We start from the raw sequence: 144,179 nt of genomic DNA, 5'->3' as shown, positions 1-144,179 counted from the left end.
ATGAATTGTTGATCATGATCTCCACCACGACCGATCCATCGGTTTTCCAATCTCCTGTTTAAGAAATGCCAAACATCATGATGGAAGTGCGGTGGAGCACCATCCTGTTGAAAGATGAAGTCGGCGCTGTCGGTCTCCAGTTGTGGCATGAGCCAATTTTCCAGCATGTCCAGATACACGTGTCCTGTAACGTTTTTTTCGCAGAAGAAAACGGGGCCGTAAACTTTAAACCGTGATATTGCACAAAACACGTTAACTTTTGGTGAATTGCGAATTTGCTGCATGAATGCGTGAGGATTCTCTACCGCCCAGATTCGCACATTGTGTCTGTTCACTTTACCATTAAGAAAAAATGTTGCACCATCACTGAAAACAAGTTTCGCACTGAACGCCTGTTCCATGAGCTGTTGCAACCGCGCCGAAAATTCAAAGCGTTTGACTTTGTCATCGGGTGTCAGGGCTTGTAGCAATTGTAAACGGTAAGGCTTCTGCTTTAGCCTTTTCCGTAAGATTTTCCAAACCGTCAGCTGTGGTACGTTTAGCTCCCTGCTTGCTTTATTCGTCGACTTCCGCGGGCTAAGCGTGAAACTTGCCCGCACGCGTTCAACCGTTTCTTCGCTCACTGCAGGCCGACCCATTGATCTCCCCTTACAGAGGCATCCAGAAGCTTTAAACTGTGCATACCATCGCCGAATGGAGTTAGCAGTTGGTGGATCTTTGTTGAACTTCGTCCTGAAGTGTCGTTGCACTGTTATGACTGACTGATGTGAGCGCATTTCAAGCACGACATACGCTTTCTCGGCTCCTGTCGCCATTTTGTCTCACTGCGCTCTCGAGCGCTCTGGCGGCAGAAACCTGAAGTGTGGCTTCAGCCGAACAAAACTTTATGAGTTTTTTTGCGTATCTGTAGTGTGTCGTGACCATATGTCAATGAATGGAGCTACAGTGAATTTATGAAATCGCTTCAATCATTTGTAATAGCCCTGTATTTAAGACGAGCTTAGTACTTCCTAGCTGCACGTTTAAATACAGTCATGCACTCGGTGACACGCGACAACCTTAAGGGATTTTAGTGGGTACCTTTCCACTGTGATACTGAATTCATGGCTGACCCTGGACTTAAATGCATAGTTGCACAGATAAGTGATCATGATGGGTGGTGGAACAGACACATCTCCGTATTTAAAATTCGCTTTCATTCAATTATAGCCGTTCGAGTTGTGGTACTTCCCTTGTAAGTTGTCGATGCTCATCTACTAAAAACAGTCAAGTCGCCCGTAACCTAAAGGTAGGTTTTCATACCACAGTGTTATGCTAGATGTGGTTCTATTGGAGGTTTCAGCTCTTGCCCTCCTTTTACCTTTGAGGTTACTGAGAACCTATAGTTTAACATGGTGAAGTTTTAACATTTTTAACTAGCTACCAGTTCATTTATGAAACCAAATAACGATGACTCAGTCTTGCACTTCTTTTGTATAACCATTTCCGAAGTATATAGCACTTAAATTTTTCATGTTAGCAGTAAAAATTACAACGTTAACTTCCAGCACTTGTGCAATAGGCATCAATCGAGAAGTGTCCGCTCCTGGTAGCTGTGTTGTCAATGAGACGGAATGTCGTACCTAAGTACCCGAGTCCGATTACCGGCTGGGTCAGAGATTTTCTCCGTTCAGGGACTGGGTGTTGTGTTGTCCTCATCATTATCATTTCATCCCCATCGACGCACAAGTCGCCGAAGTGGCGTCGAAAGACTTCCACCAGGCGAACGGTCTACCCGATGGAAGGCCCTAGCCACACGGCATTTCCATTTCCAATCGAGAAGTATAACTGATTTGCTACAAATTAACATTTTTTGCTGGATTTTAATATATGACACATTTTTGTGACAAACTAATGAAATTATTTAAATGCAATTCAGTTTTCACTTGCATTGTAATGAAAATTTAGAAATTCTTCCAAGCACAGAGTATACAGAAACTGACCCTGACTTAGAGCTGCCACCTACACCGATGTATCGGGACCATAATGTTATGGACCTTCTTGTCCCGACATCCTGGCAATATACAGTTTTGTCCAGGTTTTGCAAAATGTTGTTATGAGCTTGGCTCAAGTACTGATCTAACGCCATCTGTTAGAGCAACATGTAAATGCAGTCTCAGTTAGTTTTATTTATGTCAACAAGTTTATGTTGACAAGGTCGTCTCACAGAAGGCATTGCATATTAAATCGTCTATTTCTTTTAATAAATATCAAATTTTGATTAGATCTGAAACCCCAGATTGGGTGATGATTAAAAACACTATTACATACCTGACTAAAAATGGTGTTAAGGTTTCAGGCGACAATTGTTTCTCAGAACTATATGTGTTGACTGGAAAGAATGAAAGTTTAAACACTCCGTGGTACAAAGGTGGATTTACTGAATCCTTCAGCATTAATGAAATCTTCCTCCAACCTCATCATGTTGTCCGCACCATTTCCCCTGGCCCGAGGTGGGGTCGCTATTGACCACCTCAGGCATCTCGCTGTCTGGCCACAATCCCTACCCAATGACCTGACTGAACATCTTCTTCTCAGCATCTTTTTTCCCTCTCTCACCATCACCTGTGCCACTATCTATAACCGTACCGCTGATCCTCTTCCCTACAACTTCATTTCCTATGTTGACCGTACCTTCTCCATCTACGTGACTGCCACCAACCTCAACATCCACAGCCATGATCCTGCCACCCTTCGGCGGTGGCATCAGTTCCTTGCCACCCTCCATGGTGACATTGTTCCTCTCCCACAACACACCCATCCTGAAAGTAACTCCACCCCAGATGTTATCCTTGCTTCCCAACCATCTTGATCGTATTGCCGCAGACATCCTCGATCCCATTGGTCCTCACCATCTCCTCCACCCATGGCCCTCCTCCAGCCCCCCATCCTGCTGCCCCTCCAAAGTTTGTCCACAACTACTGCTGTGCCAACTGGGATACCCCTACCTTTCACCGTCCGACTGACATCACCCATGCCTCTTCCTTCCTCCAGAAGACCATCACTGACGCTGTGGAGGCCCACGTTCCTACCAAACTCATCCACACTCATAGCCCTATGCTTCCTCCACAGGCTGTCCTCCTTCTTCATGAATCCTGCAGGCTCTACCGCTCCTTCCTCCACACCCTTGACCGGAATACACTTCTCTGCCACCAGCAATTACAGCGACACATCCAGAACCTCCTTACAGTAAAGAAACGCCAGTACTGGCACCAGACATTTACATACCTCAATTCCACCCACCCTGTCAACTCCTCCAAGTACTGGTCAGCCTTCCTCTGCCTTACTGGTAGCCATCCCACCCCACATTACTCTCTTCTCCACGACAACCACCCCTTCCCTGACAATGTCAGGAAGGGTAACCATTTTGCTTCCCACCTATCCGAGGTCTTCTCCATTCCTGATGGTCCCCATTTTGATTAGTCCCTTTTCCCCAAGGTCCTTGAATGCACTGATACCTCTGTCCCACCACTCACCCCTAGTTTTTCGGTACTTGGATCAGTTACTCCCCTCAGACATAAATACTTCCATCACCGCACATTACATCACACTCGTCCTCCACTCCAAATGCAGCACTGCCCCTGGTCATGAGGGTGTCACCTACCACCTTAAGGAATCCTCCTGGCCTTCCTGGCTGCCCTTACTACCCTGTACAACATCCTCCTCTCCACTGGTTTTTGTCCTGACTTGTGGAAGACTTCCTGTGTCCTGCTGTTCCCTAAACCCCTCTGACACCTCATCCTATCATCCCATCTGACTCAACTCTGTGTTCAGTAAGGTCTTCAAGTCCATCCTCTCCCAACATATTCATCACCACCTTAACCAACATCACCTCCTTCCCTTTACCCAATGTGGCTTCTGGTCCTCCCTCTCAGCTGATGACCAGCTCCTTAACCTTACCCATCTTCTTCCCACCAATTCAACTCCCATCACTCCGCTATCTGTGTTTCCCTCGACATCCAGAATGCCTACAACAGTGTCTGGCATCCTGGGCTCCTCTTCAGACCTATGCTCTCCCTATCAGTTTCATCCATCTCGTTGCTTCCTTCCTCTCCTATGTCACTATCCACAGTTCCAACTCCCATACTTCCTATCCCATCGCCAGTGTGCCCCAACGCTCCATCCTTTCCCCTATCCTCTATCTCCTGTATACTGCCGATATGCCCAAACCTCCCCCACCTGTTCATCTTATCCAATTCCTGGCCCTTTATCCTACCCTTCAACTGTCCCAACATACCCTCCACACCCACCTTGAGCAGTTCACCACTTGGTGCAACCAGTGGTTTCTTTGAATCAACCCCTCCAAGACCCAGGCAATCATCATAGGCCATACCACCTGCTCCTTCCATTTCCATGATTTCTATCTCACCATTTATAGTCATCCTATTGACCTCACTCCTACCCTAAAATAACTTGGCCTTACCCTTGACCATCACCTCAGCTGGATTCCCCATCTCCTCACAATCCAACACAAACCCCACAACAGACACCGCCTCCTGAAACTCCTGTCCAGCCGGACACTGGGGCTGCATCCTTCCACTATCCTTCACACCTACAAATCCTTGCTCTGCCCCATCCTTTGTTATGCCTGTGTCACTTGGGTTTCTGCCCCTCCCAGATTCTATAAAGCCCCCCAAATCCTAGAATGCCATGCACTCAGCCTCATGTTTCATATCCACCTTCCATCCCCCACGTGCATCCTCTATGACCTCATCCCCTTCCCCCACCTCCTTTTCCTTGAACATATCTACACCCTGTACATCATTTTCTGACTCGATCCTCCCCACCCTCTCCCCCTTCCTCTCCACCCCCACCCTATTTTTGTGCCTCTACCATTGTGTCCTGCCCTCCCTCCACCTCCTTTCCCAACGCAACTTTCAGCACCTGCCCCTCCAGGATGGTGAGCTTCGCACTGACATCTACCACTCCTACCAACTCTTATCCCACCTCTCCCCCCCCTACTCTTCAGGGCTCCTCCCCTTCCTTTGAGTGTTTTTCCTCCCTCCTACACCCCCTCCCTTTCCTATGCCTCACTTCTGTGTCTCTACATTCCGTCCAGCCTTGTCTTCCCTCATCATCTCCCACACCACCCATCTTCTGCCTCTTGGTGAGCCCCCTGCCCCCTCTTTTCCTCTCCCCCCCCCCCCCCAACCCCCTCTGCCCACCACATCTTCCTCCCCTCATTTTCCCTCCTCTCTGGCCTCCAGTCCCTTGGAAGGTTCCTACAGGCCGTTTTTATTCTTCATGTGAACTCCATCGTTTACAGTGGTTTTTTAAGTGTCTCTCGCTCTTTGTGTTTTTATACTGTGGCTGACTTTTAACTTGTGTTTGACTCCAGTCTATTTTAAGTGCCCCACAAATTGCCAGCTTTTTTTTAACTTTATGTGGACTTTTTAACTGTTCCCCAGTGAATGTCCCTCTGTTAGTGTATATTTTAACATCCATTATCTCCATTTCTGGGTTTTTATATTCCCCTTTTTCCACTCTTTTATGCATGTGTTCTCCCATTTTATATTTTTGTAAAGCCCCTCAGCTGAAGAGCGGCGGACTGTGCCTCTGACAGCCCTCTGCTACCCATATGGGGCATGAAAAAACAATAAAGGAAAAAAAGGTGGATTTACTTTCTTAAGGAAACGAAAATACTGAACGCAAATGCCAACTTCTAAGATTATATGGGTAATTGTTTTCTATTTGCACACACAACACCACTGTGGAAAGAGTATTTTCGCTGATGTCAGACAAGTGGACCGATAAAAGAAATCAGCTGCTGTCACAGACTGTGGAATCAATCTTACAGCGCCAGTTTAATTACAAGCTAACCTGCATGGAGATTTATAAATATGTAGAAAGATAAAAAGACCTGCTGAAAAAGGTGAAGTCTTCTGAGAAATATCGTGTACCAACCCTTCTGACGCAACAGCTGCCATGTAATTGTGTTCTGAATAAAAAATAATTATATCAGATAAATTTTTTACCTCATTTCTACACACCAATCTCAGAGTGTCCCGGCGAGATTCCAGCTGGACATGGCAACCTTACCCTGACTACAACTAATAACGGAGGAAAATCGAGCAACGTAGGCTCTGACTCCCGACTGTTTATAAAATCTTGACAATCAAAATTAGTATAGTATTGTTGAAGTTACAACATTAATAATTTTGCAATTAAAAATTTAATTTCAGTTTAATTATATCGCACTTTGTCCTAGGTGATAAAGCATAAGTACATGATGACTGCTCAGAATAACATAGTAGTCAATGATTACACAGTGAAGAGCCAAAGAAACTGGTACACTTAACACGTGAGCACACAAAGTGCTGCAACACGACGTGGCATGAACTCGACTAATGTCTGAAGTAGTGTTGGAGGGAACTGACGTCACGAAACCTGCAGGGATGTCCATAAATCTATAAGAGTACAGGGGGTGGAGATATCTTCTGACAGCACATTGCAAGGATCCCAGATATGCTCAATAATGTTCATGTCTGGTGAATTTGGTGGCCAGTGTAAGTGTTTAAACTCAGAAGAGTGTCCCTGGAGCTACTCTGTAGCAATTTTGAATGTGTGGGGTGTCGCATTGTCTTGCTGGAATTGCCCATGTCCGTCTGAATGTACAATGGACATAAATGGATGCAGGTGATCAGACAGAATGCTTACGTACGTATCACCTGTCAGAGTAGTATCTAGACGTATCAGGGGTCCTATATCACTCCAACTGCACACGCCCCACACCTTTACAGAGCCTTCACCAGTTTGAACAGTTGCTGACGTACAGGGTCCATGGATTCATGAGGCTGTGTCCATACCTGTGCACGTGCTCGATACAATTTGAAACGAGACACGTCCGACCAGGCAACATATTTCCAGTCATCAACAGTCCAACGTGGGTGTTGAGGGACCCAGGTGAGCCTTGAAGCTTCGTGTCGTGCAGTCATGAAGGGTACACGAGTGGGCTTTCGGCTTCGAAAGCCCATATCAATGATTTTTCGTTGAATGGTTCGCACGCTGACACTTGTTGATGGCCCAGCATTGAAATCTGTTGCAGTTTGCGGAAGGGTTGCACGTTGAACAAATCTCTCCAGTCGTCGTTGATCACGTTCTTGCAGGATCTTTTTCCGGCCACACTGATGTCGGAGATTTGACTTTTTACAGGGTTCCTGATATTCACGGTACACTCGAGAAATGGTCGTACGGGAAAATCCCCACTTCATCGCTACCTCGGAGATGTGTCCCATCGCTCGTGCGCATACTATAACACCACGTTCAAACTCACTTTAATCTTGATAACCTGCCATTGTAGCAGCAGTAATCGAACTAACAACTGCTCCAGACACTTGTCTTAGTGTTGCCGACCGCAGCGCCGTATTCTGTCTGTTTACATACCTCTGTATTTGAATACGCATGCCTGAATCAGTTTCTTTGGCGCTTCAGTGTATATGAAATGTACAAAATGAGCACTTTGAACAGTATGTAGTCATTTCATCTTAATTACATCTTAATTAATCCAATAATTAATTCATTTTTAGACAAGCTAACATTTTCAGAGTATATGTCAATACTAGAAATTACGTATGAATAATGTTTACGTGACTGATTACTCGAGTCTTTTTATATCTAACGAAAGTTACAAATAGTTAAATAGAGGAGTCAGAATGTTATTAAACTGAACTGGAATGTGGATGAGGTAGTTTAATGTGTATGATATCAATCACTTCATTATAATGTCTTTTGTTCTGCCGCATTACAAGGTGAACCAAGTGACAACTGGGCGAAAGAATCTTACAACGAATTGGGATTTGTCTCCCAACCTTTGAATTCGAATTCTGGCGGTTATCCACTAACTAATTTAATATTTATATGACTATAACGAAACTTCCTGAAGATTGACAGTTATCTACATGTGCACAATAAGCATTTTGCGAGTCGTGGATCGAGATCGTAGTATACTTTGCTTAAATATTTTCTGCTTAAGTTTTATTTTTTACTGAGTCTGCAGAGACTTCAACCACTCCCCCTTCTTTACGTCTGCCGGTAGCTTGTCAAATAATTTTGTAACAATATGCGAAATCACATTCTGCGTGCCGAGCCGTTCGACGAGTGTGACACATTGTCTATCAATTAAACGTCAGGCACTAATTCTGAATCTCACTGTGAAATATGGAACTGGAACGACAATATACGAATGTGATAACATGGGGAGTCAGTGCATAAATAAGTATTACCGCATGATGAAACAGCGATAACCATCAAAGCTTGTCACCGTGACTATACGTTTCTCAGCGCGAACTAAGGCCACTGTTATCTACTCTCAGTTAGAGGTGCGATATATGTGTTAGGGAAAGGTAGGATTGGGGGGGGGGGGGGCAGCCGGTGTGGCCGTGCGGTTCTAGGCGCTTCAGTCTGGAACCACGTGACCGCTACGGTCGCAGGTTCGAATCCTGCCTCGGGCATGGATGTGTGTGATGTCCTTAGGTTAGCTAGGTTTAAGTAGTTCTAAGTTCTAGGGGACTGATGACCACAAATATTAAGTCCCATAGTGCTCAGAGCCATTTGAACCATTTTTTTTTTTTGATTGGTGGGGGGAGGGGGGCATAGTGAGACGAATTGCTCCAAGAGCTGGACTTAACAGTTGAACTTGGACAAAGGAAGGCCACACCCTCGATCTTTCTCGCATTATTGCGTGCTATCACTGTTCAAGATATCTGCGTCTAGATCTTTCGACTTTGAAACTTGCCAGACGATGCGTCACTTTGCTAACAAACACACAATATGGAAATTTCAGATTGCGTCAGATTTATTCCTGCTGTGAAGGGTAGTTAATTCAAGACAGTATAGGGGACGCAGCAAGTAATCTCGGATGGAGTGTCATCGACAAATCTGGAGGACAGTTCAGGTGTACTACAGGGAAGTGCTTTGGGACCACTGCTGTTCATGTTGTGTGCTAATAGCCTTGTAGGCAATACTAATGTTAACCCCAGACTTTTCGTAGTAGCTGCAGTTATCTACAAATAGGTACCGTCTGAAAAAAATCAGCACAAATATTCCGTCACGTCTCTATAAGATTTCAAAGTGGTACAAAGACAGGGAACTTGCTTCAAATGTTCCGAAATGTAAAATTCTACACTTCACAATAGGAAAGTCCGTAGAATCCTGTAACTACAATATCAGTGTGTCACATTTGGAATCAGTCACCTCATACAAATACCTGGGCATAATAATTTGTAGGGATATGAAATGGAACGATCACATAGACTCAGTCGCAGGTAAAGCTGATGGTAGACTTCGGTACCTTGGTATAATACTAGCGAAATGAAACCAATCTTCACAGGAGACTACTTACAAAACACTCGTGCAACCCATCTCAAAATATTGCTCAAGTGCGTGGGACCCGTACCAAAAAGGGGACTAACAGGGTATACTGAGCGTATACAAAGAAGGGCAGCACGAATCGTCATGTGTTTGTTTGACGCAAGTGCGTGTATCACATAGATGCTGGAAGAACTGAACGGGAAAATGCTGTAAGGTAGACGCAAGCTATCCTGTGGATGACTACTTAGTAAGTTTCACGAACAAGCTTATTATGAATTTAAGAACATATTACAACCTCCTACATATCGCTCACGTAGACAAGTCGCACAGAAGGGTTTAAGCAGACATTCTTTTCGCGCTTCGTATGTGAATGGAGCGAGAAGAAGCCCCAGTGACTGGTACAATGGGAAATACCCTCTGCCACACACTTCATAAGAGCTTGCACAGTATGTATGTAGATGTACAGGGTGATTCCGCGATGACGTTACAAACTTTGAGGGATGATGGAAAAATGTAAACGTATCAATTTGAAATGAGGGATCCTAGCCCAGAAACGACCAAGTCGAAAGTTACAAAAGAAAATCGTTCTGATACCTCTGACACAGGAGCAGGTGGAGAGATAACATCCGGAAGGGCACAACTAGGATGAACACGAAAGTTGAATCGACAAACAGTGCATTCAACAGAAGGAAATGGAAGAGGCTTGTAGAGCAGGGGTATGGTCGGTAAGGCCCTTGCCACTTGTAATAATAAAAAGTAAAAAAAAAAAACGTCTGACGGTGGAGTACATGTACCGGTACTGTTGCTGCTACGATTTCTGGCTGGGCAACCTTCAAAGAGGGTCGTATGGACCAAAAGAAGAAAAAATTTATAGTACAGATGGGCTCTAAAACGCATGCTTAAATAGCTCTGAACACTCGTTCATCTTCGATACTGTGAAACACACCCCTTTGGTTTCCATATTCTTGAAGGAGGTAGAATGGACAAAACCAAGAAAAAATAATCAGTAAATATTGACTCTAAAATGCATATCTTAAGAGCTATAAGCACTTGCTCATCTTCGCTACTATGAAAGACATCTCTTCTATTGAACAAGTACCCATAGCTCTTAAGGTATGGATTTCAGAAACCATCTTCATTGGACTTTTGTTGCTTTTTTTGGCCCAAAGTAGGTTGACACTCCGCGCCGTGGCTGATAGGAGCGACTGTAAATGGGAAATGCCTTTACAGTCGCTCCCACCACCCCCCGCGCCGAGTGTCAACTTCGTTTGTGCATACAGTACTGCCTCCTCCAAAATATGGAAACCAAAGAGCTTGCAGTAAAGGAGATGTGCTTCACAGCATCGAAGATGAAAAAGTGCTCATAGTTCTTAATGTACGCATTTTAGAACCCATGTTTATTAGACTTTTTTTGTCCAATCTACCACATCTGAAAGTTGCCTACCCTGGAATCTTAACAACAATAGTACCGGTACATGTATTCGACTGTCAGAGCTATCAGAACGATTTTCGCATAGAACTTTCGACTTGGTAGTTTTCGGACCAAGGTTTGTTACCTCATATTGATACAGTTACGCTTCTCCATCATCCCTGAAAGTTTGTAACATCATAACGGAATCACCCTGAACATAGAACACACAGTGATCAAAATACAGCATACCTTTCAAAATTCTTGCAACTCCTTCTCCCTTTCTACAGCTGGTTCCTTTTGCCTTTTGCCTTAAAATCAAAGAATGTCAATAGATGCTTCAGATGTGATTTTAGTGTCTGAGAATATTTCTTTTATTTTTCCAAATTTTTGCGGGATTTTGAAGAGGACCAACACTTTTTTTTAATTGGCATTTAAGAATATTCCATACAGTCATCTATGTAAGTATATAAGAATTACACACAAGTGGTAGGCCTATAGATAACAGACTAAATGGGTAAAATAAACATTAATGATGGTGATACAAATACAAAGGCAAAATTAGCTTGAAACTGAGATTACACAAAATTATTTAGTTTAGGTCAGTCAGATCATATCTTTCATTTCGCTTTGTTTAGGAAGGAGCTAAATTCTTTACACTCTGCAAAGTCTGTGGTTACTAATAATGTGGGCACATATGTTGGTGACTGATATTTCTTTCTCACGACATTCTTTAGTGACTTTGCGGGAGGCCTCGCTGGATCCAAAACATATGTGATTTTGCCCTCCACATCATCGCTGTCATATAGCGGAGACGCTATACATGCTGTGCAATGCGGCAATGGATCAACCTAATCAGTGCTATCGGAGATGCAAATTTCCTTGTAGGCGGGAGCCTATAGTACCACGGTTTCTTTGGTAATACTGGTGTTATTCGAGCGTAGTGTTTCAATTTAGTTGTCTTAGAAGCTTGCTATTCTATGTCCCACTCTTTTAGAGCCCTCCGCAGGAAAGTGTGTATAGTCTTCTCTCTTCTATACATGAGACCATCGCTTCCTTAGCAAAAGAAATCATCGGTCACTTCTCCCAAGTACGTTGTTGTGCACCTTAATAGAATATATGGGAACACTGCAACCATTTCTTTCCATTTGGATTAGATATGCTATTATCTTGTAGACTATCGGACGGTTTTGTACCTTTGATGAAAATATTTGAGGTGAGTGAGTACCGATTTAACTCGAGAATGTGATAATAGTTCCCTCCGGTGCCGTATGACAGTACTTGAGAGTTTCCAAGATCGCCATAAGCTCTGCCGTCATTATTGTTATCTTACTTTGACAGCTTGCATATAAGTACTACCTGCTCATGAGAATCCTGAAAAGCGCATCCTGTTCCCACCTGGTTCTCTGAGTAGTCTGTACACACTGAGGTGAGAAAGGTCACGGGATAGCAATATGCACATATGCAGATGGCGGTAGTATCATGTACACAAGGTATAAAAGGGTAGTGCATTGACGGAGCTGTCCATCCTTCCACCATCCTTCACACCTACAAATCTTTGATCTGCCCCATCCTTTGTTATTCCAGCGTTGCTTGGATTTCCGCCCCTCCCAGATTCTATAAAGCCCTCCAAATCCTCGAATGCCATGCACTCGCACTTGCCCTCCTCATCCGCCTTCCGTTCCCCACGCACATCCTTTACGACCTCATTCCCTTCCCCCACCTTCTCCTTTTCCTTGAACACATCTGCACCCTATATATTTTCCGCCGCCTTGATCCCCCTCACCCCCTGGTGTCTCCCTTCCTCTCCACCCCCAGCCTTTACCGTTGTGTCCCACTCTGTCTTCATCTCCACACCCTCCACCTCCTTTCCCAACGCAACTTCCAACATCTACCCCTCTCGGATGATGAGTTTTACCCTGACATCTACTCTTCCTACCAACTCCAACCCCACCTTCCTCCTGCCTCCTCCTCAGGGCTCCCTCTCCTCCCCCTCCCTTCTCCTGAGAGGCTTTCCCCTCCTACACCCCCTCCCTCTCCTGTGCTCCCCTTCAGTGTCTCTGCGCTCCCTCCTGCCTTGTCTTCCCTCTTCATCTCTTGCCCCACCTGTCTCCTGCCTCTTGGTGCACCCGCTGACGCCCCTACTCTTTTCATACCGCCCCCTCCACCCCTGCCCCTTGCTCTCCACTCCTTTCCCATCTTCTCCGGCCTCTCCCTCGGCAGGTCCCACCTGGCAGTTTTATTCTTCATTGTGTGTGCTCCAAGTGGGTTTAAAGTGTGTTGTTCTGGAGTGTTTTTGATACTGTGGCCAACTTTTAACCTGTGCATGTGACTTCAGTGTCTTTTTTGTGTTATACGAATCGCCAACTGTGTTTTTTAACTTTATGTTGACTTTTTTGATTGTCCCCCCATGAACGTCTCCATTTCAGTGTATTTTTACCTCAATTATGTCCCCTTGCTCTGTTTTATGTCCTCCGTTTTTATCGCCTTTATATGTAACATTTTCTTCTTGTATTAGCTGTCATGTCACTCGGCTGAAGAGTGCTGACAGACCTCCCCTGCCCATATGACGCAGGGGAATGAAATCAGAATAAAGAAAAAAAAAACAGAGCTGTCATTTCTACTCGGATGACTCATATGGAAAGGCTCGAGAGGTGACTACAGCCGCACGTCGGGAGTTAACAGACTTTTAATGCAGAATGGTAGTTTGAGCTAGATGCCTGGGACATTCCATTTTAGAAATCGTTAGGGAATTTAATATTCTGAGATCCACAGTGTCAAGAGAGTGCTGAGAATACTAAATTTCAGGCATTACCTCTCACTGCGGCCAACACAGTGGCCGTCGGCCTTCGCTTAACGACTGAGAGCAGCAAAACAAAACAAAAGAAAGAAAAACACGCATGAAATCAGCGGAAGGGATCAATTGTGGGTTCCAAAGCGCTAGTATGAGTCCAGTTAGCGCAATTAATTGTGCGCCGGGAGTTAAAGAGAATGGGTTACAATGGTTAATCAGCTCCTCATGAGCCACACGTTCCTATAGTCGGTGCTAAGCGACGCCGCTAGACAGGTGATGAATGGAAGCGAGTGATTCGAAGTGATAAAGCGCACTGTACCCAGTGTCAGTCCGGTTGAAGAGCTTAGGTTTGGCGTATGCCTGCAGAACTTTATCTACCATCATGTGTGTTGCCAACAGTGAAGTAATGAGAAGGTTGTGTTACGATAAGGGAGTGTTTTTTGTGGTCTCAATGTGGCCCCCATGTTGTGCCTAAGAAAACGCTAAAGGCAAAAGGAAAAGAACACATGTTACAGCACTTTGTACAGTAAAGGAACAGTTCAGAGGCGATGATTGTTTTTATTAGCATTAGAATGCACTCTGGCATAAAGTAACACCCGTGAAGCATTGGTTTGTGGATAACAACATTCCTGAACTGAATTGACCTGCTCAGATTTCCAATCGGAACCCGACGGAACGTCTTTGGGAAGAGTTAGAACATGTGTCCAACACCACTACCTTCCCTGGTTTCGGCTCTTTAAGAAAACTGGTCTGCCACTCCTTGCCAGACAGTCAGATGCCTCATTGAAAGTGTCCCATGAAGAAGTCGAGCCATGATATAGGCGGAGAGTGGGCACACGCCACATTAATGTCCACTAGATGGCGTCCGGATACATTTGATCAGATAATGTATCTCATACACTCTAGAATGAGATTTTCACTCCGCAGCAGAGTGTGCGCTGATATGAAACTTCCTGGCAGATTAAAACTGTGTGCCGGACCGAGACTCGAACTCGGGACCTTTGCCTTTCGCGGGCAAGTGCTCTACCAACTGAGCTACCCAAGCACGACTCACGCCCCGTCCTCACAGCTTTACTTCTTCCAAACTTTACAGAAGCTCTCCTGCGAACCTTGCAGAACTAGCACTCCTGAAAGAAAGGATATTGCGGAGACATGGCTTAGCCGCAGCCTGGGGGATGTTTCCAGAATGAGATTTCGCAGGAGCAACTGAAATCAGGACTCATCTGACCAGGCGACGGTTTCCCAGTCGTCTAGCGTCCAAGCTATATGGTCACAAGCCCGGGAGAGGCGATGCAGGCGATGTCGTGCTGTTAGCGAAGGCACTCGCGTCGGTCGTCTGCTGCCATAGTCCATTAACGCCAACTTTCGCCGCACCCTCCAAGCGAATACGTTCATCGCCCGTCCCACATTGATTTCTGCGCTTATTTCACGCCGTGTTGCCTGTCTGTTAGCACTGACAACTCTACGCAAACGCGGCTGCTCTCGGTGGTCAAGTAAACGCCGTCGGCCTCTGCGTTGTCCATTGTGAGAGGTAATGACTGTACTTTGGCACACTCTTGAAACTGTGAATCTCGGAATATTGAATTCCCTAATGATTGCCGAAACGGAATGACCCACGCGTCTAGCTTGAGCAACCGTTCCACGTTCAAAGTCTGTTAATCATATCGCAAACTTTTTCACATGAATCAGCAAAGTACAGATGACAGCTCCGCCAATGCACTACTCTTTCATACTTTGTGAATGCGATACTACCGCCATCTGTATGTGTGTCTATCGCTATCCCGTCACTTTTGACGCCTCAGTATAACTGTACACACATACAGGGCTATTACAAATGATTGAAGCGATTTCATAAATTCCCTGTAGCTCCATTCATTGACATATGGTCACGACACACTACAGATACGTAGAAAAACTCATAAAGTTTTGTTCGGCTGAAGCCGCACTTCAGGTTTCTGCCGCCAGAGCGCTCGAGAGCGCAGTGAGACAAAATGGCGACAGGAGCCGAGAAAGCGTATGTCGTGCTTGAAATGCACTCACATCAGTCAGTCATAACAGTGCAACGACACTTCAGGACGAAGTTCAACAAAGATCCACCAACTGCTAACTCCATTCGGCGATGGTATGCGCAGTTTAAAGCTTCTGGATACCTCTGTAAGGGGAAATCAACGGGTCGGCCTGCAGTGAGCGAAGAAACGGTTGAACGCGTGCGGGCAAGTTTCACGCGTAGCCCGCGGAAGTCGACGAATAAAGCAAGCAGGGAGCTAAACGTACCACAGCCGACGGTTTGGAAAATCTTACGGAAAAGGCTAAAGCAGAAGCCTTACCGTTTACAATTGCTACAAGCCCTGACAGCCGATGACAAAGTCAAACGCTTTGAATTTTCGGCACGGTTGCAACAGCTCATGGAAGAGGATGCGTTCAGTGCGAAACTTGTTTTCAGTGATGAAGCAACATTTTTTCTTAATGGTGAAGTGAACAGACACAATGTGCGAATCTGGGCGGTAGAGAATCCTCACGCATTCGTGCAGCAAATTCGCAATTCACCAAAAGTTAACGTGTTTTGTGCAATCTCACGGTTTAAAGTTTACGGCCCCTTTTTCTTCTGCAAAAAAAAAAAAACGTTACAGGACACGTGTATCTGGACATGCTGGAAAATTGGCTCATGCCACAACTGGAGACCGACAGCGCCGACTTCATCTTTCAACAGGAAGGTGCTCCACCGCACTTCCATCATGATGTTCGGCATTTCTTAAACAGGAGACTGGAAAACCGATGGATCGGTCGTGGTGGAGATCATGATCAGCAATTCATGTCATGGCCTCCACGCTCTCCCGACTTAACCCCATGCGATTTCTTTCTGTGGGGTTACGTGAAAGATTCAGTGTTTAAACCTCCTCTACCAAGAAACGTGCCAGAACTGCGAGCTCGCATCGACGATGCTTTCGAACTCATTGATGGGGACATGCTGCGCCGAGTGTGGGAGGAACTTGACTATCGGCTTGATGTCTGCCAAATCACTAAAGGGGCACATATCGAACATTTGTGAATACCTAAAAAAACTTTTTGAGTTTTTGTATGTGTGTGCAAAGCATTGTGAAAATATCTCAAATAATAAAGTTATTGTAGAGCTGTGAAATCGCTTCAATCATTTGTAATAACCCTGTACTCTGTAAACCATTGTGAAGCGCATCATAGGGGGTACTTAGCATCGTACCACACGTCAAGGTTTTTTCCTGTACCAATCGTGTATGGAGCACGGGAATGTCTTCGTGCACACTGTAATTAGTCTCATCTTATCTTCATAAACCGTAGTCTGACCGGCGTGACTGATTTTTAGCTAAGAAAGTATTGTAGTTGTGGTCTTCAGTCCAGAGACTGGTTTGACGCAGCTCTCCATGCTACTTTATCCTGCGCAAGCCTCTTCATCTCCCAGTACCTACTGCAACCTGCATCCTTCTGATTCTGTTTAGTGTATTCATCTCTTGGACTCCCTTGGATCACGTCGGCAAAGTTTCCACGAGGGTTTCGTGGGCCATGTATTGGGGAATTCTTCTCGCACTTCGCATTACGCCTGGGTCAGTCGATAGGAATTAGTTTTGATTTATCGCGCTTTACTCCACGTAAACGCAATTTATTATCACTGCCTGATAGGAGAGTCATGTAATGTAATGATTCAAGGTCGGGAGTTAAAATAAATTTGTGCTAATCGACTGCGTCTGTTTTCAATCAAGTAGTTGAAATCCCAAGTCACTTTCTTAATTAATTTTATGTTCAACATTTGCATCTGGTGTTCAATAGCTGAATATAACATCAATGTGCACCCCTTTTTAGTTAAAAGTGATCAATTCTGAATCAATTAATGTCAACACTGTCACCGAAGTTAAAATCAGCGGTCACAAGGCCTTATTTCTTTCTTTGCGTTATCTGATATTGCGGCAGTTTTGCTCTCTCTGTTGATCTGTTAGTCAATTAGCTGGGGTGAACACACCCCAAAACCAGATAAGTGATGGGTGGGGTGTTACAGGTTTTATTAATGTTCACCTTGTATATCGCATCTAAAAAAATCAAATGTTTGTGAAATCTCATGGGACTTAACTGCTAAGGTCATCAGTCCCTAAGCTTACACACCACTTAACCTAAATTATCCTAAGGACAAACACACACACACACACACACACACCCATGCCCGAGGGAGGACTCGAACCTCCGCCGGGACCAGCCGCACAGTCCATGACTGCAGCTCCGAGACCGCTCGGCTAATCCCGCGCGGCTGTCACATCTAAGTTATCCTGTAATGATTCAGGGAAACCGTTAATAAGGCTAGACCAGAATTAACCGAAAGGGTATCTTCTTGTTTTGTTGCGAAAGCGGAAAGTGGTGTTATCAATAAGATACGCCAATCGTCATGAATGAGACGCTGAAACAACGGTACTCGTTTCACGTCATAGAGAGGCAACGGACATTGTATGGCGGCGTAGCTGTGTATAGATGTGGCTGCCAGCGTGAGAGAGTAATGACCGCCAACAGGGAAATGCTTGTTGAGAAAGATCTGAGTGAAACATCTGCCATCGTTTTCCTCGACGGCTGCATGAAAACGACTGCTCACACTAATGGCTCTGCAAACTGTTTTATGTCGTCACTCTTCCGTCTAGTTGAATTCCAACTTCCATCTCTTGCTACTTTCAGCTAACATTTTCATCTCGACGTACACTATTTGATCAAAAGTATCCGGACACACCAACGTAATGCGGAATTGAACACTAGATATTACGAGAGGAGGATCCACCAATTTAAAAGAAGACGGGGAGTATTGTGTTATCAGAAGGGAATCGACTGTCACCTGATTAATATATCTCTGGGGAATATTTCAACGTCTCTAAAGCTGCCCAAGTATGTGATTGTGAAATGGAATCGCGAAGGAAGAACCACAGCATAGAACATTAGCCAGTAAAACCAGGAAAGTCAGAAAGACGAAATTCTCCAACGTCGTGGGAACACCTATGCTCACGTATGGAAGTGAGACCAGGAAAATAACTAAGAAAGAGCCAAAAAGGATACAGTCAACTGAAATGAAAATTTTAACGGCGGTAAAAGGATGTACACGGAGACGTCAAATAAAGAAATCTGAAATAAGGAAAGAATTAAATATATAATGCTTAAATGAAAAAACAGAATATGGGATAACAAAATGGAAGAAGCATACTGAAAGAACTGGGGAGGAAAGAATATTCAGACATGTAACAGAGTACAACCCAAAGGAAAGAGAGACGCAGGAAGACCAAGGAAAAGGCGGCTTTTGTGAAGACGGGACAGGCTATAAACCTTCTCCTTGAAGTGAAGAAGAAGATGAAGAAGAATTTGTTCCTGATGAGACAAGACTATTTTTAACATGATTTGACTTCAGTGTCGAATTCTTTAAGATAGATCCTCCACAGTAATATGAAAATAAAGATTTCGTCAACGCTCGGCATCTAATTAATAAACCGACAGTTGTAAATGATCCAGCAGAAAGAGGTATCTAGCTCAAGGAACGCTACAATACCCGCAAGCTGCATGCGCTTCATTCAGTTTGTATCCAAGCATAAAAAAGAGACTACATCAAAGAATAAGGATTAGTAAAATTAATATTTGATTCCTCATGATATTTTTCTTCACAAACATTTTATGTAGTAGTGTTATCGATTGATTTCATTAAAATCAATACAACAAATTTAATAATTATGTTGAGCACAGCTGCTTCAGTATAACTTAATAGTTTTGAGATAAAAAGTAAATGATGATTTTATGTGGTCTTTTTTTCCTTTTTTCCCAATCCAATGGCCTAGGACAGAGCTTTGTTCAATGGAACTAAAGTAGAAGGTAGGAGAAAGAAAAAAATCAAATTCGAAGAAGAATAACCACCCTAATGGTGCCCCTAGCTAGCAAATAAACTTCCGCGAAAATTATTTGACGCGGAAACACCCCCAGCAAGTCAAATTCCGCAAGTTTCATTGGCTTGCAAAGGCATCTTCCACAAGCTAGTGGAAATAGTTTCTTGCACCTTGCTGCGAGAACTTGCCGGACGTGCCAGTTACTGGAAGTCTTTCTGAAACCTATAGAAGTTTTGCGTGTTCAGCAGCGGTAGGAAAATGTCAGAGAAAAACAGGAGAATCACAGTAAATAAAATGTTCCGGGCTATTATGCCGTTGTCCGCTGTTACTGTCATCCCATGGTGGGAGGCTGGTACATATCTTCAGCGGACGTCGGCAATCGACAACGGCAATCGACAACGGCCAACTGTGCTCGGGTATTCAAAACATGTGACGTCACGCCATTGCGCGGAAACGGAATTTTGCTGCAGTCAGTAGCTAGCCAGGACGTGAATCGGACATTCAAAGAAGCTACGATCGCCCTTGAAAATATCGTCCGCAGATAGGGATGAAACTTTGGGTTTAAATGTGAAATACGGCATAACAGCCAGGAACATTTTATTAATTGTGACATTTGCAGTCGTGAAAGTTTCCATTTTACAAACGGAGAACGGTACAAAGAAATGTATCCCCGGAGCCACTAAACGTGTATAGCCGGCCACCACAGCTAACGAAGTGCGAAATTAATTTACAGATTACTTTGTTTTGCCCATAAGAGAAGTAGAATGTCAGTACAGACGTCTTCAAATTATAGTTGGTTTTTTAATGTTAGCATAAACATAAATGCTTTACATTTGTAACAAAAGTAATAAACACTCTCTAGAAAACTCGAAGAATAATTAAAAGGCCATCTCTTGGCAGTGTAGCTTGCCGCATTTTTGTGTCCCCTTTTCGAATATTTGATTGTACTGTAATAAGAGATGTTCGAAACTAGCATGCGACGTTCTCAGAAAGTTTTTAATCTGAGCGAAATCCTCTGTATTTCACTTAAAAGTTGTTCTTGATAAGTAAAATATCTATGTCTCTGCATCTATTTTTCATTAAAACGTCTCTTTTTTTCTTCTTAATTTTGTTCTTCGTAACGATTTTTAGGGTCCCGTGCCTCTATCGGTAAAATAGGATCGCTTCGTTGTCTGTCTGCTCGACTGTTAAAAACCACTTTTCTCTGGAACGGGTTGACGTGGTAATTTGAAATTTATGTCACGTACCGAGGTCTATAGTCCCTTGGCTGTGTAAAAACTTCTACTTCTTAGCCTCTAAGTTAATGCAATCAAGAGATATCGTCATTTGTGTCACCTGTTTTACTCGCAAACTCACCCATCAAAACCTATAGAGTTCTTCCCGTTGGCCTAGAACCACGAAATTTGGCAAAAAGGAAGATTTCATTGGATAACCAAAGAAATAAGACCGAAAACTGTAAATCTTTAATTATATCGCATGAGAAATTTTTTTTGTCACTTCTTATCCGACTGTTCGTCCGTTCTGTTAAGACCCCTTTTTCTCAGGAACGCTTAGAACGCATCAAGTTGAAATTTATGTCACATATCAAGGTCTGTAGGCCCTTGGCTGTGCAATAAAAGTAAGTTTCTAATCCAAAAGCTATGGCCATTTAGTTCACATACACTCCTGGAAATGGAAAAAAGAACACATTGACACCGGTGTGTCAGACCCACCATACTTGCTCCGGACACTGCGAGAGGGCTGTACAAGCAATGATCACACGCACGGCACAGCGGACACACCAGGAACCGCGGTGTTGGCCGTCGAATGGCGCTAGCTGCGCAGCATTTGTGCACCGCCGCCGTCAGTGTCAGCCAGTTTGCCGTGGCATACGGAGCTCCATCGCAGTCTTTAACACTGGTAGCATGCCGCGACAGCGTGGACGTGAACCGTATGTGCAGTTGACGGACTTTGAGCGAGGGCGCATAGTGGGCATGCGGGAGGCCGGGTGGACGTACCGCCGAATTGCTCAACACGTGGGGCGTGAGGTCCCCACAGTACATCGATGTTGTCGCCAGTGGTCGGCGGAAGGTGCACGTGCCCGTCGACCTGGGACCGGACCGCAGCGACGCACGGATGCACGCCAAGACCGTAGGATCCTACGCAGTGCCGTAGGGGACCGCACCGCCACTTCCCAGCAAATTAGGGACACTGTTGCTCCTGGGGTATCGGCGAGGACCATTCGCAACCGTCTCCATGAAGCTGGGCTACGGTCCCGCACACCGTTAGGCCGTCTTCCGCTCACGCCCCAACATCGTGCAGCCCGCCTCCAGTGGTGTCGCGACAGGCGTGAATGGAGGGACGAATGGAGACGTGTCGTCTTCAGCGATGAGGGTCGCTTCTGCCTTGGTGCCAATGATGGTCGTATGCGTGTTTGGCGCCGTGCAGGTGAGCGCCACAATCAGGACAGCATACGACCGAGGCACACAGGGCCAACACCCGGCATCATGGTGTGGGGAGCGATCTCCTACACTGGCCGTACACCACTGGTGATCGTCGAGGGGACACTGAATAGTGCACGGTACATCCAAACCGTCATCGAACCCATCGTTCTACCATTCCTAGACCGGCAAGGGAACTTGCTGTTCCAACAGGACAATGCACGTCCGCATGTATCCCGTGCCACCCAACGTGCTCTAGAAGGTGTAAGTCAACTACCCTGGCCAGCAAGATCTCCGGATCTGTCCCCCATTGAGCATGTTTGGGACTGGATGAAGCGTCGTCTCACGCGGTCTGCACGTCCAGCACGAACGCTGGTCCAACTGAGGCGCCAGGTGGAAATGGCATGGCAAGCCGTTCCACAGGACTACATCCAGCATCTCTACGATCGTCTCCATGGGAGAATAGCAGCCTGCATTGCTGCGAAAGGTAGATATACACTGTACTAGTGCCGACATTGTGCATGCTCTGTTGCCTGTGTCTATGTGCCTGTGGTTCTGTCAGTGTGATCATGTGATGTATCTGACCCCAGGAATGTGTCAATAAAGTTTCCCCTTCCTGGGAGAATGAATTCACGGTGTTCTTATTTCAATTTCCAGGAGCGTATTTTGGCACTCGTCAACTCAGTCATCAATGCCTACAGTTGGCTTAGAATCATGAAATATGTCAAGAAGCAAGGTTTCACAGTACAAGTAAACGAAAAAAAGAAATCCGAAAACCATTAATTTGCAATTACATTAGACGTAGAAAAATTCTTTTGTCATTTGTTATGTGACGTCAAACTGGAAAGTAAAACCATCAGTAATTCTGCTTTAAGGCATCGCAATGGTAAAAGTCAAATATAAGGCAAGTTATTTGAACGTTTGCGAATCTTTGTTTCACATACAACCTAAAACACCATATCTACGCGCACTAATCGCTCCCGGATATCTGATGATGGATAAAGTCCGAAACGTGCCATTTGATGTTTGAGTTTTGCGATTGCGACTCAGTCAGCCTGAATGCAGAACTGCTGAATATAGTGATAAACGTCGTCTGCTTGCTGCATAAATTTACGCCACATTTATATAATTGGAATTAAAATATTATCTAAAATCTTGGAATCCGTGGGACTGAGATCTTGCCAGTATAAATGTCGATTAGGCAAAAATGGGTGAGATTCTCGATTTGCAGAATGGTTGGACTATCTATATACGTAATTAAGTTCGTACGGAACCCTCAATGCGCGAGTCCTACTCGAATCTGGTGAGTTTTTATCCTTTAATAATAAATGCATCAACGGAGGCAGCTGCTCTGTTTTCAGCCTATCTCGGGACGCAACTAAAGTCTTGCAGCAAGTTCCTCAAATTAACCTGCAGAAGTAAACTTGCGCCAGTTTATTCTAATGTAAATACCTCAGCAAGTGCTTGCAGAAATTGTTATTGGACAAACGCCTTTAGGCTGTGCTTACAATCATTCTCGTACAGTCATTCGATTCCCTCAGGTTCTCGAGAATCGAAAGCCCACACTCCACCGAGTGCTGAGCACAGACTGCCGCACCTGTGGCGCTCGCAACCTCGTGTGAGTGTGTGCCCGCTAACGCCAGGTGGCGTAGCGAGTCCCGCGCATGCGCACTGTCGACGCGGCGACCCTGGAGAGTTCAGTGTTCCATGCTACCGCGCAGCCGAGCCTGGCGCCAGGCAGGAATCCCCAGCGGCCAGAAGACGTCACAGCATTTCCACTGCGTCAGGAGTGAATCAGGCGCGCCTCGTGTGTCCGAGTGGGGGAGCCCTCACCTGCTGCAGGGACTCCATGTCAGCCGAGTCCCAGTCGCCGAATCGTGACTAAACGGCCTGCGCGAAAGTGCGTCTCGTTTGCAGATGACTTCTGCGACGGCGTGATTTCCCAATGACACATTACATTGCGAGTCAAGTCCGGTTGACCATATCTTAAACTCCTACGGATGAAATCATTTGCCAACAAGCTGAGCAAAAATTTCCATCATTCCCTTCATGCAAACCCTGCAGGAGTACCATAATTCTCCAGTAACTCTGTTTCGTGACATATCATACACTTACAAATTAGGTTACTTCACAATCAATAATTGAGTAAACAAAGTACAAACCGTTCACAATGGGACTTGTAAACAAATCTCCGGAACTTGAACCATAATGAACATCTTTACTACTTTCAAAATATAAAAGTGAGATACAAAATCTGAGAAAATATTGATGCTGGCAACCGAGAGTTTTCTATGTACAGCGTCTTCACTGTATCTAGTCTCGTAAAATGCGGTAGCTGTAGATTAAATTCTTGCCTCGAGCATACGAATATGTTTTAAATGTGTCCTCTGCATTTATCCCAATGAAATTAGCAGACAACGTTTGTTTTTAATTACTGTATTGTTAATACTCTAAATACATTGTACACTTACAAAAGATAACTAAGGCCGCCACTAAATTTGCTACCAGCTATAACAAAGTTCTTCTTGACTGCACAATGTACAGGATAGGAATTTAAACAATCCTTCAACACAAAATAATCGACAGAAAAAATTGGAGACCCCCCCCCCTCCTTCCACTGTTAGACTCCTGTTTGATATCAAGATCGAGGAAAAATTTGTAAAGATTTTACAAAAATTTCTAGAATAAATTATTCGTGATTTCCTCACTTTAAATAATATCGTCAAGTTTTCAGAGTGCAATGCTTACCGACACTGCGAATAGTGTATTACACGAAAACGTATTCACTTGTGTCGCCAGTAAGGATAGATTTACTACCTGTAGTGTATTGCACACATCATACTGGTACAGAAAATAATAAAGGTGCAAGAAAACGAGGCCAAAATAATTTCCTCGGCACAAATATGCGTATTTCATAGGTTTTGAAACACATACCATGCAAAGCCAAGATCTCATTTTACATGCGGCAGTTATTACAACAGCTGTCAAAGTTTCTTCCAGGATGCGTTTATTTTAAGCACAAACCGGGGGAACAAATCTCCTCTGAAATCTCACAAGACAGACCGAATAGAAGCATGCAACAGCGATTTTCGAGAAATATTCGTTTTTTTTTAATTATTTCTTGTAATTCCCTTCCTTTCATTAGGTTCTGACGAGGTAATTGCTGTCCCTCACGTTTAATAGATCGCTACGACCGGATCTATCTTTCTAGAACGAAAGGTACTTTTCTTTCCGGAACTAACCTGCCTTGATGCCACACATCCATCGTAAATGCAGAAGGTAATTACCGCTTCCTAAGAGGTCGGAAATGATAAGGGAATACCGCAGGGGACTCCCGACTGGGGAATTCCTTACGCTGGTTCTGCAGGAAAAATACGACGCTGGCCCCGCCTCCCTCGTACCATCTTAACTCGATTGTACGCGTTATTTCAAAGTCATTAACATTAATAATTACATGCACATAATTGGTCTAACTTGCGCAAGGAGTGTTTCAAATAGCTTATCCGTTAATCATGAATCACGCAAGCGTAGATATGCGGCTCGATAACGAAGCGTAGATAAGGCGCGCTAGGGCGTTTGTGTGTTTCAATGTTGGTACCAGCGGGTCCCCCTCCACCTATACAAGGAGCGCCTCTATTCGCTGGCTCAGTCGAGGGAAAGCATGGCTTGGATGACGGTGAACTGTTGCCGTGTGTGCGCTCGCAAGCACGACGATTTAATATCAATCTTCAGTGAGGAAGGGAGATGCCGGCAGCTGATCCTTAAACTACAGTTCTGCCTTCGTATAACAGTAAGTAGTCGTGTGTCTGACTGCTGTAGCTTCACAGCGGCAAATGAATGTACCGCGATGTATTTGGCGCTCGTTTGAAAGTGGAATAAAACGCAGTGCTACGCTAATAATTTGTTTTAGTCGGAATCGCATCTTGATCAGTGCTAGACATCCTACTTGTGCTTCACCAATATCTGTATTAATGAAGTAACGAAGTGCGCTTTGCTGGCATAAAATTGTGACAGTTTTTTAACGTATTGCAAGAAAGCTGTCTCAGTGATGTTTCATAATTATTTTTGTGTCATGGGGAAACGTATATGCCTGTAGAGATAGCAACCCGTTTCTGCAGTGTTTTTGAGATATTGCTAACTTATTGTTTGCACCCTGGTAGCATTGTCAGTTCATTTTCAAAATCAACTCTTCTCTTCTTACTTAGGTTTCTACCAGTGACGATCTACCAACTTCATTGTGCTGGAAGTGTGTAGCAAGATTGGAAGTGTGTTACGAGTTTATGCAAGACCATTTTATCGCAGAAAACCAGTTCCGAAACCAACGGATCCAATACAGCGTCAACCCAACAACATGTGCCACGCCTGAAGTGAGTATGATGTTTTGAAATACATATAGCTTAGTTGCATCAGTTCATATTTATTTAACGTAAGTTTTCATAACTTTGTCCACACAAATGATTCCAATCACTTTCCGTCAACCGCAGGACTTGGAATAGTAACTGACATTACGTTCATTGAGATCATAAATGTGTCATGCAGTTTTAACAATATTCTGTATAATTTTTTTAGTGCCCATATCTCCGTTTGCTTTGTTTCCTGATTGTTGGCTATTCGTTTCTAACATCTGAACTATAGTTACATTCTCTGTGGTCACGAGAAGCCTCATGTACTGTAATTCCAGTTGCGCTTAATTAATGAACGTATTAGAGCATCCCACTAAACAATATCTTTGTAATAAGCGACAAATGATTCAAACAATAGTAAACTCAAAGTTAGACAAACACTTTTATAAAGCTAATATGTCTAATTCTGATGTCCGATACATTCTAACTGCTGTAATTCAAAAATTCTCAGAATTCCGCGAAAAAAGTAATCTGAAAGACAAAATATTTAACAAAGCTGCCTAAACAATATAAATAGACTAATCAGACATTAGAAAGCACGTTTTTATTTTTTAAACACTACAGCAACCTTGGGCTTGCAATGATCGCGATAAATTTGAGATTACACAAAGGTTCAGAATTTTCGTAAATGTTCCGTAATCGAACTAGTTTGACAACTGCAGTTGTAATTTCCATAGCAGCCAGTTAAATGATCGTAAAATGTATCAGTATTTTGTCGTCTTAGCGAAAGTGGCAGCAGTGTTTCATGATCCGTGTTCCTATAAAAATAAATATTATAGTGCATTTATTCTGCAAGAGTAGGGATTGCCCACAGGGGAAGCGACTGTTAAAACTAAGTTTTTGAAAACAGTAACAAGTTGCGCTTAGTATTTTTTATTTACCGGCTTCGCTCTTCACGTGAACAAAATCATCATCAAAATACACAGTTTAAAGTTGGCTGAGAGCACTGAACATTGAATTGTCTGTACTATAGTAGTTAAACTTATGTTAAACTTATGTTATGCTCTTCTACATTTGAAGAGCGAAATCGGTAAATAAAAAATAACAAGTGAGAATTGTGGCTGTCTTCAAAAACTTTTTTATTTATTCAACCGAAAATCATTCCAGACTGTAAGATAAATTATTCGTCTACAAACACACTATATATGAGTGTGTACACAAACGCTCATATGCACGCATAAGTGTTTACACACGCATTTTTGTTGCTACTAAGGAATTGAGCGTCTAATTGTAGTTTTCGAATTTTGTTTCCTTTCAGGACGGCATGTATTACGCTGATACAGCAGACGTGAAGCTATTGGAACCAATGGTTATGGACGAGCGGCCAGAGAAGAGCAAGCCATGGTTTCCCGCAAATCTGGACATAAGTTCGAGAGCGGATAACAAACATGTGGGACACCTGAGACTCTGCAAGTGCGTGAAATGCACGCTGAGTCGCTACGGCAGCCTGCCCCTGGAAGACACGCTGGAGGAGAGCGACAGTGCTCCATCGAGTAGCCCTTTGAGCCAGGCCGCGCAGACGCCGCCCCCGCAACCCAGCTCCACTGTCGAAGACGAGCAGAAGGTGCCCGTGTCGAGTCCGCTGCAGGGCACGACGCACAAGAAGGGCCTCATCTGCGACTTCTGCAGCAAATCCTTCAACCACGCCGGTGACCTCAAGAAACACCGGCGTACGCATACGGGCGAACGGCCTTATGCCTGCCCCGTGTGCAACAAACGTTTCTCACATACTAGCAATTTGCTACGCCACCGCAAGATTCACTCTGGAGAAAAGCCCTACACGTGCCCCCACTGTCCCAAGACATTCGGGCGCAGTGACAAAATGCTGGGACACGTGAAGACTGCACATGCCAGTGCGCGCCCTAGCACCTCCGAGAGTTCTACGTGACGATTAATTGCCGTCGAAAGTTATTAATTTTACGTATTTACATTATCTGATGGCTGTGATCATTTTTTTACGTGCTTGCCAAATGTGAAAGGAAAACTGATTTCGAAGAAATCTCGTACATACCTCAAGATGTGCCATTTCGAAGAGTTACTTGAACATGAGCACACATGATATAAATGTGTGTGAAAACATGGTAACTTAAAAGTGTAAGAACAAAACTTTTAATACAGTACTACAGTCATTTATTGTAGGAGAACAAAGTAAGATCTCGGATGTAGAGATCAGTGCCCTACAAGTAGTCATGTACATTCATTTCAAGCTGTACCTGACACAAAGTCCATGCACTTTCTTCTTTGTTTTCGGAACTTCTGTTAGTTGCTGTTACCCTGTCAAAAAGCTATTTGTAGTCATTTAACTACATAACTTACAAATTATGTAATATGCTCTCAAATTTGTGTTTCTGGGGTTACAAATTCCAGTTGTCAATCAATCATTAGATGTCATTACTGCAGAATCACTTGCAATATAAGTACCGTAGTATAGAGTATACCAATGATAGATTTGATGTATGTTACACATGTTCATGGGTTTGTGCAAAACCCACTTAAGGAGGGAGCCATGAGTTATGGCACTTGTTTATCCAAAGTTGGTAACTTGAATCTGCTGCAGTTGAGTGTAAAACCATTTAGTATCATTCTAAAAGAAAATCTATTGTCATTAATTCTCAGAGCACAATTGGTTTGGATGCAGTATCTGTAAAACTTAATGTCATTTCTGTACTGATATACAGTGAGTGTGTGTTATTTTTGCATTAGTACAGAGCTAGTCAGATTAATGGCACTGCAGATGCAGATCTACTGCAGAATAGAAAATATTTATTAAAATGTGTTGCTAACCATTTCCATGAAACTGCAGTGAGAACAATTAACTATCTAGTCTGATGTTTAAGCAGAGAGATATCTGCAGTAATGCAGAGATTCTATGTCCTAGGAAAAAGATGTTATATTATTAAAAAAGTTTACTACTAAGATGTCTTTCACAGTTATAGTATTTATTATATTGTTAGCATGAAATACAGTTGCGATGTACTTATTGTGGCATCATCAAATAAGTACAGAAAATGTGTTTGAAAAGTAAATGACTTGCATATAGCATCTGGTCTGTGCCAAAGATCTGATTGCAATATAAATTATACTGCAGTCTTCAAAAACTAAGTGTCCAAAAGCTTATGTATCAAGACTGCATTTTATTACTGCAAAAACAGGTTCCTAAATGACTGAATTTCATACTTACAATTTTACAGTTCTCTGAGGCTGGCTTCTGTATTGTACACACAAAGTGCCTGAATGGAAATTTATTTATAGAGGAGTAGTGTTCCATTAAAGGTCAAATTATAGTGATGTTTAATTTATGTAATGTTACAGATTTCAAAATATGTCAGTGGTGCTTTATGTGAGCTTTAAAATGAGATTGAAGAAGAATGAGCTGTTATTTTAAACAAGTATTCTGTAAATACCTGATGTGCACCAGTATGATGAACTTAATTTAATACAAAAAGTTACAAATTATAATTTTGTTGTTACGTCTATCTCTACCTCCACTGCTAGTTATATTACCACATTTATTAGTTAAGTAGTAGTCTCAACTAGTGAGAATGCAGGGATGGACTCGACATCATTTAAATTATACACAATACCCACCTACACCAGAAGTTTCTAACTATGGATGGACAGTGAAAACTTGTCTCATTTTCAAAGCAGGAAAAGTCCAAACACTGTTTCTTATATAAAAAGAGAACACAGCAATTAAGTCACTAATATTCCTTATGTGTAATGTTGAACATCACTAAGTGTCTCTTGCACTTTCCACAAATCAGTAGCTCATTAACTTCTGTAGCTGATTAACCTCTTAATAACACTTAGAGATGCATAGCAAGAAAATAGTTTTCCATTTAATGGTAAAAGAGCATGACTCGTAACAACTCAATCCAAAACTGTCAAAGGCACTCTTTAAGCAGTAGTTGTTTTGTGTGTCTAAAATAGCTATAGGAAGGTTTCAACACACAGATATTGCTTCATTACATCAATGAAATTTTGTTCAGAACTAAAAGCCAGTTACATATGAATATATCTGCACTGTTTGAGGGAGGATGTTATTCCTCATTTTGCATACCCAGTTCACTGCATTCAAGGGTTTTCACACGGCAAAAACAAAGTCTTTAGGAGCTGATGCTCATGATATGACTGCATACTGAGGTACTGCGAGGGAATCCAAGTTCCTCATTGAAAAGGTGGGGTTAGCATACAGCAGCTGCATGTTTTATTAATTTCTCTTTTCATTAAAAATATTTCAGCCAGTTATTTATAACTGGTCCTGACACTCCAGTAAATTTGGATAGTTCGAATCAAGATTTCTGAGTGGTCTGGGCCACACTGATTCCACTACGGCGACTGGCTGTTCAATTTTGACCCTCCATAATAGCAGACAGATTTCCATATCTTACAAACTCTCTCCAATAAATTTCACCTTCTGAACCAGAGATTTTATACACAATACAAAAAACAGAAGTGTCCTCTATATTAAAAAATTATTTTGTTGTAACTTGCAATGGCAGGGAGAAAATTCTAGGTTATATATGAAGAAAAGCAACATGAATCAGTGGTCTGCAAAAGATGGTCACTTTACCATAATAAGCAGTAGACACTTTTCGGCGAGAATTTAACAGCAAAATATTTGTTTGCAAGAGAGTAGAAGATTGAATGAGTTTGTCTTTTGCAGCAGCGTATCTTGTCAGATCCTGGACACAGCAAAATAAGAAGGTGTATGTGTAACTGGGGTACATTTGAACCCAAGTGTAGTTGAAGTTTTAACTGAATGTACAGCAAAGAAATAAACATAAAAATTAACACAATAAGCACTATAGTACAATACATACAAACATTACAGAAGTTTTAGTGGTGTAATATGTCTTGCAGATACCATCACAACTATATAAAAGTGGCATGGAGTACTTTTAGTATTTTACTGAATAGGGTTTTCAGAATCAGGTTGCTAGTGTGTGTGAACAAGAAAATTTACAGTCGAATGTAACCTACCACACTGACACATGAGATTTGAATGTGACAACCAATCAAAAGCTGAGGTTTGCCTCAGTAACCAAGGAGGGATGCTCTCTGTAAATTACTAATGGCAGGAAAATAAATGAATAAATCAGGAAACACATTAGAGTGAAAGACATAATAATGACTATAATGAAAATGAAATGGAAGTGCCTTTGACATGAAGCCCGGTGAATTAGTGGTAGATGCAGCAGAGATGATCTTTGCAGGGTTCCAGGAAATAAGAAGTAGCTAACATGACATACTGATGCAATGTCTTTAGCAAACTCATCCATGTTGCTCCTGCACATATTTAAAAAAAATTATATCTATAATTAAACCTTCACCATGTGTGTTCTCTACGAGTTGCTAAGTCATTATGAATTCTTTGTAGTTGCAAAATACGAGTTTTTGTAATGTCAAGAGTTTAATTCTTGAAAGTCACTCAGTTGCAATGTACTGAATTGAGGAAAGAGCCAACACTCAACAATCATCTTTTAACTTAAAAACCACTTATATGATACAGAATGTGAAGTTTTACATTGTGCTGAAAATGCAGACAGGTGATCTTAAGTAAACATACTACTTGTTATCATTTTTTTGGATCTTCTTATATAAGTTACATCTGTTTATAAGTTGCATGTCATTTTATTTGTGTTAGCAATATTCAGTCGTAACCTGATGATGGCTAAGAAGCGAAGCCAATTCATGACCAAATAAATATAATTTTGCAGAACAGTAGGAAGTGTTTTATTCATATTGTTTTCAGGGGTCAGTACCATCATGTGCTGCCTATTAATCACTATGACCACATAATGAGTGATCAATAGTATTTTTTAAATCTCCTTTAAAGTTTTTGGAACAGCAATAACATAGTCATGAACAAGCAAAAAGCATCTGCTTGTCACATTTGATGTTCTCCCTTTGTTCAGTTTCTTTCCCATTAGTGTGAGATATCTCCCATTGTTCAGTTGCTTTCCCATTAATATGAGATACTATTTCCTGCTACAATGACAAGACACAGAGTGCAGAAAGTGTGTACCTTCAATACCATAACGTATCTTGTGCCAAAAGGCAATTTATATGCTCTGGCATAATTCTAGGAGACTACATCTAAGATGGCTTTATAGTCACACACAATACTATTGTCTTGCCACCTGAGAAACAACTGCACAAAATCTTGGTTTTGATTATGCAATCTGTCTCACAATCAAGGGTTTTTACATAGTAGTGACATTTACATTTATTGTATGGTTCACAGTTGGCAGAAGAATTGTACAGCTTTTCAGTATTTATTTACAAAAATATTAACACTAAATAAATTCTTGAACAGTATCAATTATACTGTCAACAAACATTGCACAGCTCAGCATCAGTTGTTCAGATAAGAATAAAATTTAATTGAGTGTTATACCTGGCAAGTTTTACATTATAGCAATGCTTCAAGAGTCCATTATGTCTGAGTATTACCATTTTTTTTCTTGATGTAGCAGCAACTTGACAGATATGGGCAACTACAGTGTCAATGATATGACATAGATCACTTTTATACAAAAGTCTTAAAAGGAAACGAAAAGGGATGACTGTATCTCATGCTGAGTTTTTTTCCTCTCTTAAATCACATTATTTAACACTGCACTCAACAGATAATATGAGGCAGTTTAGTCCCAATACTTCATAAGTCCATCCCAGCCAGCTGTCACAACTTTGCTTGCCTCATGTGGGTGCCACAGAACACCAATGCAAACATTGTCATGAGCCTTCCACTTCTTGTACAGTTTAGTTGTCTTCCAGTCCCATACATAGCATTTACCATCAGCATCGCCAGATATGAGATAACTGAAACAAAATAATAAAACTGCATCAATTACTTTAAAAACAATTATTCTAACACATATTGGCTTAAATCACTCAACTGTAATAAACTGTGTTCTTTCAACTGAGTAACTTTAATTAGCGTTGGAACCACAGAGCACTTTACTGACAAAAAATCTGTCAAAAGTCGGACTGTCTCATGAAATTATTGTGTATGTAATGGTGTTGTGTCCTTTGCAGAGTCAAAGCATAAACTTAAGACAGTTGTGTGAAGGGCATACCCAAAAAAATTCACAAAATAAGAAACAAAGTATCAATGGCAATACTTAAAAATGTGCACAAAAGATTATAGCTCAACACCACATGCAAGTTGAGGATTCAAAGGTTGATTAGGATGTAATGTTTCATCAAGAAGGTCATCCGGGATATACGAAAAACTGGAAGAGTAGATAAGAATTGACTTTGTCCTTTTCCTCTACCACAAAGTTTGTCTTAAGCAAGTTAAGAAACCGCGAAAAACCAAAATCTGACAAACCTCCTCCCCTCAACGGAAAGTTCAGTGTCTTCAGACTCCACTATTACAATTCATATTATAGGCGGAGGACAGAGAAAGGAGTCAGCCAAAGTGCTGAAGGAACAATTTCAGTATTCAGAACTGAAGACACTGTGGAACACCTACATCAGGATAATTGTATGGCGCACCACTGAATATCAGTCCTACTGAGTATAAATAGAATAGCTTAATTATTCAATGATTACACTTGTTGTTAACTTATGTGTTTAACTTCACACACACATCACAAAGAGCTATTATATAATATCCATCTGAATTCACTCTTTTAACTAATAGAAGAATGTTTAGTAATATTGATTAAAATGTCCAAACTAACATAGTGAAATTAAAGTTGACAGTACTACCCGCAAAGTTTTGTCTAGTTTAGAAAAGAATGTGTAACAAACATATTTTTGAAACATCAATAAACCTTTTATTTCCATTGAGAGCAAGTGATAAAAGTGCCAAATGTTTCACTGATTGCATGTAATGTGAGTGAATAATCATTTAAAAGTGTTGGTAGGTCCTCAGGGAATAAATAAGAATGTTAAACTGAACTGTTCAGATGATAAAACAGATGAGTAATGGTGAAAGAAATGAGGCAATAGTTATTAATGATAAGGATGGAAATACACTAATGGACCAGGAAAGGCTTCTGGACAGGTGGGGGAAATATCTTGAGCATTTGCTGAATGCTGAATATGTATTCCCCGAAGGAAGAATTGTAGAGGGTATAGAAGGAGAACAAACTGAAGTAACTCAACAGGTCATACATAGAGCAATCAAGAAATTGAAGAATAATAAGGCACCAGGAAAAGACAGGATAGTGGCAGAGATGTTGAAGGCAGGTGCTGGAACACTTCAGAACGAGATACGCAATCTTATATGCGAAGTATGGAGGAAGGAGGAGATTCGAAAAAGAGAGGAAGTCAGCTACCATTACCCCCCCCCCCCCCCCGGCACAAAAAAGAAAACAGTAAAAGGAACTGTAGTAATTACAGAGGTATTTCTCTGCTAAGCATATCATACAAAGTGTTATCAGTAATAATTCTCGAAAAGCTGAAGCCTTTTGCTGCAGATATTGTTGGAGAGTACCAGACAGGTTTTCTGACAGTAAGATCAACCGTGGATCAAATGTTCACTATGAGGCAGTTCATCTACATTACATGGATACTCTGCAAATCACACTTAAGTGTCTGGTAGAGAATTTATTGAACCACCTTTGCAATAATTCTCTATTATTCCACTCTCGAAAAGTCTGTGTGAGCTCTGACTTCCCTTATTTTATTATTATGATCATTTCTCCCCATGTAGGTTATCATAAACAAAATATTTTCACACTAGGTGGAGAAAGTTGGTGATTGAAATTTTACAAGAATATCCCGCCGCAACAACAATTTAATGACGTCCACCCTAAATCCCGTAGCATGCCCATGACACTCTCTGCTCATTTCTCAATAAAACAAAACTTACGGCCCCTCTCTGAACTTTCTCAGTATACTTCCTTTGGTAAGGATCCCAGTCCATGCAACAGTGCTCCAAAAAGATGATGGACAAGCGTAGTGTAGGTTGTCTCTTTAGTATATCTGTTGCATCTTCAAAGTATTCTGCCAATAAAATGTAGTCTTTGATTCACCTTCCCCACTACATTTTCCATGTGTTCTTTCAAACTTTAAGTTGTATGTAACTGAAGTTCCTAGATATTTAGTTGAATTTATGGCCTTTAGATTTGATTGATGTATCGTGTAACCAAAGTTTTAACAGATTCCTTTTAGCACTCATGTGGATGACCTCAAACTTTTAATTATTTAGGGTCAAATGTCAATTTTCACATCATATATATATCTTTCCTAAATCGTTTTGCAATTTGTTTTGAACTTCTGATGACTTTACTAGATAACAACTGACATCATCATCTGCAAACAACCTAAGACAGGTGCTCATATTGTCTCCCAAATCGTTTATATAGATAAGGATGATATATGGTCAGTGCATCTACCTTTGCCTTACACGTAAGGTGGCACCACATAACTGCGGGTATGGTGGCGCCATCTAGTGGTAGAGAGACTGACACGTGCGCACTGTTCGATGTTGCATAGGGCCAGTGTGGTTTCACACCAAAGAGAAGGTGGTCACACAAGTTATCATCCGCTACCGAACATGTAGGAGAGTAAGCAGGAACAACGAGGAGTGATTCGATTTTTGGCCGTGGAGGAAGTTCAAGGCCATGAAATGTACTGATGGATGAAGGCTGTGTATGGTGGGTACAGTCTGAGTCATTCAAGTGTTGTGGAATGACGCAAATGATTCCTTGAGGGGCGCGAGTCACTGGAAGACGATGATTGTCCTGGACACATTCATCATGTCATCACACCGGAAATGGCTGCGGAACTGAATAATTTTGTCTTGGACAACCGCATAATCACCATGGACGAGTTCCATCGGTTACTGGGGATTAGCACCATAATGCATCAACACTTGAACTTTCGAAAAATCTGTGCACAGTGGGTTCCCCACCAACTGACCACTGAACACTACAGAATGATGCTGTCTTTGAGTCATCTACAATGTTACCATGAGGAGGAATACAGTTTTCTGTCGCATATTGTCACAGGTGACGAAACATGGTGTCACCATTTTGAACCGGAAAGCAAGCAGTGGAAACATGTGACCTCACCACCTCCAAAGAAATCAAAGGCCATGCACACCAGTTCTGGTAAGGTCATGATGTCCTTTTTTTTTACCACAAGGTTATTAAGTCACTTTTCAGAACATTATGGCCTGGATCCGACAGCAGCCTACTAGCTTCTTCAAGGATAGAATCGACCAGCTAGTGTCTCAATGGGATACATGTGCCAACAGTTTTGGCGACTATTTTTGAGTATGCGAGTTGTGTATAACTACATTTTTGAGTTACTAAAATCATTACCATTGCTTTACACTGGTGACCATGCTTCATTTGAATGCCCCTTATAACTGGTATACAGATTGAGCCAGAGGACTTGCTTTTATTAAGTAATTTAAGTAGCTTCACTACTCTGAGGATCTCTACTTCTAAATTACTCATGTTGGCAGCTGCTCCTGATTCGAATTCTGAAATATTTACTTCATCTACTTTCGTGAAGGAATTTCGGGAGGCCGTTTTCAGTAACTCTGCTTTAGCAGCACTGTCATCTATATATTCCCACTGCTATTGCACAGAGAAGGCAATGATTGTGTCTTGCCACTAGCATACTTTAAATATGACCAGAATCTCTTTGGATTTTCTACCAGGTTTCGAGACAAAATTTCATTGTAGAAATTATTATTAGTATCCCAAACTGAAATCCACACTAAATTTCGAGCTTCTGTGAAAGATCGGTGTTCTGACTTGTTTTCTGCACCATGGCGGATCAGTTCTGTCATTTGATAATTTATTTGATATAAATCTCTCAATTGCTGCTGATACTATTTCTCTGAATTCAAGCCACGTCTGGTCTAGAATTACACTGTTAATATGGGAGGAGTGGAGATTGTCTCTCAGGAAGGGTGTCAAGCGAATTTTTGTCTGCTTTTTTGAACATACATATTTTTCGTTTATTTTTGGAGGATTTGGGACAATTCTGTGTTCACTAATCCCTGAACTTATTTTAATGCTCATTATTAGCTCAGTATCTGTGTTTGCTGATAAGAAGTCAAATGTGTCTTCACAATCATTTATTATATAAGTGGGCTCATGAACTAATTGCTCAAAATAATTTTCAGAGAATGCATTAAGCCACAATTTCGAATGACGTTTTACGCATATCTCCGGATTTAAACATGTATTTTTCCCAACATATCAAGGGTAAATTGAGTCAGGTACATGTTTTAAATTAGATTCAAGTTTTTTTTAACCTTTCAGCAATTGTATCATTTGACTTGGAAGGCTCATAATAGGATCCAATTATTATTTTATTCCGGTTGCCAAGAATGACCTCTACCCACAGAAACTCACAGAAATTATCTACTTTAATTTCACTACAAGATAAACTACTTCTAACAGCAACAAACACGCCACTGCCAACTGTATTCAGCCTATCCTTTCTGAGCACCGTTACGTCCTTTGCAAAAATTTCAGTTGAACTTATCTCTGGCTTTAGCCAGTTTTCAGTGCCTATAACAATTTGAGCATCAGTACTTTCTATTAGCGTTTGGAGCTCTGGTACTTTCACAACACAGTTATGACAATTTACAACTGTTATACCGATGGTTCCTAGATCTAAGTTCTTCCCGTATTTGACCTGCACCCTTTGAGACTGAAGCGCGTTTTGTGTTTCCCTGAGATCCTCTTACCTAAAAAGGTAACATTTGTAGATTTCTCAAAGGCACACAGATTACGTATGTACAACATCCTGAGGGGTCTTTGCATGCCAAGGAAGTCAATTAACTTGGTGAGGGTGTGTACCGCCAAGGTGAAGTACCACAGGGAGCCATCAAACGAATTCACTAACAGAACAAGTGTGAGGCCATTTCACCAATGCTTGTAAATTTGGTTCTTGAGAAAGTAATTCATGAAATGAAAAGATAAGGCAAAAGAGTGAAGCTAAATGAAAGAACACAAGTTACTGAGATAGGCAGCCATGGTATTGCAGCCATAGTGGAGGCAGAAGAAGAGATGGCAGAAATTGTAGAAGACTTAGCAAAGAATGCCTGTGAGACAGGACTGAGGGTTAAATATGGAAAACACTGAAATGATAAAGAGTATCCAGAGGAGCCCCTAACAATGACTCATTTTAGGATGGGATATGGGACATAGCCAGAGTGGAACATTTTAAATACTTTGGTACCAGGATGCCAGATATCCCGATTTTGGTAGTACTGTCCCGAATATCATTATGGGTTTACAATTGAGGGGTAATCTGGTAAATATTACTGAAATTTAAAATTCTGCTTTTAGTTTTGGTCAGAGCACTAAGCGGGCGAACCTGACTCAACAGCCATTGTTTTTGTGTAGCAAGCCAGAAGTCAAACATAACAATGCTTAGTCATTCTCTGCAAGAACAAACTAACAAGAGAAACTCCACCCCCCCCCCCCCCCCCCCGCCGAGATTTAATGGCGAGATGGCCCAGTGGACAGCCCCTCAAAAACTGAGCACAGATAAAGCATGGAAACAGGAAGAGGGTGTACTGAACTATGAAAAAAGACACAGTGAATGGTCCAAGCTCAAGCTGTGCCAATCAAGCAATTTGGAAGGGGCCTCAAAGTCATGGTTATGTTGTCACAGTGTTGGACTGCAAAGCGAAAGATCCGTGTTGAAATCTACCTCATGCCGCCCCCCCCCCCCTCCTTCTTCCCCACAAAATTATGAACTGTCCATCCATTCATTGACATCTCGATTCTCTTTCTGTAGTCGTGGCAACTGTCATACTATACACTGGTTGTAGAATAAGAGCCATATGGTAATAATATATTACCGTCGCAAGTAATTGGATGAATATTGAGAGCACACGAGATGCTGCACAGACCTTTCACAGAAATGTAAACAACAAATAAACAGGTGTGAACTATGTTACAACAAAGGAATTAAACAGGCAAAACTTCCAAAATAGAACTCAAGAGTCACAACATGTGGCACTTGTGGAGAACAAATAGGAGGTATGTATGTCTGGAGGCTCATCGCCTTGTAATCATGGAATCCCAGTGTCGAGTACAGGTAAAAACATACCAAATCTCAGAATAAACTTTCATTACAGATCCATTTCTTGTACCTCTCTGTTGCAAACAGACGTTACACCGTTACACAGGCATGAATTTGAACACAGCAAACCAACACATCAATGACCGAATGGACAGTTCATAACTTCGTAAAAAAATTTAAAAAAAGGAGGCAGGAGGGAGATTTCGAACATGGATCTCTCGCTTTGCAGTCCAACACCATGACCACATAACATTGCCATGGCTCTTCCAATTCACTAGATGTTGCTCATCTTGGGCTTGGACTGTTCACTGTTTTTATTTTGCTTCTTCCTGTTTTCGTGCTTGATCTGTGTTCAGTTTTTGACAGGCTATCCACTGGGTCATCTCACCACTAAATCTGAGGACGGCGTGACGGGAGTTTCCCTTGTAAATAGTGTTGTGCAGTTTTCTTTGTGAAACACTTTTACAAATAAGGATTCATCATCAGACAGTGAAACTACACAAGTGTAATTGCCAAAAAAAAAAGAGAGAAAAGTTGAAAACTAAGCTCCATAGTGGATGGAGTAAAGTTGACTTGTTTCTTAAAAATGTAAATATGATCATGTGTCGCTCATATTGCAGTGTTTCTCATGGAGTCAAAAACAACATTAAAAAACAAGCAAACATTGCAACATGCAGAACTTATATTCAACAGTTGGCCTTAAAAGTGCAGATAGAAGTAAGTTCTTTTTTTTACCTCTCATAGAAGTTTAGAGCAAAAAACAGTAATAGCTGCAGAAGCATCCTTTGTGTTTCACTCAGTTAAACACAGTCATTGTTATGTTTCTGTGGACTGCTGCAGCAGTTAGTCCCCGCAGTTGTTCCCTGATTCAAAAATATCTGACAAGTATTCTTGTGGATGCACAAAGGAAATGGAAATGATTTTGTCAGCTGTTTATTATTCTGTATCTCCAGATGCATCCAACAAAGAACACATTAAAACGTTTCCACTGCCAGTACTTTATTTTTCTTGTAAAGAAAATTTATGTACAAAAATTCTCTCATTTTATAGCAGTGACAGGAAACTGCCATATCTTGCTACTAGTGCATGCGAGTATGATTCTTTTGTCTTGTCATGTATGGAGTCATGAGAGACTTATTTCTGTTATTGTTCAGAGGTTTATGAATAAAGTCGTATTGTCTTACTTGTATCGGTTTCATGTATTAGTTGGTTATTACAGAAACATCTGAATCAATTGTGGCAAGAATCAAAAGTGAGCTCATCAAAGCATCATTACCACTGAATTATATAACAGTTTTTCTGCCGACAATGCCTCTGTTGATTTTGGAAAGAAGAAAAGTGTACATGTTGAGCTACGCCAAGAAAATCCAAATTTGTCTGCAATGACGTGTAACTGTCACCTCTTGAACAACGCCACCAAGCAAACGGCAAGTGCACTTCAGATTGAGGTAAAAGCTACTCTTATGAAGATATATAACGACTTCCATTTGCTTGGATGGACAACGAATGGCAGGAGGTTTTAAAACGTACCCACACCCCCTCATTCTGGCCACAGAGTGAATAGTGAAAAACCCTGAACCGATCAAATTGTACTTCCCCTCGTACAGCACACACTAAAAATACACAGAGAGTTTTATGAAGATAAATTATCTTTGGCATATCTGGGCTTTACAATTAAAATTGATGGTTATTTTCCATCATTGAACGTAAAATTCAAACTAATGATGCACTTATAACATTCTTATTTGACTTTATGGACAACTTTAGAACTTCTCTGAAATAAAGAAAGGAAGATCAGTTTTATGGGTCTTTGGCTTTCACTGTCTTCTTGAAGTCCAGAACTGATGACCGTGTAAAGCATTCAAAAGATAAGCAGCCAGTTATATGCATAATGGTATAGAGTATCTTGACAAATGATTTTACTTTAAAGAGGAATTCACAGAATTATTTCTCAATATGAACTTCGTGTAGACGAGGATTTGATGTTCGAAGAATGTGTGCAATTAAACATCTTTCTCAAGGAACAAGAGGGGAACTTTTTTACGCTTACGTCTTATGATAAGTGGGTGAGATTTTTTCACTGTTATGAAAACTGTGAAAACCTATTCAAAGTTGTCTGATCTGTGTTTTCTATACCTCATTCCAAAGTTGCCCAGAAATAATTTTTGAACTTCATAAGGAACACTTGGCGAGCTGAGAGAAACCGTTCGTCAATAACTACATCAGAAACCGTTCGTCAATAACTACATCAGAAACTGAATTCATGGTGAAGATTAATTACTCATTTAAATGTCTGTAGTTTTATTGTTTTCTTGATGGGGAATGATGATGATGTTTGGTTTGTGGTGTGCTCAACTGTGCAGTTATCAATGCCCTACAAATTCCCAACCTTTTCTCAGTCTAATCTCGCCACGTGCATGAATGATGATGAAATGATGAGGACAACAAAAACTTCTTGATGGGGAAGAAGGAAAGGTCCTACTAAGGAGGTTGAAAACTGAGCAGATGGATCAATATGGTGAAATACAGTGCTTTGTCAGATTGTCTTTTGAATTTTAGGCCTATGAGTGATTTGTCTATGTTTCATTTAAAAAAATCCCAATTTGGTTCACAAAAAAGCTTGGTAAATCTGCTTAGCACCTGGTTCAACAGGCATAACAACCCGAAACAAGAAATTCATCAAAGTATTGTCAATGTGTTAAAACTTATTTCAGTCCCAACAGTCCCCACAGCACCATATGAAAGGCTGTGTAACAACAGCAATCATCACAGACATTTACTTATGGAGGCAGCTTGGTATCAATGATTTCTTTATAACAGTTTCCATAAACATGTCATTTCTATATACACTCCTGGAAATTGAAATAAGAACACCGTGAATTCATTGTCCCAGGAAGGGGAAACTTTATTGACACATTCCTGGGGTCAGATACATCACATGATCACAAGAACCACAGGCACATAGACACAGGCAACAGAGCATGCACAATGTAGGCACTAGTACAGTGTATATCCACCTTTCGCAGCAATGCGGGCTGCTATTCTCCCATGGAGACGATCGTAGAGATGCTGGATGTAGTCCTGTGGAACGGCTTGCCATGCTATTTCCACCTGGCGCCTCAGTTGGACCAGCGTTCGTGCTGGACGTGCAGACCGCGTGAGACGACGCTTCATCCAGTCCCAAACATGCTCAATGGGGGACAGATCCGGAGATCTTGCTGGCCAGGGTAGTTGACTTACACCTTCTAGAGCACGTTGGGTGGCACGGGATACATGCGGACGTGCATTGTCCTGTTGGAACAGCAAGTTCCCTTGCCGGTCTAGGAATGGTAGAACGATGGGTTCGATGACGGTTTGGATGTACCGTGCACTATTCAGTGTCCCCTCGATGATCACCAGTGGTGTACGGCCAGTGTAGGAGATCGCTCCCCACACCATGATGCCGGGTGTTGGCCCTGTGTGCCTCGGTCGTATGCAGTCCTGATTGTGGCGCTCACCTGCACGGCGCCAAACACGCATACGACCATCATTGGCACCAAGGCAGAACCGACTCTCATCGCTGAAGACGACACGTCTCCATTCGTCCCTCCATTCACGCCTGTCGCGACACCACTGGAGGCGGGCTGCACGATGTTGGGGCGTGAGCGGAAGACGGCCTAACGGTGTGCGGGACCGTAGCCCAGCTTCATGGAGACGGTTGCGAATGGTCCTCGCCGATACCCCAGGAGCAACAGTGTCCCTAATTTGCTGGGAAGTGGCGGTGCGGTCCCCTACGGCACTGCGTAGGATCCTACGGTCTTGGCGTGCATCCGTGCGTCGCTGCGGTCCGGTCCCAGGTCGACGGGCACGTGCACCTTCCGCCGACCACTGGCGACAACATCGATGTACTGTGGAGACCTCACGCCCCACGTGTTGAGCAATTCGGCGGTACGTCCACCCGGCCTCCCGCATGCCCACTATACGCCCTCGCTCAAAGTCCGTCAACTGCACATACGGTTCACGTCCACGCTGTCGCGGCATGCTACCAGTGTTAAAGACTGCGATGGAGCTCCGTATGCCACGGCAAACTGGCTGACACTGACGGCGGCGGTGCACAAATGCTGCGCAGCTAGCGCCATTCGACGGCCAACACCGCGGTTCCTGGTGTGTCCGCTGTGCCGTGCGTGTGATCATTGCTTGTACAGCCCTCTCGCAGTGTCCGGAGCAAGTATGGTGGGTCTGACACACCGGTGTCAATGTGTTCTTTTTTCCATTTCCAGGAGTGTAGAATAGAGTGCGATGAGAGCAGAGCAACATGCCAAGGAATAAACTTGTAATATCCATATTAAGCACAACAAATAATAATTTATGGAGAACATGTATTCATAAAAGTTAATTCATAATGAGGAAAGAGAGAGAGAGACAGACAGAAAGACAGACAGAGAGAGAGACAGAGAGACGTATAAATCACCTAAGAAAAAAAAATCAAGTCATTATGTTCCCAACACAGCAATCAAAAATTTCAAGCAACCAAAAATAAACAACCACTAACACATCTAAAATTTAGAAACATTATTAGTTCAATAAAAATGTAAGTTCACATCATGTCAATGGTATTTTCAAGATATTTTCATAAAAGCCCTATATGAACTCAAACATTTGATGTATTACTTGCTGATGAAAATTATCCACTGCCTGAATTTTGCACTGGTGAACCCCTTAATAAGACATAGCAAGTGCTATATGTATCAATGATAATCCACCTAGATAATGTAATTGTGATAACATGTTTTTAATGTTTTTAGTAGTTACGTACTCTAGAATATCTCAATGATGGTTGTAATAATAGTGTACTTGTAGTAGTATGCAGAGACTTTAACATCGTAGTTTTAGATTTTGATGTGGGGGACGGCACGCTTTGAACTATGACTGCATAAGATACCAGGAGAGGTCAGGCCTAAATTACCATGTTTACAACACCGTCAACCTCGGCAAACAATTGCACTGCAGCCAGAGCAATTTGTGTGTTCCACTTTGCTTTGTGTTGTACACTGCTTGTTGTTTTCTTTGGTTATTTTGAAATGACTGAAGAGATCACTTGTAGTCTGTGATGGGGTTCAAGTTTGACTGTCACAACACCAAAAGTGATCAGCAATCCCTATGATCATTAAGTCAGCTCTGCTTTTGCAGGAGCACAGAACACCGATATAGACTACCAGCCAAGTAAGACAGAGGCATGGCTTGATGCCCCGCTGTGCTCGTCTCCCCTGTGTCGTATAAGTTCTCATTTGTTTACGTTCGCAGCTGACTGCCAAGTCATAGTGTCTGCACTGTAGTGGCTGTAGTAGTAGTAGTAGTAGTAGTAGTCTTTTTGTTGTTTTTATTGCTGCTGCTGCAATCAGAGTAATAGTAGTTGACATAATAATATGCTTAGAAATTCATCATTCAGATTTAAGGATTCTTCTTACCCTGTTTAATAATACCAAAGAGTGCCAGCCATGACATATTGCTAGAAAATCTACAGTTTTAATGGACTTCATTACTAGTCACTGTTTTGCGTCTGATTTAGCCATTTTCAGAAAAATAAACAGTATTACATTACACAGCTCCATCTTCTTCCAATGTTTAATTTAGCACTTACATACCCATTCTGTTTCTCCAAATACTGACCTTCCTCACTATAATTTACAGTGCACACTGTTCATTACAAAAAGCTTCACATCTTCTATCATACCTCATATCTGGAGAGAAGTCCAAAGTGCATGCATAACCAGCAACCATATGACCACTGAATGTCTTTTTCCTGTTCATCTTGAAACGGTTCAGTGATGAGAATATTACAATTTTGTTGTCCATACTCTGACAGGCCAACCACTTTTGGTTGGGTGATGGTGTGACAGCAGGCATGGAATGCATTGTGGGATCAGCAATATACTTCATGTCAACTGGGATATCCCTAGAAAAAATGCAAAGACACAATTTACAATTAAATTCATTTGCTTGTGCACAATGAATTACACATCATGACAAACTATTATGTAAAGTATTGAAAATGAATATATGACAAATAAAATTTTCACCAGAAACAGGCAACATCAATATTCTGTAGTAATATAAGCTTTGAGACACTGTCACAATTACACCCATTTCTTCATCACAATTACACCCATTTCTCCCTTCTAGAACTAACTGTCAAAGCGAACTAGATATATAGAAGCTTTAACCCTTTCACTGCTGTGTACATGTATATACATCCTGCTAGGCCATCTCCCTGGTGTTGTGGAGATGTATAAACACTCTGCTTCGATTTTCCAACAGTGCTATGGACATCTGAATGCATCTCGAGTTGCTAATCTCTCACTGCTGCAAACAAGTTACTTCCATATCTCAGCAAATAAAAAAGGTTTGAGTATTTATCATACAACACATCTACCTCATTGTGCACCATCATTTGCAAAAAACTTCATTTTGATATCTTGAATCATTTATGATATATGATGATTTTTATGACCCCATGACTCGCAATATGCAAAGAAATGAATGTGCTTATTGCACATGACCACCCTTTGGATATAAAACCCAATAACTCAAGAAGGAAAATTTCATTAGTATTTTACTTAATTAGATGTAGTGCGGTAAATATGATGGATAATGAAAAGAAATTTGGTTCTTTGCGGAGTGAAGATATCAGACTGTAAGACGAGGAAAAATGTTTCCACTTAATAGTTTTCAGAAAATCAGGTGATAAGTGTTTCATATCGGCTGGAATGCCATCTCTCAGCACAGACACCAGCATTTACCAAGCTGTACAGTCATAACAAAAGCTGCCTCAGTAAGGGATGTATATCTGTTGCAGCGAAAGGGTTAAGCAGCACTAAACCAAGAAGAAAATTTCTCGACCCGACACTGAAATTTTCTTTTTTACATAAAAATGTTATTTTCTTTATGTATTTGCATCTTAGGTCTGTTAATTTTGTCTAGTGAGTAAATTCCTGCTTTGAAGGGTCATTCTATACGGTTTACATAATTTTCCCTCTATGGTTGCCTTGATCTATTCAATGGACTCACACATTTTACAACAACAAATGTTGAATTAGGCTGAAATCAGGGGGTGGCAGAACTAAGTACACTTTCTTTCTCCCTCCACCACCCTTCCCCCTCCCAATCCAGGCCTCTACTCCTACATTTTTCATCCATTTGGTCAAGAATATTTGTTTACTATTCATCAGTTATGGTTTCCCTCTTTGGTAATCAACAAGAAAAATATATTTTGTATGTCAAACAAGCTTCTGATGTGGCTATCGCATCAGCTGTTTCATGCAGCTTTAGCCACTGATTATTGGTACTATATTGTGTGCTTCCTTGAATGTCGTATAGCTGTAATAAAGGGACATTTTTCACTTGGACCTCATTCAAAAGGATTGTGGCTACATTTGAATTTACCAATCCATTTCTTAACCCTTTAACTGCTCTGGACATGTTAATGCATGTGCCTTTGTACCTGTCACTGTGTGCTCTGAACATGTTTACACGCACCACCAGCCCTTCTACCTGGTACTCACGTAGACACGTTCAGAGTACTAGGTAGAAGGACTGGTGGCGCGCGTAAACACGTTCAGAGCACTCAGGGACAGGTACAAAGGTGCGCATGTTAACACGTCCAGAGCAGTTCAAGGGTTAAATGTTGAAAAAGATGGACCTGATTCCTCCTAGACCTTCACCAACTTTGGATTTCTACACCTTACAAATCAATGACAACAAACAATTTTATGGTGACAGAGTATTCCAGTTTATCTATTTGAATGAAGCACACGTGAAACTAATTCCTTAAGAGCTGTACAAACAAAACTATTACATGGACCTAGTCGGCACTTAGGTTATGCTACTGTGTGACATGTATCAAATTGATTTGAATAAGTTCATTGATATCAATATTAATCTGTAACAGAGAACAAAAGTTTTCTGCTTGCCATAGTATAGTTTCATTCATCACAATAATGAGGCATTACACAATGAAATTTTTCTGTTTTACTTCATTTAAAATGCATGCACAAACACTAAATGTCAAGATAACTTGATTTTATTAAGAGTGTCAATAAGAGTGTTTCCTAACCCTAATAACATTCAAATATCCATTAAAAAATTAAAAGCATGACAACAAATAACAAATACAGGTCAGCAATAAGAAAATAACCCTAGTGTCCAAAACTAAAGCACACTCAGGGAGGAGGAAAATGGAAAGTAAAAAAAAAAAAGTGATCAGTCACAATCACTGTACATGATCTCTACAGTTTCCTCTCAAACTGGAACTGTACTTTCTATTTGCAGAACAGGTGTACTCCCTTCTTCAAATAGGCATGTGACTGAAAGGTAATAAGAATCTGTGTGTTCAAGCCATAATGACGGTGATTGACTTCTGTTTCAAGCAGAGTGCGTAACCTCTGGGTAATTTTGGAAACTATTTTACAGGATAAAATCTACATATACTGTACAGGTAAAAACTCCTACAGCAACTTTTTTTTCTATACAGGTGTGGAAACATAATACAAATATTTAGTTATCAGCCCATGACACTAGAATACTGTTAGTGATTCACATTATTTACAATTCCCCGAATCGGGACAGCATGAGCCAAGTGGTAGTTGCAAGCTGCTTTCAGTCTTTCAGTTAATCTGGTGAGTCATTAAAACAGTCAAAGAAAAAATGTGGGCTGTGTATGATTCCATTTAGCACTGTCACAATATAACTGATTTATTGTAGAAACCTGCTTGTATAGTGTAACATGCAGCACACTAGGTTGAAAGGCAGGAAGGTGAGCCAGACCCAGACCAAGTCCACACAGCAAATGTGGCCTGGTATACCGAGCAGCCTGGGTGTGGATTTTCAGGAATTTCTCACGCATGTTTAGGAACACAGAACGTATTTCATATGCTTCACAGATAGTTAGCATGACTCTCCTTCCTTAGGTTATCTCAATGACTGTGATGTCAGAAAGGGCACGTAGCTAATAATAAAATAAATTCTGTAAAATCCTGAAAAAGTGGACCTACTAGATCGGACAGGAATAAAGATTCAATTTGTTATAGACACAATACTCATATAGTAAGAGTTCTTGAGCTGGGATGAACTTGAGAAGAGATCAATTTGTCTGTGTACTTCTTGTAACTCCTACTGAAATAAAATGGAAAACCATAATTTTCTAATTGAATAAAGTCATAAATGAATTTTTTGTGACCATGTTCTAAAATTTATTGTAAAGAAGGTAAACATTTAAATTGATCAACATTATTTAGGCAATGATGCTCTTTTCTTTGGAACTTTTTGTTTATTGAATACTGGTACTGTAAGTTCCTGCAATGTTTGAAGTAAAAGCCAGTAAATGGTGTGATAGGAATATATATGTATAAAAGTGTAAAAGCTAAATTAAGATTGTACAGGATACTATTATGATCCTTTTTTTGCATACATCAGAGAAAAAAATTATAGGTACAGCATATGATGGGCAGGCAAAGGTAAAAATAATTAATAGAGACTTATCTCAAATAACAGTATCTTAAACAAATGGCCTTCTTATCAGCAGTGTTAGCAACAAAGAGACGATGGCTTGAACTGTACCCCATTCACTACAGTGCACAGATGAGCTCATTTACTGTGGAGTCAGCAACATTAAAATTGGAACATGAATCACTGGAGGAATGTATTTTCCAGTTTAAAAAAAAAAAAAAAACGATTCTCATCATACATTAAAGTGGAATGAACATCATAGCAAGTACAATCTCTGGAACATCATAGAATGAGACTACTTCAGCGGTGGTGCAGTGCATGCTGGATACATACAGTATATGGCACTTTACACCTTCATTAGTTGTCAGAGGAATATTGTACTGGAATGAGGTATTACATTTCCAAGGTGCACCTGATTTACACTTAGTGTTCTTGAACATAATGAAAGTCCCACTGAGATGCTCCAGTGGATGAATTTCTTGGTAGGGAGAAAAGTCACAAAATATACTGGATCGTTTTCCTGGATTTGGCTCTGAATCCTGTGCAACATCAGGAGAAAGAACTGCCACTACTTCCATACCTCCACAGTGCCACTCTTTTTCAGCAATGAAATTGAATGCCAATGATGCTCTTCCACCATTTCACAAAGAACACACCATATTTCTTATAGGCATGCTCATCACCTATTAACTGTTTTGGAGTTGTGCAAAGGACTTTCTAGGTTTGCCACTTTTTGTTAAGTGTGTACCCTTGGTCTTCTGATGCAATGTTTTGGACATTATTGTGTGCTAAACCACCTGTGATTAAGCTTTCTCTCATATTGCAAACCTTCTGATGCCCTGTTCAGGAAATAGGCTCTCATTTCATAAACATTGTTAACTTCTGACCACTACAATAATTATAAAATGTTTTTTTTCTCTGTCAACTTACCACTCCCACACTCTCAAACTTTTGTCATCAGATGTCGTAACAAATCGTCGATTCTCATCCACAAATGTTATAGTATTTACAGCACCCAGATGCCTGTCATATTCTTGAACTATTTCACCTGAACGAATATCCCACTGAAATAAAACGGAAAACCATAAATTACTAAATCAATAAAATAGTCAATGAATTTGTAACGATCATGTCACATAATTTATCACAAAGCAGGTAAAAATTTAAATGGATCAATAATATTCAGGCAATGATGTGCTTCTCTTTGGAACTTCCTAAATAGTAGTTCTGCCAAGTCCCTGCAATCGCCAAGTCCCTGCAATCTTTTCAGTGAAAGCCAATAAATATTATGGTGTGACAGGAAGATATATGTTCTAAAGTGTGAAAGATAAGTTGAGATCACACAGGATACAATTACGGTCCTTCTTTTGACATTTATTATAGGGACAGGATATGAAGACTTATCTCAAATAAAAGTATCTTACACAAATGATCTTCTTGTCAGAAGTGCCAGCAACGAAGAGATGTTGTTTATCATCATCTGGGTTGAACTTTGCGCAATATGGAATTTTCCGACTCGTAAAACGAGATATACATTTTCCTGATTCCGTATCCCACAGTTTAATGTAGCGATCATATGCTGGAAGATAAAACAGTGCAATTTAGTGTATGCAATTTTTCAAACACCTAACCTTCTCAGTTTAACACTAAAAATGACATAATAATGACTGCTTGATTAATGCTATCATTTGAACATAAAAAGTTATGTACAACCCCCAAATTTCCTCAATAAACAAACAAGAATATTGTAACATTAACCCTCAACATAAGAATTAGTTCCTAACTTACAAGCACAAGAAATTAAATATATTTATACCCAGGCAGCTAAAGCTTTGCACGTGACATATGCTTTTCAAGTTGGCAGCGTAACAGGTTAACAAGTGAAGAATGAGAAGCATGCGGTGCTAGGCATGGGGCGTGAACCAGCCCCAGCAAGGTAATCACTGCTGGTCGTGATGTCAAATCTCCCACATTGCTGGCTTTGTTTGGTGTGAACATAAATAACGTGCATTGTGTATTGTTTCTACAGTGTGCTTGAACTGGACTGTTCTTCGCTTCACTGTGGTTTAGAAAATTCTGACACTCGGAAAAATTCGCCTAGTGACAATCCTTTATGTGTCAAGCCGTGCCACTAGGCAGCGAGGCGCTGAAGTTACTACAGAGCACTCATAAGTTTTATGAGCAGGAGAAAGAATACACAAGTATTCATACACAGCCATCAGTTCCTGTGCAAAAGTTGAGAGATGTAGATGTGAACCGTAATGATTCCACATCATCTGCACCAGATAACACATTTTTAGCGACTCATGGAAAGAAGTAAAAGCAGCCTCACCCTGTCATCGGCTTAGATTCATTCAAGATTAATGCAACTCGCAGGCATATTTATGCTTACTACAGCAAGAACTAGCGTCCTATGGTAGCAACGTTACTAGTGTCATTAAAAGAAAGTGAACTTTTCAGAGGTTGGAAAATGTCACTATAAATTGTGCTGAAAAGGAATTTCTGTTGCAAAGTGCTAGACGAACGCAAAGTCCTATTAGAAAAGGTGCATATTGCTACAGCTCAAAGCATATTCTTGCACAAAATTGTGAACAAGGAAATTCATTTGATTTGCGTTTGTGGTGATGACCATGAAAATGGTTTTGGCGCTGATTCCGACTATGGTGATGATGGGGAGCTGCATGGAACTGTGCCATTGTCGCTGTAAAATGGTGAGTGAAGAGCAACGAATATCTGTTATTTATTATTATAAGACATAGAGTGAGAATTTGTAGTCTCTGTTATTATTTATTTTGTAAACTATGCACAGCATTGTTTTCAAGATATCAGTCATCATCAAATACTTATTTTCTGTATTTCTTTGCATCATTATCGAAAGTGTTTGCTTCATTATGATTATATATATGGCAAAACTTTACAGAGGGCCATATACATTGTTTGCAGTTGTTTATTTGCTGTCATTGTGGTTGCTGTTGTTGTGGTCTTCAGTCCTGAGACTGGTTTGATGCTGCTCTCCATGCTACTCTATCCTGTGCAAGCTTCTTCATCTCCCAGTACCTACTGCAACCTACATCTTTCTGAATCTGCTTAGTGTATTCATCTCTTGGTCTCCCTCTACGATTTTTACCCTCCACGCTGCCCTCCAATGCTAAATTGGTGATCCCTTGATGCCTCAGAACATGTCCTTCCAATCGATCCCTTCTTCTTGTCAAGTCGTGCCACAAACTTCTCTTCTCCCCAATCCTATTCAATACCTCCTCATTAGTTATTTGATTTACCCATCAAATCTTCAGCATTCTTCTGTAGCACCACATTTCGAAAGCTTCTATTCTCTTCTTGTCCAAACTATTTATCGTCCATGTTTCACTTCCATACACGGCTACACTCCATACACTCCATTGTGGTAGCAAGTGAAAACGAATCATTATATGTTCTGTTACTGCTCAATAGCTTACATTTACAAGATGGAATAGAAAACCGTATTGTCTGCTATGTGTATAGAGGCTGCTGTTGCAACATCCCAACTGCAGTATAGCCAACCTAACTTGATGTAATGCGAACTGTCAAGTGCAATGTTTCACTGTCATAGGTATAGTATCACAACAGACAGACCACACAGATTATAGTCACGAAGTGATAAATATGATAATGAGCATAAGAACAAAATTTTTCCAACATGCAAAGAACAGTCATTTCTACACTTACAGCCATACTCTGTAAGCCATTGTGAAGTACACGATGCCACTGTGAAGTGCACGACAGAGGGTACTTCCCAATGAATTACATATTGGAGTTTCTTCCCACTGCATTTGTGTATGGAATGTGGGAAAAGCACATATTTATATTGCTTTATGCGTGCTGTAATTAGTCTAGTCAGACCCTACAGGAGCAGTATGCAAGGAACTGTAGCATATCCCTAAGATTCCTCCCGTAAGACAAGTTCTTGAAACTTAAGAGACCTTTGAGCATCTACAAGTTCAGATTCTTCAGCATTTCCACAACATCCCCTCATGGGTCAAGCAAACCTGCGACCATTTGTGCTGCCAGTCTTTTTATACATTCAATATTCTCTGTTAGTCCTGGTTTAGAGTCTACACACTTAAACAATATTTTAGAAGGGGTAGCATGAGCGTTTTATAAGCAATAGCCTTTGTAGACAGTCTGAATTTTTCCAATATACTACCAATCAACAGAAGTCCACTACTGGCTTCAATTATGACTGAGTCTATGTGATCATTCCATTTCATGTCTCTACAAATTGTCAAAAACCATATACCTGTATGAGTTGATGATTCTAGCTGAGTGTTTCTTCTGTAATGCTGAAGCCATCTATAACACTGTGCTTTAACATTGCAATCATATTTATACAACCACGAAGCAGTGGTAAAAAAAAGCACAAAGAATAAGACACACAAACAGTAGCTCTTGAAACCAGAGATTCTAAATCTGGCAACAGAGAAGAAAGGATTTGAAAAGACAAGACTAATTAGGGATTAGACCGTAAAGTTACAAAGGATTACAGGGCAAGAGGTGCAACAGGGCATGCCTTGTGGGTAATCCATCATAATACTCCAGAAACAGGCAAGAATTTCTTAAGCCTTCAAATGAAATTATTTATCACTTTTCCTTCCCACACTACCCACTGAAGCCATGCTTTGCCCTCGTAACTCTCGTAACATCCTTCTCAAATAATATGACATTCCCAGTCCCTAGACCATTATCCTTACCTCAAGGCACATACACCTGCAATCAATCACACTACAAAAGCCGTCCCATCCACCCACCCACTACCACTTACTCCAACCCCACAATTGGTAAATCCAACAATGTAAAAGCCAGAGTAACATGTGAAATCAAATATGTCATTTAAAGACTTAAATCTGTTCACTGCACAGTGTTTTACATAGGACTCACCACCTTCTAAGTGAGTCAGAGTGTCCAGCTGACATCTAGGCACTAGTAAAAATCTCAACTGGATACTGTCTCACATGAGATTGTTGTGTGTGATGGGATGGATAAGGACAGAAATGGGCACTCAAAGACAAGGAGGTGTTTTTATTTTACTTCATGAACACTGCAAAAGAAGCTTTCCACAGTCATGCTATGGATTTGTTTGCACATTTTCTCCTCAAGGAGAGGTGGCTGTGAATAACAATATGGTCTCTCATCGTATAAAGAATGAGGATGTGTCTCTGGAGTCAGCAGGGCATATTTCTGACTGCGTTGAGAGACAAGCAACATTAGACTACTCTGCTTAGTGCACAAGACAAGAAATTATTATAAGATGCCTAATTTTTTTAATTATGAAGGTATAGTTTTCTATGTTACCTATTTTCAACTCTTGACACTAACAAACAAATGTTTCATTTTAACAATTTTTCTTACCTGCCGAAAGAAACTGTGTTCCATCATTATTGAAGCTAACATCTCTCACAGCCTGTCGATGGCCATAATATGTTCGAACACATCGTCTCTCATGATAAACTTCCCACAACTGGAAATTAAATAAAAATTATGGTTAGTTATTGTGTACATGCAGATGTTTAATTATTTATAGTATAAGTTATTACTTACAATCACAGTATAATTCATTTCTGCTATTATCTTTATGAACATTACTGCCAGTTCAAGCTGTGACTGGTCATTGATAACAATTTTCATAAGTAAATGTATTGCAGAGTTGCAACCAATATAACAAACTATTTAAAGAGCTGCCTAAAAGATGTTTTAAAAGGAACACCACACATTATCCTTATTACACACTTCTCCACAGTGAATACTTTGTTCCTCAGTGAAGTGCTGTCCAGATGCTGCAGGCCAACAGTGAGTGAAAATAGAAAAATTAACATTTTTTATCTTCATAATTTGTTATTACTGGTACTACAAAGGTTGCAGATCTATGACATTTAAGAATATATACATCATGTGATTTCCAAATCCCTTTCTTGTCAAAATAAACATTGACACATTTAAAGAATTCTGTTTCATATATTGTCTCTCTCTCTCTCTCTCTCTCTCTCTCTCTCTCTCTCTCTTGTGCTAATTTTAGAAGAGTGGTGAAGTATTTTGCAAGGCAGATTGAATGTACTGTGTTTTATCTATGAATGCATAACAATGCAAGAATTCTTTAGTTTCACATTATAAGAGTTTCAGGGTCAAAACTATTGTTAAAATGAGTAACAACTAACCAACTGTGAAACCATTGGTTTATGCAGATACTCTAGAAACAAATGAATTTATTTGGACTGCACATTAAAATCATCTTATCTTCTTTTTGTTTGATATGTTCAGTTTCTGAAAATGACCCAGGCTACAAATCTATGAATATCATTCTTTGTAATATAAATATTCTTACAGGAGACCGACTGAGTTACCTCAGCACCAACTTGGTGCTTTGGGTTTGTGACACAGCTAAAAGCTGGACTGTTTGTAAATCCTGCACTACTTTAATCTACTCCTTGTGGAAAACAAGTGACTTCAATACTAGCACTTAGTTTCTCACTCTTATTAACTCATGCACCATGTTTTAGTAGTAATCTCTGTCTTGCATATTACCCTGTCTTCCACCTTTAAGCTCTCAGGTTTTCAAGTCTCGTCCGATGCAGTCCCCAACAATCAGTCTTTCCTTCTCATCCCGTACGATAAGTCTCACCTGACCTGCAGTTCTGGCTGAGTTTCCCAACATCTACCCCTTTTCTTAGACCTCTCCAGTCCTTTTCCTTCACCCTTCTTCCATCCCCTTCAACCCTTCTGCCTGAAGGAGAAGCCACTGGCTCCGAAAGCTTGTCAATCACAACAGTCTTTTATGTGTGTGTTCTGCTACCACTTGGTGACTAGATTTTTTATCTATCCAATTAAATAAAGTATATCTAAAAACAAAGATGACGTAAATTACCAAAGGAAAGCATTGGCATGTTGATAGACACACAAACAAACACAAACACGCACACAAATGGCCAGCTTCACACGTCCGTCCACATCAAACCCACCAACAAGCAACAGTACCTCCATTACGACAGCTGCTATCCATTCCACATCAAACGGTCCCTTCCCTACAGCCTAGGTCTTCGTGGCAAACGAATCTGCTCCAGTCCGGAATCCCTGAACCATTACACCAAAACTTGAAAACAGCTTTCGCATCCCGCAACTACCCTCCCGACCTAGTACAGAAGCAAATTACCAGAGCCACTTCCTCATCCCCTCAAACCCAGAACCTCCCACAGAAGAACTCCAAAAGTGCCCCACTTGTGACAGGATACTTTCTGGGACTGGATCAGACTCTGAATGTGGCTCTCCAGCAGGGATACGACTTCCTCAAATCCTGCCCTGAAATGAGATCCATCCTTCATGAAATCCTCCCCACTCCACCAAGAGTGTCTTTCCGCCGTCCACCTAACCTTTGTAACCTCTTGGTTCATCCCTATGAAATCCCAAAACCACCTCCCTACCCTCTGGCTCCTACCCTTGTAACCGCCCCCGGCGTAAAACCTGTCCCATGCACCCTCCCACCACCACCTACTCCAGTCCTGTAACCCGGAAGGTGTACACGATCAAAGGCAGAGCCACGTGTGAAAGCACCCACGTGATTTACCAACTGACCTGCCTACACTGTGAAGCCTTCTATGTGGGAATGACCAGCAACAAACTGTCCATTTGCATGAATGGACACAGGCAGACAGTGTTTGTTGGTAATGAGGATCACCCTGTGGCTAAACATGCCTTGGTGCACGGCCAGCACATCTTGGCACAGTGTTACACCGTCCGGGTTATCTGGATACTTCCCACTAACACCAACCTGTCAGAACTCTGGAGATGGGAACTTGCCCATCAGTATATCCTCTCTTCCCGTTACCCACCAGGCCTCAACCTCCGCTAATTTCAAGTTGCCGTCGCTCATACCTCACCTGTCATTCAACAACATCTTTGCCTCTGTACTTCAGCCTCGAATGACATCTCTGCCCAAACTCTTTGCCTTTACAAATGTCTGCTTGTGTCTGTATATGTGCGGATGGATATGTGTGTGTGTGCGAGTGTATACCTGTCGTTTTTTCCCCCTAAGGTAAGTCTTTCCGCTCCCGGGATTGGAATGACTCCTTACCCTCTCCCTTAAAATCCACATCCTTTCGTCTTTCCCTCTCCTTCCCTCTTTCCTGATGAAGCAACCATTGGTTGCAAAAGCTGAATTTTGTGTGTGTTTGTGTTTGTTTGTGTGTCTATCAACATGCTAACGCTTTCATTTGGTAAGTTACATCATCTTTGTTTTTAGATATATTTTTCCCACGTGGAATATTTCCCTCTATTATATTCATACAATTAAATAAAATGTAATATTAGTTATATTAAAATTCCACCCATGATGGTGCCTAATGTGACAGCAAAAGAGATATCTTACTACAAACTAAATTATGACGACTCCCACAAAGATGACAGATTAATCTGTCACAATCAGTCAAGTGCAATAAAATATTTCAATAATGCAGCTTATGACTAATTTTATTCTGAAAAAAAATGAAAAAATGACAGCTGTGAACAGAACTTACATTACAAGAGTTTCTAGCATTTATTGGATCCCTGCAGATTACCAGATGCTAAAAGATTGAGAATGGTGTTGCAAAAATTTAAAAACAAACACACTTCAAAAAGAGAGGAAGAAATAAAAACAAAGAAGAATACCATGAAAGCAATATCTTCCTCTTCTGCAGTAGTTGCAAATGAAATCTTCAATGCAAACAATCAAAACACCAGTAACAACCATACAACAGAAAATAAAAGAAGTGCTGTTACTACTTTCACAGGGTGTCCAGCCATTGATCATTTCCAAATACAAGGTTTTTTTCCAGGTTTTTCAAGGCAAATTTTTTCCAAGTTGCTTTTTTACTAAATTTGAGACTAAAACATCCTTTTTTCAATACTTTACATTGACAATTATTAGAAAGTGCATAACTAATTATGTGTTATTTCTTAAGCAGCATACGTAACAGATACAAATTAAAATATTTTTAAAATATTAAAATGTCTGTATGTGTGGATGGATATGTGCGTGTGTGCGAGTGTATACCTGTCCTTTTTTCCCCCTAAGGTAAGTCTTTCCGCTCCCGGGATTGGAATGACTCCTTACCCTCTCCCTTAAAACCCACTTCCTTTCGTCTTCCCCTCTCCTTCCCTCTTTCCTGATGAGGCAACAGTTTGTTGCGAAAGCTTGAATTTTGTGTGTATGTTTGTGTTTGTTTGTGTGTCTATCGACCTGCCAGCGCTTTTGTTCGGTAAGTCACCTCATCTTTGTTTTTATATAAAATCTGTATTCTGATTTACACACAATAAAAAAATTACAAATTCTGTTTTTATAAATATATATACACTGTAACTTGCTGATTAAAGGAAACAAACCAAACAAATTCATCATGATAAAAATGAATAAATCATTTCTTTAAATTTTCTGTCTCTGCTGAAATCTTTGCGGCTTCAATTAACTTATGTGCTCCTTTTGTTTCCAATTCTTTGATTTCAGCCTGCTTTCATTTGTTCAATAATCAATGGTTCCTCCTTTTCTTTTTCAACTTCCTTCACCTTATGTTTCACATCGCCTTTGTACAAAGAATGTGTACTGTGAAAACAGTGTATAAGACTTTTGTCAATGTTGAAATTGTCAATTCCATTTGCATCCTGGACTGTGTCATATGTGTATCTTTGAGGAATAAGGCTCCCCCCCCCCCCCCCCCCCCCCAACAACAACAATTTTGAGGTTTACAGGAAAGCCTCACTCAACAGTATCATTTCCATGAGATTATTAAAATAATTTGCATAAAATTTTGGAAATTTGGGCATGGTTTTGAAGATAATTTGATTATATTAATCCAGAATTTACCACAACGATTTTCACTTCTCTTGTAACATTTCATCTCGTTTTCAGTTCTTTTTCCTGTAGATCTCCACAAATTCAAGTTTGACAAGGTCTGCCTTTAAACCTGACATTCTTCCGTTTGATACCAAAATTTCAAGACGAGCTGCTTCCTGGTTTAATGTGATTTATGGATTCAAGCAGGAAACCATGTGCGTTAAATTCTATTTGAGCTGTGATCTTTCTCACCATTTCTCTACTATCCCAATAATATGTTTGCATATTTTCCTTTAGCAACAATATTTCCTCCTCAGGTGCATTCTAAATTTTTTTCAGTGCACATCTTGCAGCAGAATGCAGAGTGAATTGTCTGGCTTTAATAAGATTCTTTACATCCTTTAAGCTGATTTTCATTAAAGTTGAGTATTTGCTTTTTAAGATGTCCAGTTCCACAACTCACTGCATCAAAATCCTCATGAGATAATACAGTAAATCATACAGAAATGAAGCCATTGGGACATCAGTCTGAAAATCGAGTAAATATGGTTCCAAGAAGTGTACTGTTCAACTGAAGAATGTCAGTTCTGGAGCTATCGCTTTGTTATTGACAGCTTCAGAAACTTGGTGACTCAGGAACAGTTTTTGACTGCTTTATCTCAGTATTTCTACCACAGTAGCTGATCTAGACTTCGAAGCAATGAATTCTCCCATCTCTCCCTACCTCTCAGCAGTAGCATCAATCACCTTCCGTGGATCCCCACCTCATGCGACACCTTGACAAGTACAAAACAGTTACCAATTATTGTGAAAACATTGAATCACCAACGGGTATTATGTGTGTAACATGTAGATTCCCCTTTGAATATTTGAATGCTATTTGAAATATCACTGATAACATATCAATATGAGTATGGTACAGAAAAAATCAAAGTTTTTAAATAAAATTTAAGGTTTTTTCTTGTTTTTTCCCCAATTTTGAAAATTCTTGCCTTTTTCCAAATTTTCCAGATTTCAAGGTTCACTGGACAACCTGTTTCACAAAAATCCCATTATGTTTAGAACTTACAACTATTTACTTGAAAAAAACTTACTTTGACCCTGCAATCCATGCTGCATGAAAGTAAAAGATGAGCTGTTTTTGGAAACCAACGTATTGCAGAAATTCCTTTGGTATGTCCTTGCCATGTGTGAATGTGAGTCTTTGGTAAGAAGCAACGATCAGGAGGTGAATCTGATTTAAGATTAACACCAACATCCTGTGGAGCATGGAGGAATGACCTGCCCTGATAGTCAACTGGATCCTTAACTGAAATGAGAGACATCACATTATTGTGACATACATTTATCACATGCAACACACATTTTTCAAATGCCATTATCTTTTTTTATAAGATAAAAATTACACAGAAAAAGTGTCTGGAAGGGTATTGGATACTCACTATGCAACACAGTTTTCTCCTCAAGGGGCTTCTCATCTGCTTGCTTCCCTCGCTTCTGTCGTTTTGCAAGTATTTCTTCCAATTCAGCTGCTTCTTCCTGCCAAACATAAAATCAATTGTCAACTGGTATAAATCTAAGATATACATTACTGTTAACAACACACAGATCTGCGTAAATAAAAATATGAACACCCTAAAACAATGGTCCCACATGAATGAAGTGTTAGTCACTTATTATGTAGGTTGTACATGCATATGATCATAATTGCATCAAGAATATACATAAACTTTCAGGATAAGGAAAGGAGTCAGTTAGGATGTATACTATCTCCATTTCTTTTCAATTTGTACGATGAGCACCTACTGAGAACTGAAGGTCTAACACATATGGAAACTGGAATTAAAACTGAGAGGTATTTGAGTAACGACTTAAGATATACGGCTTAGACAACCCTTACAGCACCCAGTGCAGTGGACATTTAAAGTATACTGGAAAGAATATAAAATAATAGTGAAAATGTTGACCTAAGGCTAAATTTGAAGAAAACAATTTAGACTACAAGAATGGAGACTAATGTGGTGATAGAGAAATTATGGAGGAATTCGATCAATACCATTATATACTTTTAGAACCTATAACAACAACAACCAGCTTCACACTGAGAAATTAAGAAGTGTAAACCTTGGAAAAGTCACTACAATTACACAAGTTGCTAAAGGAAAGGAAACTGTCACTACTGCCCAAGACAAAGTGGCTGAAACTTTGATGTTTCCCACAGTTATGTAAGGATGTGAGTCACTGACAATAAAAAAAGTGTATCACAAGAAAATTGATTCTTTGAAGAAGGATCCCGAGGAATTCACAGACCAAAAAAAATAAACTAATCCTAGAAATAATAAAACCTGAACTATCTTTGGAGACCAAAACTCTTCAGATGAAATTAAGGTACTTTGGGCATGTCACAACAGCAGAAGAATTAGCAGTACAAACTGCAATGTGCGGAAGAACAGATCAAAGATGTAGAGGAAAACCAAGGAGCAAGTGGATAGACACCAAAGAAAGCATTGAAATGGCCCTGGAAGAACTGAGGACCAAAACAATGTCCAGGAGTGCATAGAGAGACATCGCTCTTCAAGCCACTATGAGTTGGAGACAAATTGGTGGATTATAACAGCAAATACACATACAGACATAATGTCTGGAGAACAATTTTAGAATCTTATTGGCCGTATATAGCTCTAAAACAGTCCTACAATCAAATACAGAGATTATCATATGACACTGGTTGAATAAGTACCTGTTTTAGGAATCAAGATACCATGTTTTTTAAACGAATTATTAATTTTTGAACATAGTTCCATTTTAGGGATATATGCAAAGTCCTAAAAAGATTAAACTTCTTTTAAACAATGGGTACTGTGAAACTCTCTAACGTATGCCTCTATCTCAATAATGACCACCTCATCTGCGCAGACTATCTTGCCCACAAGCCCTTTCTTCTTGGGAATTAGAAGAAATCACAGGGCACCAAACGATTCAACTACAAGGTGTGTTGCAGCAGCTCAAGCAGTTCTGTAGCAAAAATTTCCAGATGTGTTGTTGTGAAACAGCACTTTCTTCTTTGCCAAATGGGGTCATGTTTCCTTCTACTTATCATTGAAACAGTCCAATGTTTCACTGTGGTACTGTCCAGTGATTGTTTTCTTCTTTTCTAAGAAGTCATTCTTATAGACTCACTTCACATCCAGAAAATCACTGTCATGACTTTTCCAACCAATGGGATTGTCTTTGCCTTCTCGGAATCCAAGTCTGATGGACGGTGGTAAACTTGAAGCAAAATATCCTGTGGAGCTCATTTACATTGCTTCACACACAGCATCCAATTTGAAAGCCACACTTGTTATCTACCATGACCACCTACTATGGCAGTCACTTCTTTCTTCTTCTTTTAGTGTTCAACCCTGAGGTTGGTTTGCGGCAGAGTGCCATTCCTCTCTTCTGTCTGCCTTCCTCTTCATTTCCAAGTATGTGTTACAAATGGCTCTGAGCACTATGGGACTCAACTGCTGAGGTCATTAGTCCCCTAGAACTTAGAACTAGTTAAACCTAACTAACCTAAGGACATCACAAACATCCATGCCCGAGGCAGGATTCGAACCTGCGACCGTAGCGGTCTTGCGGTTCCAGACTGCAGCGCCTTTAACCGCACGGCCACTTCGGCCGGCTTATGTGTTACATCCAACATCATTTATGATCTGTTGCATGTATGATATCCTTGGTCGCCCCCTCTAATTCCTTCCCTCAATAGCTCCTTCTGCTATTATTCCAATGATGTTGTTGTGTTGTAGGAGTGCCCTACAAGTTTGTCTCTTCTTGTTTGGATGTGCCTCCACAGAGATCTGGTTTCCTGTACTCTTCTAAGCACCTCTTCATTTGTTACTTTTATTTCTCCAACTGATCGTCATCATCCTTCTATAGCACCACATCTCCAAGGCCTCTAGACGTCTTCTCTCTTCTCTTCCAATTGTCCAAGTTTCACATCCATATAGGGCCACACTCCAAACGAAACCTTTCGTGACACGTTTCCTTATTTTCAGACTGATGTTTTTGCTGGTGAGTAAGTTCCTCCTCCAATTAAACGTAATTTTGGCCTTTTGTATTCTGCTCGCAATTTCTTTCTGGCTTCTACCGTCCCTTGAGATTCTGCTTCCCAGGTAAGTAAATTCCTCTATCACTTCTGGCTTCTCTCTTCCAATACTCATTCTCAGAGGTTCATATTCTGCTCCTGCTCTGCATACCATCACTCTAGTCTTTTTCTTGTTTATTCTCATTCCATACTGATTGCATAGAATTTTTTCCATTGTTCTGAGACCTTCCTCTAGATCTTCTTTTGTCTCCGAGACCATAGCAATATCATCTGCATAACGTAGCATGTCTATCTTCTGCCCAATAATATTGATACCCACCTGAGTAGTTTCTCGAACTTGGTCTACAGCTTCCTGGATGTAAGCATTGAATATAAGAGGAGAGAGAGCACATCCTTGTCTTACCCCTTTTCTAATATTTGCTTCTTGTTCCTGGTGAAGTTCCTAATCACTGCCACCTCATTCTTACGTCACTGGGCCAACAAAATTTTATCATCAACTCATTACACAAAATATCACTTGCCGTTCCCATCAATGCACTTTTTGCAATTGCTTTTGACAATCGGCAAGAATCATGTCATGATCAATTACTTTTTCAATAATCAGCTGTCCTGGGTGATCTTCATCACAAACATGGTGAAATCCACTGAAGCAATATCTAATTGTTGTCACTGATTTCAAAGGATCACCATAAACAGCATCCAATTCCCCACCCCCTCCCCATGTTTTCCCATTTAAAAGCAAAAAGCAAATCAGTGAACAATACTGTACATTTTCCATTTCAGCAAAAACCACATATTACAAGTTACTGACAAAGCTTTTAAATTCAAACTTATCTATGAAGTGGTGTCATTTAAGCAATGGCAGAGCAAGATGTTCACACCAACTTACATTGGCAATGACATCTGTCTTCAAACACAAGTATTTACTGAACATAGCTCATGGAAGACAGACTGCACTAAGGAGGACAGGGAGAACTTCCTGAAGAGAGCAGTGGGAAATACGATAACTGTGGGTGTGACAACTGTTTCCCTAGAAGAACAGATCTCCAGGACTTCGCAGAAAGAGAACAGCAATGGGTTGGGTGATGTACTGTATATATTCTAAACTGTTCAATATTCTTTTAAAAAGATAGGGGACCTAGGAAGTACGTGGCCATTTCAACACTCCAGTTACATCTTTCATCATGCCACCAGAGGTTAGTAGCAAGGAAGTAAGGATGAGAGGAAAATTAGCATGCAGTGCACTTCCTTATAGATTATTCTCCAAAAAATGCTTCTTGGTGGTCATATGTGACTGGGTGCAATATAGCGTGAACCCTGGTCATCGATGCAGTACTGGCAGCTTTCTTAATGCTTACCAACGCTGTATAAAGCTCTAACAACCAACCAGTTTTTCAGATTGGCAAATACAGGTGTGTAAGGCATCACAATTTTCATAATTAGTGCATGGTTCCAACTGTGTATAGCAATCAGAACATAGCTTTATTGTCCTTTATCTTGGTTCCATGCAATATGGCACTTCATGTCACACCTCTAGAAGCATTCATTTTTTCCACTAGTTTAGTAGATTTACCTTAATAAGTATTGGAAAAAAATTAGAATTATCATTAAAAACACATCCAACATTAACAATACAAAAATCAAAAATACATGTCTGCAGCACGCTGATAAGTAAAAAAACTTCAAGCAATAATCACCTTAGTTTACAGTCTAACTTACTACCAGCACCACTAAGTATTTGTTTGAAGACACTGTCATAATTAATATCATAACTCTTGGGACATATGTCATTTTCATTTCATTTACCCATATATCATGGCTACTTACTATCTTTTTCACCAACATGTGTAGTACTTACATCAGTTATTACAATGTTGCTAATGTTTCCCCTTTCTCACTTTCTTATGTTAAGAAATGTGATTTCTCTCTCATCCTGTCTTGCCATCGTCTCCTGTAGGTCCTGAGTAACTTTCTTAATTAATTCCTAATGAATCTTATTTCCTCCAATACCTCTTTCTATTTTGACCTCAACTTTTGAAAGCTAATAATTTCACAACTATCTGTTGCACCTATTTTTGCTTTTGCTTGGCTTGTGGAACTCTTTTTTTTACGTGAAGGTTCTTTTTTGTGACCACATCCTACATCAGTCAACATGCATAACATAGTTTGATATAGAAATAGCCAAAGTTGCAAAATTCGCTTTTTATTTAATTGCTGACTAGTTTTCGGTTACTTGAACACATTTTCAAATCATCCTGCAAAACAGGAAGTTAAAATTACAATTTATCCAATAAACTGTTACAAAAATTATTGACTACATATAACAAGATGCAGAACGTATCATGTCAGGCTATTCTATAGTTTTGTCTTCTTTCAGTTTTCAAGCATTTCCTTACATGTGACTCTTCCCCCCCCCCCTCCCCCCCCCACCCCCCTTCCTCACTTTCCCTTGTTAAGATGTGATTTCTCTCTCATCGTACCTTGCTGTCCCTTCCTGTGGATCCTGAGCAACTTTTGCAATTAATTACAAATGACTCTTAGTTGTCTTAGTTTATTTTACTGCGTATGGCCGTACCGTAGGTGCAACCACAACGGAGGGGTATCTGTTGAGAGGCCAGACAAACATGTGGTTCCTGAAGAGGGGCAGCAGCCTTTTCAGTAGTTGCAGGGGCAACAGTCTGGATGATTGACTGATCTGGCCTTGTAACATTAACCAAAACGGCCTTGCTGTGCTGGTACTGCGAACGGCTGAAAGCAAGGGGAAACTACAGCCGTAATTTTTCCCGAGGACATGCAGCTTTACTGTATGATTAAATGATGATGGCGTCCTCTTGGGTAAAATATACCGAAGTTAGATATAGTGGGAATTAGTGAAGTTCGGTGGCAGGAGGAACAAGACTTTTGGTCAGGTGATTACAGGGTTATAAATACAAAATCAAATAGGGGTAATGCAGGAGTAGGTTTAATAATGAATAAAAAAATAGGAGTGCGGGTTAGCTACTACAAACAGCATAGTGAACGCATTATTGTGGCCAAGATAGACACAAAGCCCATGCCTACTACAGTAGTACAAGTTTATATGCCAACTAGCTCTGCAGATGATGAAGAAATAGATGAATTGTATGACGAGATAAAAGAAATTATTCAGGTAGTGAAGGGAGACGAAAATTTAATAGTCATGGGTGACTGGAATTCGTCAGTAGGAAAAGGGAGAGAAGGAAACATAGTAGGTGAATATGGATTGGGGGGAAGAAATGAAAGAGGAAGCCGCCTTGTAGAATTTTGCACAGAGCATAACTTAATCATAGCTAACACTTGGTTCAAGAATCATAAAAGAAGGTTGTATACCTGGAAGAATCCTGGAGATACTAGTAGGTATCAGATAGATTATATAATGTTAAGACAGAGATTTAGGAACCAGGTTTTAAATTGTAAGACATTTCCAGGGGCAGATGTGGACTCTGACCACAATCTATTGGTTATGACCTGTAGATTAAAACTGAAGAAACTGCAAAAAGGTGGGAATTTAAGGAGATGGGACCTGGATAAACTGAAAGAACCAGAGATTGTACAGTGTTTCAGGGAGAGCATAAGGGAACAATTGACAGGAATGGGGGAAAGAAATACAGTAGAAGAAGAATGGGTAGCTTTGAGGGATGAAGTAGTGAAGGCAGCAGAGGATCAAGTAGGTAAAAAGGCGAGGGCTAATAGAAATCCTTGGGTAACAGAAGAAATATTGAATTTAATTGATGAAAGGAGAAAATATAAAAATGCAGTAAATGAAGCAGGCAAAAAGGAATACAAACGTCTCAAAAATGAGATCGACAGGAAGTGCAAAATGGCTAAGCAGGGATGGCTAGAGGACAAATGTAAGGATGTAGAGGCTTGTCTCACTAGGGGTAAGATAGATACTGCCTACAGGAAAATTAAAGAGACCTTTGGAGAGAAGAGAACCACTTGTATGAATATCAAGAGCTCAGATGGCAACCCAGTTCTAAGCAAAGAAGGGAAGGCAGAAAGGTGGAAGGAGTATATAGAGGGTTTATACAAGGGCGATGTACTTGAGGACAATATTATGGAAATGGAAGAGGATGTAGATGAAGATGAAATGGGAGATAAGATACTGGGTGAAGAGTTTGACAGAGCACTGAAAGACCTGAGTCGAAACAAGGCCCCGGGTGTAGACAACATTCCATTAGAACTACTGATGGCCTTGGGAGAGCCAGTCATGACAAAACTCTACCATCTGGTGAGCAAGATGTATGAGACAGGTGAAATACCCTCAGACTTCAAGAAGAATATAATAATTCCAATCCCAAAGAAAGCAGGTGTTGACAGATGTGAAAATTACCGAACTCTCAGTTTAATAAGTCACAGCTGCAAAATACTAACGCGAATTCTTTACAGACGAATGGAAAAACTGGTAGAAACGGACCTCGGGGAAGATCAGTTTGGATTCCGTAGAAATGTTGGAACACGTGAGGCAATACTAACCTTACGACTTATCTTAGAAGAAAGATTAAGAAAAGGCAAACCTACGTTTCTAGCATTTGTAGACTTAGAGAAAGCTTTTGACAATGTTGACTGGAATACTCTCTTTCAAATTCTGAAGGTGGCAGGGGTAAAATACAGGGAGCGAAAGGCTATTTACAATTTGTACAGAAACCAGATGGCAGTTATAAGAGTCGAGGGGCATGAAAGGGAAGCAGTGGTTGGGAAAGGAGTGAGACAGGGTTGTAGCCCCTCCCCGATGTTATTCAATCTGTATATTGAGCAAGCAGTAAAGGAAACAAAAGAAAAATTTGGAGTAGGTATTAAAATCCATGGAGAAGAAATAAAAACTTTGAGGTTCGCCGATGACATTGTAATTCTGTCAGAGACAGCAAAGGACTTGGAAGAGCAGTTGAACGGAATGGACAGTGTCTTGAAAGGAGGATATAAGATGAACATCAACAAAAGCAAAACGAGGATAATGGAATGTAGTCAAATTAAATCGGGTGATGCTGAGGGAATTAGATTAGGAAATGAGACACTTAAAGTAGTAAAGGAGTTTTGCTATTTAGGGAGTAAAATAACTGATGATGGTCGAAGTAGAGAGGATATAAAATGTAGACTGGCAATGGCAAGGAAATCGTTTCTGAAGAAGAGAAATTTGTTAACATCGAATATAGATTTAAGTGTCAGGAAGTCGTTTCTGAAAGTATTTGTATGGAGTGTAGCCAAGTATGGAAGTGAAACATGGACGATAACTAGTTTGGACAAGAAAAGAATAGAAGCTTTCGAAATGTGGTGCTACAGAAGAATGCTGAAGATAAGGTGGGTAGATCACGTAACTAATGAGGAGGTATTGAATAGGATTGGGGAGAAGAGAAGTTTGTGGCACAGTTTGACTAGAAGAAGGGATCGGTTGGTAGGACATGTTTTGAGGCATCAAGGGCTCACAAATTTAGCATTGGAGGGCAGCATGGAGGGTAAAAATCGTAGAGGGAGACCAAGAGATGAATACACTAAGCAGATTCAGAAGGATGTAGGATGCAGTAGGTACTGGGAGATGAAGAAGCTTGCACAAGATAGAGTAGCATGGAGAGCTGCATCAAACCAGTCTCAGGACTGAAGACCACAACAACAACAACAACATCAATTCGGGCAGTTTTCAAGGGTGCTTGTTCTATGGTCCTCTACTCCTTGTCACCCCCTTTTCTTTTGCCAGTCCCCCCTTTCAACTCCTTCCTTTTCCTGTATCCCCCCCCCCCCCCCTGAATGAATTTGATGAAAATGTGTGGGTGGGTGGTCTAATTCAGAAGAAAGATAGCTTCTTGGCTGAAAGCTTACTTCTTTAGCAGTCTTTTCATTGTGCCTGTCTGTGATTCAAAGTTTCCACTATATGGTGAGTAGCAATCTATCCTTTCCATAATATTGTCATTTTCCATGCTGGATGTTCCATTGTTTAAAACTATGTTCAGATTCCTGTCCAGCAAATAGTTTTAATTCGTAAGATAATGCAATTTATCCACGACACTATTGTTAACACACAGCAAACACTGGGGGAAAATCTGCTTTTCGTTCATTAAAGAATTGGTATCAGTGTTACATGATAAAGGATAAAATGAAAATGCATATTTCTGGATTATAAGCATCATATTCAGCTACAAGTGGCTCTTCTTAGAACAGCTGAGAAGGTAGCAGTGGCAAGATGACGTAATGTGGTGTAAGGTACCGGTGACAAATGGTTTATTCAGTGTGGGTATCTTGAGAAAGACTGTCTAAATTGCGGTCCTCCTCCACGATTGGCTGCTGCATTCAGAAGTTGCACGCTAAAACAATAATCTTCTGTTATTAATATTAGACAAACTAAACAGCGTACTTACTTCCATTTCATATTGAAGTATCTCTTAATAGCGTGCTATCGTTCCATTATTTCACAAGTATTAATAACTGGCAGAATAATAAACAGTTGCTAAATGAAAAGGCAGACAAAGCACTTAGGAGACCTTTGGATTGCTACACGTTGAATGTGGATTAGTTTATCAACTGTAGTATATACAACACTGGGAAAACTTCATAGCTGACTATCTCCATAAATTTATGAAAAACATTAACAGCAGCCTATTTCTCAGCACTTTTTAGCCGTGTTCCACGCTCCTTTTACTACGGAACAGAAAGCAGCCTCAGCCATTTTCATACTGCGCATTGACAGCGTGACAATGACAGTACAACACTGCAGAGGCTGTGACTGTACACGACTTTTGAAATAAAAACTTCGTAGCTAAAGTGTGATTAAGAAAAACGTGGATGGCTGTTAATACATTTGAATGTCTTAAAGCTTCATTTAACATAACTTAGTAATAAGATATCTATTACATAAGTAGGACCTACTTCCAAGAATGTAACAACACCAGTGTTCGTGTGCTATGGCTTCTAACCAATCATCACGTTTGTGTTCGTTTACATCAGGTTTATTATGATGAATGGATTATGGATATATAAACACACCTCCATCAGCAGCGTTCAACATATCTTTGCAATATACATACTTGTCAGAATTTAGAATTTCATTGCTGCTGAGATCTGGTTAGTCTGTCATTTGACCGAAACTGGTAGTTTGGTTACATCAAGAACAAACCCAATTTACGGAATATAGTACTTTATAGAGCCACTGTAAGACACAATGAAGTACAGGTTACTCATAGCACTGAACTCAGTGAACGGACAACAGTAATACATGTTACAGAATAGGATGAGCGCTCATTTGCACTCCTCCCTCTTAGGGGGCGGGAAAACCACATACATACATAAAAACACTAGGCACAGAAAAAAAACCATGATACAGAAAAAAATTCGTGGTACCAAGAAAGAGATAAAGATAAGTGAGATAAAGAACACTGATTTCACAAGGCACTGATATTACTAGTCACAGAAAACACCAATGATGGCACTGAAATCTATTTCATCGCCTGATGATGGCAGCTGCTGCAGAATGTGGCGGGCAGGCATAAGCGAGTAGAGGGTGAAGTGATGAGGAGGCAGTTTGGCACACTGTCCCCCTCTTGTGAGAGGCCTTAGGATAGGACCAGGAAAAGTGTCTCTATAGCGACACCCTCACTGAAGTTAGCAGTCGGCACTGGAAGCAACAGTGGGGGCATCAGAGATGAAGGCCCCACAAGACCCAGCAAGGGAGGCGGTAGCAGCTGAGGCACCAGGTGCATTGGCGATGGCAGTCGACGAGTGGGGGTGGAGGCAGGGATGCCAGTCAGCGATCTACCAGGCAGTGCCCCCCCCCCCCCCCCCTGCATTGCGAATCGGACCGTCTGCGACACAGGAACAGGCATCGGCAGAGGCAAGGATGGGGGAGGCAGTGGGCCCACCGGAACACACCCCTCCATGTGCTACTGCAGCTGGTCGAAATGACAGGACGCCTGCCAATCAGGAGTGTGGACAATGTGCAGACACCAGCAATAGCAGCAAGAACCCAGTTCAGCCTGTGGCTGAAACTACAAGCCAGGTGGGCACATCGAACAAGAACTGTCGCAGTGTCAGTAGACGCAGCATTAGGTGATGGAGGGTCATGGTTGGTGTCTGTGCAGCAGCTCTGCCGGGCTCTTGTCACCCACTGAATTGAAATGGTGTGAACTCAGAAAAAGGTCTAAAGCAGCTTCAGGGGACCTGCTGGGTACATTCTTCCGGATCTGAGTTTTAAATGTCCAAACCATGCATTCGGTCTCACTATTAGATTGAGGATGAAACAGGGAAGCTATGAGACGGCAAACCCCACTAGCCTGTCAATCATCATCATCATCATCATCATCATCATCATCATCATCACCATCATCATTTAACAGTTTCAGTTTCCTGGGTACTGGTAACGAGCCTCTCTCATTTTGTCCTGTCCAAAGACACCTGTTCACAAAGAACATCATCCACTGTCCATCCTCTGGTCACTAGATCAGCCTTAATGAAGTCCATCCATCCAGTTGACGTCTTCCTTGAGGTCTTTTTCCATCCACCTGTCTTTCCAAATTTATTTTGGCTGTTCTAGTTGGCTCCATTCTCATCACATGCCTGTACCATCGAATTCTAGATGTGTCAATTTGATCTTATAGGGATGTCTTCATTCTGACTTCTTTCCTCACCTCCTCATTCCTTAACTTGTCCATCTTGGTCTTCTGGATGGTGGATCTAAGAAATTTCCTCTCTGATGCTTGCAGCCTTGATGATTCTCTTTTTGTGAGGGTACATGTTTCAATAACATAGGTCAATATTGGTATGAAATAGCTATTAAACATCATCAGTTTGGCCAGTTTTGGAATCAAGTCATCCCATAAAAGTGATCTTACTTGTTGGTAGAATTCAGATCCTTTTTTCACTCTGCTGGTGATTTCATTTCTGAGCAAATTATCACTGGAGATTACACTTCCAAGGTAAGGAAAACTGTCCACACACTCTAGGTGGTGGTCTCCTAGTTTTACACTTGCTGGTTGTCCATCTCTGATGACTGCCATCACCACTGTCTTGGTCTTGCTGATGTTGAGGTTATAAATTTCTGGAACTGAGATTTCCATTCATCGAGTCTGATCTGTACTTCCTCTTCAGTTTCACCCCATATCATGATGGCATCAGCAAAGGCAAATGCATTCAGTTCACCTGTCTTCTCCCTCACATTCTTCATTATAGTATCCATAACAGTGATGAATAGTAATGGGGACAGTGCACTTCTTTGCTGAACTCCACTCTTGGTCTCAAACCAAGATGATCTCCTTCCCCAATTTTTACACAGCTAGTACAGTCTTTGTACAACATCTGAATTTTTCTTATTAGTCCTTCAGGCACATTCTTTCTCCTCAGGCATTCCCTGATCTTATTATCTCTTATAACACAATCATAGGCTTTTTCTATATCCAGGAATACAATGACCAGGTTCTTGCCTTCCTCCCAATACTTTTCCTTCAACATGTGGGAGCTAAAAATTAGATCTATTGTTGATCTGTTACTTCTGAAGTCATATTGTTCCTCCTCCAGCTGTGGAAATGCCTGTCAAAAAGATGCAAATTCTCAAGAAACAAAATGGTAACCACGATACCTGGAAGTCCCCTAAATCCCAAAAATCTTAGACAGGGCAGAAATAGTGGCAGTCATGGACGTGGGCAGACAACGTGCCAAATATGGAAACTTGGAATAAGTGCCCACTACATTGATCCAATACTGATTTATGACGAGCCCAGCGAAATCGACATGTAAACGCTCACATGGGCACTGCGGCGTCGGCCAGGGGAAAAGACACCTGTGGGGGCACCTGCTGCTGATAACAGTGAGTGCGAGTGGCGATAAGCCATGATAAATCCCCATCTATGCTCAGCCAACACAAATGCTGATAGCCCGAAGCATAGGTGCAGGAGGTCTCCCAAGTACCAACATGCAGAAGTCACAGTACATTACGGCATAAGGAAGCAAGAATCACAACCTGGGGAGCTAACAAAAGAACCCTGTCAAACACAGAAAGGCAGTGCTGGAGGGAGAAGTAATTATGCAAGGGATCTGAGGCACAGCCCATGTGTTTTTACGGCTACCTGTGCTGCACAAAAGACATGAACTGAATAAGTACAGGATCCACGGCGACAACCGATGCAACCATTGCACTAGTGATGGGAAAAACCACTGACTGCAGTCTAATTCTCAGTATCTAAATATGAACAAAGCAATTCATCCTGATCGATTACCAGGTCCAATCCAATAAGAATCCGAGATAAGGCATTGGCGTTGGTGTGTTGCGCTGTCAGCCGGTAATGGATTTGATAATGGTATCGGGAGAGGAAGAGTGTCCACCTCTGCATACGATGTACTGCCTTGTCTGACAAGGAAGCTGAAGGGCTGAAAATAGCAACCAACAGCTTGTGATCCATGATTAAATGGAACTCAACACAACTGCTAAAGCCTCCTTTTCAATCTGAGAATACTGCTGCTCAGTGGGAGTTCAAGTCTTAGAAATGTAAGCAATGGGTCGTTCAGACCAATTTGCATATCTGTGAGCCAACATAGCGCTGAGAGGCATCTGTAGCAAACACAAGATGCTGACCCACGCCAAAAAGTGGCCAGACACGAGGCAGATTGTAGCTTAGATTTAAGCAAAGCGAACACTCGGCTCCAAGCTAGGGACCAGAAAAAAGGCACACTTTTATGCAAAAGCATACGCAGCGGCTGAGCAGCAGTGAATGCATCCTATAAAAACAGTAGCACGCAGCTTTACCTAGCAATACCTGCAGTTCCTTACTGCAGGTCAGCTGAGGAAAAGCCACAATTGCATCAACATGGTGACACAACATCAAAACCAACGTACTCAAGTGACGCTTGAAAAACTGAGATTTGGCATGATTGCACTTGAGACCCACAGACCACAAAACACAAAACAATGATATCATCGAGGTAATTGTAGTGGCTGCCTGATAATTTTGGAAGCAACCTGTCAGTGCATTGCAAAGGGTATGTATCTTTCAAGGATGTGCATTAATCGCGACACTGAAGTCACCGCAGAGGCGAAACTTCCCCATCATCCTGAACACTTGAAGCGTGCCTAACAGGGGTTGACTGAGCAACTTCCAGTATCTCCCCCCACGCAGCAATCTGAATGCCTGTGCCTTGTAACACTTCTAAGGACTGTGCTATATTGAGCACATCCATAGGCATAGGATTCTCACACCGAAGTGCTTTTTCACGGACTTCCCTACCCAGTGCCAGACAAATAATAACATCACACACCATGTGATCAACGTGATGGGTACTAGTGACAAATTTAAAATGACGGCTCATCTCCTGAAGTTCTGCAGCCCAGGCTTTGTAAGATTAGTTTGGGCATTTCTGACAATGGTAAAATTCAATATGTGTCACAACGACATGTGTTCTGTCACAGTAATAGGGTGAGATAAGCTTGAGCACTTCATCTAATGACAAGTTGGCCGGTTCTTGCAGAGGTGCAAATTGTTCCACCAACTGATACATTCGTGGTGAAAACAGGAAAGAAAGAAAGAAAGCCCTACACATGCTTGCATAGCCCATGTGAAAAACCTGAACATGTTAGTGTAACCATGTCTCATAGGAGTCCCAATCTTCAGCCAATTCATTCATATACCGGAAAGGGTGACAGCTGCACTGATGGAAGAGTTAACAGCCGCAAACACGCAGATGTCAACTGACTGAGAGTAGTGGTTGGAGCGTGCAGTTGTTCTGTAAAAGCCTGCAGCTGGGCAACAATACGTTGGAGTATTTCTTCCATCAAGAGGTCTGTCGGGTAACTTAGCACTGACACTAGCACGCACACAAATGTAGCCTCACTCATCGCCAAGTTTGTTACGGAAAGAACAAACACGATTTAGGAAACTTAGTACTTCATAGAGCCAACATAAGATAATTGAAGTACAGGTTGCGCATAGCACTGAATGCATTGAATAGACAGCAGTGATACAGGTTACAGAATAGGCTGAGCATTCATCTGTGATCACTTAAATAATAGTTTCCTTGGCGGCTCATCAAACCGCGCCAGGCCACTGATTCAGGTGGCCTCTACAAGTGGGCCTGTCAACTGTATGGGTGCGTGATCTCAAATCATGTGCATCATGAATGTAGATACATCAGTTTTGATAAAGTAACATACACCTTTTGTGTAAAATCATGATTTTGTAATATCAAGTATTTGTTTCTCTTGAGAAATTTAATGTGAGTGGAGACCCAAGCATAAACAGAACTACTAATGTGTAATGAACTCAGATATTAAAATATCAGTTTAAAAAGTGATGACTTTTTTAATAACCCATTAATTATAAATGAATTTGCTTAAAGCTGGAAATAACGTAAAATAGTTTATCATATCAAATTAGTTACAGCATCTGTCCCGGAAGAGTGATAACATTATACATACTAGTAAACTGGTATGTAAACTATTGCATCTGTGCTAACTAATCATTGACATATGTACTTTCAGGCTTTGTAAATTCATATTGAAATACAATACTGAGGTATTTAAATTTGCAATTTTCTACAGTCAAAGAGAGACATTTCAGACACTCTTCACAAGTATTACAATATTATTTGCAAACAAAGGATATGGTTCTAGAATGAAGGACAAACATATCTGATGTTTTCACTGTTGGTTTCTGTGTATCCACTACAACACCCGGTATGCCTGTTGTTGCATGTTCCAGGCAAGGTCACCAAAGATAATTACTACATCCAGCATGATCAGATTATTTATTATATTCCAAACTCTAGTGGCACTGAGTGGATGTGGAGATATATTAAATTACATACCTCATTAGGTCTCATTACCCTCTGCTCATCAGTATATCCTCCCCATGGCCCAAGAAATCCTTCAATGTCAGAAGGGTTGTCATTCTTGTTTCTTTTCCTTCTGTCAAGTGGGCGTTCCTTGGTGGTTTCAAAGACTGTCTTCCCATCAGATTCTTTGGCTGCTTCAGTGGCACCAACAATCTGATTTCCATTTCCAGTAACTCCATCAACAGTAGGATCCAATGCATAGCCTACACAAAAATAATAAGTAATAGATCAAAGGCACATTAATGGATTCATTTTAATGTTTTATTTTTATTTACACTGCAGCTCATGCCATATTTACAAGAAAACTAACTTGGTTAAGGCTCAATTTCCTGTAATATTCCACTAATTCAATGAACGTAAATGTATCATACACTTCCAGAAAGAGGGGGGGGGGGGGGATCCAATGTTTTCCAGTAACACAGTTTTGCACATCTTTTTGTTTTTCTTTGTACAATAATGCTAAATCCACATTATGTACCTGGTCTTATGTACACTGTTTGTGTGTTCTAAACCTGTGATTAAACAGCTTCCGTCAAAGCAGTCATTCAAAACTTGCAGTTATGGGACTGATGACCATCATAATAGTTTTGACATTTGTTATACAAACTCAAGGCATTGAAGAACAAACATTATTCACATAGTAAGTGCTGACATCAGACTTGTATGAATTCTTTATTGGGCATTTTTGCTATTCTAATAAGTTTATTCAAATATTTGAGCAGGAAAACATTCATCACTAATGACTTATCACAGACAGACCTACCAAAATGATCACAAAATTACACATGCAGAACATTTATGTCTAATCAATGCACATTATTTAGTAGTAGAGTTGTGTCAATGTGGGACTATCTATACAGCAAGTTTTATATACAAGTTATTTGTTTTAGACCCCACCCAGCCTATAGGATGGAAGGAATAATAATGTTTAACACTCCCTTGATATAAGGTCATTTAGGTATGAGAACAAACTCGGATCAGGAGTGGAAATCAGCTGTCCCCTTTTCCAAAGATTCTGCCTTCAGCACAGGATTTCTAGATATGGATGGACAAATCTGGTTTTGAAACTCATTACACAATGACATGCACACTCTCTTGTTATGTTTACACTGTTGTTAGATATGACATTAAAAATAAAGGGGAGCGAGTGGAATCATTTCCAGTGCATAACTATCATTTCCAGTGCATAACTTACCTCTACTGCAGAGCACAAAGGTCACCATTAAGAGTAACTTTATCACTCAATGGATATCTATGTTTAAACAGTGAAAAGTTTGATGACCAGGAGACATATAGCACAATATTTTATTTCCTGGAAGGCCAAACTCTGGTGATGATGTAGTCCACCGATGTTTCGAACAGGCTAGCTCTGTGGTTGAGCACAATTTCATTACCACAATTTAATGTACTCAGTGACAGCAGTGGGTTCACAGATCGTAGATATTTAGTAGTATGACCACAATGACAGGAAGCCTTGGCTTGGGGTTTCAAAATGATCGCAAACTGTAGAGCTTCAACAAGAGCAATGTATATTACATGCCTGTATTGAGGGTTAAGAAAGACTAGTGTTGCGTCACACCAACGTAGACCACAAAACTATTTAGTTTCATATTAAATGTTATATTATTAGGCGGCTAAATTAGATAGCAAAATGGTATCTCAGACTGAGATTCTTGTGTGTTAACAAACATAAGGTATTTTTTTCTGAAAAGACTAACATACATCTATGATTGTCACAATGTGAGCAAACTGCGAAACAACCAACTAGATCCAACCCATGGCTGCTCACTTTATTGTCTCTATTTCCTGTCACTACCATACATTTGCACTTTCAGCCAAAAGGCCTTCTTCTAAAGTAGGCAAAACACACGCACACACACGTAACCACTGTCTCTGGCCTCTAATGCCGGACTGTGAGCAATGAGTAAATGTGCCTGATGGCTGTGGGTGGTGAGGTTGAGGAGGAGGCTGGGATGGGGAGGGGAGGGGAGGGGGGGGGGTGATAGGGTAGGTGTAGGGGGCATACTTGCAGGAGCACACAGGGATGTCAAGGGGATAGGGTAGGGCTGCTAGGTGCAGTCGGGAGGTTTGAAAGAGTGGGTGGGTTGGGAGAGGGGGGGAGTGGGGGTGGCGAGCAGAAAAGGAGAGAAATGGGGGAGGAGGAAAAGGCTAATGAGTATGTTGGTGGAATAGAAGCTTGTGATGTGCTGGAGTGGGGGCAGGGAAGGGGGTAGACAGGTGAAGGACAAGGACTAGCGAAGGTTGAGGATAAGGGGGAGACAGTTATGGGAATGTAGAATATATTGTTGGGAGATTTCCCACCTGTGCAGTTCAGAAAAGCTAGTGGTGGTAGAAAGGATCCTGGGAGCGCAGACTGTGAAGCAGTCATTGAAGTGAAACACGCTGTGTTGGGCAATGTGTTCAACAACTGGGTGGTCCAGCTGATTCTTGGGCACAGTTTGCCAGTGGCCATTCATGTGGACAAACACCTTGTTGGTTGTCATGATCATGTAGAAAGCAGCACAGTGTTTCCCTTAGTTTGTAGGTCACACGACTGCTTTCACAGGTAACCCTGCCTTTGTGGGGTAAGTGACCCCTGTGACTGGGCTCGAGTACTTGGTAGGAGGAGGATTTATGGGACAGGTCTTGCATGAATAGTTTGGTATAGGATGGGGCCATGCAGGTGCCTATTTTTGAACCACAGTTACAGGTTTGAAGCCAGTCAGTCAATGGGAAAGGTAGTGCTCAATAGCCAAAAGGCCGTGGGCATTGGGGAAGTTAGTGCAGAGGAAGGTGACATTAACAGTGATGGGCAAGCAGAGTGCCATGTGATAAAGGAACAGGAACATGTAGGAGATAGGAGTGCAGGGGGTGGTGGGGGTCAGAAGAGAGACAGACTCACAGGAAAGGTTCTGAGATGGGCCTAAGGATTTGAGGAGAGACTGGACATCCTTTTGGATTTCTGGAATGAAGTCACTGAGGCATTAGTAGGTGAGCAAATCTTACAGCTGGTGGAGTCCTTCCACCAGAAATACCTGTGGTTCAAAACCACAGTGGTAGAGCCTTTGTTAGCAGGTAGTAATATAAGGTCAGGATCAGTTTTTAGTTGGTGAATTGATTCTGTCTGTGGATATTAGCTTAGCTTCTGTGTTGAGGTATTTGGGGAATCAACCCAATAAGCCAACTCCCTGGATGTTGACCTCCACCTCAAAGATGGTTACATCAGTACCTCCATCCATATCACAGCTACCAACCACTGGCAACACCTCCACTTCGACAGCTGCCACCAACTCCACACGAAGAAATTCCTTCCATACAGCCTAGCCACTAATGGTTGTCACATCTACAGTGACAAGCAGTCCTTCTCCAAATATATAAAGGCCTTCACACATCAAAATTATCCTCCCAACCTGTTACAGAAACAGATTTCTTGTGCCTTGTCTCTCCAGTCAACCTACTATCTCTCAATTTGTCACCGTTTAGCCACAAATGGGTACTCCCTTGGTGACTCAGTACTGCCCAGGACTGGAGCAACTGAATCACATTCTCCAACTACTTCTTGTGACCTGAAGTGACGAACATCCTACCCTCTATCTTTCCCATCCCTCCCACAGTGTATTCTGCCATCCACCAAACTTGCACAGTATCCTTGTGCATCCCTACTCGCATCACCCTGCTTCACGATTTATATCCCTGCAATAGGCCAAGATGCAAGACCAGTCCCATACATCCTCCTACCACCACCTCCTCCAGTCCAGTCATGGGCGTCGCCTATCCCATCAAAGGCAAGGCTACTTGTGAAAGCAGTTATGTGATCTAAAAATTAAGCTGCAACCAATAAGATGTCTGTTTGCATGATGGCCACCAACAAACTGTGGCCAAAAGACAGTTGGACCACACAGTTGCTGAACATGCTGCCCACCACAACATGCTTCACTTCAATGACTGTTTCACAGCCTGCTCCACCTGGACCCTTCCTACCCACAACAGCTTTTCTAAATTGCACAGGTGGAAACGCTCCCTGTAATATATCCTGTATGTTCCTGTCCTATGTGTTCCTGTCCTTCACCCACCTGTCCCCTTCCCTACTCCCACTCAAGCACATCACAGCCTTCTGTTCTAACCAATGCATCCGCTACTCTCCCCCTACCACCCCTCCCTACCCCATATTTCTCTCCTTTTCTGCTCCCCCCACCTCCCCCCTCTCAAACCACCTGACTACTCTTAGCAGCCCTACTCTGTCCCCACCACATCCTGCATGCTCCCACAAGCAGCACCACACTATCCTCCACATCTACCATGCTATCCCTCCCCTCCCCACCCCAGCCTCCTCCTTAACCCCACAAGCCAAGGACTGGTTCTCCCATCAGGTGCAGTTGCTCACAGTCTAGTCTCACTAACCAGAGATAGTGGTCGTGTGTGTGTGTGTGTGTGTGTGTGTGTGTGTGTGTGTTTGTTGTTTGTTGTTATTGTTGTTGTTGCTGGGCCAGCCGGATTGGCCGTGCGGTTCTAGGCGCTACAGTCTGGAGCCGAGCGACCGCAACGGTCGCAGGTTCGAATCCTGCCTCGGGCATGGATGTGTGTGATGTCTTTAGGTTAGTTAGGTTTAATCAGTTCTAAGTTCTAGGCGACTGATGACCTGAGAATTTAAGTCGCATAGTGCTCAGAGCCATTTGAACCATTTTGTTGTTGCTGCTGCGGTTGTTCTTGCTGCTGTTATTGTTGTTGTCATTTTCCTACTTTAGAAGAAGGCTTTATGGTTGAAAGCTCAAATGTATAGCAGTTTTTTGTTACGCCTGTTTACAACACAACATCTCTTCTATAAAGTGAGTAGTAATGTGTCCTTTTCGAACCACTGTCTTTATTCCATCCTGGATTTTCCATTGTTTAGAGGAATTTTATATAATCTCTGTGATATAGACACACTGTGCAATTAAAGTTACCTGTATTTGACATTTAAAATTCACATTCCAACTGTTTCCCTACACTAGTTACTCTCATGGTTGGCTACGCATCACACACGTGTATGCCAAGCAAGAGGGCACAAGGTGTGAGCAGAATGGTAGTAGTGTGTAGTTGAACACACAAAGTTACCACTTGAGGTCAAAAATACGTTCTGTAACAGTAGCGGAGTAATCCAAAGTTTGCTGCCATGAACCTAGCCAGGGTAGGTCTTGTGCTGATCAGATGTCTTTGGTTTGCGGTATTGGATTGTAGCAATTTGTCCACCATGTCCACACTGCCACTGAATGTTTCTTTATCCCTGGAACCTTCTCTGTAGCACTGAAATGATGTAAGGCTGACATTCAACTCCGACTCCAAATTTCAATGACTGCGGTTCGCTTCTAGTCTGTCAACAATCTGACCAAACATAATTTCATCCAAATGTGAGTCCTCTTGATTCCATTTGATATTAATATAATGTGCAGTATCCATGTTATCTCAACACACTTTACTCTGAAGTGTTCCATAACGCAATCTTTTTTTGTGCATCTAAAAATTCTGATAATTTCTGAATACAACTCATCTATGTCATAATAAACAACAAAATCTTTATTCAAATGTTATGAACTGTGTGGATTGCATTACTGAGAACTTTCATCGGTTTAATATGTGAGTAAACATGACAAATTTGTGAATGATACTACTTGGTTGATTATGAGAAAATGCAATACTGGTGGACTTTAATTAATTTTATATGTTCTGAATATTACAATGCGCAGAATGTTTATTTTTAATTGGTGGCTGTTAAAGCAGATATTCCACCATCTCAGCTTACTCAATAACTGAGCAACCAAATTAATAAAAAATTAATAAGGATCACTTAAGAGATAGACAGATGGTTGCAAGCTCTTTTAATTTAGGAAAATGTGTTAGATAATACAAGCATACTTATTGTATACAAATAGTTGTGACAATAACTGAAACAGAGTTACTGCTGTAAAGAGCTATAATCCAAAGATACATACATTAGCATTTATCCCTTTTAATATACTGAAATTCAATAAGAAGAAAAATTAGGGGTTTAACTTCTGTTGATGATAACATCATTTGCAGTGGAGACAAACTCCAATAGAACTAATGATCCTAAATGAATTATCCAGGATCTTTTGAAAGCAATCACTCCACCATTCACCTAAATCTCAATGGTTTGACAAGAATTTGAACCTTATTTTTCCAATAACAAATCAAATGCTTTAAACACTGCACCATTTTGCTCAGTCAATAAATAAGGTAACATCAGTAAAATTCAGCTGGGCACCAAAAGGAAAATTTTAAAAACTACCAACAGCATAACTGAACAATAAGGAGAAGGAAATTTGTGAAGAATGGGTATAGGGAGACTGTAGTAAGTGTGAAAAAATTGTTGCACGGCACGAGGAGACAACACAAATCAAAAGCAAGGAACATAGGTGCTAAGAATCTTGAAAAAAGTACAGTGAAGAAAACATATAAGAACAAAATACAAAGAGAATGACCAATATGAATTCTCAGTGCAACAGGCAAAGCATCACAAAAATGAAATGCAATAAAATTTAAAGATTTAAATATGCATAATCCAATGCATTCTCATAAATTGAGATTTTTGGACACAGCGTTAGCCCAACTGTACAAGATTAGGGTAGGGAACTGGCAATGGTTCTGTTCATGGAACAAATCCAGCATTTGCTTGAAGTGATTTAGGGAAACAATGCATTACCTAACTCAGAATAAGTGGATGTTTATACAAACCAACATCTTCTGTTTATATTAACCACCAATTAGGAGTGCACATCAAAAAGGAACCAAATTGTTAATCATTTTTACAACAGAAATTTGACTTTTGCTGCAACTATTTTTTCAGACTGTTTCTTTGGGTCATAGGATTTTTATCTGCCATGTACCACTTCATTAACTTCTGGCAATGTGTTTATTAAAGTGACAAGAATTCACTGTGGCTCAGAATTCCTGTTAAACTGCGGGTCCCCCCATAAGTGGCTGGGTAAGTCAGCTCAATGGACAGAGGAAGGCAATGGCATACCACCTCCAATAGGATCATGCCTAGTAAAGTGCTGTAGCGTTCAAACCAACCTTCCAGTTCATGACAGCTTTCTTGAATTATTGCAATTATTAAGTAACTGTGGCATTTGACTTTTAGTTTTCTACATTCCACTGTTGGGTTTCATGTCCCAATTTACTTTATGAGCAATTTATTCATTAGCTTCCTGTTGAGTAAGGGAGAGGGAGAGGGAGAGGGAGAGGGAGAGGGAGGGAGGGAGGGAGGGAGTAGAAGGGGGAAGAGTGGGGGGAGAGTGAGTGGGGGAGGGATAGGGAAGGAGGGGGGAGAGAGAGAGAGAGAGAGAACTACAAAGATAAAATACACTGCAGCAGAAGTGACACATAAAATTTAAGGTATTTGAAGTTTTTATAATCTAATCTTCTTCCTCTGTGAAGGGGCAAAAACACACACAAATGTAAGAAACAGAAATGTAACGTTAATCCTTGACTGGAACAAGAAGAATTGAGAAGCAAAAGACTGAGTGCTACAGATGTCAGCATAAGTTTTACAGAGAGTTAAATGTATTCGTGTTTACCATAGCTGTTGAAGGTTCGGCGCTGATTTTCAAACTGGAAATCACTAATGTATGCTTGTTCAACAAATCCAGACAGCATGTTTTTATGAGCTTTCTGTTGTCTTGTTTGGAATGGATTCTCCGGTCCAACTTCTGGGGCAAATAGTTCTTCATATTTTGGATTATGCAATACTTCTTTCGTTGTAGAGTCAATATGTCTTAAGGTGTCAACAGTACCCTGAAAAAAAAGTAAAATCGATAAATGGATTTCAAAATTTCGCAAAATGCCACCAATATTAGTACTCAGCTTGCTGCTATGCAGGAGTCAATTCAACCAATGACACTGTCACAAACAACTGAAATACGTTTCTGATACTGCCGGATAATAGGAGTTTTTATGTTTGTCCCTTACGAGTGTTTCTGATACAGGACCAGTAAGTATGTGATTTATAAATCAGGAATGTTTGTTCCCTGGAAGTAGGAAATATATTTGCTCAGAGTCAAGAAGTACAGGGCTTCTGGTCTGACTTTTTGAGGCAGATACAGCATTTAGACGTTGAGTGTTTGAGATACTACCAATTAGTTTTGAGCAGTAACGTCACCATTTGTTTGAAATGATGGCTGTGGTGACAGAGTGATGTGCAGCATTGCCCAAGGTTTTTTTACCAGTGAAGTCACCATTTTTTTGAAATGATGGCTGTGGTGACAGAGTGATGTGCAGCATTGCCCAAGGTCTAAATTATGTTGGAAGGTGAAAATTTGGTTGAGAGTTTCTAAAGCAACAAATGTGGCAGCAAAACAACCTACTTTTTAAATGAATATCACAATTACAGAATAATTTGTAGTGTGGCCAGAGATTTACGACATAACATTAATCTAGTTTTTCATACACTGTGTGTTTTACAGTTATAGTTTATGATCCCGATGAAAGTCCCTATTTCCCCACTGTAGTCTGAAATTTTCAAGTGTTTAGTATATCTGAAGGCATTAACACCAAGAATTTCCCCACTCGAAGCCCTTATATTCCTTTGGAGATTCCAATTCATTGATAGTTAAAACACACATGATTGTGTGATATCACAGTCACCATAGCCATGACAAATAGTTACCTTGCTGACAGTATCAATGGTCAAAGCTGGTTGGTTTTATTGTATTTTTCAATACTTCCCAGATGTTTCTATATACTTTCTTTAATTCTCTAGTACATACAAAGATCAATAACTGAAGCTGGACATTGTACAGCATGCAGACTAACTACTGAGCTGGAACAAATGACAAAAGGCAGTATGCTACTTCTCGTATGATGCTGCTAATATGTTACAAATGAAAGAAATAAAAGCAGCAAAATATTCTTATTTGCAAAGCCAAATATAATTACGAGAATATTAGGAGTTCTTGTATTGTATGGGACGGATTTGATTCTACTACTTCTTCACAAGCTGAAGTGTGGCAGTAATGGGTGCATGAGGGCTTTTTTCCCCCCGGCTTAAGTTCAAAAGATGTTTTAGTCACCACAGACCCATATAAACATTTATAAAACACATACTATTATGACACATGGCATTTTATTTTTTATAGTTAACACTTACTCTTACAAATAATCATATTGTGCAAGAGTTATTCCTGGGTATTAAATTCAGCAAAGTTTACGTTACACTCTGAGAACACTGTTTAAACTTGGTCCTCACACAGCAAAACAATTTCTTTTCCTTTCTGTTCTGGCACTTTTAACGAATATACATGATGAGAATCTGTCATTGTAATATTCAAAATACACAGATATTTGAACTGAAATTTAAAGCAAATAAATCATGTCTCTCATACAAACATACAACTGATTCTAGTTCTAATTTAACTAAATATATACATGACCACAAAAATAATCATCTTCACAAAATTTTGTGTTCCAAGGCACAGTGACATTTTTTTTTAGCACAAAAATTTTAAAATGTAGTCTAATTGTACAGCTAAATCAACTTTAAAAATTGGGTGACTAGTGTCCCAAAAATGAACAAGGAAAGTGTTTCTGTAATAATTTGCTAAAGGCCAGGTAGAGTGACATATTTCCCACTATTCAAATTAGCAATGAGTAATTGTGTAATGATGGTCCCATGTTGGATCTGATGGGTTTCTATACAGCTTGCATCACTACCTTCTTTAAAGTTCAGACATTATTCTTTCTCCTTATCTTCACTTTATGTACCACTTTGGCACTGCTGATTTCCTAGGCTCTTGGAAAGACTCTTTTATTTTATTAAACTAATTTTTTAATTGCTTTCTAGTTCATCTTGTTCTTCCACCCAGCTTGGGGGGGGGGGGGGGGGGGACAGGCAGTTTTACCCCTGAGTTCACTATATAAAAAGCTGGAAGACAACTGTGCTCTGCTTTCAACATATATAGGCCTACTTACCCCTACTTTTTACTACCCAATACTTCCAACAATCTGGTAATACTGCTACTGGTAGCCTTAACCTATAGCAGCAAACTTCTTTATCAATAAATTTTGAGAATAAAGTCCTGTATCTAGTAGATTTGGAGTTATCTTTTCAATAGATGAATGTTACCAGTATTGTTTTGACAGAGTAAGTTTATAGGTTATATTTACATACACAAAATCTAAAGTCACTCCATCCAGTAATTTAGCTTACCATGCAGGTGGAAAAAAATGTTGTGTCCCTTTCCAGATATAGAAGGGAGGGAGGCAGCTTGAAACTTCTTGGCTTTGGGCCATCCAGAGTTTTAACTGGATAATGAATTTGGTACACACAAAATATTCCATTTCGACAATGAGCAAGTAACAAAGAAAACCAAAGAAAAATTAGGAAAGGTAATTAAAGTTATTAGCAACAAACACAAAGGGACATAAAATGTCATTTATGAACCACCATGCACCCACAGGAGAAAGCACATCCTAATCGAAGGACCAAGTGATGTTCGAATAGCAACTGTAAGGTCCTGCTGGCTGATATGAATGCTAAAGTGGGAAAAGAAGATGTATTCCATTCAATAAACAGAAAACAAAATTTGTATGAACTCTGCAACAACAATAGCATCAGTTTCAGCACCTTTACAACATCAAAAGAGATGCTTATCAATAGCACAAATTTCCAACAGGAGCTTATACACACCTGAATCTAGGTGTCACCAGATAGTAAAACAATTAATCAGATAGGTCACATTGCAGTTAACACCCAAGCAAAGAACTGGATGCTGGATGTAAAGACAGCACAGAGCGCAGGATGGACGATTTCCTAGTAAAAAGCTGCTTATGAGTACAGCCCAAAGCCAGAATCAGAAACCGTCTTAAGGAAGTAATATGCTATCTTGTTAGCAGATCAGGGGTAAGATGATTTGGTACGAGGATATATGCATTGAGGCATTAGTCAAGAGAAGAGAAGCCAACGGGAGGTGGATACGAGGTACAGATTTTACCCAAGGCAAAGCACAATTTGAAAAAGTGGGCCTACTAAGAACTATCCAAGAAACTCTGAGGAGAGAAAAGAGATGTACATCAAAGCAATACCAGAGGAGGCTCAGCCAGATTTCTTTGGAAGACAGACGCAAAAGATATAGTGTCAAGTTAACCTCTGGTACAGAGCTGCCAAAAGTTCATCAGGGACAATAATGGGACCATTCTCACCAATGAGTTCAGCATTGCCGAGAGATGGAAACAATACTTCAAGGAGCTCCTCAACTCTGACTAACCTAAAGATCTGTTCAAATTTCAACCTCCTGACATTGTAAATTTTGGTTATCCAGCTCCTACACTGAAGGAAATGATCAGATAATGAAACTGAAGAAGAACAAAAGTCCACAAGAAAATGTGAATACAGGCAGCAGTTATTTAAGTTGGAGACGAGAGACATCACGAGAGAATTGACCAACTAGTTAAGAGGATCTGAATTGTGGAGGAGATCACACAAGATTGGAAGACAGCAATCATCTGCCCTATACACAAGAAAGGTAAACAAAATGGACTGCACCAACTACAGAGAAAACACCCTCCTGAATCTTCTACAACATCAGGTCCAACTGTGTAGAGATTAGAACCCAGCCATTGGTAGAAGAAGTGATTCGTGAATATCAGGATGGCTTCAGGAAGGAGCTTTCGACTGTGGACACCGCAACAGCTCACCAAGAAGATGTGTGAATATGGCGAAGACCTTCATGTGTTCCTCACTTATTGTAAGGAGGCATATGGTAGCATCCACTGGGAGCACCCGATGAATTGCCTAACCAAATTTGGAACACCCAAAAAAACCACAAGCCTAGTTGCAGTTTTTCTTTCTAATTCAAAACATAATGTGAATCTTGGGAATAAAGTTATGGAGAGCCTTAATGTAAACGCAAGACTGAGACAAGGAGATTGTGTGTCACCGATATTGTTCAATATGGCACTCAAAAATATAATGAGAGGAGCTTTCCATAAGAATTTTGAAGGGATTGAGGTAGAGGGTAAAAAAAAAAAAAATCACAAATCTCACATTTGCCAACAACATGGCCCTGCTGTTTCACATCTAAGAACTAATGCAGGTGAGCGACAGCATGGAGGTGTCAGCAAGCAAAATTGGATTCCTAGTGAATGATTGAAAGATCGAGTATATGATGATGAATGGGACTCAAGCCCATTCAAGAGACCAACTCCAGTCTCTGATAGTCAAAACCTGACTCTACAACATAGTTCACAACTTTAAATATCTAAGAGAAATATTTACAGAAAATGCATTGTGTGAGGCAGAAGTTCAAGTGAGGATCCAAGCTGATAACCAATCATACTTCAGTCTGCATCAGCTTTTAAAAGCACACAGCCTCTCAAGGAATTTCAAATTCCAGCTGTACAAAATACTGATCCAACACATATGGCAATGTGGCTGCACAACTTGGAGAGTTCGTCCAGAGCAAAGGTTAAAACAACCTTCCCGTTTTCAAGCTGAAAGTCTTAAGAACGATCTACAGTTTGTTACAAGATGAGATCATTGGGAAATGGAGGATCCAGCATAATTGTGAGCTGGGTGAAATCTACAAGAGACCAAACATTGTACGACTGATGAGAACCAATGGCTTGTACGAGCAGGGCATTTCACTCATATATAAACACAGACAGCCTTTGAAATCCATGGATTTTACTCCTGATGGAAGAAGGCCACTAGGCAGACAAAAAAAGATCAAATGAATGAAATGGATAGCACCCTGAATAGAAGTTGTAAGAGGAACTTCAACAAAAGAAAAACAAGGGTAATGGAGTGTAACCAAATGAAACCATGAGATACTGAGGGAATTAAATTAGGAACTGAGACAGCAAAAGTATGCAACTGCTGTTCAGGCAGCGACATAACTGATCACGTCCGAAGTAGAGATGCTGTAAAATGCACACTGGTAATAGTAAAATAAGTCTTTTGAAAAGAAGTAGTTTGTTAACTTCAAATATAAAGCTAAGTGCTAGAAAATCATTTCAGGAAGTATTTGTAAGGAATATAGCCTTGTACTGGAGTGAAATATGGATCATAGACAGTACAGACAAGACATGTGTTTCAAATGTGAAGTTACAAAACAATGCTGAAGAATAGATAGGCAGATTATATAACTAATGAAGCAGAACTGAATCGAACTGGAAAGATACAATTATGGTACAACTTGACTAAAAGAAAGGATTGATTGATTGATAAGACAGTTCCTGAGGCCTCAAGGAATTGTCAATGTGGTAATGGAGGAAAAGGTGGGGGATGAAAATTGTAGTGGGAGACCAAGGATTGATTACGACAAGCATGTTCAAGTGTCTGTAGGTTTCAGTAGTTCTGCAGGCATGAAGACACTTGCATGTGATAGATCAGCATGGAGATCTGCATCAAACCAGTCTTCAGACTGACAGCCACCAAAACAACAATGATAAGAAAAACATGAAAGGTTGAAATCTTTCCAATAATTGTGCAAATACCACTTGCTTCTTATGCTAATAATTACAGTGACCAACATGAAAACTGTAACATGTAATAGATGATATGTAATTATCTATTTAATTAAAGTTTAGCAGTTTGTCATCTATTTTTAGATAGAGTATGTTACTGACATTGTTTTGCATTATCATCATCTAAGACTGATTATGCCTTTCAGCGTTCAGTCTGGAGCACAGTCCCCCTTATACAATTCCTCCATGATCCCCTATTCAGTGCTAACATTGGTGCCTCTTCTGATGTTCAGCCTATTACTTCAAAATCATTCTTAACCGAATCCAGGTACCTTCTCCTTGGTCTACCCCGACTCCTCCTACCCTCTACTGCTGAACCCATGAGTCTCTTGGGTAACCTTGCTTCTCCCATGTGTGTAACATGACCCCACCATCTAAGCCTGTTCACCCTGACTGCTGCATCTATAGAGCTCATTCCAGTTTTTCTTTGATTTCCTCACTGTGCACACCCTCCTGCCATTGTTCCCATCTACTAGTACCTGCAATCATCCTACCTACTTTCATATCCGTAACCTCAACCTTATCGATAAGGTAACCTGAATCCACCCAGCTTTCGCTCCCATACAACAAAGTTGCGTCGAAAGATTGAACGGTGCACAGATAACTTAGTCTTGGTACTGACTTTCTTCTTGGAGAAGAGAGTAGATCGTAGCTGAGCGCTCACTGCATTAGCTTTGCTACACCTCGCTTCCAGTTCTTTCACTGTGTTGCCATCCTGTGAGAATATCCATCCTAAGTACTTGAAACCGTCCACCTGTTCTAACTTTGTTCCTCCTATTTGGCACTCAATCCGTTTATATCTCTTTCCCACTGATATTACTTTTGTTTTGGAGATGCTAATCCTCATACCATAGTCCTTACACTTCTGATCTAGCTCTGAAATATTACTTTGCAAACTTTCAATAGAATCTGCCATCACAACTAAGTCATCCGCATATGCGAGACTGCTTATTTTGTGTTCACCTATCTTAATCTCACCCAGCCAGTCTATTGTTTTCAACATATGATCCATAAATAATATGAACAACAGTGGAGACACGTTGCAGCCTCGTCTTACCCCTGAAACTACTCTGAACCATGGACTCAATTTACCGTCAACTCTAACTGCTGCCTGACTATCTATGTAAAGACCTTGAATTGCTTGCAAAAGTTTGCCTCCTATTCCATAATCATGTAGAACAGACAATAACTTCCTCCTAGGAACCCGGTCATATGCCTTTTCTAGATCTATTAAACATAGATACAATTCCCTATTCCACTCGTAACATTTCTCCATTATTTGCCATAAGCTAAAGATCTGGTCCTGACAACCTCTAAGAGGCCTAAACCCACACTGATTTTCATCCAATTTGTCCTCAACTAATACTCACACTTTCCTTTCAACAATACCTGAGAAGATTTTACCTGCAAATGCTGATCAAAGAGATACCTCTGTAGTTGTTACAATCTTTTCTGTTTCCATGTTTAAAGATTGGTGTGATTACTGCTTTCGTCCAGTCTGATGGAACCGGTCCCGACTCCCACGCCATTTCAATTATCCTGTGTATCCATTTAAGACCTGACGTTCCACTGTATTTGATGAGTTCCGACTTAATTTCATCCACCCCAGCTGCTTTATTGCACTGCAATCTATTGACCATTTTCTCCACTTCCTCAAATGCGATCCTATTTCCATCATCATTCCTGTCCCATTGTACATCGAAGTCTGAAACATTACTGATCGTATTTTCACCTACATTGAGCAACTCTTGAAAATATTCCCTCCATCTGCCCAAGGCATCAACAGGATTCACCAGCAGTTTTCCTGACCTGTCCAAAATACTTGTCATTTCCTTCTTACCTCCCTTTCGAAGACTGCTAATTACACTCCAGAATGGTTTTCCAGCAGCTTGACACAAGGTCTCCAACCTGTTTCCAAAGTCTTCCCAAGATTTCTTCTTGGATGCTGTAATTATCTGTTTGGCTTTGTTTCTTTCTTCAACATATCTTTCTCTGTCTACCTGAGTTCTAGTATGTAGCCATTTTTGATATGCCTTCTTTTTCCTTTTACAGGCTGCCTTGACTGTGTCATTCCACCAAGCTGTTTGCTTCATCCTACCTTTACACACTACTGTTCCAAGTCATTCTTTGGCCACTTCTAGTACTGTGTCCCTGTACCTTGTCCATTCCTTTTCCAGTGACTGCAATTGACTACATTCAACTAACTGGTACCTTTCTGAGATCACTGTTATGTACTTGTGTCTGATTTCCTTATCCTGAAGTTTCTCCACTCTTATCCTCCTACACATGGACCTAACCTCCTGCACTTTCGGCCTCACAATACCAATTTCACTGCAGATTAAATAGTGATCAGTGTCATCAAAGAATCCCCTGAATACACGTGTGTCCCTCACAGCCTTCCTGAATTCCTGATATGTTATTATATAGTCAATGACAGATCTAGTTCCCCTGCCTCCCCAAGTATACCGATGAATGTTCTTATGTTTAAAAAAGGAGTTTGTGATTACTAAGCCCATACTGGCACAGAAATCCAAGAGTTGTTTCCAGTTCCTGTTGGCCTCCATATCCTCTCCAAATTTACCCATAACCTTTTCATACCCTTCTGTTCGATTTCCAATCCTGACATTAAAATCACCCATGAGCAGAACACTGTCCTTGTCCTTTACTCTAACAACTACATCACTGAGTGCACCCAAACAATAAAGCATTGATTGTTTATTGTACTAGCCTTAAATGTTTTTTCCCACACCAGTATTGTTGTCCTTTCAATAACACATGTTTGTAAGCTTTATCTGTGGTTAGTGTAATCAGCTTTCTCAAACAAACATGTCATTAAGCACTGAAGATACTGGAAAAGCCACTGCTTTGGTGGAAGGTGGTCACAGAATTGTGTGTCAGAAGGTTGAGAACTGCATCTTCCACTATTTTCAGAACTATAAGAAGGTACAGAGAAACTAGACAGGAGGCCACGCAAGGAAATGATGAGCAGGTCCCAGGTGAGCAACACTGGTAAGAGGTGAGCACTTCTTACAACTTCCAAGTTCTTCACAACCATCACACCATCACCATTGGAGCAAGTTTGAGGGGTCAATGTTAGTGAGAGATTTGTCTGAAGAAGACTGGAAGAAACCAATCTCCCATCCAGAAGGCCTGCTATACACCCAGAACTCACTAGAGTGCATCACACAGCTCAACTATGTGTCACAAGGAAATATCATGACTGGAGATTACAACAATAGGAGCAAGTGTTGTTCACTGATGAGTCTTGATTTGGCTTACCATCACCTGACAGAGAGGGTATCTAGAACGGCTGGGGGAAGTTATTCCCAGATGCATATTCTAATCCAGGTCAGAATTTCAGGGTAGTTGTCTGATGGTGGGTACAGGAACCAATATTACTACAAGGACAGACTTGATATTTGTTGGGCACAGGAGCCTTGTGACATATTGGTATGTGGAGGAAATCCTTCATGGAGCATGTTTTGTCTTTTGCTTCATTTATTGGTGATAGTTTTACACTAATGCATGACAATGCATGGTCACATGGTGCGAGAATTATGCAAGAGTTCTTGGATGAAATGGACATTCACACTATGGCTTGGCCTGCTCAAGAGCCCCTATTTGAATCTTATTGAGCCCGTATGGGACCAGCTGGGACTCAGCACTACTCAGAGACCCTACTGGACCTATGGGTGGTCCTCTTGAAATAATGGGAGATGATTTCTCAAATGGAAACTGCAACATTAATAAAGAGAATGCCTGGGTTGTTGGATGCCATGACTGGTGCAAGAGGAAGTAATACACCATTTTGAAGATGCAAAGAGAAGTCTGTGAAGAAAAGTGTCGAAAATCAAAACAGACGTGCATTACCTCGATGAACGTCCTCTAAATGTGCTTGAAGTATGAATCTATTTATGTCACTTCTGCCTCTCTAGCTTAAGTTGTTTATACAACTGTCTTCTTATTTATTTATTTATTTATTTATTCACTGCTAGACACCCAGAGGGGACCATGCCACAATATTTTATCATAAAAATAACTGGAGTTTAAAATAAAATTAAAGAAATTGAAACATTGCGTTTTCTGTGTCGGTCTGTATACTTTTAATTTCAGGTAAAATGCGAGACATTTTGAGGGAGAAGTGACCTAACCATGTACTGTGACTTTTCGATGTATACAATAATGTCACATTCAGATTCTACAGATGATTTGCATACACAAATTTCTCTTTCAATATTTTATATTTACCAACATTTTACTCAATAGTTAATGTTCAAGTCTTTTGTTTGTAGGAATGGCCTTCAGAAACTACCTGTGGATGGTACAGGCAGCTGCTCATGGATGTCAAAACAAGCAGCTATGTGGGGGACTTATGCTATAATAGCTCAAAAATATTTGACAAGTAAGGCTGCCAGTCAACTACACTGTTTCCCAAGTTATGACCCTGTTTCACTTAGCTTATTACTGAAACTTTTTTTCCTCTAACCAGTGTGCTTCATTCAGATGAGGCAGATACTAAAGTCTCCAGAATGTGATAATTTTATGTATTAATTAGTTTTAAGTTCTTTAGACTGAGATTTGTGAGCTCCAGAAAAGTAATGATAGGCACATCAATATTAGATTGCATGAATAATGCCACAATATCGGTATGAAAAATATCCAATATGCATAAGATAGCTTAGTTTACCACAATCATGGCAAATAATGATACTATATCAAAACTAATGAGGATATCATCCGGGCCCACACTCGTTTTCCTTAAGTTGTCAATGACTGAGAGCCACATTAAAAATTCAGCTCATTTCATTAACATGTTAAAGGAAATGAGCATGGGCCCATATGATATCCTCGTTAGTTTTCATACTGTATCATTATTGACCGTGATACCGGTAAACAAAGCTATCTCATGCATAGTGGATATTTTTCCTACCGTTATTGTGGTATTATTCTGACACTGCCTCACCACAATTTACTTTCAATACAATAGTGACTTTTATGAACAGACTGACGAAGTTCCTATGGACAGTCCTCAATGTCCTGCTGTGGCTAACTTGTTTATGGAGATTTTTGAACAACAGGCACTGCAGACTGCCAATAAGAGACTAGCCTGATGGTATCACTATGTCGATGACACATTCATAGTATGGACAATGGAGCAGAGGAGTTGGATGCCTCCCTGACACATCTAAACAGCATTAATCTGAAAATTCAACTTATTATGGAGACGGAGAGTAATGGGCAACTGAATTTTCTGGATATGTCTGTGATTAAATGACAGGATGGAACGATGGGCCATAATGTGTATAGAAAGGCCACACATACTGATTATTATCTGCATAAAGAGTCTAACCACACCCTAGACAAAATAGAAGATATAATAAAAACCTTGGTAGACAGGGCATACAAACTTTATCTAAAAGATGAGACTGAACATCTACGGTTGACTTTCGTGAAGAATGGCTATTCTAGCAAGGAGATAGACTGAGTACTGTGCTCTAGGCAGAGAATCACGAGCAACGACGAACAGCAGCCGCCCTTAGCAAGGTTTTTCTTCCACTCATTAGTAAGGTCACAGATGGCATTGGAAAGTGTTAAACAAGTATGGGGTGGTAACTATTTTCAGACCCACCAGGAAAATAAAATAATATTTAAGACTGACAAAAGATGCACGACATCCTTTGGCTACACCGGGGGTATATAAATTTCCTTATAGTTGTGGACAGGTTTATATCAGTACCACAAAGAGAAGTGATAACACCCATCTTGTTGAACATAAGAGGAATTGCCGCCTGGGTCACACAGATAAATCAACCATAGCAGAACAAGTTTACCAGGAAGGTAATCATGAAATAAAATTCAGTGTGACGAGCACCATATCTAAAACCTCGCATTATTATGTGTGCATGTATAGAGTGACTATTGAGATTGATAAACACCATAATAATTTTAAAAGGAAAGAGGAAGGTGTTAAACTGGATAAAACTTGGATGTCAACATTGCACCGGAAGCGTGACGATCGGTTACTTTCAATCAAGAATGTTGACATTACAGAGATAGTCTCATAGCCGAGCCACTATATACATGAAAAATTGCACAAACAAATGTACTTAAAATTAAAAAATAAGAAAATCCACAACTCACTCAAGGCGTATCACAGTTGTTTTAACTTACTGTGAAAAACAGCAAGCTCTCTATAAATGACTTGTTGAATACGATTCTTTTGGTCCTATGTTAAAGCATTAGTTTTTGACACAACAGCATCAAATACAAGCACTTTTAAAGGTGTTTTAGTTTTAACTGAAAATGTTTGGAAGAAAGATCTCTTGAAGCCCTGTTTACCTTCTGACATCACATTATGAAATCCTTCTCAGAAGTGTTTTTGAGGAAAAGATGAGCTGCAAAACGACAGGCATACTACACCAGCCTTGAAAAAGTTTCAAAACGTCTGGCTTAGAATCCACACCAATAAATCCCAATCAGAATTTAGCATGGGAAATTCAAGGAACACTTGGATCAACTCAATATGTCTTGAATTCTCAATTTTGTTTGATATACTTTGCGACAACAGCAACCTACAAAGGATTCTATTGGAGTTTTCATTAAATGTGATCTCCCATGCAAAAGCACCAACCTCGTGGAGTATGTTTTTGTGCTCCAGAAGTATCCATTTTGCAAGTCTACTTATTGTTGATTTTATTCCACGATAAATTTCATTTATCGCTAAGACAAGTAAATGCAACTTGTGGTATCTGTTTATTCCTTATTACTGTATATAACAAACTTCCTGAAAACAAAGCACCATATTTAGACTTCAGTATTCTTAACAAAATTTTACAAATGTCAAGTTGTCAAATGTGACACGTTACCTCTCACGTGGATTTAAAAACACTGAAAACTTCTTTATAATAACTGTTTCCTTTTCTCTTGCCTTGGCTATCTTTGATCCTAAACTATCTTCTAAATTAAAAATTAAAATGGTCAATACACTGAATCATGAAGCATAACCAAATGTCTCACATGAGGATTACAGCGATTTACTCCCCGTTTGCTGAAAATTTCCAAGCAAGGCTCATAGTGAATGATGTAATAGACTAAAGCAGATCCCCACTTCTTCAACCATAAGATGCCATCTAATGTATCCCACTCCTTCCACTAGCAAATTAATTATACCACTGGTTTAAAAAAAAGTGACTTAATGTCAAGCCCATTAGAGAGGTTATGATATAACACAGGATGACTCTTGACAACTTAGTACACCAGTAGACCCAAAGGAATGCCATTGTAGCTGCAGCCAAAACGTAGGTTTTATTCTGTTACAGTTATTTTACAATATTACATGGTACCATACCCAAAACATTTTTATGATAATTAAATTATTCATTAAAACACATTCATGAATGCTCATGTGTCTAAATGAACAAAAACTTACAAAAGTATGACAAAAAAAGGAAGATTCCAGGTGGAAATGAAGCTACTCAGGGAAAAAGGTGCCATATAACGACAGGGTAACCATTCCTTTTTTGAATGAACCTATCGTGTTACCTATCTGTTACATGGTTGAACAGTAAATTGTATGATATTTAGTATAAACCACACACCAGCATAAAGAAGTATGTGTACGTTGTTTTTAATATATTTTTAAAAAAAAGAGTATTTTTCATGTGAATAAAATAATTGAAAATGCTTTACAAAACAGATTTATATACAACATTTACATCCTTCCTCTCCTGACAACATATTTATGTGCTGTTTACAATCACTTAAAATTGCCCATATGAGAAAGACTACAAATAGAGGCCAATCACTTGAACTATCTGAGCCTATGTCCTGCTTACTTATACTGGCATCTGAAAATGTCTGAATGTGAAGAAAAAGAAAGGAAAATAATGTTTCAATGTTTTGCTGTCAACAAGGTCATTAAAGACTGAGCAGTATGGGTGACAAGACAAGGATTTGAACTGTTGTCCTCCAGAACATGAGTGCAGAGTCTTAAACCCAGAGAGTCTCACTTTACTTGGATATGAAAGGCAAGCTGTCAGTTTGAACACCAATCGCTGAATGACACTATAAGAGACAGGTCTAAAATTGATGTATGAGAGAAATAACTGGTTATTGAAATTGTTGAGGTATTCAGTTAGAAGACTGGTTTTATGCAGTTCTCCTTGCTAGTCCACCCTCTTCACCTCAGGGTGTTTTCCCTGTTTCACATGTCTTGCACAACAGTTCTGTCATGGCTGGCTCTCACAAGACTCTAAATAATTCCGTGAGAATGTCGTCTACTCCAAGGATCTTATTTCTATTTATGTCTTTCAGTGCTCTATCAGATCCTTCTTGCAGTATATCTCATCATCTCACTTTCCCCTACTCCCTCTTCTCTTTATATCATATTTTCCATTATACAGACCTTCTAAATATTCCTTCCATCTTTCCCTTCTATGCTTAGTACTGGCTTGCGATCTGTTTTCTCCAAAAGTCTATGTAAGTTACCTTTTCCCCTGTTCAATGCACATTTCTACAGCCTTCCATTTGTTCTCTAGCCATGTAGTATTTTCTGCAAGTCTCATTTTTTAGACATTTATACTCTCCTTCGCTTGCCTGATCCTCTGTGCCTTCACTATTTCATCTCTCAAAACCATCCATTCCTCTTCTATAGTACTCCTTTCTCCTGTTTCAGACCATCATTGCCTAAAACGTGTCCTGAAACATTCAGAAATCTGTTTCTTTCTTATTGTCTTAATTTCCTATCTTTTTGCAGTTTTTTTCAGATTTAATCTGTAGTTTACAACAAGTAAATTATGGTCAAAGTCCACTTCTGTCTTACACTTCAAAATCTGGTTCCAAATCTCTGTCTTAACTTTAAATAATCAATATGGAAACCTTCCAGCGTCCCTAGGTCTCTTCCATGTACACAACCTCCTTTCATTATTCTTAAATCAAGTGTTAGTGATTATTAAATTATGCCCTGTGCAAAATTCTACCGAGTGGTGCCCCCCCACCCCTTTTCATTCCTTCCCCCAGTCCAGGATCTCCTACTATTTTTCCTTCTCTTCCTTTTCCTACTATTGAATTCCAGTCACCAATCACAATAAACTTTTCATTGTCTTAACTATCTGAACAATTTCCTTTACCTCATTATACACTCTTTCAATCTTTTCATAATTTGCAGATTTAGTTGGGATATAAACATTTTGTCTTTTTTATAATAATGCATTCACTATGTTGTTGTTGATAGTACCTTAGACACATTACTATTTTCTTATTCATTATTCAGCCCACTACTGCATTACACCTATATGGTTTTGTGTTGATAATCCAGTACTGAATTGACCAGCAGTCCTGTTCTCCCTGTTAATCTGATACACTAATTCACATTACGTCTCACTTCAACCTACCCATTTACCTTTTTTACATTAAGATTAAGGAATCTTACATACCACGCTCCACTTGTACAAAACTAGTGCAACTTTCGGTTAATGATAATAGGACCAGCATTGGTCTGAACCTTCATTGGAATTTGTGATGAATGCGAGAAGGCCATTTTATTAGTGTTAGCTATGAATAACACTTGTCATGCTTCTGGAGCTTCATAAAAAAATAAAAACAGAGATGCCATTTGATTAGCATTAGAGTCTAATCACAATGTATGTACCTCGGAGTTGCAGAAGAATGCGGGGACGACATTCCATTGGAGTTAGCTCCTAATCACACCTGGCACTTCTCTGGTATTTCTGAAGCAATCTGGGAGGTTTGTCTCACAGTGCTCAACTGTAATCTTTGGTATCATCTCGTTATACAATGAGAACATTGCTCAAGTTATCTGACACATAATTCTTCCTTCACTTGGGAATATTAGTTGCTTACTGGAAAAAATCAACAACAACCTAAGCTAAATACTTGTGCTAAGGTAGTGAAATTTCAATGTGTCAATGATTTAAGAATAAAATTATAAAAATTAACATAATGTAGAGATGGTATGTGGCAAAGTATGGAAATTTACACACACACACAATCCTGTTGCATTTTCAATGAACACCAGTATGTATCACATCTTCAGTGACGACTTTTAGACTATAGAGGGTGTCCCAGGAGGAATTCTTAATATTCAGGTATATGAAAAGAACAATCATTTGAGCAAACACGTTTAGTAAATATGGGCTCTAAAATGCCCTTAAGAGCTATGAGCACTACTTCATTTTCGCTAATGCAAAACAATCTCTTCTACTAAACAAGTGCTCGTAACTATTTAAGATATGCAGTTTAGAACCCACATATACCAGAAATTTTTAGTTCTGTTTTCGTCTATACTACCTCCTCCGAAAATATGGATAGCAAAGAGCTTGCAATAGATGAGATTTGCTTCAAAGTATAGTCTTGTGGGACAAATGGTTCAAATGGCTCTGAGCACTATGGGACTCAACTGCTGAGGTCATTAGTCCCCTAGAACTTAGAACTAGTTAAACCTAACTAACCTAAGGACATCACAAACATCCATGCCCGAGGCAGGATTCGAACCTGCGACCGTAGCGGTCTTGCGGTTCCAGACTGCAGCGCCTTTAACCGCACGGCCACTTCGGCCGGCTCTTGTGGGACACACTGTACGTACAGCCACTTAGCCAGACTTCACTATCACTGAAATTGGCCCCTAAAGTCGACACACTAAAATCAATAGATGACTCGTTCCATCAACTGCCACAAACATAATCAGCACTACTTAGATAAGAAACTTATTTTACACGTTGAAAAAGGAAAGACCTTTTCAGGGACCTATCAAATAAACTTATTTCCAACAAGACAGAGGTCGTTCGCGACAAATTAAAAGCTGTTAGCTGGGATTGAGGCTGGAAATGGCATTATGTAAGAAAGAATAAAGCCAGTATTTACTTTAAGTAGCAAGGTAAATCATGGAAGAACCTAAATTAGTAAGGTCGTGCACGTAAATGAACTACATTCTTTTCAAGAACGACTTTTCTTGGCAAATATTCCATTGGTCAGTTTAGAATAGTAGTTTTTATTAGATACACACCATGGGAACAACATCGGGAGCAGCGCAAATTTGCATTTTGTTCTGTAAACTCATAATGGATGTCCCTGGAGCCAGAGGTTTCAAGTGAATGTTTGTGTCGTCATTCCCCGTCTTTGATCCCGCATCGTCATCATCACTGCTTCCATATTGTAGGAGTTCTAGCATTTCTATTTTTGTCTTCGTATATGTTCACTTCTGTATACAAAACACTAAGATTTGTAAACAACACACCGTTCATCACTCAACAGTAACATACATCTGGCATCTTATGATCTTTGCCTGCACAGTAGCTACATCCTTCACTGCGGCTACTTCCAAAGATCTCATACTCCAAACTAGAGATATAATTTTTTCCATTAATTTATTAGTTGTGACGGAGGCTCAAAAATATGATGTGCACAGAAAAATATCGTTATGTGCGGAGCTAAACATATTATTGCCGCTTGGACCTAACATGTAATGTTAAACTACTGATTTCAAATCGGTGATCACTGCAAGTCGATTGTAATCTTTGAATGAAAATGAGTTGGTTGTATGAATTTGTGTGCCGTGTGGTTTTGACTTAGATAAACGAGGGAAGTAGATCAAGTAAAATTTTGTGACAATGGATGGAGATCACGCATGTGGAAGTGAGAATTCTAGTGTTTCCTTAGTTAATAACACATCGACCTCTCGCGGTTCTTCAAGTGACGATTCTTCCCCCGGTCCACCGTGCAACGAAATGAACCAACTCGGACGGTGTGCTGATGATGTAAATAACGGTGTAACAGGTGATGACTGCGAGATATTAAAATTTCCAGCTGTCAGCTGCCCAGAAAAAATAGTGTTATGTGTTGATTTAGCGGAAGATCCTGATTATACTCCGTTTAAACTAGGACAAGGATCGAAGTTTTCCCCCTTGTATATGGTCAAGAGGGTGACAGAAATATTTTTGTATAGTAAAAACATCATAAGCCTTGAACACGAGTTTGCGTTAGTTGTGTTAAAGACTGATGAAGCGGTGTGGCTAAGTGATTTTTGTAGTAATCCAAAGGAAATCATATCCATACTGGAGGGTTTGAGTGAAACCACACAAAATGAAACTTTCAATCTTACGTCATTGTTCGACATTATAAAACGAAATGTAAAACTTCCTGCACCTCATGCCAATAATCCAGAACTTTGCCCACCATACTCGGTGAGAGTAATTTTGTTATATAGCCGGTCATTCTGCGTCCCAGAATTTAGACAAGGACGAGAGTCATTTAATGTCCTTACATCATCTCCGTATTTTACATTGGATATTCTGTATATACATGAACAGCCTTCAGAGGACAATAAATGTGAAGAAGCATTTAGTGTTTTAGATGGATTAGATGAGCAGGAACTCTCCTATGTGTATGATGTCCTCAGAAATGCAACGAAATTGCATGACCATATGGCTAAGCTTCTTGCGCATCCGCTTCAACGACCAGCACAGAAAAGAACTCATTATAAATTGAAGGAGCCGCAGGATATTCCAAAATAAGTTGTATGTATTGTATATATGTGTTATAACCTTTATTTGTGGAGATTTTTTGAAGAAGATTACTGAATTGACAAGTTGCAGAGTTATGTACGGTAATGAAGTATTAAATTTTAGTACTGTGAGAAAACATTACACATTGGAGCTGCAGAATATCTGCAAGTAATGTTCCTATATTTTGTTACAGCTGCACAGTTTTAATGCAGATAGTCTACTTAACTGCCACATTGCAGGGTTAAATGTTGCTAAAGTGTTTTGGAAACAATAAATTAAAATGACATATAACATATTCATTTTATACGGTCATTTTTGCATAAAATGTCAGTTTACAGTATACATTTATAAAAATAAAGAAATGTGAAGAAGATAATATGCTATATTTTCTTGCTAGCATGAACTGCAGTTTTGTCCCAACCTTTTTTCCCAGTGGTATGGATTTGTGTTTGATTGTTATTGCTGGTTTCTGTTCAACCCCAAAGATAAAAATATGTGCATGTTACAATGGCTGTGATATTTTTAATTACTAAAATTATGTTTCTTTGTACAAATGTTAATGCTCCATCCAGCATACAATGCTAAAAATTGTGTAAAAGTGTAGACATATTAATCAGTGTTGGTTTGCCACAAATTGTGGAGCAATAATATTTGCATTTACTGAATTGGTATATTGTAAGTATCAATGCAGATAACAAAGATTCAGAAAGCTGCTCTAAGATTTCTCAGTCTGTTATAAACTTTTAGACTACAGATGACTTGCTTTGTAAGAGAGACCCATTTTATTCAGTTTTTTCTCTTACAAAATCTTAGCCCTATATCAGATGTAGTAGGCCTAGTCTCAATATTTTTGTTGTGTCTGTGTAGTCTGAAACATTCTAATAAACTGATTTATTCAGGAGGTGAAGAAGGAAAATTTTAAGTCCTGCATCAACTGCCTCATTGTGAGTCACCGAGCACCTGATTCAAGCCTATTATTATTCTTGTTTTTGTAGTTATATTCAAACTTCCATATTTCACATTATATTTTCTTACTATTTCCCCACAGCATGTACATTCAGAAAAATGTTAAGCCATAGGCTACTTTGTATGTAAAAATAAGAGCAAAGATCATACAACATCTCTTCAATGGTGCAAATCGTATACAATTTATGTAAATATTTATCTTGGTAAAAGCTCGTAAGTATTATGAACAACAGAAGCAACTCTGTTCACCTTTTTGTCCTGATTTCTCAAAAATATTAATTGGATTGTATCTTCACTATTTGATATAGTTCCTGACTGTACCAGTTCATCATCTTCTTATTTGAACTAACATAATTATAACATGGAAACTTAATTTCAGCATTATTATCAGAAGATTTTTAAATGATGAGTTGAAATTTGTAATCCTTGCTGTAAAAAGTGTGGTAATTGTATCTTATAGCTTGTTGAAATTCACACTGCCATTTCCTCTTTTAGCAATAATGTTCCATGAATACATGGCCGATCTGTTCATTGTGACATTCAGTGGGTCTTTCCCATTTAATAATAATGAATAACTCCTGAAACTTTTCATTTAAGAGAAGACTTCATAAAAGAGATGTTGTTGTTCCCACAATTATTTGTAATTTCATTGTAAAGTAATCAGAAGTTAAGGATTTTTTTTATGGTATCCCTAAGGAGCAGCTCCCCCCCCTCCCAACTGACTCTTATTGCACACAAAACAATTGGTGAGAACACTATAGGAATAACAACACACACACACACAAGTGAGGAATGTGGGAAGGAGTGGTGGCAGTTGCGTGTGTGATATATGTGTTACATAGGTGTGGGAGCCAGTGGTGAGCGGTGCACAATGAAGGTGATGTAAAGAGGTGAATGGAGAGGGGTAATAAGACGGGAAGAGGAAGCTGGTGGAGGTTGTGGGGACAGCTGGTTAACAGAGATTGTTGTGAGGATGGTTCTGGGGCTGGAGGGTGTGTTCCAAGAATGACTCCCATCTGCATAGTTCAGAACAGCTGATGGTGGAGGGAAGGATGCAGGTGACCTGGGATATGAAGCAGCTATTGAAATTGACATGTTGTACCCAGCTGCATGTTGTATCCTGCTGTATGTTGTGCCAACAGCTGGTTTATTGTGTTCTTGGCAGTGGCCGTTCATTCTGATGGACATTGGACTGATTGTCTGTTTTCCTTCATCAGTTTGGTTTGATGTGACCTGCTGCAAATCCCCCTGCTATCTCAACCTATTCATCTCAGAGTAGTACTTGCACCATACATCCTTAGTTATTTGTTGGATGTATTCCAGCATCGTTCTTCCCCTTCAGTTTTTACCCTCTACAGCTCCATCTAGTATCTTGGAGGTTATTCACTGAGGTCTTAATACGTGTCCTGTCATCGTGTCCCTTCTTGTCATTGTTTTCCTTGTGTTCACCAATTCTGCAGAGAACCACTTGGTTTATCATCAGTCCACCTAATTTTCAGCATCCTTCTGTACCACCACATTTCAAACGCTTCAGAGCTCTTTTATTCTGGTTTTCCCATTGTCCACAATTCACTATCACAATGCTGTGTTCCAAATGTACATTCTGACATTTCTTCCTCAGATTAAGGTCTATTTTCATCACCAGTAGACTTGTCTTGGTCAGGAATGACTTCTTTGCCATTGTTAGTCCACTTTTTATGTCATCTTTGCTCTGTTCATACATATATTACTTTGCCTTCAAGGTAGCAGAATTCCTTTGGATTGTGATCCCCAGTTTTGATAAGTTTCCCTCTGTTCTCATTTCTGCTACTTCTCATTACTTTTTTCTAGCTTACTGTCTGTCCATATTTTATACTCATTAGACAGTTCATTCCATTCAACAGATGTTTGGTCCCCTCCCCTAAATCAACTGATCAACCCTTCAACATATCTTGTAATTCTTCTTCACCTTCACTGAGAATAGTAATCTCATCAGTGGATCTTGTCATTGGTATTCTTTCACCCTGGATTTTAATCTTACTCTTGAACTTTCTTTTATTCCTGTCCTTGGTTCTTCGATGTATAGATTGAACGGTAGGGGCAAAAGACTGCATCCCTGTCTTGCACCCTTTTTAATCCAATCTTTCCGCATAGTGTACACCTATTTTTCTCAGAGTTTCAAACATCTTACACCATTTTACATTGTCAAAATGTTTTTTCTAGGTTGACGAGTCCTATGAACATGTTCTGATTTTTCTTCAGTTTTGCTTCCATTATCAAGTGCAATGTCGGGACTGCCTCTCTGGTTTCTTTACCTTTCCTAAAGCCAAACTGATTGTCATCTAACAGACCTTCCATTTTTTCCATTCTGTATGTTATTCTTGTCAGCATCTTGGTTGCATGAGCTGATAAACTGATTGTGTGATAGCTCTTGCATTTAACTGCCCTTGCTACCTCTGGATTGTGTGGATGATATTTTCCCAAAAGTCTGATGGTACATCGCCAGTCCCATATATTCTCCACACCAACTTCAACAGCCATTTGATTGTCACTTCCCTCAGTGATTTTAGAAATTCTGATGGAATGTTATCTAGACCCTCTACCGTATTTGATTGCAAGTCTTCTAGAGCTTTTTTGAATTCTGAGTCTGGATCCCCCACATCTCGCACATTGCCTCCGATTTCTTCTTCTGTCGAGTCATCAGATGAGACCTCCCCATCGTAGAGGCCCTCAGTATACTACGTCCCCCAATCTGCTGTCTTCTCTGTACTTAACAGTGAAATTCCTATTGGACTGTTACTGTTACCACCCTTACTCTTTATTTCATTGAAAGCTGTTTTTACTTTTCTGTATGCTGAGTCAGTCCTGACAATTTTTTTTCTTTTTTTTTCCTAGCTATTTCACCTTTGATCTCCCAAATGTCCAGAAGTGATTTTATTGTTGTGTTCCTTTCTTTACCTGACCATTTTTGTGCTTTCATTTTTCTTTGATCATTACTTCTGTTACCCAAGGCTTCTTCACAATTACTTTCCTTCTACCTATGTTTGTCTATCCAACATATGTGTCTCCCACTTCATCCGCACATCTTCAAGTGAGCTCAAGTGGGTCTCATCATTCGTCAGTATTTCAGTATTACACTTCTTCCACACTGATGCTTCCATACAACTCTTAAATGTCAGCCTACTCTTCATCATTACCTGAATTATGCAGATAGGAGTTATTGTTGCAACAAATCCCTCACTCCTGGAGCCATCTTGGTGTCAATCTCCATTAACAAACAGTTCCCACACCCTGCACCATATGACTTTCCCTTTCCTGATCCTGTCATCCCTCCCAATTCACCTCTCCATGTGACCTTCATTGTTCACTACTCTCTACCAGCTCCAACACTCATGCATCACATACTTAGCCTTTTCACCTACCACCTCTCCCTCACGCTTTCTGAGCCAGGAAACTATCTCCTTCTGAGCTGCCAGCTACTAACCCTGAATCCTTATTTCTCACTCTCACCTCTCTCCCTCTACCCACCTCACCCGTCAAGTCCCAGCCTACTCTAGTCCACTTGTGGAACTGTGCTCCTGACATTTTGTGTTCAGCTGGCACTCTGTAGAGGCACAGCACAGGTTTGTGTGTGTTTTCCTCAGAGTTTGTGATATTTTGTACAGTTCACTGTTGGCAAAGGATATGTTGAGCATCTGCTCAATCCATTTATAGTGAATTTTTTATCTGTTTTATTCTTAGAAACGTGGCTAAAAATTGTAATTATTGACTCGAGTAGTGTGTTTTTCATGTCGAGCACAATATTATGTTTAATTGCTCTTTCAATTTTACTAATTTTGATGTTCACTGTTTTAGAAGAGCTATACAGGCAAAACTGTTTGTAATTATCCTTGTGAAGCATATTTGGTGTGGATAATGAAATTTACTTGCTGAACAAGGCAGCTCCTGTTGTAGCTTGTATGCACAGAAACTTTTAGTATCCTTGTAATCAGAAATAATATCTAACTATGGTAACATTACTCTACGGAGACATTCTCAGGTTTACTCATCGAGTAACTGTGGTCATCATTAACTTGGGTCACTTGAGGCTTTGAGTACGGCACATTTGTTTTGAGATCTTATATAAGGGTCATGTGAGGATGATGTTAGGCATGTGATTTGAATGCGAAAGTTAGTTTGATTTAATGGGTCAGGGTCATGTGAGGGTGATGTTAGGCTCGTGCTTTGAATGTGGAAGTTTGTTTGATTTGTATAAGTCATCTGCAGTGGTAGTTTATGCAGTTTTAGTAGAGGGCAGATGATGGTGGTGATTGGTTTGTGGAGCGCTCAATAACGCAGTTATCAGCACCTGTACAAATTCCCAGTCTTTCCACAGTCCAGTCTCGCCATGTACCTAAATGATGAAATGATGAGGACAACAGAAACACCCAGTCCCCAGGTGGCGAAAATCTCTGACCCGGCCATGTGTAGTTGAGCCTATGTAGTGTGGTGTAAGTATCTTTCCAAATTAGTTCAGTCTGCCTTGTGCGGAGAACAGTGTCCAAGGTAATTGACCTGGTTTGCTTGTTTGAAACGGATGCTATTGTGAAGTTTGCAAGCCAAATTGTGATGACAGATGGCTGATATGGAGTTGGAGTTGACTGTTGAATTTTTACAAAACTTCAGTGTCATTGAGGAGTATTGCAGGTGCCATATCTCTGGTCACAGCTTGTGTCTTGCAAATGTTGCAGCTTCGCAGTCCTGTGGTTACATGTGGCAGTGATAATTTGTAGCATTCAAATGTCCCTTTTATCATCCATGAAACATGGCTAGATGAGTGGACTGTTGTGGATTGATTCTATTTGTGCACAGAAGTTTGTTGGGAATTTAGGTGACTATAGGATTCAAGTCAGGACTCTGTGCAGGCCAGTCCATTACAGGGATGTTATTGTTATGTAACCACTCCACCACAGACCATGCATTATGAACAGGTGCTCAGTTGTGTTTAAAGATGCAGTCGCCACCCCCGAATTGCTCTTCAACATTGGGAAGCAAGAAGGGGCTTAAAACCTAAATGTAGGCCTGCACTGTGATAGTGCCATGCAAAACAACAAGGGGTGCAAGCCCACACCATGAAAAACATGACCCACCATGACACCACTGCCTCTGAATTTTACTGTTGGCACTACACATGATGGCAAATGATGTTCACCAGGCATTTGCCCTACCCACACTGCCATCGGATCGCCACATTGTGTACCGTGATTCGTCACTCCACACAACGTTTTTCCACTGTTCAATTGTCCAATGTTTTCGCTCCTTACACCAAGCGAGGCATCGTTTGGCATTTACCAGTGTGATGTGTGGCTTATGAGCAGCCACTCAACCATGAAATACAAGTTTTCTCACCTCCCGCCTAATGTCATAGTACTTGCAGTGGATCCTGATGCAGTTTGGAATTCCTGTGTGATGGTCTGGATAAATGTCTGCCAATTACACATTACGACCCTCTTCAACTGTCGGTGTTCTGCCAGTCAACAGATGAGGCCAGCTTCGACACTTTTGTGCTGTACGTGTCCCTTCACGTTTCCACTTCACTATCACATCAGAAACAGTGGACCTAGGGATGTTTAGGAGTGTGGAAATCTTGTGTACAGACATATGACACAAGTGACACTCAATCACCTGACCAAGTTTGAAGTCCATTAGTTCCACAGATTGACCCATCCTGCTCTCTCATGATGTCTAATGACTATTGAGGTCGTTGTTATGGAGTATCGGGCAGCACAGTACACCTAATATGAAAAAAGTATGTTTTTGGGGTAATCCGGATACTTTAGATCACGTAGTGTGTACACACAACATTGTTTCATGTAGTGACGTAACATTGAAGTATACATAATAATGTAAGAGTAAGTCCAAATAATATTGCTGGTCATAATATCACAGCTAAAGTTCATCAATGGGCAATAGGCATTATTTCTGATAAAACAGTTTAGTTTTGAAGGATTTTCGAAATACATTTAATATAATTTACAAGAGAGTATATTCAAGGAACTCTTGTATGCTGTAGAAGCAATGCTGTGTTAGAAGTATTCTTAAATTTTTTTTTGAGAATTTTGTTAGTTTTTATATATTTTCTACTTCTTTAGGGAGATGACTGTACAGTTTGATTCCCATAACTTAACACTATTATTATACAGTTTAGTTGAATGGGGTACTAATGTTAATATTTTTATTTATTTTTTAATTTTATTTATTTATTACCTGGTGTCATGGTGGCGACTGTCCAGGTTCCTATACACTCCACTGATGTTTTCATTTAACAAAACAGCAGTTCAACTATCTATATTGATTAGGGAGAGGCAGTATGTTCAACTTTTCAAAGAGTGATTTACAGGTTTCTCATTGCTGTTCGTGTGGAATTTATCTAATTGCTTTTTTTCCCATTTAAGGGGGGTAGGATGTCAAACGGGCCGACTTGGAGCAGGAGAGGCACCACAGGACATTTTAATTTCCACTGTCTATACTTTTACAAGTAAATTCATAAAACTTTGTCAGCATGACCAGAAAGGATTCAGGATTCACACTCGTAGCAGTGGAAGTTCAAAAACATAACAAAATAATTTTTTTTACATGTGAAATTTCGTCATTTTTTCACTTAATATTGGCTGCATTTGTTGCTATAGGTACACTTTTCTTCTTAAGTAAGAGAGACTGTTCGATGAATTTTGCACAGCATACAAACCATACTTATAGGTGTCTGAAACTCTAGAATCTATTTAATTTATAAAAAAATGAATGAGCTGTTACGTTTTAAACTTTGTTTAGAAAAAATCAAATTTTGTAGTTAATTATCTCAATTTTTACCACAGTTTTTAATAGATTTGGAAAATTCTAGAGTTGCATACACCTACCTGTAAGTATGGTTTGTATGCTGTGCAATATTCATCAAAGAATCTCTCTTACTTGTGTAGAAAAATGTACCTATAGCAACAAATGCAGCCAACAGCAAGTGAAAAAATGGTGAAATTTCATATCTAAAAAAAAAATATTTTGTTTTGTTTTTGCACTTCCACTGCTATGAGTGTGAATGCTGAAGCCTTCCTGGTCATGCTGACAAAGTTTTATGAATTTATTTGTAAAAGTATAGACAGTAGAAAATAAAATGTCCTGTGGTGCCTCCCCTGTTCCAAGTCAGCTCGTTTGACGTCCTACCCTCCTTAAATAATTTTGCTAATTCTTGTTTTGGGAAAAACAGGTATGGGAGGAGATGAGAGAAAACGTACAGATAATATATTTCTGGAAATAAAGTTGGTAGCTCTTTTTTCTCAGAATGCTGATCACTGTCCTGGGCACTATTCTACTGATGACACTAATCCATCACCAATGCTCCCAGTAACAGATGCGATAGAAAGCTGCAGACTTAATCTCTGTTGCTTCACTTGGTTAATCAGAATATTGTGTCATTGTGTGTACGAATGATGTCACCTGGAGGGGGGGGGGGGGGGGTAATGAATAGTTTCTTACCATAACTTATATACTTTACAATTTATTATGACACTTTACTATCTGTCTTCTGTATACTAGTAAATACATTATGGACACAGTCCTAATTGAGACTTTAATTTTTTTTCTGAATAGCAATAGCTTCTCTTTTTTTATATAAACTGAGAGTTTGTTGCGGAAAAAGTGACCAGCATTTGTTGGAATCTTCTCTGTTAAATGTTGTTTTCCTTGTATATGATAATCAGTCCCATATCTTCTATTATGATTAGGTGCAGAGGATAGGCAAAATAATGTGAACAGTGGTAGTAATGGAATGGTTGTGTTTGTCAGTCAACAACACAGGTAAGGCACGTGTCGTGTTGGACTGTGTATGTTCAGTACAGACTATCCATCAGTGCAGGTTGTTTACAAGTAGTGCACACTTTGTATTTGCATTCCAAGGCCAAAGTTGACGTGCAGTGAAAGACCTAACAAAGTTCCATAGAAGGCAGATTGTTGGGGCCCGATTAGCTGGACCAATAGCAACCAAGACAGGCAACTTATTGTATGTTTCAGGAGCAACTGTTTCAACAGTCATGACAGCCTACACAAAACGTGAAAAGACATCATTGTGTAAATGTAATAGTGGCTGCAAAACAAAACTTAATGACAGAGATTGTCATATCCTAACACAAATTGTGTCAAAACAACACAAAACTACTGTGGCTAAAGTGACTGCAGAGCTCAATAGCCATCTTCGAGACCCCGTATCTATCGACGCTGTCTGCCGAGAACTCCATAAAGTGAATATTCATGGATGAGCTGCTATACCAAAACCATTAGTGATGGCAACCAACGAAGTGTAAAACATGATGTCAGGAGCAGAAATGCTGGATGGTTGGTCAGTGGAAAGACTTCGTATGGTCCGACGATTGAATGTTTTTGTTATTTCCAACATTGGGCTGGGTTGACGTCTGGAGAACACAAAAAAAAGCCTACAATCCAAACTGCTTGATTCCAACGGTTAAGCATGGAGGTGGAAGTGTGATGGTGTGGGAAGCCATATCATAGTATTCTGCTGGTCCCGTCATTACTCTCACAGGCCGTGTTACAGCCAACTATTATATGAAGATTTCAGGTGATGAGGTACACACCATGATTCTGATGTTCCCCAACAATTATGCCATATTTCAGGACGATAATGCACCCATTCACACAGCCAGGCCTACAATCATGGTATGATGACCATGTAACTGAACTGCAGCGTCTTCCCTGGCCTGCATGGGCCACGAACGTGAACATTATTGAACCCTTGGGGACGGTATTGGAGCGTAGACTCCAGAGCAGATTTCCGCCTGCCTCGTCACTACAGGAATTAGAAGAGGTTCTGATCGAAGAGTGGCATAACATTACACTGGAGACTATACAATAATCATACACCAGTACTCCAAGAAGAATCACAGCTGTATTATGGGCAAATGGGGGTCCAATCCCGTATTAATAAACCATTCCCAAGTGAGCACAGGGGTTTACATTATTTTGCTTACCCCTGTATCTCTCTAACAAACAAGCATAATTTATTTTTACATGCATGACTGTTCAGTGCAGGAACAGTTAGGATGTTTAGTTCTCTGAAAGCATCTTTTTGCCAGTATTATCATTATTATAATTTACCTTCATGCATTGTACTCTGTTTTCCAAGTATGATTTTATAATATTTCTACCTTTATCCCAATGCCATAGTTACTAAGTTTTGGCATTATGTTCCTCTGGCTTACAGCATCAAATGCCCGAGAAAGATAAAGGAGTAAATCACAAACTTTCTTTGTTCATCTAATGTCCTTTAAGACATTCATTTTGAAGCCTGCCTTCCAGCTAGATTTAGATTTAGGCAGTTGTCATTAACTATGTAGATATATGTTGGGCTCAATCAGCACATGTCTAGTAGTAGTCATACACTGCATACAGAAATTTGTTAAATCATATAATAAAGGGATTTGAAGATGCCAAATACATTTAAAACAAATAATCAAATACTGTGAAAAATAAGTAGTCCAAATTTTAAGTAAAATTGTTGAGAGTTGTGTGTACAATGTTTAAGACATAGCTGTGATTATATCAGAGGTTGCACTGGGTGGCTCTGGAGTGTGTAAGTTTCTATTGCCTACTGATCTAAAAGTGATAAAATATAAAAATAGGTACGATAGCATTTATCTTTCCCTTCAACATCAATGAGTAACTGTATCTTATGTCATACCATATACATGGTTCAGTCACATCATTGTGACCACTGCCTGTGTTTGATGTCAGTGTGCAATAATCACTCACAGATGGCAGGTGGCAGCACTAGCAGTGGAGGGTGCAGAAAGCATGTTGGGACACAGGAAAACATTGCAGTCATTGTTGTAATGCAGAAATAGGGTGATTTATCGGATGTCGAAAGGGCATGATCATTGGTTTTCAGGCCAAGGGTGGAAGCATTCCCGAAGTGGTTAAGCTTGTAAACTGTTCACGTGCCGCTGTGGTTAAAGTATACTGTGCGTGGCAAAATGATGCTATCCAAAACCAGTGCTAAGGCAACTGTGGTGCACCATGGGCCATTGATTTGGGTGAAAAGTGGCTGTGTCGAGGCATATGAGTGAATAGACATGCAACTATTGAGCATCTTACTGTCCAGCTGAACCAAGGGGCTACCAGCATCATATGCCAACAATCATTCAGTGAATGTTGCAGCATATGAACCTCCATAGCAGGTGCCTGGTTCATACACCAATGCTGACTGATGTTCATTGGTGACGAAAGCTGGAATTTGCATGCCAGTATTGCAAGTGGACATATATGAATCGTGTTTTATGCTCCATCAAACAGATGGCCATTAGCATGTACAGCATAAAACATCTAAAAACAGACACCTTGAACCAATTATCAGAAGGGGCCAAGTCGGAGGGCATTCCCTGGGTGATTGTGTCATTCTGGAAGGTCCAATGGACCAACACAAGTATGCACCTATCTGCACCATGCCATGGCTCCACATCCCTGTCAGTAACTTCCAGAACCTCATTGACACACTTCCTGTATGTATCACTGCAGTTCGCAAAAGGTGGTTATTAAGGTTGTTGGCAGGTGGACATTGAGTTTTGTGTAAATATATGTTTGATGATATGAAGAAATATCTTTATTGAGGCACTGATTACATGATCATGGACTTGTTTATGCTTCAGAGGGTAATGACTGATCATGAAGAAATAGTTATCAGGAAGAAGTCTGTGACAGAATGAATCAGTCAATATCGTTTGAGAGACAGAGGTAGATTATTGGGAGAAAAGATAAAATTCAGAAGGTACAAAAGAAGTATACACTTAGTTCATTGTTTTACAACATTTTTAACATAGTTAAGAATATATACTCATTTTGAATTTATTTCTAGGTTTCATCAAAGTGAGTGCTTTGGAACACCACCATTTTTTAAAAATTGTTTTTATCCTAGAATTTCTATAATTTTAGTGTAGACTCCGTATTCTTTTCTTATTTCTTTGTTGCCTTGTTATCCATTGTTACTACATTCCATTTGCTTGAAACTTTTATCTTGCATCTGTTGTGGTTCTTTCTTGCAGTCAGTCAGTTTTCATGCCAGTGCGACTTTGGCTGATACTTCCTAATCAGATATCTGTCTTAATCCAGAACAGTATACTACTGACTCTGCTTACACCTGTCATTTGTCTGACATCAGCTTCCTTGTTGTCTATGTTCTGTCTATTCTGCTCATGCTTATTCTATTTTTGTGTAGCATTTGTTATGATTACTATTCCTTGTTGTTGTTGTGGTCTTCAATCTGAAGATTGGTTTGATGCAGCTCTCCTTGCTACTCTATCCTGTGTGACCATCTTCATCTGCAAATAATGACTGCAACCTACATCTTCTGAATCTGCTTACTGTATTCATCTCTTGGTATCCCTTTATGGTTTTTAACCCCCCCCTCCCCTCCCCCCCCCCCCCCCCACACACACACACATTTCCTTCAAATAATAGACTGGTGATCCCTTGATGTCTCAGAATGTGTCCTATCAGTTGATTGCTTCTTTTGGTCAGGTTGTGCCACAAATTTCTTGTCTCCCCAATTCTATTCAGTACTTCCTCATTACTTGTGTGATCGACCCATCTAATCTTTAGCATTCTTCTGTAGCACCACATTTTGAAAGCTTCTATTTTCTTTTTATCTAAACTGTTTATTGTCCATGTTTCACTTCCATACATGGCTACACCCCAGACAAATACCTCCAGAAAAGACATCCTGACACTTAAATCTATATTTGATGTTAACAGATTTCTCTTCTTCAGAGATGCTTTCCTTGCCATTGCCAGTCTACATTTTATATCCTCTCTACTTTGACTATTATAAGTTATTTTTCTGCCTGAATAGCAAACTCATCTACTACCTTAAATATCTCAGTTCCTAATCCGATTCCCTTAGCATCACCTAGTTTAATTCAACTACATTCCATTATCCTTGCTTTGCTTTTGTTGTTCATCTTATATCTTCCTTTCAAAACACTGTCATTCCGTTCAACTGCTCTTCCAAGCAGTTTGCTGTCTGTGATAGAATTGCAATGTCATCAGCAAACCTCAAAGCTCTTATTTCTTCTCCCTGAAGTTTAATTCCTACTCCACATTTTTTTGTTTCCTTTACTGCTTCTTCAATGTACAGATTGAATAGCATCGGTGATAGGCTACAACCCTGTCCCACTCCCTTCTCAACCACTGCTTCACTTTCATATCCTTCAATTCTTATTACTGCTGCTTCGTTTCTGTACAAGTTGTAAATAGCCTGTCGCTCCCTGTATTTTACCCATGCTACCTAAGAATTTCAAAGAGAGTATTCCATTCAACATTGTCAAAATAATTGTGTAAATCTACAAATGCTGTAAATGCAAGTTTGCCTTTCTTTAACCTATCTTCCAAGATTAAGTTGTAGGATTCAGTATTGCCTCGCATGTTCCTACATTTCTCTGGAATCCAAACTGATCTTCTCCAAGGCCTGCTACTAGCAGTTTTTCCATCCTTCTTCTGTAAAGAATTCGTGTTAGTACCTTGCAACCATAACTTATTACAGTGACAGTATGGTAATTTTCACACCTGACAGCTACTGCTTTCTTTAGAATTGGAATGACCACATTCTTCTTGAAGTCTGAGGGTATTTCGCATGTCTCATACATCTTGCACACCAGATGGAAGGTTGCTGGCTCTCCCAAGGCTATCAGTAGTTCTGACAGAATGTTGTCTACTTTCAGGTCCTTGTTTCAACTTTAATCTTTCAGAGCTTTGTCAAATTCTTCCCACAGTATCATATCTCCCATCCCATCTACATCCACTTCCCTTTCAATAATATTGCTTTCAAGCTCATCTCACTGGTATAGATTCTCCATATTCTCTTTCCACCTTTCAGCCTCCCCATCTTTGCTTAGGACTGGTTTACCATCTGAGCTCTTGATATACAGCTGCTTCTCTTTTCCCCAAATGCCTCTTTAATTTTCTTGTAGATGATATTTATCTTTCCCCTAGTGAAATATGCTTATAAATCCTCACATTTGCCCTCTAGGTATTAATGCTTAGCAATTTTGCACTTCCTGTCAGTCTCATTTTTTGGACGTTTGTATTCCATTCTGCCTGCTTCATTTATTGCATTTTTATATTATCCAAGGATTCCTACTAGGCCATTTCTTTTTATCTATTTGATCCTCTGATGCTATCACTATTTCATATCTTAAAGTATCAATTCATCTTCCACTGTATTCCTTTTTCCTGTTCTAGTCAACTGTTGCCCGATGCTCCCTCTGAAGCTCTCAACAACCTCTAGTTGTTTCAGTTTATACAGGTCTCATCTCAATTTCATACATTTTTCCAATTTCTTCAGTTTTAATTATTCCCTATAGCACATTTTTATATTCCTTTGAAAAAATTATTCCAAATTAGTGTCTGTTCTGAAATTTGAAGCTTATTCTTGTTTTCCCAAGTTGTCTGTTTCCATTCTTGTTCAGTTCGTTATTTGCCACTAATCTTCGTCTTGGTGTTGTATTTGTCACAGTAGACAAGGAAGTCAAATCTACCAAGACAGAAATTGAAGCTGCGTGTGAGATCATTTGGCAAGACATAGTATCAAAGGTGGGCATAAACTTAGATACTTTTGTCAACCACCAGACCAGATCTAACCGTTAACTTGAGAGAAAATGTAAGTTTCTCAATCAGACTGAGAGAAAATGTAAGTTCCTCAATCAGACTGTCATCATCAGAAGCGACTTAAATCATTCAGCAGTCATTTGGGAAATTACAGTTTTGTATGTGGTGGGCCTGACATGACATCCTCCAAAACTACTAAATGCCTTCTCTGAGAACTATCTTGAACAAATAGTTTGAAAGTCGATGCATGATGGAAATATACTGGATCTAATGGCCTTAGCTCTTCAAGGGTGTCCACGTTGAAACTGGTATCAATGACTGTGAAGCAGTTACAGCAACAGTGGTTACTAAAGGGCAACTGAAACAAACAGATTGATTTATGGTTTTTGCAAACTAGTTAAAGCAGCCGTAGTGTTGTATTTCAGTAAGAAACTCAAAACGCTTAACTCTGGAGGGGAGCATGTAGAAGATCTGTGGCTCAGGCTTAAAAGAATATTTAACCATGCAGATAATAGATCTGTACCTAGTAGAACAGCTTATGATGGGAGGGACCCTCCATGGTATACAGTCACTGTAAAGAAACAAGAGACTACTGCATAACAGGTGCAAAACAAGGTACGGGGCTGTAGGTGGGACCGAGTGAGGGGGCACAGTCATTAACACACTGGATTCACATTCGGAAGGACGATAGTTCAAACATGTGTCTGGCCATCCTGATTTAGGTTATCCATGATTTCCCTAAATTGCTTCAGGTAAATGCCAGGATGGTTCCTTCGAAAGGGCAAAGCTGATTTCCTTCCCTGTCCTTACCTAATACAAACTTGTGTTCCATCACTAATGACCATATTGTCAATGTGACGTTAAACACTATTGTCCTCCCCCTCCTCCTCTATAGATGGAGAAATGGTGAATGAAACATGTCTGACTGTCTAGCGCTACCATAACATAATCTTATCAAAAAATCTCTCAAAAATCCAAAACAAATGATGAACCCTGTTTTCAAATGTTTCTTTGCTTAGGACAATCCATTCTTGCAACACTGTAAAGATGACTGATATAGAAATCATGTCAATGGCATTGAGACATAAAAGAAATCGCTAAAACTGTATAAAGCTCCAGGGTCCAATCAAATACGTATCAGATTCTGTACTGAATTTGTGACTGAGTTAGCCCCTCTTTTGGCCATAATCTACCATACATCCTTCAAACAAAAAAGCCATACCCATTAGTTGGAAGAAAGCACAGGTCACACCCATATCTACAAGAAGGGTAGCAGAAGTGATCTGCAAAATCACCATCCAATGTTCTTGACTTCCACTGTTGTATAATATTGTTGCAGAAGCAGCTGAGCAGCACTGTGGTGTAGTGGTTACGATACTAAACTGTTACATGATGGGTCGTGAGTTAAAAACTCACTTAGACTGTACAATTTTAATTTCTATATTTAGTTTGTAGTACATTCTAGAAGTATCCACAAATGTCAAGAATCATTGTACTGGAATGTTCTGTAGCTGTACATATACGGTACGTGTTCTGGCCGTAGGCAGTTCGCTCTGTGGTCTTGTATGTGCAAGTGCTGAATAAACCTTCGTTTAGTGAAGTTAGTGTTTGTCATTCATCTAATTACACCTTCTTCTACATGACATTATTCTGGTGGAGGCACCGAGTATTGGAACTTGTGATAGTGCACATTATCGACGACACTGTGGCTCCCATCAGGCCATGACAGAGCTGCCATTTACGTGGCATGAAACCCGAGTTTGAGCCATATTCAACAGATCACAATCTACTGGAGACAGAAGAAGAAGAGGACGTTGTGATGACAGCAACTGTCTGCCACCACATGAGACTTCCTTCCAGGTTCTCTGGTGACAATGGCCAAGATCCAAACAAGTTGCTGAAGGTATACGAGCGTATAGCCAAATTTAATAAATGGGATGACACCGTGTATTTGGCTAACATATTTTTCTACTTGGAGGGTACTGCCAAGCAGTGGTATGAGAACAACAAGAAGTAGTTAACAAGGTGGGAAGTATTCCAGGCGGAACTGTGCAAGTATTTCGGTGACACACGACAACAGAAGTGCAAGGCTGAAGATAAATTGAAGCACAGGACACAGTGTCCAGGAGAAACTACAGCATCCTATATTCAAGACATCTTGGAGCTGTGTAAAATAGTGGATCCTAGAATGAAGGAGGAAGATAAGGTTGCATATCTCATGAAGTGTGTTGCTGAGGACATGTATCAAGCCCTACTCCTGAAGGAGTTTTCGACAGCAGACAACTTCATAAAATGGTGCCGGTATATTGAGACAATGCATCAAAGAAGAATTACACGCACAAAGTTTGAACGGCTTTCAAACATCGTATTGGTGTCTGTGATGGAGGAAGCAACTGATTTCACAAGTGTTCTTCAACAAATAGTAAGAGAGGAAGTTCAGAAGGTGCCTGGATTGCACGGCAAGCAAAAAAACCTGGACGCTTCAAGAGGTCATAAGGGAGAAAGTGGAATAGACATTGAACCCAATCTCTTGTCCTTCATTTCCCATTAAAATGGTGAAAAAGTCGAGACCCAGGCGGAGCTACATTCCTACAATGCTGCATGAGGAACCTGTTTGGGCACTAAGGAAGATGGACATCTGGAGGACCCAGGATAACCAACCAGTATGTTTCTACTGTGGACGACCAGGACATGTGGTGCGCTATTGTTGAGAAAGGCGGCGGGTATTTGATGACGCTCGTGCCAGAAGACAGCAGACCGATCGTAGCCAGCTCCGGGACGATGAAGATGAACAAGATGATGTGGGTGCAGGACGACATAGGTCACCATCACCGCAAGCTAGTTGCTGGAGAGGACGCTCCCCAACACACCAATCGAGGCCTCCATCACCATTTAGAAGCTCCAGCCGAACACCTAATCACCGCAACCTGGAAAACTAAAGGGTGCGACCTTCCTTGGAGGTGAGGCCACCGATGAGAAAAATCCTCTGCTGTCGATCACTACAAAAATGATAGGAAACTACGTCGATATCCTCATGGATGACCGACCAACACAAGCTCTTGTGGACTCTGGAGCATCATATTCAGTCATTTCGGAGAAGTACCGTCGCCAGTTGCAGAAAACAGTATTCGTCGACAACAAAACATCTCTGCTGAAGGTGGCTAATGGGAAATGTAAAACCTACAGGAAGATGTACCATTCATGTGGGTGTAAGTGGCTTTACACAGCCCTTACAATTCATTGCCTTACAAGAGTTAGTCATGACGCCATTCTCAGATGGGACTTTTTGAAAGCTTCTCAGGCAATTATAGATTGTGGTCGCTCGAAAATTATCCTAGACAAGATGAGATGCTGTGGACAGGAAGATGCGCAACCGAGTGTGTGGAGACTGTGTGCTGGATGAAGTGATCATTCATGCAGTCAGCACTAGAAAGGTAACTGTCACGTGTCATGCCATGCATCAACTCATGGATCTTGTAGTGGAATGTAAGAGAAGCATATCATTGAAGAATAACTTGGTCATCCCAGCCTCTGTCGTCTCATTTAAGAATGGATTCGGTGAATTGTGGATAGTTAACTGTCGCCAAGAACTGCAGATCCTTCCAAGATGCATGTGCATAGCAAACGCTGAGCCATTAATTGAAGAACAGCTGAGCATCATATAAATCTCCCATGCTGAGTCTGTGGGCGAAATTAGCTCAACCACTATAAGACAAGATCTTCTAGCTCGACTATCACCAGATCTCACTAAGGAACAACAGAAGAAGCTACTTGCCATTCTTCAAGAGTTCTCTGAATGCTTCAATCCACAGGTGAAGAGTAAATTAGACAAATTGGCAGTGAAGCACTGGATTAGCCCTGGAGACCATCAACCAATAAGCCACAGAATATACCGTGTGTCAGCAACAGAACGTTGAATAATTCATGAAGAGGTAGAGGAAATGATGAAGACTGACATCATTGAGCCTTCATAGAGCTCATGGTTGTCACCAGTGGTCCTCATCAGGAAGAAGGATGGCAGTTGACGCTTTTGTGTTGATTACAGGAAACTTAGTAAGATAACTAGAAAGGACGTTTACCCTTTTCCACGAACTGACAATACACTAGATTGTCTGAAGGGGGCTCAGTTTTTTTCAACCTTGGACATGTACTTGGGATATTGGAAAATCGAAGTAAATGAAGCTGATCGTAAGAAAGCTGCACTTATCACCCCTGAGGGCCTGTATGAGTTTAAGGTAATGCCATTTGGTTTTTGTAATGCACCAGCAACTTTTGAATGGATGATGAGTACTCTTCTACGTCACCTGAAGTGGACAATGTGTGTCTGTTATTTATATGACATTATAGTGTTCTCAGAGACATTTGATGACCATATAAAAAGACTGAGGACCGTTCTTAAGTGTCTCCAACAAGGCGGACTTAAACTTAATCCAAGAAAGTGTCTTTTTGGAGCAAAAGAAATCAAAATAATTGGACACCTTGTGTCAAACGAAGGTGTGCTGCCAGACCCAGAAAAGGTGAAATCTATAATGGAATTTCCTATTCCTAAAAGTATTAGAGATGTGAGAATCTTCCTTGGACTATGTTCTTATTACCGTCGTTTTATCAAAGACTTTTGTATCAAAGCCGGGCCACTCCAAGAGTTGTTCAAAACTGATGCTAAATGTATCTGGGATGGTGATCAACAAGATTCTTTTGATATGCTGCGAAAAGCTCTGATGACTGACCCTGTACTTGGTCTGTATGATGAGAGAGCACCTACATATACCAGTGGGTATGGGATCAGTGCTGTTCTGGTGCAAATTTCGTATGGAAAAGAGAAGGTTATAGCCTATGCTTCTAGGACACTTACAAAAGCTGAGAAAAACTACTCAACTACAGAAAGAGAATGTCTTGCTGTGATCTGGGCCATGTGCAAATTCCGACAGTATCTCTATGGAAGGACATTCACAGTTGTTACAGACCATCATTCAGTTTGTTGGCCGATAGATCTTAAGGATCCAACAGGATGACTCGCCAGGTGGGCACTACGTCTTCAAGAGTATGATATTTCCATAGTGCACAAAATGGGAAGAAAACACCAAAGTGCCGACTGTCTCTCAAGAAAACTTGCGCAAGACCATCAAGACTTTGATGAAGATAGTGACTCTCGCTGCCCTCTAGGATCTCTCTGCTGAGCAGAAGGACGCCGAGGTATCTCAAATTATGCTTGCCTTAAATTGGTCAGAGGATGTGAAAGGACATTTTAAGGTAGTTAATGAATTACTTTGCAAGAAAAACTTTGATCCGTTTGGAAAGAGGTGGCTACCAGTGATTCCTAAACACATGCACTTAGGTGTTCTACAGAAGTTCCATGACAAACCTGACGCCAGACATTTAGGATCTATTAAGACCTATGATAGAATCTGCAAGAGATTTTTCTGGCCAGTTTTATTTAGGAGTGTCCGTCACTATATGTCACACTGTAGTGTGTGCCAGAGGAGAAAGGCAGTTTCTCAGAAACCACCTGGGCGACTCATACCAATTCCACCAGCCGAAACGTCTTTCCAACTTGTTGGGATTGACCTCCTTGGACGATTTCCAACATCTGCTAGTGGCAATAGATGGATTATTGTTTGCACTGATTATCTGACATGCTATGCCATTACAAAAGCCGTGAAAACAGTCAAAGCATCCGAGGTAGCTAAATTCATCGTGGAAGACATTGTATTAAAAAACGGATCGAGGGAAAGTTTTTCAATTGAATCTTGTGACAGAGATAAACCATCAGTGCAACATTACTCATCACATGACGACTGCCTACCATCCACAAACTAATGAGCTTACTGAATGCCTTAACAAGACCTTGGCCGACATGCTATCAATGTTCGTCAGTGTTGAGCAGAGCAACTGGAATGAGGTGCTACCTTTCGTGACGTTTGTCTACAACACCGCCGAACAAGACACCACAGGATTTACACCATTTTTCCTGGTGTGTGGGCATGAGGTGACTATGACGATGGACACTGTGTTTCCATTACATCCTGATGACGTGGACAATGATTACATTGGCCAGGTGTTAACCAGAGCTGAGGAAGTTTGGCAGTTAGCTCAACTATGCAGGCCCAAGAAAACGATCGCCAAAGGAATGACGTGAGGCACCACCCTGTTGTCTACCAGCCTGGTGACCTCATCTGGATCTTCACTCCTGTTCTGAACGTTGGTCTCTCTCAGAAGCTCCTCACGCGCTACTTTGGACCTTATAAGGTTGTAAGACGGTTGTCTGATGTTACTTATTAAGTTGAAGATTTCGACCATGACGAAAGATAAGAGGTACGGTCGATGTCCTTCGAATGAAGCCCTACAAGGATCCTGCCACATAGGGTAAATTTGAAGCTCCCGTGACCGGCAATAAGTAGAAAGGTGACAAAGAGCATAGTGAAACTTCCTGGCAGATTAAAACTGTGTGCCGGATCGAGACTCGAACTCGGGACTTTTGCCTTTCACGGGCAAGTGCTCTACCAACTGAGCTACCCAAGCACGACTCACGCCCCGTCCTCACAGCTTTACTTCTGCCAGTGGTAGAGCACTTGCCCACGAAAGGCAAAGGTCCCGAGTTCGAGTCTCGGTCCGGCACACAGCTTTAATCTTCCAGGAAGTTTCATATCAGCTCACACTCCACTGCAGAGTGAAAATCTCATCCTGGTAAAGAGCATAGCTGCAAAAGAAGTTCTAAGAAGATCACCACCAGAGCGAGCATCAGTCATCTGGAGGTGGAGTATGCATGACTGATGACATGTTCCCGGACTAGGAGGATGTAACACCGAGGGAGCAATGTCGCGTAAGAAGCTGACAAGGGAACCTCCCCATCGCACCCCCTCAGATTTAGTTATAAGTTGGCACAGTGGATAGGCCTTGAAAAACTGAACACAGATCAACCGAGAAAACAGGAAGAAGTTGTGTGGAACTACGAAAAAAATAAGCAAAATATACAAACTGAGTAGTCTATGTGCAAGATATGCAACATCAAGGATAGTGCGAGCTCAGGAGCGCTGTGGTCCTGTTGTTAGCGTGAGCAGCTGCAGAATGAGAGGTCCTTGATTCAAGTCTTCCCTCAAGTGAAAAGTTTACTTTCTTTATTTTCGCAAAGTTATGATCTGTCCGTTCGTTCATTGAGGTCTCTGTTCACTGTAATAAGTTTAGTGTCTGTGTTTTGCGACCGAACCGCAAAACCGTGCGATTAGTAGACGAAAGGACGCACCTCTCCAATGGGAACCGAAAACATTTGATCGCAAGGTCATAGGTCAACTGATTCCTCCACAGGAAAACACGTCTGATATATTCTATACGACACTGGTGACGGCATGTGCGTCACATGACAGGAATATGTTGTCGACCCACCTAATTTGTGCACTTGTTGAATGGGTAAAAAGATTCTTCTCACTTGCCCGATTCAGGTTTTCTTGTGGATGTGATAATCACTCCCAAAAAAGTGATGAAAACATAAGACTTTGTCACATAAACTGCAACAAATGAATGCAACAGTTTCACAGTCGCATAGTTTTCCCTGTGCTCTGTCAAAACATATGTTTTTAATGTTTTCAAATTTTTTTGTGTGTAGACCGTCAAATCCTGCATATGTCTAAGCAAATCTGAACATGTCCTGGAATTTTGGAGAATGAAGTTGATTATGTGTGAGTGCCTGAACTTTGATAATTGTCTGAAAATAAAAAATTAAACTTTTCACTCGAAGGAAGACTTGAACTAAGGACCTCTCATTCCGCAGCTGCTCACGGGACCACGCCGCTCCTGAGCTCACACTCTCCTTGATGTTGCCTGTCTTGCACATGGACTACTCAGTTTGTATGTTTTGCTTATTTTTTTCATAGTTCCACACAACTTCTTCCTGTTTTCTCGATTGAGCTGTGTTCAGTTTTTCAAGGCCTATCCACTGTGACTAAATCTGAGGGGGGGTGCGATGGGGAGGTTCCCTTGTGAGTAGCACTGTGCTGTAGTGGTTATGATACTAAACTGTTGCATGGAGGGTCGTGAGTTCAAAACCCACCTGGACTGTACAATTTTAATTGATATATTCGGTTTGAGTACTTTCTAGAAGTATCCACAAATGTCAAGAATCATTGTACTGGAATGTTCTGTAGCTATATATATACTGTATATGTTCTGGCCAGAGGCAGTTCGCTCCGTATTCTTGTATGTGCAAGTGCTGAATAAACCTTCGTTAAGTGAAGTTAGTGTTCATCATTCATCTAATTACACCTTCTTCTACGTGACAACATAACCATAATCTGAGCTCAGACATAATGAGATATGTCGAACAGAGTGACTTCCTCCATGCCAATACATACCATATGTTCCGAAAACATTGACCATGTGAATCCGAACTCACTTTTCTCACATGACATCCTGAAATCTGTGGATAAAGGCAGTCACATAGATGCTGTATATCTTGATTTCTGAAAATCGTTTGTATCAGTACCACACTTATTATTGGTAGTAAGACTGTATGGCGTAAGACGCAAAATTGTGACTGGGTGGAGGATATCATGATAGAGAGAATGAGCATGTCATCTTGGATGGGGGGTCATCAACAGATATAGGGTGTGCCCCAGGGAAGTGTGTTTGGATCTGTGGTCTTCATGTTGTATATTAATGACATGTCAGAGAATATTAATAGTAACCTCAGACTTTTTGCTGATATTTAGTTGTCTATACTGGAAAAATGTCTGAGAAAAGCTGTATAAATATTCAGTTGGATCTTGAAAAGATTTCAGAGTTGTGCAAAAATTGGTAATTTGCCTTAAATGCTCAGAAATATAAAACTGTGCACTTCACAAAATGAAAAAGAGGACCACAATATCAAGTTACAATTGGAATTGTTCAACTCGTACAAATACCTGGATGGAACAATTTATCAGGATATGAAGTGGAAAGATCATACAGGCTCAGTAGTAGGTAAAACAGGTGGAAAATTTAGTTTCTTTGGTAGAATACTAGGGAAATGCAATTAGTCTACAAAGGATACTGCTTACAAAACTTTCATACAACCCATCCTAGAATACTGGTCATGTGTGGGACATATCATTGAGTGACTAGAAGGATATTGAATGACAGGCAAAATTTCTACTTGGTGTGATGACTGGCAGCTTGCCGCAATGGTAGGAAAATGTACGTTAATGCAGATGGATAGGAAAAACCGCCCTGTAATTTTTGAATACAGCATTAATGATGTGATGCTTGACATTGCCACATTGATTAAATATCTAGGCATAACGTTGAAAAGTGATATGAAATGGAACAAGCATGTGAAGGTGATAGTAGGGAAGGTGATTGGTTGACTTTGGTTTATTTGGAGATTTTAGGAAAATGTAGCTTATCTACAAGAGAGATTGTGTAGAAAACACTTGTGACATTCTTGAGTATTGCTTGAGTGTTTGAGACCCCTACCAGGTTGGATTAAAGGAAGACATCAAAGCAATTCACAGGCATGCTGCTAGAAATTTTAGCGGTAGGTTCAGTCAACATGCGAATGTTACGGAGATGCTTTGTGAACTCAAGTGGATATTGCAGAAGGGAAGCAGATGATCTTCTCATGAAACATTAATGAGAAAATTTAGAGAACAGGCATTTGCAGTTGATTGCAGAACAATTCTACTGCTGCCAATGTATATTCCTTGTAAGGACCTAAAGGCAAGATATGAGAAATTAGGGCGCATACAGACAGTTGTTTCTACCTTGCTCAATTTGTGAGTGGAATAAGAAGAGAAGTGACTAGTAGTGGTACATGGTACCCTCTGTCATACACTATGTGGTGGATTGTAGTGGTTATGTAGGTGTAAAAATAGGACTTAAAGAAATTCAACACAGGTCAACACGAATCGTCACAGGTTTCAACTCAAATCATCACACGTTTGTTTGACCCCTGGGAGTGTGTCATGGAGCTGTTGAAGAGACAGCTGAAAAATTAGATCAGGAAATGAGGCATTAAGGTGGTAGAGAGTTTTTCCTAGTTAGGCAGCAAAATAATTGGCAGTGGCCAAAGTAGACTATATATGAATCACTGATTGCAGAAACAGCATTAGTCCATGCATGCTGATTTTGAGAAAAACGGAAAAATAACTTTGTGGGCCTGAGTATTCTATTTTCTTTGACAGCTCTATTTTACTTTGAACAGCACAGTTTCTGGTGATGTCCAGACACTATTTTCAATGGTGTAATGATTAAATTATATAATGATTTAAATGTGCGAAGTTCGTGGACGTGTGCTGTTTCTGAAATCAATTGGTTGCTGTGTTATTCAGCAGTTTATTTGTAAATTTATTACGTTCAATACAAAAATTGTTATTATTAGGCTGCATAACAGTTTCTGAAGATCAGCTACATTATTTCTCATTACCAAAATTCCTATTTTATGTGTACATAACAGATTCTGAACAACTACTTTTAACTACAAATTACAATCAGGTAAATAGCAAGCTTACTGAAATATTGCTTGTACCTATGTCTATTATTCACTGTCAGGCCCTCTGCTGTCTACCAAAGGCCAGTTGTAGAGAGCTCTGTAAAAGGATAGGTGCTCGTCAGGGATATACGGCTCCAATTTCTTGAGTACAGCTATTTTCTTCTCACTTAGCTGTACACATTTTTCGTGTGCTGCAGCCGTCGGTAGAGTTACTGTTGTTTTTAAATCAAGAAGTAAACGAAAAGTTTGCGTCACCAGGCTTCCAATGTTTGGTTTTGCAATGACGTTCCCACTACACTCACTGTTGTATTCAAATTCCATGAAGTCTGAAACGGTGAAGGATTGTTTCTCATTCCTTGTGAGCACTTTGCTGTTCATTGTTTCAAAAGACAAGGCATTGTGTTTGTAAAATTTAGGCCACCATTGTTTGAAAGCCAGTACAAACTCTGTTGAAACAACTTTAACCTGGTATTTGTTAAAGATACTTGCAGCAACAATAAGTTGTACAAACTGCAAGATGCTATAAATCCTATCGACAGCTCAAATTTTCCTCTTAATCACTGCAAAGTCCCTGTCACAGGGTAAGAATGAATGGCCTTTGACCGGGAAATAATGATAAATTCTGAGTAAATGCTGAGATGCTGCAACTGCCATGAGGAACCTGACCAAAGTATTATTCTTATTCTGCCCTGGGCAGCCATCTGAAAATATATGCAGGTATTTTATGTTTGGTGGCAACTCGTTTCGTATGTAATCCAGCAGAAACGTGAGACTTAATCGGGACCCTTCTTTGCTACACCTTTGTGATAAATGTAGAATGTTGCAAATCCTGTCTTCGTGTTGTGGATATTGAATACTTTACATTGAGCTGCCGAAGGTAAAAAACTTCCTGAACTGGAATGGTAGGAAAGGACAGATATTATATAAAATCTATGGCAATAACTGCAACATCCTCGTCTTTTTGACACAATACTTGTAATTCACGAATACGAGCAGAAAACTTTGCAGCCCTGCATTTCTGCAGTGGCAACCCTCTTAGCCTTTTCATTCAGTGTTTTGTTTCGTAATTTATTTTGAAGCACTTCACAAATACCACATGTCTCAACTTGTGGTCGACCAAATGTAAGTGAAAAACATTCTTTGAATATTTATAAATAAAATTCGTACTTAATATTACTTGCTTGGGGATGTCGTAATCTGAACTGCTCATGCATGATTTTGACATTAAGTTGGCTATTTAAATAATGCTGTTCTCTTGTGCCATAGTGAGTAATTTTTTGGGGATAGGAATTTATGTGATCAATTATCAAACTTATTTCTGCACCCCGATTTGATTTCCCGATGCATTTTTACCCCTCTGGTCACTAGGCGACTTTCCACAAGCAAGCAGATTGCTTATCCTCCTTACCCTTTGGTTTGTGACACCATGGATACTTAAGAAAGCTTTCTTGCATACCTCTGATCGTCCCGTGCTGGAATTAATAAAATACTGAAAATTGTTGCATCTTGGTTTGCAGCTGCCTCCTTCTGGTATTCTTCTTCGTCTTCTGGAAATATTACCTGCAGTAATCGGGCCTTGGAGATAAGAATCTTGATGTCATGTTGTAGAAAAGTGAAAATACTTCATATCTTTCCTCTTCAGGAATTCTTCCAAAGCAGTTTCTATGACATCTACAAAATTACACAGATATTTCAGTCTCACAATAAATCATTAGTTTACTATTTTACTGACGTATAACCTCCCGTAATAGAAAATTACTTACTTGCAGTCCACACCAATGCTTTTCTTTGAAACTAACTTTCCACTGTAGTTTTTTGTACTCTAGACCTTTAATTCACGACCTTTTTATGATTTCACACTAATACTCAACATTCTTTACACCTTTTTCCCTCTTTCTACTTTCACCACCATCATGTACATCCATATCTTCCCTGTCCAACATTGCTGCACTTCACAAAGAAAAAGCGTGTGAACACAGAGATGATATTACACAACAGGCTAGCCAATGTTGGCTGCAGAAATAGCACTAGTCCTGGACAAGTGTTCTTTCTCCTCTCACTCGTAACGTCGGGACCTTGTTTGTCCCATTAAGAATGATGGACGAATGTTTGTTTCTGCATTCATTTGATAGAGGGAGCGCCATAACATGGAAATCAGCTCTTAACTCAATTTAACCAAAAAGTGGACAAGTGTTGTTTCTGCAAACAGCGATTCATATGTAATGCAGACTGGCCATAGCTAGCCAACATGTTTCTGATGAAGAAGAAAAAATTGTTAATGTTGTATATATATTAAAGGGGTAGGAAGTCATTTCTAAAGGTATTTGTCTGGAATGTAACCTTGTAAAGAAGTGAAACAGAGGATGAAAAACAGTTCAGAAAGGAAGAGAATGCAAGTTTTTGAAGTGTGGTGAGGTAGGTGAGTAGGTATAACAAACAAATAGGCACTGAATCAAATAGGGGAGAAAAGAAATTTGTACCTCAGCTTGCCTAAAAGAAGGAATCGGTTGACAGATACATTCTGAGACATCAAGGAATTGTCAGTTTGGTAAAAGAGGGAAGTATGGGTGATGAAAGTTGTAGAGAGACCAAGGCTTGACTACAGTAAGCAGGTTTAAATGGATGTTATGCCTAGATGAATAGACTAGTAATGAGAACTGCATCAAATTAGACTCCATACTGTAATCCTGAACAACAGCTCTTTATTTGTACCAGAAAATGACAAACACCAAGAAGAACATTTTTAAACAAAATACTAGCTGTTACCCGTGGCTGCACTTGCATATCAGGGGGAGGGGGAAATCACACACAGTAGATATGAAAATGAAAAATGCATCACATTGTAGAGCATTTCAAAGGATTTATCAACAATACACGTCTACAAGTGAACCATTTGTAGCACGAAGAATATCGAGTCTATATTCAATTTCTTGCCAAGTTTTTGTAACATTTCCTCTGTTATTGTTGCAATCGCATTAGTGATACAATGTTGCAATGTAGGAATATCATCCACTTTGGTTGCATATACACAGTCCTTCATAAATCCCCACATGAAGAAATAAGTGGTGTAATGTCGGGTGAACAATGGGTCCTCCGCATCTGATCCAACGATTGGGAAATTTCCTATCCAGGAACTAGAAAACAGCCATTGACCAATGCAGCGGAGCTCCATCTTGTTGAAAAATGATGTTGGGTTGCCAGTCTTGTATCTGAGGGTACACAGACTGCTCCAACATGTCCAGTTACAATGACCCATTCACTGTTTGTTCTGCAAAGAAGAACTGTCCAACAGTCGTGTTGTGCATTAGCCAACACCAGACGTTTAGTTTAGAGCTATCACGAACATGTTCAGTGACAACATGTAGATTTTGCGAACCCCAAATCCAGACATTAGATGAAAGTTTGCCTCATCTGAGAATAAACATCTTTCCAGGAAGCTGGTATCCATATAAATACAGTGCACATTTTTGTCGGCATGATTTGTTGTTCAGCGTCAGATGTTGCAGAATTTACACTATGTAAGCACACATATGGAGATGCTGGTGAACTACACGATGCAATGTTGATCAAGGTACATCAAGTTGCCTAGATGCTTGACGAATTGACTTACGTGGGCTTCTGAGAAACGTCTGTCTGATATCCTCCACAGTCTCTTCTGAAACTGCAAAACATGCACTGCCAGAATGTTTCAGAACACTTCCTGTTGCCAGAAACTTCCTATACCATTCCTTAATTGTTTTCACATCAGGTGAATCACATTCATACACACAATGATAATTTCTTTGCACAGTAATCATTGATTTTATTTCTGCAAACCACACTACTGCTTGCGCGCGCTGCTATGGAGTCGCCATTTTCACTTCATGCGACCGTGCTGCACTCTGGTGACGATACTTGGTACTTCTGATGTGGGAATATAAATTCTTTGAGATGCTCTACAATGTGGTGTGTTTTTCATTGTCATATCTACTGTGGTTTTTTTCTCCTGGATCCTTTAAATCAGGGAGGTTTGAGTGGGAAACCCTGTATAATGAGGTTTGAAGTTATTCTGCGATAGGCGTTACTCAATATGAGTTTGAAGATTCCCAAATCAATAGGGGCACACTAAATGAAACTCATTGTGTGAAAATCTGAGGCATGTGGATAAATAAGACAGTGGAGACATATAAACTACTTTAAAATGTTTTGCACTAACATCATGACTTGCATAATAGGTGTTTTTTAATTGGATACTCTTTCAATCATATGAAATGGCTACATACAGTCACCTGTGTAATGGCATTAAAAGTAATCCTGCAGTCTCATTGTGTTTCAGTTGAGTGCACTGTGTTTCCAATTGTGAATGGCACAATGTGGCTTGTGTTCACTGCTTCTATTTGTCATCATGCCTTGAAGCGTCATTTCAAACTTCATATTGTCCCTTTATCATAAGAAGGGTTGTCAGCACAGCCTGCCAAATTGGCATACACCATAACAACATTATTCAAAAATTTATTCACCATCGTGAGACACAAAACAATGAAAATCTGCCTCTGGGTGGTCATCTGTGGCCAACATTAGCTGCTGAGATAATCACTGCCTACAAAGTATGTCTTGTAGATACACAGCAGAGAATATAACAGTACACAACTGTCTCCACAGGAATAATTTGGCCCATAGGCACTCAGTACAAGACTCCCAGCACCATGATGCTTGCTGCACGGGGTCTGAAGCACCTTGCCGTGGTTCGTGCGGCTCACCCCATCAGAGGTTTGAGTCCTCCTTCGGGCATGGGTGTGTGTTTTGCCATTAGCGTAAGATAGTTTAAGTTAGATTAAGTAGTGTGTAAACCTATGGACTGATGACCTCAGCAGTTTGGTCTATTAGGAACTGACCACAAATTTCCAAAATTTACCATTATGCGTGAAGGGTGTAAGGTGAGGGAAGAGCTGGGATGGAACCTGGATTAATGGCATCAGGTTCTCTTCATGGACAAGTCCAGGACTTGTTTAGTGCCCAATATCATAGAAGAGTCTGGGTTTTGCCAGGCATAGAGTCCCATGGATTCAGCAACAAGGTGGGTCAGTATCATTATATGTGTCAGATCCCACATCACTACTGAGGGCTATGCAGTATCATGACAGGACCCTCTGACCTGTTATTCAGTCCTACAGTCAATATTTTGGTGATGTATTTGCCTTTCAAGATGGTAATGCACAAGCGCACGGCTTCCACCTCATGAACACTGTCCTCCATGATGCAGAAATCTACTAACTGGATAGCCTGTAGTATTTTCTGATATGAATCTGATAGTACTGCCAGTAGGCACATAAAATGGAAACAACTATTGTAGCTTTAGAGCTGTTAGTACCTCCTTCAGAGAGGAAAGAGGGATATATTGCGAAAGGTTGGAATGAGAAGCATTTCAGTCAGTCACAAAGATAAGAGGGAGTTGCCTTTTGTGAATATGATAGAAAAAAGAACGGGAAGGCATCAGAAAGAGTTGCCGATAAATTAGAAGAAAAAATTTGGAAATCCACCCAATACAACACTGAAAGAACTTTCATGTACTGAAATAAATAATCTGTTCATGTTTCTCAGTCCAGTAGGCTCAACAGAAATTGTAAATATATTCATCTGGATTGTATTATAAAAATATCAGCAAGAGACACACGCCTTCCTTTGTTAGGTATCTGGAATTCATTTTCATCAAGTGGTGTCTTTCCAAAATAGCAAAAGCATTACCACTATATAAAAAGGGTGATCGGCTTTGTATGGACAAATACTGGCCTTTATCATTACTGTCAGGGTTTTCTTTTGCAACTGAATATATTATTGGACAAAAATAATGATATTTATGGATATTGGTATGGCTTTAGGCCACAGTGCTCAACTAAAACAGCTACTTTTAGCCTGGTAACATCTATAAAATGCAGTGAATAATTAAACAGAAATCTCTGGGTTATTCTTAGACCTAACAAAATCATTTGATGTGATTGATCATTCTGTGCTCTTGAGAAAGGTTGAGCGATAGGGTGTAAGAGGCATGCCAGATGACTAGATTAAATCATATTTGGAATGTCATTCTCAAGCAACAGAAATAAAGTACATGGGAGGAAATTAACTTCAGATTCACCTTTCAGAACCATGTGCACTAAGTCATGATGTTTTTAGGGTTCATTTTTAGGTCTATTTCTCTTATAAATAAGTCATTTCCTATTAAATGTTAGGGATTCAGAGCCAGAACTATTTGCAGATGCCACCAGGCTACCAATCAAAGGTAATAACAAAGAAACTCTTATTGTGTCAGAAAACAATTTTACAAAATAAGTCTGAGTGGTTTACCAGGAATAGTAATTGTAAATCCCCACAAAACCGTGTTAATGGATTTCCAGAAAGATCAAAGTAAAAATGCATCACAACCAATAATACATATGGATGAACAAAACAGTAGTTCTATTACTGAAACTAAACTTCTTGGGTCTCATATTCAAGATAATTTTAAACGGAGTTCTCATATCACATTTCTAAAACCCAAAACTGAGCTATGTAGTAAGAATTTGTTGCAGCAACACTTGTGCTGAAACAGTTAGCACTGTATAGCCTAATTGTGTACATTCATTACTGAGGTATGCTATTGTTTGGGAAAATGTACACCAGACCAAAACAACTTTAAAGAAACAAAAAGCAAGTTATAATAATAAAGAGACAGATGAGTAAGCAGCACAAAACCACACAAATATGTATTTAAAGAACTCGAAATTTTACTCATTTCCCGCATTTATATACTGAAAGTAGTTATCCTTGTAAAAAAATTTTACTGAGAAAAGAAAACTTTTTTTTACTTGTAACAAATCATCCGTGATTACCATACCAGTTCAAATTGTGACATTCACATTTGTCACTGCAACAACGCATTGTGCCAAAAAGATGTATATCATGCAGAAACAAAAGTGTACAACAGATTACCCAGACACATTGAACCTCTTTCTGAACTACAGGGTGGCTATAATTAAACTTTTGCTACTTGAGAGGGCCCCTATGACAAACAAGTGATCGTAGGACAATGAAACTTTGTGGTAACATACGCAAGGACATGCAGAAGAGAAATAATGAATAAACCATTCAAAGAAACACATTTTAGTTTCCACATGATAGGGGTAGCATTTGTTGATTCTGTACCATGTTTACATTCCAAATTACAAACGTTCATCAATGTGATGACCATCTGGATCTTCGACACCCTGGAACCACAGTAGATTGTTATATTGTTGTACTGCTGTCCGAAACAACAATGGTCAATGGAATGTTCTGCTGTCATGATACAGCTCATGCACTGCTTGAAGGTCACACAATGCGTTCAGCATTCTCAGCCATGGCAACAGCAACATTTTCAACAAATCAACAGTTAATTCGTACTTCTGAATTGTGTCCTTCAGCCCTCGTGGAAAGAGGACCTCTCTGTATTTCTTTAACACATTGATACTGACAAAGAGCAGCAGCAACGCTGCACTGTTTTGATAAAACAGCTTTATGAATAACTCTCTGTTCATAATGTCCTGTATGGTAAGACATTAGTCGTCCCAGCTGAGTTCATTAATGATGCTGCAACCCTTAACCCATCTGACCTCCCCACTTTTGTCGAGCATGTCCGGTTGCACATAGCTGCAATCCATATGCCTCTCCCATGACCACATACTTGCCCACCCCCTCCCCCATTTTTCTTGCACTTGACCGTGGACTTATGGGAGTTTATTACGTTATGGAATGACACTGTCAAACTGGCACTACAGCCACGTTACTCTGGTCTGCGCTGGATATTGGCACACATTGCTAATACTATGAATATCCTCATCAATGGCTGGTACCAGACAGTTTCATTTAAGCGAGTTAAACCAGCTTGGGCAATCGAGGAATCCATTCCACCACAACCTATCGAGTTGAGTTCCCCACCATCGTGCAATGACCCGAACCAATACATACTACCCCTCTGCCTGTGCATCAACCAGGTTTTCCATGTGTTGAGCCTATGTCCATCAGCCACTCAGTGGTTGTGTGTCCTGATCCCATTTCTTGCATCACTCAGGCTCTGCATGTGATGATCTGCTACCTCAGGTTCAAAAACACATTGTGTGTGACATTACATCATCACGAGTACTGTCACATACTGTTCCCACAGTGTGTTCTAGTGCCTCTCCCGAGCTACAGTATCTCCTGCTCCCTTCTCCTACAACATTCCCTACAACAACGATTGACGAGATTTGCTTTTCCGTCAATACTTCTGGGTGACCAGACGATGAGCTTTCCTTACAGCTCCAAGATGGATCATTCTTTGTCCTTTGTGCAAGGGAAACTTCATCAAGGCCACATGCACTTCACATGTAACCATCTCTTGCATGGATACAGCTGGAATAACACTGATACTCAGCACCAACAGGATGCTGAAGATACGCGAATCCCTCTGTGCCACACCTCCGACAACATCACCTTCCGTGCTGGTCCAGTTCACACATGCAGGGTGACCGGTCCATCCTCTTTATTGGTTGGCAGACTATACCTTCTGTAGTCCACCCAGTACGGACCACCCGACTCTGTGAGAAATGGTCCACCCATGCCTTTAATTTGTACTGAACATGGCATGGTGGGTGGTCATGCTACCTTGCACAATCAATCAATACCCATCTAGTGACACACATCTCATCATATTTGACAACACCCTCTTCCTCTCGCCAGTGCTCCACACCCGCTGGGGGTGCGAGGGGGGATCTGTGGTGACCATCAATTTCAAAGGCTCTAGAATGAGGAGTGCTCTATCTGTGGATTCAGTGAGCCTTGGATCTTGTTTTGGATTATGTTTGTTTTCAATCGATGTGCATTCTTTTCTTGTTGTTGTAAATGAATAAATAGTGTTTGATGGTAACTGTTGGTTTTTTCTGTATGGAGACTGACCAACAGCAAATGTAAACCAACAATATCATTTACATATAACAGAAATAGAAGAGGTTCCAGAAGTGGCACTCCAAATTTAATGGCTTCATAGTTCGAATAGTGTTGATTCAATTTGCTGAATCTTTGATGTTGCACTCAGTCACTTGTTTTCGGCCACTTGAGTATGATTTTATCGAGTTGTTAGATGTTCCTCTAATCCCCATGTTGTCAATCTTTGTGTGAACTGTGTTATGAAAAGCCTTAGAGATAACTGACAGGACTTCTTTCTTGGTTGTTGGAGAGAGAAGGAGTGAAGTAGGATTTATGTCAGTATTTACAGATGCTACTGGATAGTTTGTATTGTAAGGTTTGATTTCAGTGACTTACTTATACTGCTAAAACAGGTACTGAACACATTTGCTATTTATTTAGGATCAGTGATTTCTTTGCCATTACAATTCAATTTAATACTGGAACTTTGAGGAGACATACATACATACATACATTAATCCTTGTTCCATAGATCATGAATATGACATTTTGTAATGATGTGGAATGTGTCACTTTAACATGAGTTTTCTTTACACAAAATAATTAATTTTTTTTTTTTCAGTTACTACTTCATATCTAAGAATTCATCTATTGAGTAAAAGGAGTTGTCATTCAGATATTCTTTTAATTTGCTTTTAAATGTTGGTTGGCTATCTGTCAGACTTTTAATACTATTTGGCAAATGACCAAAGATTTTTGTGGCAGCATAATTCACCCCTTTCTGTGCCAAAGTGAGATTCAATCCAGTATAGTGAATATAATCCTTTCTTCTAGTGTTGTAGCTATGCACTTCGCTGTTATTTTTGAATTGGGATGGGTTATTAATGACAAATTTCATAAGTGAATATATGTATTGTGAAGGTTCTGTGAATATTCTGAGTTCGTTAAATAAATGTCTGCAAGGTGATCTTGGGTGGGAGCCAGCTATTATTCTGATTACAAGCTTTTGTGCAATGAATAATTTCTCTCTTAATGACAAATTGCCCCAAAATATGATGCCATATGAAAGCAGTGAATGAAAATAGGCATAGTAGGCTAATTTACTCATATGTTTATCACCAAAATTTTGCAATAACCCTAATAGCATAAGTAGCTGAACTTAATCGTTTCAGCAGATCATCGATGTGCTGCTTCCAATTCAATTTCTCATCAGTGCACACACCCAGAAACTTTGAGTATTCTGCCTTAGCAACAGTCTTCTGTTCATAGTCTATATTTATCAATGGTGTTATGCCATTTACTGTATAGAATTGTATAAACTGTGTTTTCTCAAAATTTAGTGAGAGTCCATTTGCAGAGTTTTCTGAAAGGCATTATTTGCAATTTCATCAGCTGATTCTTGCTTCTTGTGCAATGACAAAAAGGACTAACTTTGCATCTTCATGAATATAGAGTGGCAAGTCATTAATATATATTAAGAACAATAAGGACCCAAGACTGAACCCTGTGGGTCACCATTCCTGATACCTCCCCCGTTAGAGGATTCTGCTGGTTTTTGTAGACTATCTGTACTGTTAATTTCAACCTTCTGCATACTGCCAGTTAAGTATGAATTAAACCCTTTGTCCACTGTCCCACTCATACCACAATACTTAAGCTTATCTAGAAGAATTTCATGATTCACACAATCAAAAGCTTTTGAGAGATCACAAAATATCCCAATGGGTGATGTTCGGTTATTCATTGGATTTGATATTTGACCAGTGAAAGCATATATAGCATGTTCTGTTGAAAAGCCTTTCTGAAAAACAAACTGACATTTTGTTAGTACTTCATTTTTACAAATATGTGATGTTACTCTTGAATACATTACTTTTTCAAGAATTTTGGATAAAGCTGTCAGAAGTGAGATTGGGCAGTAGTTGTTAGCATCAGACCTATCCCCCTTTTTATGCAATGGTTTAACAATAGCATATTTCAGTCTATCTGGAAAAATTCCCAGTTTCAGTGAGCTGCTAAATATGTGGCTGAGAATCCTACTTATTTGTTGGGAACAAGCTTTTAGTACTCTGTTGGAAATGCCATCAATTCCATGTAAGCTTTTACTTTTGAGTGAATTTATTATTTCCCTAATTTCAGTAGGAGTGGTGGGTTGAATTTCAATTTTATCAAATTGTGTAGGTACTGCCTCTTCCATATACTAATGAATAGCTGGAACCTATTTTCTCTACAACACTTAAAAAATGATTATTAAAAATGTTTTCTACTTCTGACTTCTTGTTAACAAACTTTTCATTGTGTTTGATAGAAATACAGTCTTCCTGTGCTCACAGTTACGCTTTTTCCCTTTTCACAATATTCCAAATTGTTTTAATTTTATTATCAGATGTACCAATCTCAGACATAATGCACATACTTCTGAACTTTTTAATAACTTTTCTTAATACAGTGCAGTAGTTTTTATAATGTTTCCTTGTTTCGGGATCATTACTCTTCCTAGCTATAAGATACATTTCCCTTTTCTGTTTACAAGTTATTTTTATCCCTTCAGTAAGCCATGACTTTTTACATGGTTTCTTACAATTACATTTCACTGTTTTCTTAGGGAAACTGTTTTCAAATATACTCAGAAAGGTATCATGAAATAGACTAAATTTAAAATTAGCATCATGTTCCCTGTCACCTCATCCCAGTCTAACTGTTGCAAGCTTCCCCTAAAATTTTTGAAGTGTTAAATCGTTAATGGAATGCACTATTTTGGAGGAATGTTTTGCATTACTGTATGGAGGTATGTCATATGCTGTAACTAGCTGTGCATCGTGATCAGACAGACCATTCTTAATAGGAAAGGTTTTTATTTGGTTGAATTTATCTTGGTCTGTGAAAACGTTATCTGTCAGTGTGCTGCTTTCCTCTACCACCCGAGTAGGAAAATCAATAACTGATGTCAAATTGAAAGATCCAAGTAATACTTCAAGGTCAAGCTTTCTGTCTGACTCTTTCAGAAAATCTACATTGAAATCCCCACAAAAAATAATTTGCTTCCCTTTGTCTGACAGCTAGCACAACAAAGAATCCAAATTTTTCAAAAATAGTTGAAAATTTCCCGATGGGGACCTATACAAAGCTACAATTATAAAAGTTCCTTTATTTAGTTTAAGCTCACATGCACATGCTTCTGTGTGTTGCTCTACGCAAAATTTTTTGTTTCCAAATTTTTCAGACTATGACTGATTTTAACATATACGGCATCTCTTCCTCTCTCCATAGTGTCTCTACTTACGTGTGCTGTAAGCTTATATCCACGTACATTTACCATTTCTATACCTGTGACTATATGATGTTCAGACAGGCATAGTACATCTATTCCACCTTGAGTCTCTAAATCTTCTATACAAACAAGGAGCTCATCTACTTTGTTTTTTAATCCCCTGATATTCTGATGCAATATATTAACGTTAATGTGAATCTTGTGATATACTAACATTATTTTTCATTGTATTGTTATGAGAATCTTGTGATATTTTCACATCACTATACCTGCCTGTCTGAACTTTTCATTAAGCTTAATTTCCATCAATGTAGGATGATTGGATACTGATCTTTGCCTAAAAAAGTACTCCCATGAGTTTCAGTGCCCCCCCCCCCTCCCCCTTAAAGATTTTGGTATCATCCCAGCCAGTTTATCCTTCCCTTTCCTATTGAGATACAGGCCATGTCTTGTGAAGTCCCACCTACCAATACCATCAACAGGAACCAAACCTATGCTTGACAAAGTAGCCACCCAAAGCAGCTCATCAAGCTTCATATTGACCCTCCTGACAGAGCTGTTCAATTGGGGCCAGTCATACCACATGAAAGCAGGAACCAAGCCAACATTTGTACAATTCATTGCAGATGCTATTTTTACCTGATCACACTCAATACTGTAGCCCTGATCCCTATCAATACTGTTTCTCACTCCATGCACTACCACAACATGATCCTGCTTTGTAAAACCTTTGCATAATGATCCTACATCCTCTTACACTTGGCTAAGACATGCATTGGGCTTGAAAATACTTGTGACCTGGTACCTGTCACCTAATTTTTCCTGCAAAATCTGGCCCACACCTCTTCCATGGCTACTACCTAACAACAGAACTTTCTTCCTACTTTCTACTTTTTTGCAACAGTTGGTTTCCTAGTGAAAATCTGTTGAGTGCTGACTTCACTTACATCTACTTGAGCCTCTTCCTTAGCTGACTGAGGTAGCAAGGCAAATCTACTGTTTGTGCCAATGATGAAACTGGCGAACATTATCAGCTTGCTGTTCACTATATTCCATACAGCTTTCATTTTGTTATTGGACTTATTTATATAGCAGTCATTTGCCATTACTTTAGCTTCTTTGATGACTTGTTAAAGTATCATTTTATATTTTTTTAAACATGCAAGGAATCCACTAGATACTATGGAAGACTTGGAGATCTTATGTAAACTTTGCTTTCCAGCACGACATTTTTTACGCCTGTTGCCAGCCAGCAGTTTTTTCTGTTAAGCCTACTACACTTGATTTTCTGATTTTTATTGCAAATGACATGTTAAAATAATGTGTAAAGATATCCATAAATACACTCCTGGAAATGGAAAAAAGAACACATTGACACCGGTGTGTCAGACCCACCATACTTGCTCCGGACACTGCGAGAGGGCTGTACAAGCAATGATCACACGCACGGCACAGCGGACACACCAGGAACCGCGGTGTTGGCCGTCGAATGGCGCTAGCTGCGCAGCATTTGTGCACCGCCGCCGTCAGTGTCAGCCAGTTTGCCGTGGCATACGGAGCTCCATCGCAGTCTTTAACACTGGTAGCATGCCACGACAGTGTGGACGTGAACCGTATGTGCAGTTGACGGACTTTGAGCGAGGGCGTATAGTGGGCATGCGGGAGGCCGGGTGGAAGTACCGCCGAATTGCTCAACACGTGGGGCGTGAGGTCTCCACAGTACATCGATGTTGTCGCCAGTGGTCGGCGGAAGGTGCACGTGCCCGTCGACCTAGGACCGGACCGCAACGACGCACGGATGCACGCCAAGACCGTAGGATCCTACGCAGTGCCGTAGGGGACCACACCGCCACTTCCCAGCAAATTAGGGACACTGTTGCTCCTGGGGCATCGGCGAGGACCATTCGCAACCGTCTCCATGAAGCTGGGCTACGGTCCCGCACACCATTAGGCCGTCTTCCGCTCACGCCCCAACATCGTGCAGCCCGCCTCCAGTGGTGTCGTGACAGGCGTGAATGGAGGGACGAATGGAGACGTGTCGTCTTCAGCGATGAGAGTCGCTTCTGCCTTGGTGCCAATGATGGTCGTATGCGTGTTTGGCGCCGTGCAGGTGAGCGCCACAATCAGGACTGCATACGACTGAGGCACACAGGGCCAACACCCGGCATCATGGTGTGGGGAGCGATCTCCTACACTGGCCGTACACCACTGGTGATCATCGAGGGGACACTGAATAGTGCACGGTACATCCAAACCGTCATCGAACACATCGTTCTACCATTCCTAGACCGGCAAGGGAACTTGCTGTTCCAACAGGACAATGCACATCCGCATGTATCCCGTGCCACCCAACGTGGTCTAGAAGGTGTACGTCAACTACCCTGGCCAGCAAGATCTCCGGATCTGTCCCCCATTGAGCATGTTTGGGACTGGATGAAGCGTCGTCTCACGCGGTCTGCACGTCCAGCACGAACGCTGGTCCAACTGAGGCGCCAGGTGGAAATGGCATGGCAAGCCGTTCCACAGGACTACATCCAGCATCTCTACGATCGTCTCCATGGGAGAATAGCAGCCTGCATTGCTGCGAAAGGTGGATATACACTGTACTAGTGCCGACATTGTGCATGCTCTGTTGCCTGTGTCTACGTGCCTGTGGTTCTGTCAGTGTGATCATGTGATGTATCTGACCCCAGGAATGTGTCAATAAAGTTTCCCCTTCCTGGGACAATGAATTCACGGTGTTCTTTTTTCCATTTCCAGGAGTGTATATTAAACTTGGCATCTGTATTTTTGTATCTGTACACTTCAGTCTATGTTTCCTTCCTCAGTAAATGCCTGAAGAATTCAATGTTTGGATGGCTGAAGGTTATTCCTATTTTCACTGTTTCTGTTTGTGTGATTAAGTTTAGTGTTGAAGATATTTCAAGAAGCTGTGCATAGTGGTCGCTGAAACCTGTGTTGAAGTTACAGCTGTTTATTCATGGCTTTCCTTGTTTATTAGTACTATATCAGTAGTCTTGCTGGATACATTTGTAACTCTGGCATGTTGCATGTTGCAAAAATAGGCATAGCATCACCTCTGTCTTTTGAAACCTTTTTGAAATCAATGTTAAAGTCTCCATATTTTATAACTGCTTTGTTCAGGTCCCTGATACTATCAAGACTACCTCGAAGTTGGTTAAAGAATCTTTTTATGTTTGAGTTTGGACTTCTGTACAGGCTGCTGATGATTGTTTTTATTTAGGTTAGTCCTGCAGCCAAAATTTCAAAACACCTTCTTTTCCTAACTTTTCCAGAGATTATAAGTGGCAATAGGTGATACTGTCTTTCACAAACATACATGTTCCTCCACATGTAGATATTTTTCTACAGAAATGAGATGTCATAACATAACCCTGTATACTCGTGACTGCTTACATCTCATCAGTTAGCTAATGTCTACTAAAACATATTTCTTTTAATTGGTCTGATAATAATACTTCTAGCTCATTAATTGTGTTTTGCAATGACTGCACATTTTAGTGGACAACTATAAACTTGGGGTTTCCATTCAGCATATTTGGTTCACCACTTACCTTTATTTGTGTCTGCCTTCTTTTCACTTTCAACTGAAGAGCGCTTCTGGGATGAACTGTGGAGTTGCTGTCTTCATCTGTGGCCAGTAAAAATCCTTACTTCTTGATGGTGGATGTCTTGCTGCAGCAGGTTGTGTGTTCCCATTGAGGATATTTGAACCATTGCATCTGATGACGTAGTTGTTTCTGTAGCTGGATATGTTGTCACTATTGATGTTTCTTTTTTCTCTGATCCTGACTGTGTTGTTTCATCTGCTGCCATTGTTCTTATAAGTGCTTCTCTCTAACACTTTCTACTATAATGAATTAAATTTTTTTTTTTTTTTTTTTTTTTTTTGTTCTAGTACTGCTGTAGCAGGATTTGTTGGTAGTGAAGATACTTTGCACATCTGCTTTACAGTTGACAGTGACATTTTGTCACATTTCTGACTTTTAGAAAAAACACTTTTCACTGACACTTTGATTTTCTGGCTGAACAGTCATTTTTGCATTTATTTAGATGCATTCCATGTACCGCAAAGTGCTTTCTTTTTAAATCATCAACAGGGAGAAAGAAAGCATTTGGAGTGGTCTTGCAGATCTTTCTTTAACTCTTGTTCACTTTTTGAAGCTCTTTATTAACACAAGAAGATTCTATAAGGTCGTGCCTGTGTGGTATGCCTATCATGATTGCTTTTTGATAACCTAATTTACATAATGCATCCTTTAAGATTCAAAAGCTCTGCTGCTTCTTGATAATGTGCCTTTGCTTCTTCCCAGTGATGAACTCACAGATACAGATATCAAATCAGTATTTTCACCAAATAAGACTGCTCTTTGTCAGCCAATGGACCAGGGCATCCCTGAAGTGCCACAGAAGAAGCATCGCCATTATCTTCTCAGTTCGCTGATACCAGCAGTTAATAATAATGAAGACTGTGTAACCATTCTGAAGAGGACTGATTTGCTAGGTGTCATAAGGTCATTGGCTGAAGTGTGGGAAGAGATTTCAAACACATCATTTGTAAGGTAATGAAAAACTCTTTTAGATTATGAAGATGGACATATTAACTTTGATTCCCTGTGTTAAAGAAATGTCAAAGATGGAGAAGATTATACCATTAAATTGCTCGAAAATGTACCAGGTTGTTAGAATGTCAGTGCAGAGGATGTCACAGAATGGATGACAAATTATGAAGTTGAACTAATTGACTACAGTGCTGTGGAAATGGTGATGTAGAGGGAAGTAATACAAGAAGAGAAGGTAAACTTACATGACAGAAGAAATCTCATCTCACATTTGCAAGGGTTCAAGATGACTTGGGCAATGTTGCAGTACATCAGTTAGTAGGAGGAGTCAATGCCAGCTGATATCTATTTGTATAAGTGGAGGGATATTGCAACATGGAAGAGGGCTAAAGGAGGGAAGCAGTCATCTATCAAAGACTTTTTTAAAACCTCAAACCCGTAAACTTCATCTTTTTTGCTAGACATGGCTTTTCACATGTGTGTAATCACACATTCATAATTTACAAAACATATTATTTTATGTTTCCAGTAATAATATTCGAAGGTTGCAGTATGTACATAACAAACATTTATAACTAGCAAGTATTACATAACAAGTCAGAAAATGTCAATAAAATTGGGTTTGGTATAAAAAGGGGGTATTTTGAATGGTACGGATGGGGTCAGAAGAGAGAATTTATTCAACTCCAGCCTATCCAGATTTATTGTTATCCAACTTGATCTTCTGCCCATTAGCCCGGACAGTCACAAGTTTACTGTAATAATAATAACAATAATAATAATAATACTCAGAACTTTCCTTTTTAAAAACCTTAAAAAGTGAATAATACAAGGCATTCTTCCTAGAAAGCAT

At 40.3% G+C, this 144,179-nt stretch overlaps 3 protein-coding genes across 4 annotated transcripts; 2 read left to right on the top strand and 1 right to left on the bottom strand.

The window, feature by feature from the left end:
- Window positions 1–25,503: 25,503 nt before the first annotated feature.
- Window positions 25,504–30,015, top strand: LOC126456951 (zinc finger protein 479-like). The gene is made up of 3 exons (XM_050092887.1): window positions 25,504–25,633; window positions 26,049–26,210; window positions 27,505–30,015. The coding sequence occupies exons 1-3, from the start codon at window positions 25,505–25,507 to the stop codon at window positions 28,132–28,134; spliced, it is 921 nt and encodes a 306-aa protein (XP_049948844.1). The 5' UTR covers window position 25,504; the 3' UTR covers window positions 28,135–30,015.
- Window positions 30,016–32,480: 2,465 nt separating this feature from the next.
- On the bottom strand, window positions 32,481–100,304 carry LOC126456949 (pre-mRNA-processing factor 17). 2 transcript variants are annotated; one of them, XM_050092886.1, is made up of 11 exons: window positions 100,032–100,170; window positions 98,658–98,868; window positions 83,065–83,281; window positions 75,464–75,693; window positions 60,021–60,117; window positions 59,673–59,887; window positions 54,129–54,237; window positions 50,168–50,322; window positions 49,674–49,807; window positions 44,974–45,195; window positions 32,482–33,071 (listed from the first exon to the last, which is right to left on the bottom strand). In XM_050092886.1, exons 3-11 carry the CDS (start codon window positions 83,141–83,143, stop codon window positions 32,894–32,896), a joined length of 1,419 nt encoding a protein of 472 aa, XP_049948843.1. In that variant the 5' UTR covers window positions 83,144–83,281; window positions 98,658–98,868; window positions 100,032–100,170; the 3' UTR covers window positions 32,482–32,893. The 2 variants fall into 2 exon arrangements, with proteins under 2 accessions (XP_049948842.1, XP_049948843.1); XM_050092885.1 differs by lacking the exon at window positions 98,658–98,868 and having other exon boundaries at window positions 32,481–33,071; window positions 100,032–100,304.
- Window positions 100,305–100,477: 173 nt separating this feature from the next.
- LOC126455484 (BRISC and BRCA1-A complex member 1-like) lies at window positions 100,478–101,905 on the top strand. The gene has a single exon (XM_050091236.1). It carries the CDS (start codon window positions 100,636–100,638, stop codon window positions 101,536–101,538), a length of 903 nt encoding a protein of 300 aa, XP_049947193.1. The 5' UTR covers window positions 100,478–100,635; the 3' UTR covers window positions 101,539–101,905.
- Window positions 101,906–144,179: the final 42,274 nt, after the last annotated feature.

Source organism: Schistocerca serialis, chromosome 2 (genome assembly GCF_023864345.2).
Source record: "Schistocerca serialis cubense isolate TAMUIC-IGC-003099 chromosome 2, iqSchSeri2.2, whole genome shotgun sequence".
Taxonomy (NCBI): Eukaryota; Metazoa; Arthropoda; class Insecta; order Orthoptera; family Acrididae; genus Schistocerca; species Schistocerca serialis.
Note: the sequence above shows the minus strand (reverse complement) of the source record. Positions and strands in the feature narration are given on the sequence as shown.

Excerpts from the sequence above, each read along its gene's own strand:
- LOC126456951 (XM_050092887.1), top strand. The coding sequence starts at position 25,505 with ATGGCTTGGATGACGGTGAACTGTTGCCGTGTGTGCGCTCGCAAGCAC. Across the intron at positions 25,634-26,048 it reads AGTTCTGCCTTCGTATAACA|GTTTCTACCAGTGACGATCT; the intron begins GTAAGTAGTCGT and ends CTTCTTACTTAG. Across the intron at positions 26,211-27,504 it reads CAACATGTGCCACGCCTGAA|GACGGCATGTATTACGCTGA; the intron begins GTGAGTATGATG and ends GTTTCCTTTCAG.
- LOC126456949 (XM_050092885.1), bottom strand. The coding sequence starts at position 100,196 with ATGCTAGAACTCCTACAATATGGAAGCAGTGATGATGACGATGCGGGA. Across the intron at positions 50,323-54,128 it reads AACACAGTTTCTTTCGGCAG|CATATGATCGCTACATTAAA; the intron begins GTAAGAAAAATT and ends TTTATCTTCCAG. Across the intron at positions 49,808-50,167 it reads CTGACAAGAAGATCATTTGT|TGGGATATTCGTTCAGGTGA; the intron begins GTAAGATACTTT and ends GTTTTATTTCAG.
- LOC126455484 (XM_050091236.1), top strand. The coding sequence starts at position 100,636 with ATGGATGGAGATCACGCATGTGGAAGTGAGAATTCTAGTGTTTCCTTA.